Here is a 144,179-nt window from a genome sequence, read left to right as displayed (position 1 = left end):
GGCAAGAAATAAAAATGATAATACATCAAATATTATAAAGAGGAAGAGGTGGGAAAGAAGAGGATAGTTATAAAAGTTAATTAATCCTCATCTTTCATTCCTGGAAGACAATAGGCTAAATATAAATTTGATACATCTACAAACCTCATATTCATGTTACTTAGTATTTTGAAAGTAATAAATATAAGAATTAAAAAATAGTTAAGAGGTTTTGCTTGGGAGAGGGACTGGGGGGAGGTAGGAGACTGTTTCTGTTCATCATAAATTGTTCTTTACTATTTGATTTTTTTTCTTGCAGCATACTTGTGTTACTTTGATATAAACTAGAAAAGAATTAATTATGAGCCTGTGTGCCTTTGAGTTTTATGTTGCAGCGGTATATGCTAACAGAATACTTGTAGTAAAGATAAAAGTACTCCTAAGTGTTCTGAGAATATGGGCTACCATGTACTGCAGAGTGGCTTTGCAGACCTCTGCAGGAAGTCCTAGACTCTATGGGCAAGTATGGCAACCACCAGACCAATAGGATGGATATTATGGGGCAAAAAGACAGAAGAGAAGGACAAATAATACACAAAGCTTGGACAGGGAGACTTTTCAAAACAGACATTTTTAAGAGATTTTATGGTATCATAGCAGTTGGAGCTGTGGGATGACACATGTGGCAGTGGATTGTCTTTTGTGAAATGTACTGGGCCTGGTTTTTAAGGCTTACACACACACACACACACACACACACACACACACACACACACAGTGCATTTAGCTTGTGCTCTAGCCCACTAATCATCGTCTTCTTCTCACTTAGCCCTTGAGTCTTGAGAGCCCAATTAAAGGCCCCAGAAGCAACAGTCTGTGACACTTGATGATCCCCCAGCCTTGCCCTGTCCTCTCAGAGGCAGAGGGCTGACAAACAGAGGACAGGGGGTTATGCCTGAAATCAGCCATTGTTTGACCCATGCCAAAAGAGAAGGTCCCTGGAGCAAAGGACTGTGACTTTGCAGGGGTCTAGGAAACAGTACAGCAAATCCTTGTAGTGTTGTCAAACACATCACCCCTGTGCAACAGCATAAAAACCACTTTTTGTTTTTAAGTTTGGATGACTTTTGTATCAACAACTCTAGCCAACAGCCTTCATTATCTCTTGAGCTGATGGAACCCTAAGAGTAGAGATACATTCTCAAACAATTTTCTCAGAGAGAGAAATATACCAATTGAAAAATGGAAACTACATTAAATAGTTAACAATTGTAAAATACATAGATAGAATTTGCACCAACAAAAGATAATGTAATGGAGGCTTATTACACTTTTTTCTCCTGTAGTGGGGTTTTGCTTGTTTGTTTGTTTTGCCACATGGCATGTGGGATCTTAGTTTCCTGGTCAGGGATCGAACCTGTGCCCCCTGCAGTGGAAGCACAGAATCCTAACCTCTGGACCGCCAGGGAATTCCCACCTGCACTGTTTTCTTTCTTTCTTTTTTTTTTTAATATTTATTTATTTGGTTGCGCCGGGTCTTAGTTGCGGCAGGGGGGCTCCTATAGTTGCATCTTGAGGGCTCTTTAGTTGCAGCACGGGGCTTCTTAGTTGCTGCATGCATGTGGGATCTAGTTCCCCAGCCAGGGATTGAACCTGGGCCCCCTGCACTGGGAGTGCGGAGTCTTAACTGCTGCACAACCAGGGAAGTCACCTGCACTGTTTTCTTCACCATTTTTTCAGCTGTTTTTTCAACATGGTTATCTTGCACTCAAATAGCATTTAAAAATGAATTTAAGCACAAACAAATGTCTTTAGAGAAAAATAAAGGCTAAACATGACAGCACCTTGAAAGACATAGAAATAGTGTAGGTATTCTTCAGGCAATGCATGCAAAGTAGCATTTTCAACATGCTACCAAGTTCACTCTCATGGAGTCTGAAGAGGCAGGTGAGGGTTATATACATTCTAGATCCCAAATCAATTCGAGTTGATTTATGACTGGTAACAACTATTAGTGGGATTAGTGAAACTTTTCAGCCTGAAAAAATTTTCTGAAATTATTTAAACCAACTCTTGAAAATCAGAGAATGAACTAGATTCCTTTTAAAAAATTGATTTCAGCCCATGACACCAAGGGTATAATCATGCTATTCCACAACTATATTATGGTTCCATCAAATAACAATTCTATTTGTGTGGCCACAGAGAGGTGAATGGAAGCTTCTGACCTCTAACAGTGCAATTTTGCTTTCTCAATAACAGCATCCTGGAAGCACTGGGGGCAGATTGCTTTCCCTAGAGTGCAATACCTGAAAACTGGCCTTGGCTTTCTTGCCATTGGTCTCGCCACCTAGAAGAGGTCTTATTCACTGCTGACAACACAGAAAGAGGTTAAATCGAAAATCAGGCTCCGTACACATGTTTTATACCTACAACAGGGTGCCTTCACTGCAGTTCAACCCTAGGCTGCTTAGTCAACTACACGGAAAGACACCTAACCCTCTTCTATCACTGTGAATTCTTTCCTGGAATCCTGGCCATTAGGTGAAAAGCTGTTACATGAAAAATATTTCCATTAGTTGTAAGGAATTCTGTTCTCAGTCAAGGTTCTCAAGCAGTTTTCTCCCAGAGAAATGTATCAATTGGATAATGGAAACCAGATTAATTAGTTAATAAACAACAATTATAAAATACATAGATAGAATTTAGACATAAAATGTAATGTAATGGAGGCTTATTACACTTTTTTCCCTGCACCATTTTCTTCACCAGTTTTCAACTGTTTTAGGGCTCGTGATTATCTTGTACTCAAACTGCATTTAAAAATAAATTTAAGCACAGTTAAATATGTTTAGGGAAAAATAAAGGCTAAACATGAGAGCACTTTGAAAGACATGGAAATAGTATAGGTACAACAGACTGAAGATTAGTGAAAGGTACCACCTCTTCATTTCTCTTGCTCAGTATATGTCCACAAAGCAAAACATCCAAACATGTACACAATTCAAATTTTCTCTAACTAGATGATATTCTCTGACTAGAAGCAGTTGACCTGAAAATTGGTGTGTATTTGCCTGAAAGTATAATTGCAGAATATCACTTCTTGTAGCTCATTAATTTAGTCTGCTTTGGGATACAAAAGTCATTATACTGAAAAAAGGAGTGTGGTCAGCAGAATAATGGTCCTCCCCCACCAAAGATGTCCATGTCCTAATCCTCCAAACGTGTGAATATGTTACCTTACATGGCAAAAGAGATTTTGAAGATGTGATTGGATCTTGAGATGGGAGGATTATTCTGGATTATCTGGATGGGCCCAAGGTAATCACAAGCGTCTTTATAAGAAGGAGCCAGGAGGTCAAAGAGAAGCATATGATGATGCAAGCAGAGGTCAGAGTGATGCACGGAAGGGACCACTAGACAAGCGTGCAGACAAATGGCCTCTAGAAGCTGGAAAAGGCAGGAGAATGGGGAAATGGATGTTCTCCTAGAGTTTCTAGAAGGAGCACAGTTCTGTTGTTCAATTTTAGACTTTCAGAAATTGTAAAATAATGAATTTGTGTTGTTTTAAGCCACTAAGTGTGTGGTAATTTGTTACAGAAGCAGTAGGAAACTAACAGAAGTCATTAATTTTAAAAAGAGTAATTGAAAAGTAGTGCAATTTTCAGGAGCCATTGTGGAAAACCTGTTGATTTGACAGCCTTTGTGAGATGTAAGTCTCCGCCCACCCTTTGTTCTACAGGACTGGGCTGAAGCCAGTGCTGGGTATGGATGTTTGAGACCCAGGAGCTAAATGCCCATTTTAGGAGCATGCCTTTCTGCATTCAGCTTAGATAGAAATGTGTCTCCAGGAAATTTACTGTTGCTGTTTGTGGGCAATAGTGTGCAGTGGGGGAGTGAGGTAGAGATAGTGGTGGGAAGAAATTTTTTTTGTTCTGCCAAAATGCCGATCATCCCTGAATGATGGGTGGAATTTTTGCTGTTGTCATTTATTTTGATACTACTATGAACTGAACTGTGGTCCTCTCCAAATTCATATGTTGAAGCCCTAACCCCCAATGCAGTGGCATTTGGAGATGGGGCCTTTGGAGAGTAATTAGGTTTAGATGAGGTCATGATGGGGGGTGGGGTCCCCATGATGGGATTAGTGTCCTTATAAGAGTTTCACCAGAACTTGACCATGCTGGCACCCTGGTCTTGGACTTCCAGCCTCTAGAACTGTGAGAAAATTAATTTCTGTTGTTTAAGCCACCCAGTCTATGGTGTTTTGTTATGGCAACCTGAGCAGACTAAGATATTGAAAGAAAATAAGAGTAGGGGTGTAAGGCTTGATTTTCATATCACCCTGGTTTTACAAGAGATCAAGCCAGCCAAGAGTAAGCAGAAACACCCAAGATTCAGAGGAGTTATTAATGCCTGAGATCCCGATGGGTCCTGGTGGGAGGGTCTGGCATTTCATGATCTTTACAGATGTGGCAGGCAGAGTTCAAGGTGGCCCCAAGATTCCTGGTCCCTGGTGCACACACACCTTCTTCCAGTTATTCAGTGAAACACTAATCTAGATGCTACTATGGAGGGATTTTTGCAGATGTAATTAAGGTCTCAAAACAGTTGGCATTAGATAGGGTGATTATCTGGGTGGGCTTGATCTAATCACACTAGCCCTTCAAATCTGGGTCTAGAGGTCAGAGACAGAGGAAGTCAGTGATTCTAAGCACAAGAAGGATTTTTTTATTTTTTTTTGGTGGGATCTTCCCGGACCAGGTCACGAACCTGTGTCCCCTGCATCGGCAGGCGGACTCTCAACCACTGTGCCACCAGGGAGACCTCTCCTTTAGTTTTTTTTTTTTTTTTAACATCTTTATTGGAGTATAATTGCTTTACAATGGTGTGTTAGTTTCTGCATTACAACAAAATGAATCAGTTATATATACACATATGTTCCCATATCTCTTCCCTCTTGCGTCTCCCTCCCTCCCACCCTCCAGGCGGTTACAAAGCACCGAGCTGATCTCCCTGTGCTATGCGGTTGCTTCCCACTAGCTAGCGATCTTACGTTTGGTAGTGTCTATATGTCCATGCCTCTCTCTCGCTTTGTCACGCCTTACCCTTCCCCCTCCCCATATCCTCAAGTCCATTCTCTAGTAGGTCTGGGTCTTTATTCCTGTCTTACCCCTAGGTTCTTCATGACATTTTTTTTTCTTAAATTCCATATATATGCGTTAGCATACGGTATTTGTCTCTCTCTTTCTGACTTACTTCACTCTGTATGACAGACTCTAGGTCTATCCACCTCATTACAAATAGCTCAATGTCGTTTCTTTTTATGGCTGAGTAATGTTCCATTGTATATATGTGCCACATCTTCTTTGTCCATTCACGCAATGATGGACACTTAGGTTGTTTCCATCTCCGGGCTATTGTAGAGCTGCAATGAACATTTTGGTACATAACTCTTTTTGAATTATGGTTTTCTCAGGGTATATGCCCAGTAGTGGGATTGCTGGGTCATATGGTAGTTCTATTTGTAGTTTTTTAAGGAACCTCCATACTGTTCTCCACAGTGGCTGTATCAATTTACATTCCCACCAACAGTGCAAGAGGGTTCCCTTTTCTCCACACCCTCTCCAGCATTTATTGTTTCTAGATTTTTTGATGATGGCCATTCTGACTGGGGTGAGATGATATATCTCATTGTAGTTTTGATTTGCATTCCTCTAATGATTAGTGATGTTGAGCATTCTTCCATGTGTTTGTTGGCAGTCTGCATATCTTCTTTGGAGAGATGTCTGTTTAGGTCTTCTGCCCATTTTTGGATTGGGTTGTTTGTTTTTTTGTTACTAAGCTGCATGAGCTGCTTATAAATTTTGGAGATTAATCCTTTGTCAGTTGCTTCATTTGCAAATATTTTCTCCCATTCTGAGGGTTGTCTTTTGGTCTTGTTTAGGTTTTCCTTTGCTGTGCAAAAGCTTTGAAGTTTCATTAGGTCCCTTTTGTTTATTTTTGTTTTTATTTCCATTTCTCTAGGAGGTGGGTCAAAAAGGATCTTGCTGTGATTTATGTCATAGAGTGTCCTGCCTATGTTTTCCTCTAAGAGTTTGATAGTTTCTGGCCTTACATTTAGGTCTTTAATCCATTTTGAGCTTATTTTTGCTAAGCACAAGAAGGATTTGATGCACAATTGTTGGCTTGAGGGTGGAAGAGACCACATGCCAAGGAATATGGGTGGCCTTGAGCTGCTGAGAGTGGTCCCTGGCTCACAGCCAACAAGGAAACAGGGACCTAGTTGTACGACCACAAGGAATGGAATTCTGCCAACAACATGTATGATTTGGGAGCAGAGTTTTCCCTAGAGCCTCCAGATAAGAACTCAACCCAGAAACACTTACTTTGATGTCAGCCTTTGGTAACCAGAGCACAGAACATAACCATGCCATGCCAAACCTCATACAATAGAACTGTGGGCTAATAAAGGGGTGTTGTTTTAAGCCACTACATTTATGGTAATTTGTTATATAGCAATAGATAACTAATACAGCAGTCTGTGCTGCTGTTGCAGTTTCTCCAATTCTGGGCACATGGACTCCAGCTTTCATCAGATTGAGACTCAGTTAAACAGTGAAACTCTTACTTGGAGCCAAACATGCATGAGAGCTCTGCCCACCCTCTGAGATGTGCCATGAATAGGATAAATTTTGGAACCCTTAGAAATTACCCTTGGGGACTTTAATCTTTATGAAAGACTGACCTTTCTGAAGCTAAGCATATGGCCTCAGAGCCCTTATAATTTTGTTATTAACATACCAGTGCAGCTCTATTTGTATCCATGGGCTAGGCCATTTAAGTTAAATATACAAATGGCCTTAAAATGGTCAAATGTTAAGAATTGGTTACCCTCATATATTGGGTCTGAGAAATATATATATACATATATATATACATATGTGTATATATATATATACACACACATATATATACATATGTATACACACACACACACACACACACACACACACATTTTAAAATCTAGTTTGACAAAAAGAGCCTGCTGATTACTTTCCTAAACAACCAGAATTTTAAAAAATCGTTTTGAACATTATTTTCCATAATCAATCTGCTTGATAAAATGTGCCTTTAGTCAGTATCCGCGTATCCCATTCAATTCAGCAAACATTTAGCGACTATTTATTCTATTTTCTTTCTTTTTAAAAATTTTGTCTCAGTGAATTCATGGGAACTTTTTTTTCCCCATTGCAAAAATCAATCTCGTTAAAAGGTGTCTATTATAAGGCTGCAATGTAAGTTACTACAAGCTCTCCAATAACTTTAAAGGAGAAGATACCATATGTCTAGTATGAAGAAGAAAAGATTGTTGCTAGGATCAGAACACCAAACTTAGACTGGCTTAAACAAATTGAGGAATATTTGTATTCTCATACAGGTGGTATAGGCACATAATAGCATGTCAAGATTAATTTTTTTTATGTTTATATACATTTTCTTCATCATTGGCTGACATCAACATTCATCATTTGGTTTTGTTATTCACTGAATGTTTAATTAATTAATTTATTTATTTTTGAATGTTTTATTTTTAATTGAGATATAACTGACATGTAACATTGTATTAGTTTTAGGTGACATAATGATTTGGTATATGTATATATTGCAAAATGATCACCACAATAAGTTTAGTTAACATCCATCAAACATTTTTTTTTCCTTGTGATGAGAACTTTTAAGATCTACTCTCTTAGCAGCTTTCAAATATACAATACGCCATTATTACCTAAAGGAATTTTTTGTCTTAACTGAAAAGTCTAAAACTAGGCCTGGCTCCAAGTACTATCTCACACAGAAGTTCAAAATATCACGTTTTCTCCATGATTGTTTTAGTTTTCCCCTCCTCTTTGTGCCAGATTTATCTTCAGGCCGGCTTCCCTCATGTTAGCAAAATGGCTGCTGCAATTCTAGCCCTCATACCGTCACCACCACCTGAGAAAGAGAGAATGTCTTCTTGACTATACTGTCTTTGGAAGACAAGGGAGGCTTCTGTTGTCAAAACTCCGCTAAATATTTCTTAAGCCTCATGACCTTAATGGGATCATATCTTCTTCCCTAAACAAAATATCAAGACTCAGGGATGGCGGGGTGGGGGGGGGCGGGGAGATAGAACTAGTGGATTGGTTCATGTTCCTCCTATGAAAACAAAGGAGGAGTAAATTCCACCCAAATTACATGGCTGAGAATAGGAAAGGAGCGATTGTCCATCCAAAGAAAGATTTGTGTATTGCTGAAGGGAAGAGGTGAGTCAGTACAATAGTAGAATAAAATAAATGCAGTAAGATAAGCACAAAGTACTTATGCTAAGAAAAGATTTCATTAAATAGTTGTGTATTGGTTCCTACATATCATTAAAGGTCTATGTTAGAGATGCAAAAAGACATCCTTAGAAGTAGGAACGTGGCAGCAAAAACAAGAAAGCAGAAAACTGTCAAGTTGTATTACAGTGACACTAATGAATGTAGCATGACTACAATACAAAATGCTGGGAGACGCAGCTGAAAAGGAAAGTTGGAGCCTTACTGTGATGGGCTTTCCTTGAATTCCAGCAGGAGGAGTCTTATTTAATTTAGAAACCAGTGGGGAGCCATTGACAGGTTTTGAATAGGGGAAAGATATAACCAAATATGCCTGCTGGAAATATATTAATCTGCCAGCAATGAAGAGGATGAATCGCAGCAGAGAGAGACACAACTCAGGGAGATGGGTAAGGAAGCTATTGTCGTTTTCAGAAGAAGAGCAATGAAGTTGGCTGGCAGCTAAGAAGTGGAAAGAGATGATGGGCATGAGAGACTTAAGATGGGAGAATCTTCACGGCCTTCTAATAAATTAGTTCTAAAGGATTAAAGGCGGATTGGTACTGATGGAAGCTCTGGTGTCACTGTGATGAGCAAGAAAGTGGTATCCATCATTCACGAAAATGGAGCCCTCAAAGGCACAGGTATTTTGCAGAGCAACAAGCTCCACAAGAGGGGCAGTAAAGACTGCCTGCCCCCGTGGCAACTGATTCTTAGTTCTTGAAAAGCAAAGGGGCCCCTCTGTTATAATTCACCTCTTTTATGAGCAAAAGTTGTTAACTATGACCTTTTTTTTTGACTGTGTCATTTCACTGGCTCTTAGCATCACAGAGCCATAACCCAGGGGCAGGATCATAAGCCTACAATAGGGATCCTTAAGCAGGTTTGGAAATGAAACTCTAAAGTCAGGTAGATGGCGATCTACATAGTATCTTTAGTAAAATCGTGGGAGAACGAGGCTTAGTGTGAGGCTCAGATGGACTTCCTTAGATTGCTCCTGAGCGTTTAGATTCACTGGTTTACAGTCAGTGCTCGGGATGCAGGATTTCCTGCAGGGATGGAGCCTCTGAATGAAAACCTACACCGTGTCCCAAGAGAATGGCACTGTCTCTGTGGGCAGGCAGGCCCCTGAGAGAAGAGGGACATACTGGCCCATTTCTTTCATTCACCAGTAAGTCCTTCCTCTTCCCTGGGGAGGAAGGGGTGAGAGGGCCACAGATAGGCCTGGGGTCTCGTCCCTTACTGACAGTGGGGGCCTTCCCGTGACCTCCTGCAAAACTGTCTTCCCTTTCTTCGTTTTCAGTAGCCAAGGTCCCTGATCCATGGTGGCCTCTCACCTCTGGCTCCGCCTGGCTCTGATTGGACAGAGAGGGAGAGGCATCCAGATCAGACAGATTTCCTAACACTTACATAAGGAGTGTGAAAGATTTGAATCGACGATGTGCTGTGGTCGGATTGGGGTTTTAGAAGATTCGCTCTGATGACAGTGTGGAAAATGGCACGTGGCAGAGAGGCCATTTAGGAAGATTGGGGGAATCCAGGGAGAAGGGGGAGGGGGATGTACTAAAGCATTGACAATGGGGCTGGAGTGGGGCAGACAGATTTCTAAGCCATTGAAGAGGAAGAATCCATGAGACTACAGGTGGACAGAAAGAAAGAGAAAACTAGATAGCCCCCAGAGACTGCCTCAGGCTCTTGGCTGGACAGTGAAGTCATTCCTCAAGAAAAGAACTGTAGAAAGATGAGCATGTTGAAGGGGTCAACGTGAGATTTCATTTGGGGCATTTTCGTTGCATGTGGTGTTTCCAAGTGAAGATGAGCAGAGACGCCCTCAGCTCTCTGCAAAGCTTGAGATCAGCTGGGGGTGGGAGCTTGGAGGTGCTAATCTCTTGCTCTTCACATTTCCATTGAGGGACAAAATTACACGGCCCCACCCAGAGAAGAAAGGTCGGGGAAGAACACTCCCAACCTCTCTCCACCCCCTCAGTCACTCCTTCACAGGGCATCGTCTTTCTTCCTGACTGGCTCTGGTCCTCTTTCTTTCAGACCTGTCTGCCCACCCAGAGTGCCTCCTGGGCTCTTCCATACGGTATGTTTCCAGGGAAGGCCTGATGTTTTCATTTCAGTGCACACCTAACTGTGCATCCAAAGCCACATTCCCAAATCAGTGTTATCAAAAATACAGCTGACCCTTTGCTCCCATCTCTCTGTTCCTCACCTCTTATTTATCAGTTGGTTCAGAGCTCTGGAGGAGAGCGTATTAGCTGGCTAGTGCTGCTATAACAAAGTATCACAGATCAGGTGGCTTAAGCAATAAAAGCTTTTTTCTTACAGGTCTCGAGGCTAATAATCCAAGATCAGGTTGTCAGCAGGGTTAGTTTCCTCTGAGGCTTCTCTCCTTGGCTTATAGATGGTTGTTCCCCCCACCCCCAGTTCCCTCTGTAGCATCCTGTGTCCAAATTTCCTCTTCCTATAAGGATACAAGTCATATTAGATTAGGACTCACTCTAATGACCCAATTTTCACTTAATCCCCTCTTTAAAGGCCCTCTCTCCAAATACAGTCACATTCTGAGGTACTGGGGTTAAGGCTTCAACATATGATTGGGAGGAGGGGTCGCTATTCAGCCCACAACAGAGAGAGAATGGTATTTATTCATCCTCTAAAACTTCATCAACAGCCCCTATCCTGTTCCCTTTCTAAATACATTCTCACACACAATTTTGAGACCGATTTTTTTCCCCTTCACTCTATTTGCTTCAATGCCAAGACCTAGGAAAATTTTAATCAGGGGACTGTTTAATTTCATTAAAGAAAAAGCAGGTCAGTGACGCTCAGAGGCTGGATCCCAGTAGGGGGAGGGTTGCTGGGCTGTGTATCTCTGGGAACTGGAGAGAGTTCAGGACAGTGCCTGGTGAGAACCTGAGCCCCTGGTAATCAAGACGACTGTACGTCTTCCCTCAGAAACAGTGTGGGACAATGAGATCATCATTTCTACAACCCTACGGAATTTATGATTTGCCAAAATATCTGAGATTAATGTGTGTATATTTAAGTTCACAACTAATTATAAGGCCATAATCCGGGCCTATCTTTCTTCATTAAGTTTTGCTCTCTGATATGTATTTCTCTCACCAAGTTTGAGCTTGAATGGTTTTCCCAAGGGAAATAAGTTCTGTATCCAGAGTGACGGCTGATTTTATGGAATTCTGTTAATACCCTACACGACCGAAGACAGTCATTCAGAGCTTTGTTTCAGGGACATACAATCTTTAGGCATCAACACACAATGAAAGGAAGAAATGACAGATCTGTGGCAATGAAGCACTTTTCTTGATTAGTGTGATTATATCAGAATGCTCAACTTGGATATATTGATTTGTCTTTGAGAGTGCTTTGTGTCACATAAATCTCATAGAGATATCTTTAAGGAGTTGCCCCAGAAGGCCACTGCTTTCCTCCTCAGCAAAGAAAAGCAAAGCCAGGGAGTCATTTGTCAAAGTTTCAAACAGAATGGTCCATTTATGAACTGACACTGGATGGTTTCCTATTCTGACATTCATAGGATTTTAAAACAAAGATGCATTTTATGATTAACCTCGGCATATAGAAGCAAAGAGCTATATTTTTCTCTTTTGACTTACTTTGGCAGCCTGAATTTTAAAAAAATCACCTTCAAGGAAAATCATATTTATTATACCTCAAAAATTCAGTTTATATGCACCATTGTTCAGAGCAATTTCTTTTTCCCTATGTTTAATAGCCAAGAGGTCATTTGTTTTGGAGATACATTCATACTTTGGAAGATTTGGCCATCGATGGAAAAGAATGTTCTTGAGAGTGTTTTTTCCCCCTGCTGCCTTAGTACAGGAAAATAGGTCTCAGAAATTATAAATGAATTTTAAAATATTGATTAAAAGTTTCTTACTTGTTCTTTATTCTGGGACTCATAACCTCAATTTTCTAATTTTTAAGAGCTGTAGTGAAAAGAACATCTTTTAGCTCTTTCTCTTTTGAATTGGGTGACCTTGGACAATTATTGAATTGAAGTTTACTTTTTTCCCCTTGTAAAATGAGTATTGTGACACAAGTAGGCAGTACTGGAGAAAGAGGGGAGGTAGTTTAGCACATTATTTATTTAGGAGTGTGGGTTTTAAGCCAGCGTGACTTGATAAATCTGCTACTTGCTGGTTGGATGATTCTGAGCATGTGACTTACCCCCTAAGCCTTATTTTCCTTATCAGTGAAGTAGGCATAATAATTGCTTTTTCTCACGTGACTGTTTGAAAAAGAAATGAAATAATTTACAAACATACTGTGAGATCATCATCATCGTGAAAATAACAAATAACCATCAACTGCTTTAATTATTTTGCTTCTCTCAGTATAATAAGTAAGACATAGACTCAAAGGGAAAGTAAAATCCATAAAATTCAAACTCTGTCATGGGTAAAATGGATTGAAACCAGATTAACGTAATTCGAAATATATCTTTTGAATATCTATGTTCGTATATACATATACATATGCACATATATATGCACAGACACATACATAGATATTTACATAGAAATATAAAATAAATCTATTTATACTCAGTTGAAATTTCATAGAGGCTTTAAATAACAGCTTGAAATGTATTTACCAAGATTTTATAACTATACTTCCATTTCAAATGCAAAGCCATTTTCTAAATAAAAAATATTTAGTCACAAGTATAAAATTGGAATAAGATTTAATAATCTCCCTTAGGAAGTGATTTTAAGGTTTAAATTGTCCTCTTAAACTGCATTAACTCTTAAATCCTTCTTATAATGTCTTCATATTTAAGCTTCAGTGGAAAAAAAGGAGGAGCTCATCATTCTCTCACTTATTTAAAAATATTCCTGGATTTAAAGACATGAAGAGCTTCTGCTTAAAGATGGCAGCATAAAGATAATTGGATTAAGCACCACTCTCTAATAGCAACTGAAAGCAACACAAATTCTAAAAAAAGAATCTATCTTTAATGAAACCAGGAGACAGATACAATCCCAAACTATGAAGAACTGCTTCTAAATATAGGGACATTTGGCCTCAATTCCAAAAGGATGCCAAAAGTAGATTCACACTTGACAGTCTACACACACACTGCAGAGTTTTCCAATAGTAGGTGGCACTGCTTGGAACTGCTTCACCAGTTACCCCTTACTGGAAACCATTAATTCCACATCCCACACTGAGGAACTGCAGACCCAATGGGATTGGAAGGAGAAAAATCCATTAACTTTGCAGGAAACATCCTGGAGGCATACAATGGGAATATCAATACCACTAATAATAGTATCAACAATAACAATGGCCGATGGTTATCAAGTGTTTACTATGTGCTAGGCACGGCTTTAAATGGTTTACATGGACCAACTCAGGTAATCCTCACAGTAACCTTATGGTGAGGGTACTATCACGATCCCAATTTTACTGGTCGTTTATAGAGCCTGTCCTCTTCACCTCCGCGCCTTCTGCACATGGAATCAACTTTGATCAGTGGGTCAAGGTCAGTTGAAGGAGAATGAAAATAAATGTCAAGTCACCACAAGAGAACTTGAGCCTTATGGGGCTTCCCCATGAGTCTCAAAATCTTCTGCCCCCTCCCAGAAGGGATGCGGGTCATGGGGAGGCACAGCAGAGCTGATGAGAAAGTCTTCTAAGAAGACACTTCTTCAATGAGGCTCCTGTGATTCTGGCTCTCCCACATTCCTTCCTGATATGACTCCTGTGCAAAAAGCTGAACAAGATGGAGCCACTGTCATTTAAAAATGACTCATAATTAGAAAGAAACTAGCATAGACTAATGTATAGATATTTGAAAGGTAGGAAAAGCAAGAAAAACATAAAGAAAAAAAAAATAGCCAGTGGCGTGAGTGGAGGAAAGAGAACATTTAAAAAGGCAAGTGGAGGGCTTGCCTGGTGGCGCAGTAGTTGAGAGTCCGCCTGCTGATGCAGGGGACATGGGTTCGTGCCCCGGTCCGGGAAGATCCCACGTGCCGCGGAGCGGCTGGGCCCGTGAGCCATGGCCACTGAGCCTGCGCGTCCGGAGCCTGTGCTCCGCAACGGGAGAGGCCACAACAGTGAGAGGCCCGCGTACCGCAAAAAACCAAACAAACAAAAAAAACAAAAAAGGCAAGTGGGTAATACACGTCAGAAAATGAACTAAATCATGCAGTGAATACAATTTCAAACACTTTTCAACAAAAAGAGAACAGAATTCATGGGAACCCCATAACATTTTAAAGGTAAAAAGAAAAAAATCACTGCCATAGGACAACTGATAATGGTAAATTTGCTGGACGTCAAGAACGAAGAACCTGATGTGGACCTTGCAGTTAGAAAAGTACCTATTACAGTAGACTTTCAACTAATACTCACTGAATTAATGAGTGAAACTAAGCCAGAAAATGACGAAATTCACCTATTTCAAGGGAAAACCAAGCCAGTTTTAAACTTCCTAGCAACAATGCTAGAAAATGCTACGGCAATTACTACAAAGTCTTCAGGGAAATAAAATGTGTTCTGAGATTTTTATACTCAGTTAAATGTCATTCAAGTATATAGAACACAGACATTATTTTGATACACCAAAGAATGCAGGCAACATGGCGCTCTTTAGTTTTTTTGGGGGGAAAAAAACTATTTGATTATGAAATCCAGCCAATCAAGAGATAAGAGATAAATAAAGATTTCAGGAATAGAATGATGAGAATACTGATATCATTTAGTTATAGTACCAGGACTAAACACCTGGAAATTATGGCATTAGAAGAGAATGCAAAGGTTATATATTGTAACAACATAGAAATAATGATCTCAGTACAATAATCAGGAGGTCAGAAGAAAATAGAGATGAGAGGAAGTGTTTGTTTCCTCTTATTTCATTACGGAGCATAAGAAATTCTAACAAATGCTGATAATTCAAATTATGAAGGTATGCATATAGATAACACCGGAATAAATTAAAATACCAATATAACCAACGGAATCAGTATGTGGAGGGTGTGTAAATTTAGTAGGATAGATATGTATGATAATTTCCTCATCTTCCTTAGGGGAAATCGGTAGATGCTGTTTAAGGTTGATGAATAAATTTTAAAAGTTGTTTAAATGTATTATTCGAAAGTATAAAATCTAAAAACTAAAAATTTATTATAAACACAAAATCACACAAAAACAAAATAGAGAAACCCAGATCACATAGGAAAATAGAGAAAACAATGGAAGTATTAAATACATAAAATATAGAACTAAGAATAAGATAGGGTCAAATTAATAAATGTAAATGGAGTAAATCTGTTGAGAGAAAGAAAAAAAAAACTCCTCCTACCTCACATTGCTTAAAAAATGTAATACCACAAGATGAAGTGTAAAAGAGACACATCTCAAACAAAGTAACTTAGCAAAGTTGAAAATTAAAGGTGTGTGGAAACCCCCCATTCCCCCTCCCCTGCCAAAAAAACCCCCAAAACAAAAAACCCACAATTAATCAAGGCCAATGCAAACAAAAAGGAAGCAGGGGTTGCAATGTTATTAGAATATCATCCAAGATAAATCATAACAACAGCTCAGAGAAGTGAACTAGTTAAAAACAGAGAAGGCAGAGTGTTGGATGAGTCATCCACATGGTTGCGATTATTCCCAAAAACAATGGAAGGAGTACCACTAGAGGTGATGTATGTTCTGTGCTTAGCAAAGCACCTAGAACATCGTAAGTTCTCAACGAATCCTAGCTATTCTCTCATTTATTTGAGCCCTGCTTCTGTTCCATTTGTTCTGGTCTCTTTCAGAAATTCCATTTATCTGTACGTTGAATCTCTGCTGTCTTCCAGGGGCCAAATATCTATATTTTATGTTTGATGTGGTTCAACCTCTACTCCAAGCACAAGCCATGGAGTTGTGCCTTTCCTGTTTCTTCTACCCATTTTGTCATCCAGCCCAGCTGCTATCCAACTGTCTGTTAGGTAGATTGGCCCATGCTTATGGGCTCACAGAACGGTTGCTTCTAGATGATTGTGGTTCCCTTGTGACACACTTCCTGCTTTTCCCATGATCCATTCTTTTCTTCAGCCTTCAAACTTGGAAGATGTCGCTGGAATTTCCCCAAGACCTCCTCTACTTATTTTAACCTTGTTCCATCTCTGTTGTATCTCTCTGAAGTCATAGAATGTGGAGGAACTTTTCCTCATTCAAGTGTTGAGACAGCTTGTTCACTGTTTTCAAAATCATTGTGTCACTGTAACAAGGGCCTGGGAAGACAGTTAGACATCTTTGCTCAAGTCACCATTTTACATACAGTTCCTTTTTCCATTTTGTCTTGACTCATTGGACTCCTGTATTCCTGGCTTTTATTCCTCTATGTCCATATCCTTGTTTCAGTTTCTGCTTTTGGACATTCTCTTTGGAGATCTGTTGACTTCTCCTTTTGGCTCTCTGAGTCTGGGTTTTTATTCAACTCTCTACTCTGATCTTAATATCCCTCTTCACACTACCTGGTCTTGGAGGAGAATCACTTCTTTTAGCTCCACCCTTGTAGGGTATGGTAGGCAGGATTTTAAGATGGCACCCATGACCGTTGTCCCCTTGTATCACTCCCATGATGTTATGTTATATGGCACAAGGGAGAGTATCTGAGTGTGCCTGATCTAATCACACGAACCCTTTAAGAGCAGAGTTTTCTCTGGCTGGTGGCAGAAGAGGAAGTCACAGAGATTCAAAGAATGAGGATTCAACACAGCGTTGCTAGCTTTGAAGATGGAAGGGACCATACGCCAAGGAATGTGGCTGACCTTTAGAAGCTGACAATAGCCCCTGGCTGACAGTCGTAAATAATTGGGGACTTCAGTCCTACAGCTGAAAGGAACTGGATTCTGCCAACAACCTGAATGAACTTGGAAGCAGATTCTTCCCCAGAGCTTCCATATAAGAGCCCAGCCCAGCTGACACCTGATTACAAGCCTTGTGAGGCCCTGAGCAAAGAATGTAGGCATGCCATGCCAGATTTCTGACCTACAGAACTTTGAGGTAATAATTGGATGTTTTAAGTCACTAAGTCTGTAACAGTTTTTCCACAGCAATGGAAAACTAATATATAAACATCACTCACTTGCTTCATATGTTTCAGAGAAAAATTGGATGATAAATTCTGGATGGGAAGAAGTAAGGGAATATTGCAATGCTTTTGCAAAGAGAGGCTAAACCAAAATATAATGTTAACTCTTTTCTTCCACACCTACCCATTGACTAGACCAGAAAGAGCTGGTAGTCATCCTAGCCTCCACTTCACCCTCTCCCTCACTCAGTTAGTCAACAAGTTCTGTCACTTGTCCTTCCCAAATATCTCCTCTAATTTTTATCCTCACTGAGTGGTCTTATTTCAAAAACTTCATTACTTTTTTAATTTTTATTTTTCTACTGAGATATAATACACATATAACATTATATTAGTTTAAGTGTACAACATAGTGATTTGCTATTTATGTATTTTGCAAAATGATCATCACAATAAGTCTAGTTAACATCTATCACCACACATAGTCACACATTTTTTTTCCTACAATGAGAACTTTTAAGTTCTACTCTTAGCCTTCATTACTTCTTGATTATAATTGTATAATAACCTCATAGTTCAGAGCTTTACTCAATTCTCTACACTGCTCTTGTTTTGAAGTTTCTGAATCCCTAATTTGATTATGTCACTCTTGTACTTCAACTCCTTTGAGGACATCCTGTAGCCTTCAGGAGAAAGTCCAAACTCCTTGGCATAGGATTTCCAGCTTGAATTTCTCCCACACTGGCTTTAGTTGTACTAAATTACTTGCCTTTGCTACAGGGAAGCACATATTTGCACTACTCTGCGCTTGGAAGATTACTGCCAATTCTGTCTGGAAAATTGCTGTTCATCCTTAAAACTCATCGTCCCTTTCCAGAAAGTGTTTGATGAGTTAGATACAGACACTTCTCTCACAGGGTCCTCTTCATTAGATAGTTGGGTACCTTAATAGGGGGCTTTCTTCCCTTCATCACTGACAGATCCTGACAACCATTCTCCCAAAATGTAGAGAGACCTTGGATTTAGACCAGGGTCATGCAGACGTGCATCGCACCAGACAAGGTCTAGTTCAGGTCCAGAAGTGTAATTCGATCTTTATCCTTGTCTTAGGGTATGACCACCTTTGGAGCAGAGATGAGACATTTTGCATAGGAGACTCAGAGGTGTCTGGGAAAGATGGTCTAATCATTCCTCTGTCTCTTCGCACTGAAAGAGAAGAGACATTTGAGTTCGTGGAGACCTTAGGGCTTACAGGCTTGACCTGGTGAATGTCTAATGATAGGGAAGGACAGCAAGGCTTTTCACATAATGCTAATTTGAGTCCAGAGAGAGATGTGAAAGGCTGGACTTTAGGTGCTGCTGACATGGCCCTGAATGGGTTCACATGGGACCTGTTTTTGCCCTAGGAAGTGATTACATGAGAACAGAAGGGGCTGATAACTCAGGCTCAGAAAGGCATGGCCCGCTGTGATGGATGGAATGGACCATCTTCCCTTGAAGGACATTCTCACAAGCACCATGGAGCTGGGCACTTAGCATGAGACAGGACAGCTGCAGCAACCATTCCTTGCATTTTTACTTCAGGAATGGTTCTTCATCCTAAAGCAGTTATTTTCCACTGCTGCCCAAATATCTGCCATCTACAGGCTGTGAGGTGACAGACACCAGAATTTGTTCCACCTGCCCCTGAAGTGCTGAGGGAGGGAATGGAAGGAGACTTGATGTAAAGGCCTTGGCTGGTTTCCTTCACACTGAGGGAACAACCTCATGGAGTTATTATTGCTTTGGTAGCTAGTGGCATAGGGTCTTTTTTCCACTTATGGTGCTTTAGCCACACTCAGCCATAGACAGCTTCCATTCCTCAGTCAGAGCTTCTTCGCCATGTGGGAGCTGGGCTGATAGAAGGACTTCCTTCTGCTACCAGCATATGGTGTTTGAGCAGAGTCCTCTGGGATTTGACCTTTGCCTATTGTTTGCACCCCAAACTACCGCTTTTATAATTTTCTTAGTAACATTTTGTTTGGGTGAGTAACAGAAGCAAAAGTAACATTATTTCTTTCTTCACTCTCTGCAAAATAATGCAAGCAAACTATATAAGTGACCCTAGAAGCAATAGAGACAAAACTTGAGCTGCCTAAAGCATTTGCCTAGTCAGCTATGGCCAGGAGACCCCAATCACACTGGGGTGGGATTGTCCGTCCTCAGGTAGTCAAGGCCGGTCACGTGCCTCCACAGGTGTCTACCACAATATTCATTGGTTTACCCGTTTGTTTCTCAACCAGCTTATAAATATTTGAAAGTCCATATTTTTTTCTATTTCTGGTGAAAATAGAAATAGGCACTTCCAATAGGCAATTCAATAATGTTAAACCAATTTTAGTATTGGTTTAGCATTATTATTACATGCAGGGTTTTATATCCTGCATTTTGGTTCATATGAATTATTATCATACTTGGTTTTTACAGATATAACATGAATTCTCAAAGGATGATGAACTCTGATAATTAAGTATGCTCCTTAATTACAAGTTATTTTGGTACTTGGGAAAAATATTTGATGCAGATTCATTGGTAACATAATTTTGCCTCATCAGATGGAATACTGTGAAAGTTGTAATAAAAACACTGCTCTATCAACACATTTAAGGTATACTGTTTTCCTCCAAATTTGAAAATTATCTAAAAAAATACAAATCTTTCCTCCATAGAAAATAGACACAAGAAAATAATAAGAAATACATATCAAATGATTATACACATTTAGCTACATCAAATACTATTTTACACCAATAAAAATGCTTAAATATTTAATTTTTATAATTATCCACTAATTTCATGACAGGAATTAATAATTTATACAATGAAGGACACTAGTAATTTGGACTAATTTAAAATTTTACTACAAGTAAAAAAATACTTCTTGTAAAGCTTTTTTCTTTCCTCACTCTTTGCAAGATAATGAAAAGTAAAAGACTTTGAAACACTTAGAAGCATGATTCAATGTATCCAATTCTGCAAATGGAAATGTAGGCTATTAATTTCTCCTTTGGAATTTATTAACTCAAACCACAAAACAGACTAGTTAGAAGAGCATCCATTATGGGTAAAAGAGCTAGAGAATCAAGTAATTTCTTCTTCTAACTGCTGAGAGTATATACTCTCAGTATATACCATTCCCAGCATGAAAATATTTAACAGCTCTTCTAGGATAAATAAGAATCCTACTCTCTTTTTATCTCTGACATGACTTTGCAAAGAACTTTGCACAGAGCAGGTGCATGACAAATGCTTTTAGAAACAACTGAAAAAAATGGATGCAGAAACAAAGAGAAGTTAGTACAAGAGTGTGCTGAAAGCAAAACCCACACTGAATGTCTTCGATGTTTGGGATGTTGAGAGTAAACTTAGAACAAAAGAGTTTTTACATGTAAAAGGTTATCCATTTCATGAACTCTCATTTGGAAAATTATTATTTTTATCTAAAGCAGTGATTTAAAAAGTTTTTTCCTGGCTTGAACTGTCTGGTGCTGTGCCTCAACAATCTCTTTGTCACACCCTCACCCCTATTATAGACCAATAGACATAAGTAGCCAAATTCAGAAAACAATGTTTTCTTTTTACACAGAGCCAAAAATTCAGAAAGCAATCTTAATCCCAAATCTTTAGAAAAATCTAACTTTTGAAAAAAAAAATTTTCAAAACTGCTCGATGAGACTTTTCCCATCAGTTTTGACCGTGCAGCAGTTTTCCATGGTCCACACTGAAATCCTGAACATACTGCTTGCTCAGCACCATTCTCCTCTCCATTATCATGTATTCAGAAGAGATGAACGTTGCCTTTCAGTGTGTGCGTAACACTTGTCCCCCAGGTATTCAACCTCTTGTCTCCTTATTAAGAAGCCCAGCTGCAATATTCAACCCTACAACAAAACAAAACAACACACACACACACACACACGCACACGCACACACGTCTTTTCCTGAGTCACCATCCGATGTCGTACCGTCGAGATTTCAAGGTCAATGTGTGATAGCTCCACTGAGAATCTTGACTATGTGGGATCATTGCAAACATGAAAGAGATGCTTTTTGCACTTGCTATCTGAAACTGAATGTGAAAGCTTGTAAATTAATGTACAAAAGCTTAGGAAAATATTACAGTTGTCACACTTGATTACTTATAGACACAACCTGACATTCCCAAAGAACAGATATTAAAGAGTAACTCTGCTTCAAAGATATAAAAACTCACTCATTCAGGTAGTCAATAAATATTCATTGGGAGCCTGTTGTGTACATAACATGGCAGGTACACTGATGGAGAACAAAGATGTATAACATATGATATTGACCGTGTATATATCATTTCCTAGAGGGCTTTGCTGACAAAGCAGAAATGAGGAGGACTGATTACTGTAAATGGTGTTGAAAGTTATTCTTTATGTACAGTAGTAACATGACCAGGTATACCTTTAACAACCTTGTCCCCCCAAAGATCCATTATATATTACCAGTAACCAGGGAGAATTTAAAATGACTCCTCTATGGAGGAAGTGGTCCTAGACCAAATTTGGTTACAGACACTATGAACCAATGCTTTAAAAATTTTCCAAGTGAAATGAGATAAGCCTGACTTGATTAGACGTCATCTGTTCTCTGAGATAATCATACAGATTTAAAACAAAAAGTGTCAATGCAATGCAACATTGGAATCCCATGATTAGAAGGATTTTTTTTTTTTTTTAATGTATAGGAAGCTGCTCATTCTCTAAGGATCTAATGAACAGCCTTTGAAAGTAAGGGAGCAAGAATAATCAAATAGGTTGTTTAAGAGAGTCATTTAAAGGCTTCTTCTATGAAGAAACATGAGCTTCCAAATGGTGAACTAGATTGTTAAGAGACTGAAATTTTTTTTTTTTTTTTTTTGTGGTACGCGGGCCTCTCACTGCTGTGGCGTCTCCCGTTGCGGAGCACAGGCTCCGGACGCGCAGGCTCAGCGGCCATGGCTCACGGGCCCAGCCGCTCCGCGGCATGTGGCATCTTCCTGGACCGGGGCATGAACCCGTGTCCCCTGCATCAGCAGGCAGACTTTCAACCACTGCGCCACCAGGGAAGCCCGAGACTGAGATTTTAACACTGCTAAATATGTCATTGAATTGTTCTACAAAATACAGTATTACTATTTCCCTAAATTTTCTATGCATCTTACAAAGTTTGACGGAAAGGTGAATGGCTTTATATCACATTACATCTTTTTTGGCTTTGGGGAAGAAGGAGATGATTCAAACTTTAATCACATCAGGCTACAGATTAGAGCTACTGTAAATTCATGGTCTTGAATGCTAACTTGGATCTTAGTGCTACCTGGAAAGCCTTCTCTTTTCAGTCATCTCTCTCTCCTACTCTCTACACAGGTAGCTATGCCTGCTTCTCCACAGAAATGAAAGAACCTCCTGACCCCAAATCTATTATCTTATGAGCGCCTCCCTTCCTTGCCATTACACTCTCTCGCCACTTCTTAACTTCCACAGAGAGTTGGCAAAGTTCACTGACTTACCTCCTTACCCGTTACACCCTGGCTAATGTCCCATCTCTACTGAAATTGCTGTAGTCAAGGTCATCTACTACCTCCTCTTCTTTTACACCCTGGCTAATGTCCCATCTCTACTGAAATTGCTGTAGTCAAGGTCATCTACTACCTCCTCTTCTTTATGTCCAATGGAAACTTTTCAGTCCTTATCTTAGTTGACCCCTGGGTGACATTTGGTACTGTTGACCCTTCCATCCTTATTATAACTCTTACCCTAAATTGGAAAAAAAAAAAACCCCTGCTTTTCTCCTAGTTCTTGAGAAAATCTTTCTCAGTCTGCTTAGCAGGTTCTTTTATTTTTGTTTATTCCTTAAATACTGGTGTTCAAATAGGTTGTGCCTTGTCCCTCTCCTCTTCACACTCTATAGACATCTGCACAGTCTCTTCCATTCCTATGCCTGAAGTTGTTACCTATATGTTGCTGGCTCTCAAAGCTACATCTACATCCCGAATTGCTCACCTTAAACTTCAGATCCATATATTCACCTGCTGCCTGACTTCTCTTGAATGTCACACAAATACCTCACACGTAGCATCTTCGAATTGAACGTATCTTTCTTTCAAATTGTTTCCTTTTCCTGAGCCCTCTCTATGATAGCACCACAAGCCACATAAATGCTCAGTCCCGAAACATGTAGGGATGGTCCACAACCCAGTCAATGGGCAAAACCATTCTAAATCTCTCATGAATCCAAGCACATAAAAATAAAATCACTGTGACCACTGTGCTGGTACTGGCTATTTTCACCTCCTGTCTGAATGACCACGTTAGCCTCCTATTGTGTTCCCTTGGGTGTAAATCCATCTTGTTCCAAGCCTTTCTCCACACTAGAGCCAGAGGTATCTTTCAAAAGAAAATCTTATCATGTCACTCCTGTTCTTCAGATGTTACAATGGCTCCCATTTTAAGGTCCCAGCTCTTGAAAATGTCTTATATTACTCTTCACCTCGTCTCCACGCTCCTTCTCTTTTAGATCTCACCATCCTTTCCCGTCCCCAAGCCCACTACACTCTAATCACACCAGACTTCTAAAGTTATCTGAATATACCGTGGTTTTTTGCCAATTCTAGGTTTTCTCGTAGGCTGTTCATTTTGTTGGGATGTTCTTTCGCTCATCTCATGCCTGTTTCTCACTGTTTAGCATAATCATGCATTCCTCTCAGAAGCTCTGATTTGTATCTACATTCCCCCCCCCCATACTTCTATCATAGCACATTATTATGACTGCTGATTTAATTTTTTATGTTTTTTCTGCTAGACTATAAACCCCGAGTGTCTGTCATATTCAAAGCTGTAGTCTCAAACATCTATCACCTTAAATATTTATTCATATTCACTGACTGATGGATTTAGAAGGTGAAAGGAGGATAAATGAGTAGCAATGCACTCAGCAGAATGGAGAAACTGAAGCCTAATTTCTAGCGTGGGGTGGGAATGTAATAAGAAGCAAGCTAATTTATAATGCAACACTCAGGCAAGGTCAAGGCATAGTGGTGCCAGGTACCTCTGATTGCCAGGGGGTGGGGTGTGGCCGGAAGCGGATTGACTGTAAATCTGTATCAGGAGCAGTTAGTCTCCAGATCCTCTTTCCTACCCTGCATATCCAGCTGATTTTTTTCACTGCTCTCTCCCCATCTCAGCAGAAGGTAGGAGGTTTACTCTCTAGAAACACTGAATCAGTGAAATCCTGTGCTCAGGAACAACAGGTATGGCTGAGGGCAGGGGGGAAGAGCTGTACCTTAAAGGTGAATTACATGAAAAATCTCTATTCTGAACACTGGCATTCCTCCAGTTCCTTCCCTGTGTAAAGGTTTCTAAATACTGGCAACCAGGATTGGATCCCTGGGGAGGAGACTGGAAGAATCCTCTCACTGGAAATTGACCCAAGACCAGACATTCATAAATGCCAACATTTGAGTGCCTCAGTGAAACCATCGGTTCTTACTTCAGTCACACTATGGGGAGGCCCGCCAGCCGACAGCTAGACCTTCTAATTAGCTTTTTAGTACCTCGCTATTAGGAACAGACAGCTAAGGGTTGCTAGACATTTGAGGAAGACTTCTAATGTGGAAGACAAAGACCAAAGCAAACAGAAAAGAAATTTAGAAAAAATAGAGATAAGCAAACAGGAGTAGAAGAAAATGTTTTAAAAAATTCATTCCTGATATCAGAGAGATCGAGAGTTTCTAGACGGATATGCAAGCAGAAGAGAATTGACAGATTACCTTATGTGATTGAGAGAAATTTAAGAATCACGTCAGGATGTTTGTGGCTGAATCATGACAGGTATATAAAAAAACAAGCAAAGTTTAAAATGAGGCAATTACTAATTTCAGGGAAAAATAAAGTTGAGCAAGAAGAGACGTGAAATCACAGTATAGTGTAAGGCTCAACTGTGAGTCATCATATTTACACAGGCTAATAATGTAAATAAACTCTTAATCACCAGTTGTGCTATAACTATATGGGAAGGATGGGGGGAGAAGTGAACGCGTGTGCGTGCGTGTGTGTGCGTGTGTTTGGGGGGTTGTTGTAGGAAATCTAAACCCTTTCTCTCCATAGTGGGAAGTCAGTAGACAATGTTCAGAACTGTAAACCCCAGCGATAGTAGTATTAAGCTGAACCATCTGAAACCGTTGATGTTAACCACTTTTCACCTACAAAAATTGCAATTTCCTATGATTCAACCTAACATAAGCATTATTTAGAAATATGGAAGTAAACTATCTGGAAGAGTTGAAGGGGATTGCCTCTGGGTAAAGGGAGTGAGGGTAGAATGGGAAGTTTTGGCTTATAAGCTTTATAGAGCAATTTGGCATTTTAGATGATATACATATATTAATTTAATAAAAATTAAAATTAATAAAAGGATGAATAAGTGGATTACTTCCAAAGTACCTAAGTGAAAAGACCCATTTTCCTAGGAGGAATGATTAACGGTGGTAATTGATCAGATTGTGCTCACCTTTCCTCCTTTAAGAAGTTTTACCTTTTAAAAAGTGACTATTAGAAGAGCTTTCTCTGAAAAGACAAAAATAGTCTGTTCTAATAGCTCATTTAGAACTTTAATTGGAAATTTGGTTGTGTCTTCTTCCAATTAAGCTAACTGAAGTGGAACTGTGATTGGGCCCTGGGAGAGGAGGAGTTCCCCAGCTGAGGCTCATAGAATAACAGCTGACTTTAAAAAGAGAAACAAAAGCAAATGCTTAGGAAGACTGGAGAATTGACTCTATAGGGATTTCAATTATTTACTTATTGACTGACATATGCAGGGAACATAGCCAGAAAAGTTCTGAAAAAAAGATGGGAGAGTGAAGAGCTTCACCTGAGGATTTAAACAAACGTGTATGAACTACTCCTGGTATTTTCATTGGAAACTTGCAAACTTTTCTAGGGAGGGCACCTGTTTTAATTCCTTTATCATTTGCTAGACAAGTACATGCATTGTGTTCAATAAGTAAAGGAAAGTTGAAAGGCATGTGCAACTATTACAACTTCTATCCCTCCTCCTCCCTTCAAGAACCTTCTTTGCTAGTCAAATCCATCTACCCAGAGTTCCTTGAGCATGCGTTGCCTTTGTTACCGCAACAGAATTGTTTCTAAAACTCTGGTGCGCATAAAAATCACTGGGGAACTCGCTATAAATGCAGATTCCCAATCCTGTCTTCCCTTTCTTCATGACATCTTTTAATATATTAGGTACAGTACACACAGTACTTATTTATGCTCTCAGATGAGCTGCAGCCCAAAAAAAGCCTAATTTTTTTAAAAAAAGGCTTTAAAATACAGAAGGAAAATTGCAAATATAAAATCAATACAAGTCTAGTGGTATATATATATATATATATATATATATATATATGAATATATAACAACATTGTGTAAACTAGTGAACTGCAGCTTGATTCACATCTTCAAGGTAAAGTGTGGGTATAACTTAATATGTTGAATATAGTGAAGGTGGAGCCTCCAAACTTTGGAATGCCTACAGCCTCTGGAGTACATAAAATAGCCCTGGCTATTTGTGGAATGGGACCAGGGAGCTTGCATTTTAGAGAAGCATTCCAGTGACACTGCCGTAGGTTCTAGCACTCCTTCTGAGGCCCAGCTCAGGTCTTAATGCTGAAATCAATCTGCCCCTCAACCTTTTCTCACTTGAGAGCTATCATTTGAATCTTGGTGTCATTTTGCCAAATTCTTTTAAGGTAGATATAGTTCTTTGGATCCAAAGGGAACCAAACAGTCTGGATTGCACATTTATTATTTTCAGTACAAATTATTTGTTAAATATATATTCACTTGTGATTTAATTTTTGTAACTCTGCAAGATTCTTTTGTATAAATGTTTTCACAAATCAGAAAATACTTTGTCATGATCTTCTTGATTATGATAAGGGAAAAATATATTTTATACAAAAAGTAGGTAGTAAAGTTTTCATCACATAAGAGATGTTCAGAAATCTTTGAAGATTGGCTCAATTTTAATATATTATTTATTATATTTTAATACTATCATGAATACTTTTTATAATGCTTGAGATAGTAAAGAATAAGAAAACAGTTATAAATTAGCATTCAGTTTGAAGCAGTGCCATTCTAAGGCAACTTTGAGTTCTTTTCTGAATCTCTGCCAAAGCCATAAGTCAGGAAAGAAACAGGTGTCTTTCTTAAGCTTTTGGTCCTGACCTTCTGAGAATGAGAAATGACAATAACATAAAAAGCATTTCTGATCAATAAACTTCAGCTTCCCCATTTTGCAATAGGTGGGAGGACAGACAGGGAGGGTTAAGAGAATTATCATATTTTTTCTGGAATCCATCTACTCTTCCTAGCAGGTTGGCTTTAAGCTTTGACTATGCCTCGTCTTTCTCCTGACCCCCACTCTTGACGTTACTTTGGCCGCTTAGAATTTAGCTATAATATCGGTGAAAGAGTGTGGAAAGAAACCCTAAATGACTAAAGTTGAGCTTCTGTTGCTCACAGGCATGAAGGTTCAAAACAGAAATGAAGTTCAATTGTAGAGAAATATGGAAAGTACATTACTTTTAGTTTGTAAACAAAGATCTGTAGCTACTGCTCTGGCACATGGATACCACCTCACTGGGCAGTTGGGTTTTCCAAGGATATAACAGACACTGGGCTGTTGGTGTGGGTGCTTGGATTCAATGGATGCTCCTGGCTAGAGCAAGTCTCCTTTGTTCCTCCAAACTCATGAAATCTGAATTGCGACAGGAAGTCCTAATTCTTTTCCTTCTCTCCCATCTCTTGAAGGGCGTGGTTACCCTATAGAGGGCTTACCACGATTTGATGGTGTGAAATATCAATACTGTCAAGATGATTATTGTATAAACAACTAGAGTTTTTGCAGTCTGGGGTGGAATTTTATGTTTCTCGGGAATATTTTTCCTTGGGAAAGCTGTTTCAGTGGTATTTTATAATAGGAATCAGTTGGGTGATTGGTGTTAATAGGCAGAATTTTGCTTTTCAGTCTCTCTTTTCCTTCACGGAGCATTTGGACTGATGTTATGGAGAGGAATGTCTTTTTTTTTTTTTTTTTGCGGTAGGCGGGCCTCTCACTGCTGTGGCCTCTCCCGTTGCGGAGCACAGGCTCCGGACACGCAGGCTCAGCGGCCATGGCTCACGGGCCCAGCTGCTCCGCGGCCTGTGGTATCTTCCCTGACTGGGGCACGAACCCGTGTCTCCTGCATCAGCAGGCGGACTCTCAACCACTGCGCCACCAGGGAAGCCCGAGAGGAATGCCTTTAAGGTTGCAGCCATCAGTGGAGTCCAACCTCATCTGAAGTTATATAAAGGAAAAAAGAATCTTTTTTTCTGCCAATAAATATTTATCTCAGATGGATGGGATTGGACTATGTGTACAAAGGGGAAAATGGGGGATTCAGTGGCAGGATTGCAGAGCCTGAGTTAAAAGAGTTGAGTTTAATCCTAATTCCTGTGATGGGACATAGGGACAAATAGCCCCACTTTGTTTGTGAAATGGGAGTGATACAGCCTAGTGTACAGGGCATTTGTGAGAGTTATATTAAGTCATGTATAAGATAGTTATTTCTAAAGTGCTGCATAAAAGTAAGGCATTATTATCAGGCAGCTAAGCAAAGTTAAAAGCTTTAATAAAACCTATCCTTTACTGACTATAAGGACACATTTTCTTATCAATGTGCAAACAAGACATATTCACCATTAAAAGTTAAGTTTTTGAGACTAAATGGCTCAGGAAGCAATAAAGATGATCTAATATGTCAAGGGAGACATTTAAAAAAAGGAATAAGTATATTATAGACAAGTAGGAGACAATCTACTCCTTCTAAAGAACCATATCTATTCATAGCATATTTAGAAAAGTATTGAATTCAGGAATATAAGACCCAGAAAAGTGATCTGAAGAGTCAGGGTGTCATTCTGTACAAAATGTTTAGTCAGGTAAACTAAGATTAATAATAGGAGATTAAATCAGGGCAGTCTTGAGGGAAGGGAATGCACAGAGCAGGGTGTGTATCTGTCTTTTTACCCCTGTATCCCTATCACCTTGATCAGTGCCCGGCCCATAGTAAAGTCTCAAATGGTTTTTGCAGAATGAATATAAAGGTTCATGAGTATCGCTATGGAGAGATGCAACAACAAGGCTGAAATTCACATCTGAATTGTTGAAAGAGATACAGGCTTGTTGGTTCAGATTTATGAAATAAAGATGTGAGCTAATTGTAATGGCAGGCTGAGCCTTTTAGCTTCCTTAACTGTTCCAAATTTTTGATAACCTCAAGACCAGAATGCTCTTCCCAAATGTCAGTGGCGAGTAGTCAACAAAATTTAGAATGAAAAAAAAAGCATGTCTTTTACAAGAGGACTTAATCTCTAAGGTTTGGGATGGCAAATAGGTCAACATTGTTCTATTGTTGACAGCTGCTGGAGCATTCCTGCTAGAGATGCTAAGGCTAGAAATCCGTGAGTCAATTCATCAACAATGCCCACCATGGGTGTTAGAGTCCAGGGATGGTAGACAAACATCTCTTACAAGGGTTTTCAACTTGGAGGTTGAATTTATAAATGACTTTTTTTTGGCTGCCCCTCATGGCTTGCAGGATATTAGTTCCCCGACCAGGGATTGAACCCAGGCCACAGCAGTGAAAGCGCCGAGTCCTAACCACTGGACCGCCAAGGAATTCCCTATAAATGACTTTGTACCTGCTCTTCTGATAACACACTCAAGATTATTATGGGATATGGCTTATTATGGTGACTGAAATTGGGGCGGGGATTGGGAAAGATATTGCAAGATTGACAGAGACTAAACTTATATGTGGCAGATACATATACGTGTGCTGAACAGATTCACATGTTGCTCGTCTTTCTACATCTCCCAGCCTCTGTCCAGTGCCTTTGGGGCCATATGATTGAGTTCTGGCCAATGAGATATGAGCAGAAGTCGCATAAGCCACGTGTAGGCCCTGACTTTAGGAAGAGCTCATATGATCGTCCAGCTCACTCTGCTCCCCTGGCATGTTAGCCCTTGGAGGCAGCGAGCTGTGGATGGCATAGCTACAAGAGGGAGAAAGGCCCACAACAACCCTGACGTTCACAAGGGTGAGACATAAATTTTATAGAGATTTTGGATTTTGTGTACTGCAGCAGCTAGCGTGAATTACTAATAAATATCATTATGGGAAGTGGTTTGTTAAGGTGATGGGAAAGGGCTTAGCCCATCTGAATGTTTGCAGGAATCTGCTTCCTGAACTGGGTCCTTGAGAAAGCACATTGCACTTCCTGCTTATGTTACTATTAGGTCAGGGAAGTTTCCTAGATCCTGCAGACTATGCTTGCCTTGGGGTGGCCCAGAGCTGGGGATGGGGTAGCGGGGTAGGAAGGGCTTGGCCCTAGTGCACCGTGCCTACTAGTGTACAATGTACATATCCTTCAAAAAGTATATTTCTGGTAGCATCATTTATTTCCATCGTTTTCTGTTTCCCACCAAGTTAACTTTAAGCCAAATGGCAAAAAATGAAAACACAAAGCGACAAGAAAAAGCAGCTGCTATGGCATTGGTGATCCTCTGTGTTCTGATGACATGTGACTTTTCCAAACCTAGTCCCCTTCACGGAACCTCAGCTGGGATCAATGGCATTACTTAAACATCCCTCTCTTTTCTCTCCTTTTCCTGCTATTCTTTTCAATTCTTACCTCCCTTTGTCTCAATCTCACTAATTCCTAAACCTCCCACAGCCTCCTATACCTGGGCAGAAAGAGTTTCTCCATCCTATGAAGTCCTATGAACATTTTCATATATACCTCTCTGAAAACATCCCATGCCACCTTCTGGTAGGTACTCTAGTTATGAGTTTATGGCAGCCCTTCCTCATGGACAGGCATCTGGAGAGAAGGGAAAAATATATCTGGCTTACTGTTGAATATTCCACAGCACACAGTGGAGTGCCTGCTGTATACTGAACAAATGAATGAATAAATAAAAATCGCCGTAGCAAAGCAATGAATTCAATTCTCCCAGTTAAAAAATTGGGAAACTGCCTCTAGAAATAGGAGGCAGCTTAAAAAAGAGCAAGCGGGTAAAATATTATAGCTCTGAATATGCTGAAAACATTTTATTTACTCATAGTATAAGAATGCTGGAAGGATTTTATTCTTATCCCCCTTTGGACTAACCCTTTTTCTTTTTAAATATTAATTAATTAATTAATTAATTAATTTATTTATTTGCGGTACGCGGGCCTCTCACTGTTGTGGCCTCTCCCGTTGCGGAGCACAGGCTCCGGAGGCGCAGGCTCAGCGGCCATGGCTCACGGGCCCAGCCGCTCCGCGGCATGTGGGATCTTCCCGGACCGGAGCACGAACCCGTGTCCCCCTGCATCGGCAGGCAGACTCTCAACCACTGCGTCACCAGGGAAGCCCCCCTTTTTCTTTTTTAAATCAGAGATCCATAGATAATTGCTTGTATGGGAGGGAAATAAAGGATGGAGATTTGGGATGGGCAAAAATATAGAACTGTCCTTTTTTATCTAAAGCAATTACCATGAGGATAATCAGCTTTCTTAATACAGCGATTCCATAAATAACAGTAGAATTCTTGATGTCCCAGTGGTAAGAAGTCTGCAGGGCCGTGCCAATGATATATATTGCTGGCTGGGAGAAACTGTTGTTTACAAGCTAATTATTGTATAACAAGTTGGCTTTAGCTAGCTCTCTGAGAGGTTAAAACAGCAGATTTGGAAAGATAAAGTGTGTGTCAGTATGTACATTTTAAAGATCTCTGATTACAAACAACAGTTTGAGAGAACTGAAAAAAAAACAAGTTAGAAAAAAACCAGTTTATTAAGTAATATCATATAAATAACTTGTTACAAAAATTGATTTGCAAAAGGCATATTTACTCTTTGTGAGAAATCACTTTTTAAATTGCATTCTTTTCAAATTTTTACGTCTAAGAAAACAAAGGAAAATAAAAGAAGCCATTTCAAGGAGCGTGTATTTGCCATTTGACTACAACAAAAGGCCCGGCCACACTGAGCTATAAGGTAGTTGCCTCAACCCCATTCTTCTAATACAGAAAACTTTCTCATGTAAACTGTGAAGTTATGAAAATCTCCCTAGCTAGAAATATGGACGAAAGCTGAGCAGTGATTGTTCCCATCAGGTGTTGTTGCCAAAGACACGAGCGATACCGAGAAAAACCATATGAACTGAGCACTCCAGTCAGTAAATCTTCCAGGGTGGTATCAGCTTCAATTTATACTTGGGAGTATTTTTAATTAAAAACAATCAATACCAAAAAGCTTTTATTTGGGGGGTTTAAAATCACAAATCACCATAGGAGAATGCCATGTTGCCTTAGCTTGGTACTACTGAAGATGCCCATAGCAATTATTTTAAGTCCTATTCTTATGCAGTTTACTTTCAAAGCAATGAAAATAATCACAAACAAAATAGTACAGTGGTTTTGAATCGCTCCTGTGTTTCTCCCGAGCAGATCAGTTTTACGTTTGCTACACAGCATTCCTCCTGAATGCCTAGTAATTCTATACATATGATTCCTTAATAAACACTAAACTAATAGATCATAGAAAACTAAAAGCTTATAGCAGGTGCCTCTAGACATATTTACATAAATAGCACAGTCTTGCAAGAAAGACCAAGATCTCATTATAGTGGAATGCTTTTTCCACAACGCTGGGTCCATGCCTCATTTGTCGGATTAACCCCATTTGAGGAGAAATTTGAGTTTGTGGTCCATGCGTTTTTTAAAAAAGGGAATTAAGCAACTTGTAAAAGCTCTTTTGAAATTAATCTAATAACCCAGTGGCTCTTCGGCTAAGTGCCTGGTCCTGTCTGAAATACAGTGGGTAATAGGCTTTGTTTCCATTTCACCTCCTTTCAGCACTTTCATCTGCTGGCTCTGTCGGGCAAACGTTCCCCCCAAATTAAAAAATGAAACTGCATCATAAATAAGGCATTACCAAATGGGGAGTAGATTAAAGATTGTCTCAGCAATGCTTAAATTAAATTGACAATGCAGAGACCATAAACATCTGGCTTTAAAAATGAACTATTTCTTTATTAACTTTTAACAAGTGTGTGAGTCAATGTATTGCTCTGCACAGAAAATATGGTCAGGGTCCGATATTTTTTAGTAGAGAATTATCCCTTTAGAAAATTATTCCATAAAGATGCCAAAGGGAGATTAAAACTGCTGCAACCGTAAGAATTACTGAACTTTTAAGGAGATGATACTGTAATTTTGTATTCTCTGAAAAAGAAAGCTGCTGTCAGACCTCAGGAAATAGTTCATTTTCCTGAAGACGCACACACGAAGTCTTAATCTTTCCACTCTTATTATCTGATAAAGGAGGCTGGGTTGTAGTGGTAATAGTAGACTGCTTGGATTTTTAATCTCCTGTCACAATTCAAAAAAGATTTCCTCTAGACAAAAAAAAAAAGAATAAAATTACACTAAAATGATCCTTTTCAGAGGATACCTTTCAGAATAGTGGAGATCATGACTTTTTAGTGTTCTTCCAAAGTAATTACACCACTTCAACACTAGTGACTATGAAAAAATAATTTATTTGGTGGTTCGTTCGGTCCCTGGGGAAAATGAATTTAGCGGTACCTGCTTTAAATATTTAGTTTGTGCCCAGGAATCAAGTTTCTTCTTTCCTTTCAACTGCATACTTTTTTAATGGTCCTCAAGTATATAGAATTGAGGAATGCCCAATTCGTAGTTTATACATGATTATCTCCAATGAAATACCCATTTCAAGACAAAGCATTTGGTATAAGGTATTGCTCAGCAAATCAGAACACCTCAAATGTATGTATCACTTAAATGTTTAAATTTAAAAATTACCTAAAAATGAAATGAATGAAAACATTCTGAAGTTAGTTTGGATCCATAAAATTTGGATGCTTCTAAGATAGAGATTCAACTTATAAGAACTTTTTGTATAACTTTTTGGGAGCTGGAAATGAACACTAAACCAAAATTTTTATACTGAGTTAGAATATAACACCAGGTGTTATTCCATCTGAAAATGGAGTTGATTTGTATCCAAACCTCCCTATAGGCACCTAAACTGTAAAGCTAGGAAAGCTCTTACAAAAACATGTATTTTCTGGGCCCAGGTCCCCTCTCTTATGGCTCTATGAAACCAGTTTTGATTCTCCCTCAATTTGATTTAGTTTTTTATTTGGGAATGAATGTTTTCCAGGCCTTTCAGAAAAAAGTGCCATGAAGTGAAGGGGCTTTAAACTTATGCACAATAGCTTAATGTTTTTTAAATTTCAGCTTATTCTAGGGAACATCTCGGTGATGAAGAAACTTTCCCCTGTGAATAGAGGGCAAAAAAAAAAAAAAAAAAAAGTGAGAAGGGCCTCAAAGTCCTTGAAACAACCCACAAAGGCAATCTCCCTATATTTAATGAATTTTAGTTTCTCAGTGATTAAAGCAAATATTAAAACAACTTTACCTCTTCTCAATTTCCTTCTTTCTCATCACAAACATCTAATATCAGGACAGAGACAGTGTGAAAACTGAGCTGAAAGCTAATGTTTTCTCCAGTCATTCATGTCAACGCAGGTTCTTGACCGGATGTCTTGGTGGAAGGAAGTGAGACCAGCACAGAATGATGGAACTATGGCTCTTATTGTTTCCACGACATGAGGCAGCTTTAATTTTAGGAAAATGTTACTCAGTCTTGACATTTATAGGACCCTAGTGCAAAATATTCAGCTCCAACCTATCCAACTTCTTAGAGATTCACTTCATCATCAGCTTTTGTGGTGAGAGATTTAACAGTTATGTACTTAGTCATATTAACCTGCTCTAGGTAAAGCTGTCCCAAGTTCAGGGTGGAATAAGATAACTTACAATTACACCTCAGAAATTCCACTACAGAACTTCTCACTTTCACTTAGGAGGAGAGCGTAAACCTTACCCTTAAACATGGAAGTTGCTGGCGTCAACCCACACACATTCCAATTAATGCCAGAATTTTAGAAGGAAGACTTCTGATGATACTTTTCTTTTTACAGGACTATCTTTCTTGATATACTTTATTACATGACATGAAATATAAGGATAGAGAGCTCTTAAATTTTACAGTAATTTGTGTGATTAAGGTGCTGTTCTATTGCTATAAATAACTAGTTCTTATTAATTAACTTTCCTAAGCTATCTTTTTTCAACACTTACCTGTGACTATGATATATATCGACTCATTACAGTGAAGCCCTCCTGTAGTATTTTGTCTGCGTTCCTGTGTGTGTGTGTATGTCTGTGTGTGTGTGAAGAACTAGAAAAGAAAACCTTGTAAGCAGGAAACAGCCCAACCATGAAATACTTGTTAGTATACAGGGAAGTCTATCCATTCAGGAAACACAAGGAATAATATGGTTGTAAAAAATTTTCACTCTCATTGGGTAACCCAAAAGACTATATTTCTCTTATTTTAAAGGTGCTGTCTTTACTTCCTGGGTAATAAACCTATTTAGAACGTAACTACTAAACAACAGTGTGTTTCCAAATAGAAAGTATGTGCTGATAGGACATTATCCCCAAATGGAAATGGCACTAAGATTATCTGTAGAAAATTACCATTAATTGAAAATAAATCCCTAAGACTAATAATTGAAGTCAGCATATTCTTAAGTACATATTATATACATACAGAGCCTGTTTTTTTCAGAGTTTTCAAAACAAGGATGTTTCATTACAGTACTTTGGAAATTTCTGATGACTGCACAATGTAAGAGTCTAATGACAAAAATCATTAGAACAGCATATGAAATAAATGATCTGAACCTGCCAAAAGGATTAGTTCAGTTCAGTTGGGTCCTCTGGATGATAACTATGATGCTAATTGCATAATTAGAGAAATAATGGATTTGATGGATTGTACATTACTTTTCTGTTGCAGTTTGAGACCATTACTTTATCATTAGTTCAAAGACAAGGAGGGCAGGGATTGCCGTGGGAACAAAGTTAAAAACAATGAAAAAAATTTAATGCTTTTAAAAGTCAGCTATCATTTAAATTACAATCTTAAACACCCTTGTGGAAGGGAATCCAAGTTTTCCCTTTTTAAGTGTCTTCCAAACATGTAATATGTAGGTTTTCACCATGATTTCAATGTTCATCTATATGTATCATGTTATATAAATATACGGATATTTCCAAATGTGAAGGACAGGGTGTCAAGTTCAAGTGTGACTGGCTCTTACCTCCCCATTAGACTCTGAGAGCGGGATCTGAGTTTTATTTAATCTACCTTCACTAATGCAACTTAATTGTATAAGACGTATCTGAAGAATATGAATTATTGTACTTCACACTGCTACTTTCAAGTATATTAGAATAATACTGACAATTACAGACAAGGAGTTAAACTTTGTCTCAGAAAAGTTCCTTCAAGAACTTTTTAAACAATTTAGACTTATTTGTAATTAGCCTACTGATGGCTGAAATAATTTCAAGTGATCCATGATACATTTGGTGGCCCAAACTTTAAAATATGCTAAATATTTCCTTTGTTAACATTGATTATCTATTTTTCTTTTCCCTTTATATGGTGCAAGGGCAAATTTTGTATGTCTAATATATCACAAATTATGAGTCAGTGGCAAGGAATGAGGTCTTATTAAGATTTTTTTTTGTTTTTTGGTTATCTTTGAATGTTACCATTTAATTGGCATCATTTCCTAAAGAAGAAGGCGAATCTCAAAACGTTGGTGGATCTGATGTTTTGAATAGTCACTGGTGCCGGAAAAAGATCATGAAGGATAAACAGGACCGGCAAATATCATTTGAAATTCTTTGTAGGAGAAATACACACCCATATATAGTTCATCATCTCCTTGTGAGCTGATATACCAAGAGCAGTGGTTCCTCCTTCATTTCTTTAACTAAAACTATATTTTTATAAAGTATAATCCCTTATCCCATTAGCATGTGAAATGTACAGAGCAGTCAGCTGACCTTGGGTCAATGCAATGTACTACGAGACCAGGCCAGTGAAATCGAGCATGTTCCAAACCTGCACTAAGAGAACAGGGGAAAGGATTACTCCCCATCCTCTCCTCCAGCACGCTGCCTGTTGGGCTGACATGGTTAACTGGATGCGCTAAAAAATAAACATTTGCCTCTCAGAAGCTCATAAAAGTGTACTAGAAAAAAAGTCTCTAACATTGGATCCGCACGGACTGCAGCCATTGACTTTTGGAACGGGTAGAACAGAGAACCCTTCACGGAGCGGTGGATAAATAGAAAGAAAGAGCCACTTCACATGTTTCAGTGTCGTACTGGAAAATGAAAAAGGCAACATATTAGGAGTCCTTGTCACTGTCCACCCCTCCGTACATATCTGCGAGCTTTTTGAACCGAGGCCCCCAGTCACTAAGGTATTCATAGTCCTGGTCTCCATCCGTGGTCACCGACTCCAGCGAGCTCAGGGAATCGGCCACTGAACCGGTACCCTCGTAGGCGAAGGTGGCCAAGGAGTCGTAGGGCGGGGCAGTGGGGTCCGTGTCATTTTCCTTTAACCTTTGGTTAATGAAATCTCGGACGTCGGTGTTATCACAAGCTGCTGGAGTCCGTCGGGGTAGAAAAAGGGCTTCGGGCACAATGTCCCTGCGTAATTTGCTGTCCTCTATGGCTTCGGGATTTCTCAGGGTGCCGATATCAAAGGCCTGGGTGTCCTCCTCTCCCCCACCTTCGTCGTTGTAACTGACAATGTTGTCTCTGATGTCCTCTTTGGAAATGATCAAAGGTTCTTTTTTCCGCTGTCGCCTGAGGGCTGCAAACAACACCACTGTCACTGGAAGCAGAAACAAAACGAGGGAAGGGAAAGTTAATTTGCCGACCAATTAACGTCAGGAAGAAACACTGCTCCAAAGTGAAGTTTTCAAAGTTTTCGAGGAAACTACTGGAGACTCAACTTTTGCTTCCTTAAGGTTGCACGTGCCTCCACGCATGATCAAACCACGACCCTCTCCCACCCCCAAATCGAGTAACTATTTGAAAGAAAGTTAGGATTTAAGTAGAGGATAGAACACCTTCATGTTTTGTCAGTAGTTCCTTCTTGCTTTGAAATGGCAGACTAGTTTCAAGGTAAGGGAAAAAATAATAAAAAAGAGCTCAAACACAGTGAGAGTACTGCAATAAGAGTGAAAATTATGCTGAACACCTGAAATGCTCTGAAACTGTTTATAAGTACAAGGCTGGCACCTTCGGGGATGTGTTGAAGGGTTTGCATAACTCCACTTCTAAAATAACTTTTGCACTGATGCCTTCTTTGTTTTTCCGGAGAAAAGTATAAAGTTAGTTTAAAACCCAAAGTAGAGACGTGGATATTTGGATACCTTTCTTACATATAAGGACAGGTAATACCTGCAGAGGCCCAGATACAATTCAGAAAGCCGTTTTGGACTTCAAGATCAGCCAGTTTGAAGGGGGCAGGTAATAGTGCGCATGCCAGATTACCTGTGTTTAGGCTAAACAAAATAAACACATTTAAGTGGGAACTTAAAAAATCTCTCAGAGTTTCATGTTCTGTAAGTCTGTTGACCGGAATGTTTGTTCTTTTGATTTTTCCTAATTCGGATTAGAGGCAAAGCAAGAGCTGTGTTTAAATAGGTCCTGACGTGGGCTTCCCTGGTGGCGCAGTGGTTGAGAGTCCGCCTGCCGATGCAGGGGACATGGGTTCGTGCCCCGGTCCGGGAAGATCCCACATGCCGCGGAGCGGCTGGGCGTGTGAGCCATGGCTGCTGAGCCTGCGCGTCCGGAGCCTGTGCTCCGCAACGGGAGAGGCCACAACAGTGAGAGGCCCGCGTACCGCAAAAAACACAAAAACAAATAGCTCCTGACGTTTCTTCATAGCTGGTTGGGTAGAAAACAGCTGGCTACCTGTAAAGAGACACATCCATGAATGAACATATGGATGGGAAAGTGAAAACATACCGACATCTTGGAGAGAAAACAGCCATCCAGGGCAGAAAATGCATTGTTAACCTGGGGTTGTCCATGGGAGATTAGTACCAGTAACATCTCTTTACTCTCTCATCCATAACATGGTCCAGTTTTTATGAGCCATGCAAATTGAATTATCACAATAAAAATTACAGAATAATGGCTTTTGGTGGATGTGTATATCTATCTCTATATTAATGGATATAGGCACACCCAGGTGTCTATATATTTAACATTTCAGATGTTAATAGTATTAATAATTGGTGATCTATCGAGATAGTTCTATGTGCCAAGCACTGTGCTAAGTGCTTTACATACCGAATCGAGTTTAATTATCATAATAGTCTTACAAAGTAGGTACCATCATTATAACTCCATTTTACATAAGAGGAAATTGAGGTTTAGAGATGTCACGTGTACAAACAATTGAAATCTAGGTCAGTCAGACTGAAAAGCCTGTACTCTTAATTACCCTGCTTTGAAGCATGTTTGGATTGTAGACTATTTCTAAAGGATATGCAATTTTGCTGTTTTCAAGCATGCGGTTGTGTAACGGTACACATTCTCTTTTGCTGTCAGAGAGTATCCTGATGCCTCATTTATCCCTTTCATTCAGGGTATTTATTTATTTGTTTATTCAATAAATATTTATTTAGTGCCAACTCTGTGCCAGGTATAGTTCTAAGCATTATCAATAATAATAAAAAAAAAAGATCCAGAGCCTGTCTGAAAAAGGGAGGCAGGAGTGGTGGTGGTGGGGTGGCGGATAGAGACAGAAAAAAACAATGTATGTAATAAATAAGGAAATTATTATAAGGTGATAAGTGCAGTGGAAACAAGAAAAAGTAGGGCAGAGTAAGGAGGATGGGAAGGACTTCCGTGTACGTTTGAGGGGCTGTATATATTTTCTGGGGGGAGACTGCATCATTGAGGAAGTAACATCTGAGCAAAGAGATGAGGAGTTATCTAAGGAACTATCTGGAGAAGAGGACAGAGCTAGGAGGAAGGCCATGGGGTGGGGTGTGCCTGCAGCGTGTGAGGTGCCGGGGAGACGAGCAGAGTAGGAAGGGCCATGTCAAGTGGGGCTGTGGGTTCTTTGTACGCCTTCACTTTACCCGGGGGGTCCAGGTGGGTGGAAAATTGCACGGCTTTGGATGGAGGGATGCTCTTAATCTACCTTTTATACTGGTTTGCAGTGTGACGCGGATTTGCAAAACAGAGGGTTGTAAGTAAGGACAGCCTTTGGGTTAGAGAATAGAATCAAGCTAACTGTCGCTCAAAGAAATAAATTCTGATGGACACAGGTTCATTCCAACATTTAAGTCAAGACAGCAGGCATTTATCACTTTCTGATTTTTCCCCAGCTTAAGGTGCCTATATCTTGTCTTTTACTCCTGTGCACACCTGAAAGTGCAATTGTCTAGAAGACAGAGGGCACATTCAGTAATTTAAAGGCATTTGTGCACTGCCTAATTCTCCTACTGTTACAACTGCCTATATCTTTTCTTATTGGCCCAATGCACATCTGAACAGAATTTCTTGAGGGTGTAACTGTCTAAAAGGAAGATCTTTTTCAAAGCTAATTTTTATAAACCGAAAATGTGAGTTCTAAGCACATGGAACAAAAACACTCTGAGAAAGTAAAATGCTGCCTTCTCTGTAACTGAGCCCTTCCCTTTTCTCTACCCCCTTGAGGCCAGAGGACAGCAGTGAGATATTTGGGGCCAGCGTGCTTGGACAAATTTGTGTTCAAATCCCATCATGAAACTGGAAGGTAGCAAGGCAGATCTAGGTTCACTTAAACGATCCGACCTTTCTAAGTCAGTTTCCTCCTCTGTAAAAGAGAAGCAATAACACAGTGCCCAGTGTGAAAGTTATTATGCCAACTCTAAAGCACCAAAGAGGCACGAGATGTAGTAGTTGTTTTTACTGTTGCTTTATTGACAAAAACAACAGATGCCACATGATCCACTTTCTTGATGGCAGATTTCCTCCTATATCAATGTGGCTTTCCTTCTCTTACCAACTCTCAGGTTTGCTGCCACTTTCTTCAATGGTCTCATTTTTAGTTTGAGCTCTCTTTCATCCTGAAAGTTACACTGCATTCTATAAGTTCATGGAGAAAATAGAGTACAGTGTGGAAGCACCAGGGGTCGGCAGGGTAAAGACCTGCGTTTGGAACTTAGCTCTACCACCTGTTAGCTGTGTAACTTGGCTTCACACCCTGGGGCCTCAGTTTTCATATGTAAGATGCAGATAAATATAGACTAGATGGTTCTGAGGATTAAGTGAGAAAGACATTTGTAAAGCATCTTGCCCAGTGTCTAGCCCATGCTGTGAGCCTAGTAAAGATTAGATCCCATTTTTCTCCTTTTTAATTAGGTACAGAATTCCAAAGAGACTAGACAAGATGTGGGAAACACTGAGGCAAATTAGAAGTAATGAGGAGACAGTGAAGTCACTGGAGGGAAAAGATGAAAAAAGAGGACATAGGGAGCTGTTTAGAAGGAAACTAAGGGGGAGGACAAAGTGGGTAGATGATGAGGGAAGGGAAGCATGACCTCTATGAGATGAAGGCTGGCTCTTCCTCCATAGACCATGAGTCCATGGAATTCTACCTGAGTACGGCATGCCAGTCTAGCCCTTCTAAAAATAACCTCTTTTTTTTTTTTGCGGTACGCGGGCCTGTCACTGTTGTGGCCTCTCCCGCCGGGGAGCACAGGCTCAGCGACCATGGCTCACGGGCCTAGCCACTCCGCGGCATGTGGGATCTTCCCGGACCGGGGCACGAACCCGTGTCTCCTGCATCGGCAGGCGGACTCTCAACCACTGCGCCACCAGGGAAGCCCATATAACCTCTTTTTTTTATCAAAAAGAATATTCATATCTTTCTCTTGGAAAACAATTTTTACAGACTCACACCATTAGAACACTGATTTGTCTTTGCATACTGTCAGTTTTTATTTACCCTCATATCTTAAAATACTTCCCCCAAATCTTAGCTGACAAAGAGAATCACAGTTCTTTAGCCGAGTTTCAAAACTCTGTTATAATTAGCAGAGTTGATCTGGAACGTGAAACTCTTGAACAGGGATCCCTAGGCTTTCTCTTGGAGAAATGGAGGTTTTCCTTTCCTCTTTTCGAAGTCACTATATTGTCATTTTTTAAAAAGGAGTTTTTCTCCTTCTGTGAAATCCAGGTTAACTCTGGCTTATTTTCTCCCCCCATGGTGTAGGCAAGCTTCTCAAATCTTAACTTTTTTTTTTGAAGGGCTGCATTAGCTAACATTTGATTTCTTAGTTCACAACAGTCAAGGGACTTTGGAGCATTTTGAGCTCAACTTGTGCACTTAATTAGTTGGTTGGGGGTAAAAATTTCCTTTGATTCACCATTAGATCTTGATTTTCACTATTCATTCATTTCTTTTAGGTCAAAGATTTATTTCCTTAGTCACAAACGTTATTTATTATTGAGAGTCTGAGAAATAATAGACATTGTGTGTATGTGGCAATCAGAGAGCAATGCTAAGAAGGTAGTTATTTAAGTGGGTGGATCCAAATAAGTTTTCTGAGATAAAGAAAATTTCACCACGATTTATTCTCCTGTATGAGAAAAAAAAAGTCATCACATTTCTCTTTCCACTTTCCCATTGATCTTTAAACTTTACCTTTGTAGAAATGGCCTTCATTACATACCCCATGTCCAATGACTTTTGTTCTTTGAAAATTTAACGTTTACCAGGTTAAATATTAAACAACAAATGAAATGGAAAGGGCATATTTATATTGCCCTCAAATCCCCCTGTGGTTCATTCCCAGTCTGATAGAAAAGAGATTCTTTTGGTGGAATGACTCCCTGGGTAGGGAAAGACATGGGCAAGTTTCACAGCTGTTCATTCTCCAAAGCCATTTTCAAGCAAAAACTAGTTCATGGGTGAACCACATAAGATTCTCAGCACATAACTCTCCTCACCTAGATCGGGCTGTATGCCTTAATGGGGGAGGCGGATAAATCTAGAGAGCCACAGTAACAGTGTGTGCCCCTCAGCATGGGGAGATAGGATGCAGGGAGAAGCAGTTTACCTAGTAGGGTCACGATGCACAGCAGGATGGCAACCAGAGCCCCCGTGCTCAGTCCCGTGGGGTGGACGAGGGCCTCCGCGTGGCAGGACTGCATGTTCCCTTGGTGGTCACACGCACAGACCCGGACAGTCACTGTCCCAGTGCTGCTTTGGACTGGGTAGTCATTGTCTGATATGACCACAGGCAGGAGATAGGTGCTCATCTCGTGTCTATTGTAGCCATTTTTCCGAGTTAAGATTCCCGCTGTGTTGTCTGGAACCGGAAAGCAAAGTGGTGAATGGAAGTGGAAACCATGTTATATATTGGATCAATTGTGATGGGAGTAGACAGATAATAGATGCAGATATAGATATATAGACAGACAAGGCAACTTGGACTCATTTACCTTTGTTGTCTTGAATGGTAAAGTTTGAGCCACTGGCTGCTTCTGGGGCCAAAGAGAACGAGAATTGGTGCCCGCTGTAAGGGTCATCCTTGTCAACGGCTCGTAGGGTCTGAATCAACTAAAATTGAAACCATAAAGCTGCCATCAAGTCTTGCTAACTCAAAAGTGTTTCTTACAGTTTTGCAGTAAATGGCTTGATCAAATGATTTCTAATTTTACTTTTAAAATGATAGCCTGTAGAAAATTTACAATGAATCCACTGTAAGCAAAGAACTAATAGGCTGGAAATAGAGCCAGGGACAATACTTTGTTGTGGAGCTGTCCTGTGCACTGTAGCATTTTTAGCAGCAAGCCTGGTCTCCTCCCTTCAAACCAGCAGTACCCTCTTCCTTGTCACAATCAGAAATGTCCCCAGACATTGCCAAATGTCCCCTGGGGGGCAATATCACCTGGGTTGAGAAACATGGCCCTAGAGTGATACCAAGCTATAAAATATCACAATGATCTATGACAATATTGCAACTTAAGTAAATGGAGGCACTCTTTGGACAGCCTGCTTAGAAATGCAATCTTGGCATATACGTAAGCCATCAACCTGCAAAAAAAGCTAATTTGAATATAAAACACACAACTTCAGCTTCTCATTTTAACATGCATTTTAACAGTGCACTTCTATCTTGACAAACTGTAACATAGTTTTTATATCACTGGCAGAAAAGACCGATTTCAGGTGGGGACAAATGTGTAAAACAGTAAAACATTCATGAATTTGTACTGCTTGTACAGATGGGCAATGTAAGTAAGTGAAACTATGAATTATAGGCAATTGTAAAATATGTTCTAGCTTTTACTTTCCAGTATATATGGTAATTAAAAGTATCTGCTCACCAGTAAAGATTTTTCCAATAAAGCTGTGACTAATCTATTTTATGTCAAAACTTAAGACTGATTTGGGATCAGCATCAGTCTTTGAGACTGATGAACTTCCTGTTCTTAAAAACTGTTTGTTCTCTTATGCAAGTTAAACATTCATCGTGGTTCTTATTTATAGTAATAATTTTGTTGGCATTTATTTCATAGATAATTCAAAACTTGCCCTCAGCTCTGTGTATCATCTGAATTATTAGAAGATCTAAATTAATCTGAGTTAATTAATTTACTTTCTTATGAAACTCACCTGATCTGCTTTTGCTTTTTCACAGACAAAGGTTTCATAGAATTCAGCAAATTCTGGAGGGTTGTCATTGACATCTAGAACTTTAATATACAGCGGTACTCGGCTGCTTTGCTTTGGATTATCTGCAAAATGCCAAAAAGAAAGGAATAGGCATTTATATGTTGATGGCCAGTCCCCTTTAGATGATGGTTACTCACTCCTTTCTCATTCATACATAGATTCCCCAAGGCTCCTGTGAGTACCACAGTGAATTATGTATCATCATAGTCACAAAAAAGTAGAATTAGATTGTTTGGTACTTCTGGAGTTGGATACACCTGACGGAAATATCTAGGAGACAAAGCTACTTCTATTGGTACAGTGCAACTGTATAACAAACCCCAGAGTAACACAAAATAAAGAAAAGCTCTCCAGGAAAGGAATTTTAGAAGCATATTTTAAAGGAAGCCAAGGAAGTAGGCAGATGGGAAAAATGTGGGCAGAAGGAAAAAGGATGGGATAATAATGATTGTTAATGGTCTTAGTTTTTTAGTTTGAGAGCTAGACATTGTGCTGGGCACTTTGTTATATTTTATTTAATCCTTATAAACTTCTGAGATAAATATAATTATTGTCCCCATACTATAGATGAGGAAACATATCATATTGTAGATGAGACACAGAGAAGTCAGGTAACTTGTCCATATTCACAGAGATAGTAAGGACTGGAGCCTAGACTCAAACTTGGGTCTGTCTGACTCCAAAGCCTAGGCTGCTCATCTAGGATAATGATAGAGCAGAATCAGTGTTTGAAGACCTGAGATAAATGAAGTATTTTGGCTGTCATCTCTGATAATCTCCTGGGTAGTATGGAAGGCAGATTCCTGTTCTAAGAATCAGGAGCTGGAGTCTCTTACCTCAGGTCTCTTCACTCACTTCACTCATGTCTGTTTGTTTGTTCACTTCATAAATATTTAATGAGCATCTAATATCTAAGTAGTGCCAGCCACTATTTGGGGTGTATAACAAAGATCCTGCTTCCTGGAGCATTGTTCTTATGGGGGTAGGTGAACTGTAAACACATAAATATATAATGTGCCAGATGGCAAATGCTATGGAGAAATTAAACAGGCAAAAGGGACTGGAGAGAGATGGAGGTGCTGCTTTGTATGGGATGACCAGGATTGGCTTCTCTGATGCGATGCCATTTGCATAGAGATATGAATGAAGAGAAGGATTAAGCCATGTGAATATTTCTGGCTCTCGAGGTAGAGGAAATGGCAAGTGCAATGGCCCTGGAGTGGGAGAGAGTTGGTTTAATACAAGCTCTTGGCTCTTGGCATCAAAGGTAGTTAAGAAGTTTGGACAATAAGATTCTTAGGTTCCTTTGCATCTAAAATTTTGCTCACATTATTCTTCCCAAGTTAGAACTGCAGAAGATGAAGTTTTAAAAGATCTTTATCACTAGTACTTTCAAAGATATCATAGAAACATTAAATCTTAAAAACAGAAATATTTAGGTACAAAGTTTAAAATACACACGAGATGACTACTTCAGTAAAAAATAAAATTTCATGATGTTATAAAATATGATCTTTTCAGTGGGAAATAATTTTGTAATTTTAAAGCTTGAAGTATTCTCAGTCATTGGTATCCACATTAGTCCACATAAATTCTGAAAATCAAATTCCTACCTAACAAATTTATAATGAGGAGTTCTTATCACTATCAGAAAGCAATGCTTCATTTTGTCCACGTTGGTTGTTACTCTAGTCAATATCTTTCAGTCACTTCAAATCTCATGAGTTATGTTGACAAAGAATATTACTGTATTATACCATCTGATATGGAGTGTTTCACACTAGATACCCCACTGAGCTAAAAATGTTTGAACTTTTAAAATCAAAAACAAAAACTAAAAAATGAGCTATAATTTAGAAGCCTGTTTTCAAACATTTCAATGTTATTTTAAAGATCCTTTTCCTTTCATCTACTTAGGTCTATACATTGTGTTTACATTATACAGTTTTCACTGTATATAACCATTTTATTTGAAGTATTCCTTTGGCCCTGTTTTTCTCTGCCTTAAATTTCACGGGGACTGCCATAAGATTCATTCTAAACATTGTGTTGATTAGTATTGGTGATTAGTATTAGTCACTTTGGTGTACCATGAAAAAGTTACAATTTATATCTCTTAATTCTGTAACAATTTTGAAATAGACATTCTGCAGAAAGCTAAAGGATGACTATCCAGAAGATTTCTAAACAATGCCTACATTTTAGAATATACTTGATCTCCACCCCCTCCTCCCGGCCACACACACACAACGTCTGTGAGCCCATTTCTTTTAGCTGCTTCTGTAATGTTCTGATTTATAAGCTTTTTGGAATCAAATCCAACATGTACCAATTCAACCTAGGTTGACAGATGCATTCCTGTTTTATTGTTCCCAAACTGCAGAACTTCCACAGTTGCTTCTGCATTTAGGAACAAACCAACACGTGTCTAGAAGAAACATTAGTGCACATCATTGCAGAGCTCTTTCCCTCAATAAGTATCGAGTGGGATCATCAATACATGGTGACAAGTTTCAGCCGCATTTCACTAGCCCTTGTGGAGATGCTCTCTCTGTCAATCAGGGACAGCAGTGGTAAAAGGGTGGACTTACTGATCTCTGTTGCTATCACTGTAATGTTGTGCCACAGCAATGTTTCTCGGTCAAGAAGTTTCGATGTAAAAATTGAACCATTTCCAGAATCGATGTTGAATATTCTGTCCATATCTGTGTGTCGATCAACAGAATACCTGACGATGCAGAGCAGAATTTAGAAAAGTTTTCTTTGATTTGCTATTCTCGCATCCTAAAACTATTCCCAGAAAATCTGTTACGTGAATTTTTTTCTACCTGTAGCACGTATTTGAATATCGGTAACTTAATATTAAGCAAAATATTCTGATAAATTGTTTCTTTACAATTGCGGTCTTAATAGTACACGCACTAGACAAGTTGCACGATTCTGAGTATCATTACTAAAGTTTCATTTTAAAAAATGTAATTTAGATCAAGTTTATATAGTAATTGTTACATTTTAACTTAAGTTTTTAGACATTTGGTTAGGACTTTAATGTGTGTGTGTGTGTGTGTGCATAAGTAAGGTTATTGGCTACTTTTCTATTATCCATTTTATTTAAAAAATCGTTATGTTGAAAAAGCAAAAGGTGGTTAGTGTGGCTGAGGTTAGTGAATCTGGAGAGGGAAATAGCAGATGAGCTTGTGGAGAGATCCACAGTCGGGACTGCAGAAGGATGGGCTGGCTGTGGGGAGGAGTTGGAGTTTATTTGAACTTGATGTGGATCTTCCAATGGATTTTAAGCAGAGGAGTGCCACCATCTAACTCATGCTTAACAAAGATCACTGGCTGAATTGTGGAGAACGGTTGGACGGTGCTGTCACAAATGATAGGAGTGAAGAACAGGATTTGGGGAAGATCGTAAGTTCCAGTTTTGATATGTTGAGGCTGAGGTGCCTGAGGAACGTTCAGGAAGCTCAAGATAAACATCCAGACTGACAATCTAGATTTCCTATTCAACACTCTAGGAAGAGAACGGGAAAAATGCAAAGAATGGAGTTGCTTAAAGGATGAACGGGAGAATGGACACCCACAGGGACTAGAACAGTGCCCAGAGTAGAGTAGGAATTTGATAAATCTTTAAAAAGGAGAGTTTGGAGAATTCAAAGAAAACCAAGAGGTGCTTTAGAAACCAAAACAGGACAAAGTCTTCAACGCTGAAATTGATGAAAGAGTAGTAGATTTTGAGAAATGTTATCTTCTTTATAAATTTATTACTAGTGTCTGGAATAGTCATATGTAAGGGGAAAATATGTATACACCCTGTTTTATGGGGGGAGCATTAAAGAGAAAACTCAGAAGAAAGTTGATATGCGAAGGCCATTATGAACAAAAAATTGCCTATTTCAGCTGAATTCTCAAAATGTACATCATGATAGGAGATTTTAAAATGTCAACTCAGTAGAAATATATTTTAAGTAAATGTCCTACCTAGTCATACACATGTGGAAGTATTATGAATGCTTTTTAAAAAAACTCTTGTTGCTAACTTGCAAATAGTGTATCATGTTCCAAGATTCTATTTCAACTAATTATTTTGTTTTAAAGTACTACTAGTGAATTATAATAAACAATGTTATCTTAATAAAATCTATTTTTGTCATCTAGCAGGTGTCTAAAAAATATATATTCCATTATTGTAGGCTATTTAAACTTGATTTTAAAGAGAATTAATGAAGTTCACAATGGATACATATATGTCAGGATGGAATTTTAGTTTCAGTTTACATAAGTCTAGTGTTTTATTATCAAAAGGTTTGAAACAGATGAAATAGCTACTGTTTTGCCATTTATGTCATGAATCAACATTTATTAAGAATTTAGCCAATTGCATTGAACTTGCTTGATCACCTTTCTTCATTTTTGAGAATGATAAATATTTATAGGACGTAATTACCAAAAAGGAAATCTCAGTATTCATAGCCTTTGTAAGGAATTTAATAATTTTCTACAAATATATTTTTTTCTTTCATGAAAAATGTCACGTTTAAGACTTGATGCTTATTGCCTTTATAAGCTGTTAACAATTATACACAGCAATAATCTTTTCTTGCTCTTTGCCTCTTTTCTTCCTGCTATAGTTTTAAGTTTTACAAGTAATCGTATTTTCCAATCAAGCCTTGAAATAAAGGGTAAGGGGTGAGGAATTTTTACTTGAAGGTGGCTTTTGATTTTAAAGAGAGAGGACTGTTTAGGAAATACCATAATTGTGTATTATTTTCTTTCCTTAATTGGGGATTTAAAAATTAATAGAAAACCTAAAGTGTCTACATTGTTTAGGAAAGATATCTCATTTGAGGCACACAGGCCTCATTTGTTTGTTGTTTTTCTTTCCAAAGTAATTTCTATTTATATCCAGAAATTTACTGTCTAGTCACATTAATAACTGATAAGGAAAAAGGTAACCAATCTCATCATGATTATAGCAGATCATTCTGCTAGGTACCTCGTTTTATTCCATAGAACTTTACTGTATTCTGTGATTCAATAATTTGTCTTCTCATGTATCCTGAAGGGAGATTTGTGGGTCAGGAAAAGAAAATGTGTTTGCCTGTGAATTTTTCATAATAAGTATTCAGAGTGACATTTTATAAGACTTCCATGGAAATCAAAGGACATTTGTGATATGAAGTTGTTGGAAGAAAATTATTTTATGTGATTAAAGAATTAAAGATTTGTGCTTACATAATGATAAATCATTGTTTGGGGGAAGAATTCTCCAGTCTTAATTATGCACCTAACGTTGGGTCTAGCACTTACTTGTGCAATATTTATGTCTTGCATAACCAAAAACTATGTGTGGTTGTAATTTCCGAATATAAGAATCAGTTTATCCTATAAAAAAACCCACTGGAATATGCATCTATATACCAATATATCTATGTGTATTTTTATCCTCGAAGCTATATCTATATATGAAATCCATATGTACCAAGGGAAGGCTGGCAGAAAAAACTTTAAAATTAGCTGACAGCCAGCCTAATCTGACAAGCTAACTACTTCCTGTAATAAAACATAATATAATTGCAATGGGTAAAAGTGGTATTTGGTATAAAAAGTAAAACAGACATAAAAATGAAGCCTACATTTCCAGAAGACATTATCTCTCTCAATTAAAAGCATGTTGACTGATCAAAGAGGTAACCGAAGCTCATATTTATAAACTTCCAGCATTAGCACTTTTAAATTGGTCTTGATGTTGACCTGCTAAGATTTTTGTCTTATGCAGTAGAATGAACTCTGCACGTTGGGAAAGTACTTAAGATTATTTGTGTTGTAGGAGCAGAGGCCGTCATTCATTTTTCCTTATTAATAATGTTAAATGTATAGAGAGGAACACTTGACCCATGGGGCTCTCATGTGGCTGCTTTGGGTTGCCCATCATCCAATTTAAGGAGCCTACAGGTATTCCAGTAGAATGATAAGACAACAGAGTCTGTTTTCCCAAAGATTTAAAGTTATTCCCTGAAAATAAGCCAGGCATTTTTGACTCTTAGATGTGGGACTTGCCATGAGGTTTCATTTGAACTCAGTGGCTAAAAAGTTGAACTCAAGGGCTCAATGGCTAAAAAGTTGGAAAACGACTGCCTTGGAGCCTCAGACTCTTTCATCTGCAATAGTATTCTTCATGCAGCAGCCAATGTGGTCCTCTTAGAGAGTAGTTTTGGATTAGTTAACTTTTCTACCCAAAGCCCTCCAGCGGCTTCTTACCTCAATCAGAATAAAATCCAGTGGTTACCAGCGCCTACAAACCCCAGTAGGCCCTGCTTCACTCACCACCTACCAAACCTCCCTGTCGCCTCATACCGTGCCACTCCCAGCCTGCGTCCCTCTCTCAGCTGCAGAGGCCTCTACTCCTACCTGCCAAGCAAGCTCTGATATCAGACCTTACCCTTGCTTTCCCCTCTTGTTGGCATGTTCCTCCCCCAGAGAGCAGTGTGGTTCATCCCTTCATTTCATTCAAATCTTTACTCAGATGATTTCCAACAAGGCCAAGCCTGACCACACTATCTAAAATAGTACCCCAGATACCCTTTGTTTTCTATACTCTGTCTTATTTTACTGCTTACAATTTAGTTTCACCTGACATAGCATATATTTATCATTTGCTTATTTCTTTCTTCCCCAATTAGAATGTAAGCTCCATGAGATCAGGACTTGGTACTGTTCTCTGTCATATCTCTAGTGCCTAGAACATGCCTGGCACAGGGCAAGTGCCCTGATCAGAATAGATCTGTAGACTCACAGGTACAGCTTCTCAGTCTGCTTATTTTCTTCATGAGGAATAATTTACACAATAATATTCTGGTTTAGCACTTTTCTCATCTAGTCAACTAAGCTACTGGTAAAGGCTCAAAGTTGTTGACTCCAGTGCTTTCATGATAAGATTCTAGAACGCTTAAGCAGTGGTGGTCTCAAAGGGCAATGAGGCTTTCTTACAACATGATTTACAACGAAGGTGTAAGGAAAGTACAGGGAAAATAGAGCTTGCTTACATAGTATATATTTGGATTCAGCTCTATTAATTTAATTTCCCCAGGATTTCACAGACGTATATCATGAAACAGTGCTTGTTTTTATCCATGTCTGCAACAGAAAAAAATTATGCATCCAAATGGAGCATAATTCTGCCTGTAAGTGTTACATGGTGGGTTCTTCCACGCTTGAAAAACTGACTTTCAAGCACAGCGCCTTGTTTGTTAAAAATGCTTTCTCCGTTCCATACCAATCTCTGACAAATCTAAGACCTAAAAAAAAAAAAAAAAAAAAATCCCAGACCATTCAGCTGCATTACCTTGTACCACTTCCATGTAAGCAGTAACCTCCTTATAGCTCATTTTATGTTTTTTCACCCCAAATTTTGAGTTTTTTAGGTTTACATCGTTGCTAAAATCATATTTTATGATGAGCAAGGAGAGCAGAGTTAGTAAAGGTACTTTAAAGTAGTTTTTCAGGAAGACAAAACTAATTGGAAAAACGGGATTCCTCTTTTCCAACTTACAAGTGAATATTTGAATATAAATCAACAAACTTATGGAAGAGACATGTCACAGAAGTGTGCTTACTTGACAGGATTTCGGGCAGCATCTGGATCTTGGGCTGTGACTGAGCCTATTGTCGTATTTATCTGAGCATCTTCTCTTATTTGTAGGATGTAGGCCAGTTTGCTGAAGACAGGGGGCTCGTCTACATCTTCCACCATAATTTTAACTGTGGCTGAATCTTTGAATGGACCCAGGTAGAGAAAGCGGGGTTCAATGTGAGGGTTGGACGCTTCCACTTTGAGGCTGTACACTTTCTTCTTTTCAAAGTCCAAGAGCTTGCGGGGGGTGCGGGGAGGAAGAAGTGACATATTTAAAGCAACCAAGACACAGAAAGCCAAGGCATGAGCCATTTTTAGTGCAAATCACTGATAAATGAAAGTGATCATATTGCTTTGAGACATCACTACACAGCGTGATATTGGGTAAAGACATTGGAATTCAGATACCACACAATCCTGATGGAAGTGTGGGCTGAAATCACGCACCAGGGGTGCAAGTTATGATGGGCAGGAGAGGGAACCTAGAAGCAGGAGGGAACCTAGAACAGGCCCCCTTTAAAAAAAATCCTTATATTTGACTACAGGGAGCCTCGCCAGGGGCAGGTTGGCAAATATGTAGTAGATCCTTCTGTGTCAGATGTTGTCACATTTGGCTGTAATTGAACAGCTAATGAGTGCTTAAAATTTGCCAAGGGACTTCCCTGGCGGTCCAGTGGTTAAGACTCTGCGCTTCCACTGCAGGGGGTGTGGGTTGGATCCCTGGTCGGGGAACTAAGGTCCCACATGCTGCGTGGTACGGCCGAAAATTTGTTTTTTTAATTTTAAAAAATTGCCAATATCTGAGCCCCACCCTGGACCATTAAACCAGAATATCTGGGGTGGGGATGGCAATCTATACTTTTAAACACCTCCCCTAGTGATTCTACTGTGCAGCCAGGATGGAGAACCACTGGTCTGCAGCATGATTCCCTGTTCTTTATTCAGATAAAATAGATTATAAATGGGTTTTTTTTTTGGCGTGAGTTGATAAAATATTCCAAGTGATATCCTGATAAGGGCATTCGGCTAATTACTTGCCAAAGAAAGTAATGATCATTGTTGTCAGAGGTCTTTAGGAGAAGTATTTCTGCTTCTGGAGACATAGTGAACCCAAATGCTTGTTGCTGACTTTTAGTTTTAGATGATAATATGACAAGGCTCACGAGAAACACAATTAATCAAGACGTTAGTGAATGTGATTTAGTCGGCTAGGCAAAATTTCAGTTTGAATCTGATAAGGCACCAAGAATATTAAAAAGGTTAATGCACACTAAGGGGCTTCCTAATTATATTATAGTATAAAACATTGATCTGAATGTCACTTAAACATGTTTTATTGTGTTTCCAGATATTAAGGCATGTAATCCAAAGCTTAAGAGGAAAAATTTTTCTTCTTATTTACGTCTACTTACGCTTATATTTACCAGCAAATACAACAATATGCGACAGGAGAGAGAAAATATTACACCATACATGATAAAAGTGAAATCTTTAAAAAAAGTAACCAAAACTAATATTATTTTCAGCTTTGAAGCACACAGTTTATTGGTTTTTAATTTTTGCCATATTTTAGTATACTGCTCCGTGGTACCAAACAATTCTGGGGGTTAAATAGTGAATAAGTACATAGGGGAAAATAGGAATTTAGAATATAAAATCTTTATTATTGTGTTCCAAAAAGTAGCTAAAGAGCTTGCAGGAAATTTTGCTACTTTATTTTTGTGGTCTTTATATATCTTCTCTAATTCAAACCATCTTTATCACTGCTTGTATTATTCTCTTCCTTCAAAGCACGTAACGGAGTTTGTAGTTATACATGTTTCTTTGTTTATTTGCTTCCTTGTCCATGGGAGCAGTTCCCTGAGAGGAGAGACCATCCTGTTGAATGTACTATTGCACCTCCAGTGTCTAGAACAGTGTCTGGAACTATTTTTAAATTTATTCTTCACTTACATTATTTATTTCATGTATTTTTTGTATATCATTTGTTTATATTGTTTATTTACTTAGGAAGTTTTTAATAAAAATTTATTGAAAGTATGGAATTAATGAATGTATAAGATTATTGAGGACCCCTGAAAGCCAACCAAAGAACTCTCAATGTAATTAGACTAGGTCTTAAAAAGAAAATTAATAAAACAAGACTTGAGAGGAACGTTCATGTGAGATGTAATTGCCCCCAGTTACTTAGGGACCAGAGAAAAGTAAATGCCTTCGTTTGTGTGGTATTTTAAAAAATGCATTACCTTTTTGACAGTTATAATCCCTTCCTGGGTTTCCTGATCGGTGATGACATCAAACATGTCCAGCCCCTCTCCCTCTGTAATGCTGTACTCAATTGCCGCATTTTCTCCCAGGTCAGCGTCACTGGCTTTGATCCTGCCAACTGGTGTACCCGGCGGAGATGATTCAGGGGTTTTAAACTGGTATGTACCTGTTAATCACCAGACAGAAATAAGTCAAACATAGACTAATTACACTCCATCATACTAAAAACAAAACCCATTTTCCAGCAGTTCGTTCACACATTACCATGGATGCAGGCAGATTTGTGCTTTCCTTAAAATAATTAATGGTGCCCTAGTCTCCTTAACGTTTTTCCTTTCATGATTGTTAAGAATATTTCTTCTATTTCATGACCTGTCTCGTGGCAAAGGGAAAACACTTTTCTTGTCCTGTAAGTAGGCTTCCAAGTTTATGGTGTGATTGTGAGAAAGTCTGAACTGTGAAAGGAGGGCGCAGAAGGTTGCAAAGACCCCTGTTAATGTAATCTAGCAGAAAGAATAAAAAAGAATTTAACCTGAACTGTGACTTTAAGCCAATTACTAGGTGTTCTTTAAAAGAGCTCTTTCTGTCATTGCTAATAATAACTGAAGGTGAAAACAAATTACAGCACTTCCAGAATGTATCCAAGTAGAGATTCCTTCACTCCTACATGAAGCTGGTCTAGTTGCAGTTAGGGATATAGATAAATACATTGAGAAAAAATCTCTTAGTTTTTTCTAATTTTGACTAATTTCTTCCTTTAAATTTTACTAGTGTTTTTTCTATGCATAGATTTCTCCCATTCTTATATTACTAATTTAAAAGCTAGACATATACTTTTCTCATGTTGGAAAAGACGTTGAAGGAGAGTACATGTGAGTTTCAATTAGATCTGTCAGGCCAGCATGCACTTAGGAACAGACAAATAGTAAAAACAAAACTTATTCTATTCTCACCCATTACATTTTGCCAACTATTTACACAAATTGCTTTGGAAAAAAAATTTGTAGACTATGACACTACTAAAATATAGTCCTTCAACAATATTTAATCCACTAAGTATTGATTGAGCTCATCCTTGGTAAAATGATAAAACATGCCAAGTTTTTCTCTAGTGTATTCCACTTCCCTTTTGGGTGCCTCCAGCCCCTTTCTATATTCTCCGGTCCATTGCCTCGGGACATTACGCAGTAATGATCACAGTCTATTTATTCAAGGAGAGAGCACAGAGGGGGAAGGTCCCATGGTATGGGTAATCCTTCTGTTATCCTTCCCCAGGACATCCCCATATGGAAAAGGAGGTTTCTGGGAAATGTGCTGGTGATTCTGATATTTTCATTTCAGGCCTCTGTGGGGGATGTTTTAGCGTTCATAAAACCTTTCTTCTCCCCGTTAAATCAGAAATTAGTTAGCTATTCTGTTTTTGCATTTAACTGTGATTAAAATACTTGAAAAAAGTAAACAAGATAAAACTATTTCCTGTTGATCTGTGTGTATCTCCATTATAAAAGAAGCCCTTATTAGCTGACCAGCTTTACAAAAGGGCCACGCTTGAGTAAGTGGGTTTTCTACTTAATGATGGCAGCTGTTTTCTCCTGGAAGACAGGATTCAGGTAGTTTTCTTAGGAAATCATAGTCAGAAAGGAATTTTGATCCTGGAAGAAAAATGACATTAAAACCAGTACCTACTTGAGGTCTCTAAGTGAAAGGGTCAAGTGTACTGCTTGAGACAGAGTGGGCATTTATGAATGCTGGTTTCTCCTTTATCTTCCTTCTTACCTAATCATGAGCGTTAAAGATTTTAGAGATGACTTTTGGTATCTCAATTAACCATAATGTAGAAAACTATTTATGATTACAAATGGATTAAGTAAATAGTTATTTCCACAGTTGTATTTTTAGAAACAGTAAAATGATAAATCCTCCTCTTGCAAAGCCTCGTGAGGACTTAAGGGAGATTACATGCCTGATTAAATTCACAAAATATAAAGTCAAATTTTTCCTAACAAATAGCAGCATGCTTGTATACATATGTTCTGCACAAGCATATTTATGCCTGTGGTGGTCTTATTAATAAGGAAAAATAAAACAATGATGTTGCTTTTATAATAACAGCCATATCAGACCATCGCTCAGCTAATTACCAATAAATGTTCACATCTACTGAGCATCAGTGTTGTCAACTCATTTTAATAAATGTGCCAGTTCTTACTAAGTTCACTAACTTTGGCAATTAATAAGAATAATGGGAAATAAATATCATTCTTAAAGTTACAGTTTTACAAAAGTGCACTGAATACACTCATTCAATCAAATGTTCCTACTCTGGGGAAACCGGGGAGGGTTGTCATTGACATCCGTCAGCGTGATGTTCACTGTGGTGGTCCCAGACAATCCCCCCATCTGTCCACCCATATCCTTGGCTTGAATCACCACTTGGTACTGCTCCCTGTTTTCACGATCCATGTTGAGCAAGGCTGTCTTGATGATACCTATGGATATGAAGTTCAGAAATGGAAAGGGGTATATTAAAAATACTTTACAAAATCATTTATTTATGCAGACAAACATAGATCGTCACCCACGATATGCATAACACTGTGCAGATGTCATGGGTGACCGTAAAGATGATTGATTATAGGTAGGCTTCGTACTGAAGGAAATTAAACCCACATAGGGGAGGTAGGTACATAGATACGTTAAAAAAAATACACCTATAATGCAAGGAGAATGAAAACAAGTACAAGTCACATCCTGCAATAGTGCAGACTGTAGGTGGCTTAAATATTAAGTGTTATAAGATGACACAGCAAAATATAACTTGGCGTGTGGCACAGTGCTAAACTACTGTAGCTGCTTGATAAAGGACACTAGGTGCATTATGAGGAAATTAATAAAGTCATATATACTTGAACTGACTCCTGAGTTTCACATTACCGAATTAACTAATTCCTCATCAAATATACCCACCATAATGAATGCTCTGAGGATCTTCTAAACCACAAAACTGTGGTCTTATAAAAACACAGCATCAGTTGTCTCATAATGATCATCTTGTATGATCCTAGAGAATTTTTTCCCTAAAGCTGACGTGAACTTTAGTTCAACAGGTCCCAGCAGTGACCAACATTCTTCAGTTAGGCAAAATTTATCTCTGTTGTTAGATGTTTATAAAATAATTAGTTTAAAGAACTTCTAAAAGTTTGTCTAATTTCTATGTAAGGCTTATGCTTCAATTAGCAGCATTCTTTCAAAAATCACTGGAGAAGGCTTTATAACCTTCTCAGGTGGCACATTCCGTGCTTTAATGACTAGTGAAGCTGAAAATACCTTTTTTTATTTTTAACAAGAATACCTCAGACAACAGGTAGGAATGAATACCTCAATTTCATTCCTGCAGTGCTGGCTTCAGTGAAAGTGAAGCTGCTTTCTGTTCTCCAGATAATAGTACTTCTCTATTTAAACACAGGAGGTCACGTTAGCCTTCTGTCCTTTAGGTTGAATAATTCTAATTTTTCATCCTCATTGTTTTTAAACTCAACATTTTCTTTTTCCTTGGGATTCTTTCTAAGTTCATGGCACCTCTTACATCGATTTCCAACTGGATGTAGTAACCTAGAAAGGTTTTGATTTCTACTAACAATAATGGATGCTTAAAAATCGTATAAAAGGAACTCTACTCCTATTATGACAGCAAAAATATGTGTAGAATTTACTATACAAGTGATATTTATTAAAAAATAGTTCATCATAAGATAGTATGCTACTCTGTGGAGATAGTGCAGAAAAATGTGATGTTGAAAAAGGATTCCATTAAGGCAATCCATTTTGTTTTTTAGGGCAGTAGCAGTTAGGATAAGCTAGACAACGTGACAACAAAAGAAAAATTTCAGTGGTTTAACAGAACTGTAGTGCTCTGTGCAGGCCAGTAAGAAGCTCTGCTCATGAAAACCCTTAGACATTCAGGCTGGAGACCCACTCGATACTGGTTTCCATCCATAATCACTGTGGCAAGAGGAAGGGAACATGGTGGATTGTGCACCAGGTCTAAAAGTTTCGCTTGGAAATGACTCGTATCACTGCTACATTTTATTGGCCCAAATAAATCACATGGCTACATCTAGCTTCCCAGCAGGGTAGAGAGAGATGCAATCCTACTAAATAACTAGAAAAAGAAGAATCAGAATATGTATAAACAGCCCTGCTGGCTATCAGAAGGGGTTGGCCTTTTAGCTTCATCTCAAACTGGAAAAGAGAATAAAACAATGTGTAATTTTTCTGAATCTCCTCTGAATAAACATGGTGGATGAAAGATCCATTGTCAGATTTCTTGCTTAAGATGACCTGGATGTCATATTTACAAGTGTATCACTGGTGTTTGGGAGATGAATCTAAGAAAATTCAATCACACTGATTATTTTTATTAAAAATTATGCTAGCTCAGTTGAGCATGTCAATTAAAATTACAGATTGTAAAAAGAAGATAAAAAAGGAATTCTAACCTGTTTCTGATTCAACTGAAAAATAGGGCTGCCCCTGTAGGATGCTATAGACAATTTTAGCACTGTTTCCGTACGTTGGATCATCAGCGTCAGTCGCAGTGACTTGGACAACAAATGTGCCTGTAATGACAGAAACATGAATTGAAAATAAATTAAGGGTAATGACGGGTCCTTGATACCCACACATAAGGAAAAAGCACAATCTTACTTCTACAGAAAACTATCATGGCAAGGGAGTGAAGAACTACAGTGGGATGCTAGGCTGAAAAGCCTTGGATTTCTCTCTGAAGGAATGTGATCAACATTAATAAATATTATAGGGATTAAATTAAAGGGAAGCACGGGAATGATCATGACTTTGGGTGTAACTGATTCCAACCCATCTCCAAGGGTGAGATTTGATTGGATTCTTGCTACGGCAATTCTTTCAAGTTATCTAGGCCTAAATCTATTGGCATCTTGCACTATTTTTTCGACAAGGATTAGTGTAGGTATTGTTTAATCAGGGGACCATTCGTGATTTTGCTGGAAATTTGCTGTGTCATAGGTGCTTTTACTCCTGGACTAGAACGTGCTGATGTGGAGCCTGCAAATGCAGTAGCTATTTTGTGATCTTAGCAATGCCAGCCTGAGGACAAAGCTGAATAGGACAGAAAATTACAGAGAAATATCTAGAACACAAATCAAACTATGTTCAAAGTCCACTTTACTTTTGGACTTAAGTAATGTGACCAATAAATGCTTGCATTGTTTAAAGTAATTTGAATTGTGTTTTCTGTTACTTACAAATAAAAGCATCCTAAGTGATAAATCTGATAATTCTAAGAGGTTGAAAGACCTTGAGCCTTATGAGAAGTAGTTTTGGATTAAGTAAAGAATTAATTGGAATAGCAGAGGATACACATCCAGAATTTATAATCCCAAAAGATGATTATAATTAAATGCACAAAGAAGGCTATGTTGTTTTAGATTGGCATTTTTATCTTAGAGACCACAGTTAATAATAACCTTCAAAGTATCCCTAACCCCCAGGAAATTCCATGCAAATTTTTATGTGTATGCCTACATGTATATTACAATGAGGATAAGTTCCATGGACTTTATCTGATTCTCAAAGGGGTCTGTGACTTCCAAAAAGGGTAAGACCCTCTGATTAAGATCACTTTATGGCTGACTTTTGGTATTCATATTAGACAAAGAGTAAGCATACTGCTAGAATTCTCCTGTCCATGAACAGGGCAGGGAAGTCACATTTAGGGAATATTAGAATTTTTACATTGCTTTTGTAATATCTAACCAGTTCCATTTATTGAACAAATATACTGTACTGTGTTAGGGTTGGATGCTCTGGAGGTAGCATGTTGATGCATGAGATAGAGCACCCGTCCTTGTAATTTGACAAGGTATGTAGGGAAAATGAGAGCATATGATTTTAAAGAGAGGAGTAGTAGAAGTCAACAGACACCTACGTTCTTATTTGACATCAATACAAAATTTGATTGCTTTTAGAATATGGTTATCTGGATATTTTGAGGGCCTATTAGTTGCCAGATGTGGTACTGGGGGCTCTGCACTTGTTTTCTCCTTTCATTCTTATGATAAGGGTTAGGAGTTGATGTTTATTATTTATTTTTTATAGATATGGAACTGGAGGATCAGAGACATCAAGTCATATATTTACCTAAGGCCACATTGCTGCTTATTAGTAGGGATAGTTTCAAACTTAGGTCTGTTTGTTGTCGAAGTCTTTTTTTTTTTTTTGTCGGTACGCGGGCCTCCCACCGCTGTGGCCCCTCCCGTTGCGGAGCACAGGCTCCGGACGCGCAGGCTCAGCGGCCATGGCTCACGGGCCCAGCCGCTCCGCGGCATGTGGGATCTTCCCGGACCGGGGCATGAACCCGTGTCCCCTGCATCAGCAGGCAGACTCTCAATCACTGCGCCACCAGGGAAGCCCCGAAGTCCATTTTTACTACCTTGTTATTGTCCCACTACCTTCATGTAATTCCTTTGGGATGCCTTTACTATCACAATAATGACATGTTAATTTATGATAATGATGAATGTCAACATAACTGTGCCTGTCTGCAGATTGGAAAAAGGCTTCTCTTCCTCAAGACGTGTTACTGCCAGCTACCCTCAAGTATTTATAAAACATATTTAATTCCATAATGACTTCAAGAGTACGCTGCCCCTTATATTGTGCAGTTACACTTTGCACATCTGGTTAGAGTTGCCCAGTGTGGTGCTGATGACCAGGTTGTCCTTCATTAATTCTTCCTGCCCTTTACCACGTAGAGGAAAAATATTTTTCCTAACAAATCTTCCTCTTAAAAGAATTCTAATCCTCCTCTTAACTTTGGTGATGGTTTGTGATTTTTCTAACAAAAAGTGACTTCAAGTAATGAGATGAGTAACTTCTTCATGGGAAAAATTGAGATGTTTTATAATCATTTCTGTAGATTATGTATTTTCCAAGTCTTAGAATTGTGAACTGAAATGTCTCTGATATCTGACTCGCAGAATTATGGAAATGTTTTTTATTATGTAATTTAGCCCTTTTGAACTTGGCACTGAATACAACTTAAAATAACCCTTTACACAATAGTTGAACATTTGTCATTGTCTCCCCTGAGGTGTTTTAATGTGGCTGACAGTGATGTCGGTAGGATTTTTTTCTTTATTTAAATTCTATTTACCTTTTCCCAATCTAAGCAAATTAAATGCACACGTATTAACTTTAAAATTGGTAGTAGAATTGTGCACAAAATATTAATTTACCATATTAATGTCATGAAAGTCTCTTAATTTCTACCACTTAGTAAAGAACATATCCTTTAGACACCATCTGCATATTCTTTATGGATTTTAAAAAGTTTTCTTTGAGTCTCTTTCTCAAATATAATTACTCTTTATTCTGGACTGTAAATTCAGGGCTTTTGTTTTCCATTGGGGAGATCCTTACCTGAAGCCTAATACCACTATGGGCTAAGAGAAATAGAGAGGGCTGCTGCCTTTCAGTCCAAGAAATAAAGTGGGCATTTTGAGTGGGAGAGGAATTAGGTGAAATGGTCTCTCCTCCCTCCCCCTCTCACCCTGCCACTTTTCATACCCTAATCACTAGAGGAAATGCTGTTTTCTTAAAAATAATAAGACTAGAGTAATATTAGGAGACACCGGTACACTTACAAAAAGGACATAAATGGACTGTTTGAAACACAATGCTTCTAGAATTTAGCAGCTAAGTTCATTCAGTTCAGCAAATTTCACTCATAGGACTTGTTATTCAGTTGATGTACTAGAGGAAATGGTTGAATCACATCTCACTCACCGACATCAGACATTTCAGGAACAGTGGCCGTGTAAACCTCCTTGGTGAATATTGGTTCATTGTCATTGATGTCATGGATCTTGATGATGAATTCAGACTCGGGCTCCACGGGTCTCCCTGTTTTTCTGTTTATGGCCTGAGCTCGAAGGATGTAAACAGGTTTTTCTTCCCTGTCCAGCCTCTTGGTGGCCTGTATATCCCCTGTGTTTTCATTGATAATGAAGAGATCTCCTGCTCCATCTCCTGAAAGGATATATTTAAGTGATCCATCTCCTCTATCCTGGTCTGAATGTAACTAGTGTAGGAAAAAAAATTAAAGAAAGTAAAAGTCAAGCATGTGATCCTAAACTGTTTGTCTTTATGATGCAATGCTATGTTAACTTTCATTCAAGTCTTTCTAAGGGTTGCAGATTGTTTTCTTTTACTATTTACTTAAATCCTCAGCAGTAAATGCCATTCGTTAGTGAACATGTTTCCTTATAATCACAGAGATTTCCAGAAGTGGAACAGAGCTTGGATAAAATTTAGTAATCCTGATTTTGAAGAATGGAAAACTAAAGGCCAGAGCAATAGTAAGATGCCCAAGGACATATAAGCCTGGCGGGAACAAAACTATTTTCACTACAGCTTTCAGATCTATTAATACACTCTCCCCCTCACTTTTATGTACACAGATACCCTAGACAAGCAATATACTACTGAGAAAAGGATTTTGGTTTTTGAATCAGAGTATACATTTTGCCTCTACACATTGCTATCTTGGTGAATTTAGGAAAGCTAGTCAATCTTCTTGATTCTAATATAATGGAGATTATAGTCAATTTTCTAGGAAGACGTGAAATTTATTTATGAAATTCAACTCAAAGTGTTTGAGAAACATCTTAAGTGCTGCCAGGGACAATGCCTTGAAACCACCCTGACTAGGTAATTTACAAGATAAATTGGAATAAGAATTTACAAGATAAATTGGAATAAGATAAATTTACAAGATAAATTGGAAAAGAATATTTAACACATATTTTAGTTTAATATGGGAAAGGACCTTCTAAAAGATTAGATTGAATAGTCTGCCTTATGAAGCAGTGGGTTCTCTGTTCCTGAAGGTCATCAAGCAGAGGCTCTGATAAGATTAACAGCCAGTGAAATGGGTCTGGGTAAAGGGTTGCGGTAATGAATATGAAGATACCACTGAAGTGAAGAGGGCGATCCTAACTTGGAAAAGTAGCCCATGGGTTACTTATCCTGAACTTTATATCCACTCTATTGACTTCCCTGTTGTTTCTTTAGTTCCCTTTTCCCCACCTCAGCAAAAGTTTAGGCAGTATCTCATAGGTCTTCCGATAACCTAACCCTATTCACAATTTTTTTCAAAAAGTGCTTTTTACCAAGGAGAACTGTTTTCAGATCTCAGTTGTAAGTGTCAGCTACATACAGACAAGTCAGCTTTAATGACTAGTAGGACCCTGTGGGGCCCTCCTGGGTAGAAAAGCCCCTCTGTGCTTCCTGTTTCTTGTTTGTAGAGAAAGGCTTTAGTCTCCTAGGTCTTTCCTGAGTTCCAAAGAGCAGACTCAAGCAGTTACTAATTAGGTAAGTGAGGGAATGCAGAAACAAAGGAAAAGCAAATAGTTCAGTGATAAAACAGAGTCCTAGTTCCTCCTGAAGAGATATACATAACAATCTGACATATATTTTTGAGTTCTGCAGAAACTAAGCTCCCCCACACAAGGTAGAGGATGGTGATTACATGTTACCACAAGCATGCAGACGCCAGATTCAGAAGGTTGATGATTATGATTCCTGAAACATCACCCTGTTACCTCACCACCAACCAGTCAGAAGAAGGTCCATGAGCTGCAATCCTCATGCCAAATGTTGCCTTTAAAAACCCTTTCCTGAAAGCCATTGGGGAGTTTGGGTCTTTTGAGCATGAGCTGCCCATTCGCCTTGCTTGGTGCCTCCAATAAACACTGTACTTTCCTTCATTACAACCTGGTGTCAGTAGATTGGCTTTGCTGCGCAGCAGGTGAGCAGACCCAAGTTCTGTTTGGCAACAATCTCTACCTTATTTCAACTCTGTCTAAGTGGAGTATAGGCTATGTTACAACAGTAATGGCAACAACAGCAGCAGGTAAACCACCTCTGTGTTCTCTTGATTGATACTGCATGGAATGTTCAGAGTAATGTCTACAAACACATTTGAAAATAGAATCTCAGGGGAAAAAGGGACTTAAAAATATGTAACCCAGACTTTCTAAAAGTATGTCCCATGGAATATCATTTACACAAAATGCTGAGGAAAAAGGTTCTGTGGCCCAATAATTTTGGGAAATACTTCATATTCTGCCTCTTTCTTAGAGTCACCCAGTGCCCGTTAACTTAGGAAAGGCTGTGAGTACCTATAGTCCACAACTTTACTAACCATCATTTAATCTAGCTTTCCTGAACTTTCTTATGTAATGAATCCTTTTTGGGTGTGATCCGTATTGATATTCTCCAAAACAGTTTTCCAAGAGACTCATTTTGGGAAACATGAGATAATTGAATCCATCACTGCGAGAGTCAAGAAAACTGAGGCTCCTATATGTAGTGTTTCCCAAATCACGCAGCTCATGTGAGAGTCAGATTAGAACTTGAGTGCAAGAAGAGGCTTATAGATTATTCCGTGCAACCTTCGCATTTTGAGAGAGAAACTGTGTCTAACGCCACACAGCTACTACTAGTTAATAGCAGAGTTTGAGAATATTATTTATACAGTTAGTGGCCTTGAAAGCAATTTGACAGAAATCATGCAAGATAAATGCGAATGGGGAGGAAATTGCTTAGAAGTGAGACAAATGCAATAAGAAACGTAAAACAAGAGCACTCCATGATTTGTGTAATGTGATGTGCTAAGAAAACGCTGAAACCCTGACTATACAGAAAGAGTCACTGGGGAAAGTTTTAACTCTCCATCGTCAAATTCTAATGACTGAAGAGAGCTCTTAAAAAGCTATTTCATTAACTCATGAGTAATGAAACCAATGTCACTGCCCATTGGATCTGGCTCTAGGACAGCCATGGTCAGCAGCCTGGCACAGTGCAGGGGGCACCACACCAGGAGTCCCAAGTGTGGGCCTTGCTCATTCTCTCTCTCTCAATAGGACAGTCAATTAACTTCCAAGCCCTGGGATCCTTATCAGAAAATGAAGATAATTGAGCTACAGGACAAGGCTGTAGTGATGCACTAAGAGAGTATATACAAATACTATGTTAGTTCCTACATAAACATGCGATAAAAGCCTGTGTTTTATAAATTATAAAGTGTCTTCCAAATTTAAGATATTGTTACTATTATTAGCTCTTAGTTCACAATAAACAGGTTTTTGCTTTTGACTTTGAGAACTTTGTTCTGAGGACTTTGAAAACCCAATTTTACAAACACATGGTATCTCTAAGGTAAAATCTGTTATCAAAAACCAGTATTCTTCTATCAGGTGGCCATTGCTATCTTTCCACATGATTTATTATATTCTGCATTCCACTAGATTATAGACTCCCCTCAGCCGGTTCTTTCATCACTTTCAATATGTAGTTGTTGCACAATTAGTAGGTGAATACCACATTGGATCACAGGATTTATTCAGGTAAAAGTAATCAGAAACTTATTTTTAGCTGTCAGGAGAGACCATTTCGATGACTTATAGAACAAACACCAAGACAATATAAAAGGGCAGTGGAGATGCCAACTAAGAGCGTGAACAGGGATTGCTCTGCAGATCCCAATTCTGATTTATCAATATTTGAAAACTAGTGGGAAAGTGCATCTCTTCACTCAGGCATTGTATAATAATAAAACAATTTAACCTCATCCCCCTCCCAGTGCAGTGTCTGCATCTGATGGAGCGCACAGAATAGAAACCTCCAGAAGCCTTTGTGTGCTCTTTCCCCCTCTACTCCCCTTCCACTGAACCCCCCTGAGGCCAGTTCTTTTTTCTCTTGGGGAAAAGAGGAGACGTTAACAAGACATCAGTGCAAGTGAAAGCGGTGGTGACAAGCAGACATTAGGGGTTTATTGAGCTCTTAGAGTTTAATTGGATTTTTTTCTTTTGTGATGTCATTCATCATGGCCACTGTAAAAGGCAGAAGTTAAACAACAACAAATAAAAGGTTGTATGCTGCCCGAGGCATGTTTTTACTAATTTCAGTTTAATGTGGCTGTTCCGTTAAGTTTAATCATCTGGCTCACTTTTAACGATTCACCATCAAGTAAAAATTATCCACTTCCCTCGGAAAGTCACATTTCATCTGGGGCTCGCAGGACTTTTTACTACTGTACCTGGAGCATTTTGTTGCAGAAGAAGCTCTTGGTCTTTGCTTGTTTTTCTGTTGACTTATCATTATTTTTTTTAGTGTAGCATCTTGACAAATAAATACAAGGATCTGGGGTTGTAGATATGGCCCCATTGCAGGCATCAATAAAGCAGTGCCAGTATCTTTTTATCTGCTACGTATGCCACCTCCCAACTTGATTTTGTCTCTAATTCAAAGGTATAACACTAACTGTACAGATTTTTAGTGGTTTATGGAGCTAGTTAATGCTCCCCCATTCCCCCCATTCCCTATGTGTCACTGAGTCACTTGTCTTAAGTCAGTAACCAAACTGAATCTTCTAAGCATATGCATCGTTGAGACAAGAAAGCAGAGTTTAAACAGAAGTTTACCTACATGGCACATCTGGAAGTACCTACAACAGCCTGAAAGGGGCTTAGGGAAGGAATTATGTGATTTTTTTGCTGAAATAAAAAAATGGATTATGACTAATATGCTCAGAGTGTAATGTGGCCCTTTAAGAAATGTAATGATTGCTAATCTGAAATGTTATAAGAATCAGAGAACAGCTGTGGTGAAAAGATGTTGTCTGATTGGGATTGAAGTGTAGAAGCTGGAGTTACAGCAGAGAGAACACCTTTGTGCTAAATAGATTGAATATTATTTTAAATTGGGAAAATAAATTTACAATCAACTTAGGACAAATTGAAGCTTAACTGAATTCAATATGTATATGTGAGTGTGTATATACATACATCTCTCTACATAATGCATGTAAACATAATGCTAATAAATATGCTTAATGTAAAAATCGTGAAGAGCTTGTTAGGTAGAGTTTATGTCAGGAAGAAATTTCTTGAAGTACACGGCAGGGATTAGGAGTAGATTCTGTTTCAGAGATCATAGGCGTAGGTAAATAAAAATATCTTTTTTTTTTTTTTCTTTTGCGGTATGTGGGCCTCTCACTGTTGTGGCCTCTCCCGTTGCAGAGCACGGAGTCCGGACGCACAGGCTCAGCGGCCATGGCCCACGGGCCCAGCCGCTCCGCGGCATGCAGGATCTTCCCGGACCCGGGCACGAACCCGCGTCCTCTGCATCGGCAGGTGGACTCTCAACCACTGCGCCACCAGGGAAGCCCTAAAAATATCTTTTAATAAAATTTTATATTACATATTTTAATATGCTGTATTTGGATGTTAATGATGATTATGAATTAACTAATTTATATCTAATTTATATTTAATTTATGTTTTTTACAAGTTAAAATGCTGAGGGCAGCATATTTTTGTGGCAGGTTGTTGGAACTAGACATGCAAATTCTCAGGCCCCATCTACCTCCAGAATCAGAAACTCAAAGGGTGTTGCCCAACAATCTGTGTTTTAAGAAGCCCTCCAGGTGATTCTGATGAGAGCTCAAGTTTGAGAATCACTGCCTTAACTAGTACAATCATAATGCATGCATGGTCTTGGGCAAGGGAAAGAAATGGGTATGTAGTAGTCGGGTAACCTTGGGGAACTTAGTTAATTTCTCCAAGTCTTATCTCCCTCATCTACATAAGAATAAAACCATACTTAGTTTACAGGTAGGTTGCTCTGAAAATTAATAAAACAATGTATGTAAAATGCTTAACAGAAGGCCTAGCTCAGAGATATATAAATGATTCTTACATCACAAACAGGAAGTATTCAGAAGGTGGACTTTGAAGGTGGAAACATTTGGGTCTGAATTCTGACTTTCCTGTTAATCAACTAAATTAATTAAGTTATCATAGTTTTCATAGGTCACCTTTAAGACAAAACTCAAAATAACTAATTTTGCCAGATATTCCTCTTCTACTTGTCCATTAAATGTAGATATTCCTTAGGCCTATGTCTTAGGTCCTTGTCTTTCCTCATTTCACATACTCTCTCCAAATGAGATTATCTGTTTTCATGGATTAAAGTATTATCTCTGTGCCGTTAATGTCCAAATCTCTATATAACCTCAGGACAGACATTTTCGTGAGATACAGAGTCAGGGATACAGTGATTCCCAGGCAAGTCTCTTGGACAACTCACACTCAGTACTTCCCAGTTGACGTCATTACCTTCTCTCCCAAACCATTCTTCCTCTTGTATGTCCCATCTCTGTAAGGACCACCAGAGAGTCACCCTAGAACCTTCCTTCTGCCTCCATCTCCAAATTCATTAGGCCCCTAACTCTTGCCAATTCTACCTCTTACCTATATCTTGACTCACCGCCTACTTGTCTCCATTCCCACTGGTGCCACCCTGGTCCAATTCACCACCATTTCTCTTTGACCTATTGCAATGAGGCTCTCTGAACACACACTCAGTCTTGCTTCCTTTCCATCTATTTTCCTTTCTGTGACTAGATGAACTTAAACAACACCATCAACAACTTTCAAGATACCACTCTTTTCTAACTGAATCCTTCAGTGTTTTCTCTTTACTCTTGGGATAAGGCCCCTAGCCCCACTCAGCATGGCCTCCAAAGTCTCCACAGTCTCTGCCCCTCTCCTTAGCTTCATCAGCCATCATTCTCTCCTTGACACTCTTTGTTCTAGTGTACTGTACGTATTGCAGTTGGTTGAAGATACATCAGACTCTTTCATATCTAGGCATCCTTGCATGTGGTCCCCTTGGTATAAAGTCCTTTTGAACACCTTCACCTGGTTAATCCAATTCATACATCAGGTCTTTGTAATCTTGATTTCCTCAGGGAAGTTCTCCCTGAGCTGCTAGTCTAAGTTATAGCCTCCTGTTCTACACTCCCAATTTCTTCCCCAGTTAGCCATCACTATGTTCTCAATTTTTTTTTTTTTTTGAGAATTTCACAGCTGTTTTCATGTTTCAGTCAGCAAACAGCTAGATGGCAAATTTCATGATAAAAAAAGCATCAAGCCTGTCTGGTTCACTTCCGTATTCTCAGCACCCAACATATCAGCACATTATAGATCTTCAATAATTAATGATTGCAAAGAAAGAATGAATGTTATAAAGATAAAATTGGATAAAATATCAATAATCAATGAAGGTTTCTGGAACATAGAAGGTAGTCAATAAATCTTAGTGTCCTCCACCCCCTTTCTCACTTGATTTTAGGATAATTCTATGTATCAAGAATATATGTTCCTGAAGTTGCCAGATAATTTAGCAATTACTACCAAACACTAAGCACATTGTCTAGTCTGAGCAGTCAGAGAGCAATTCAAGTTATCACCTCAGATATAAAAAATTTTCTTTAATAACCAATTAAACCTCAATAATAAAGCCAACCTGTATTGGATTTGTTCAAAAGAGCAGAGGTTATAAGTACCTTGACCCATTATAAGTGCTGGGACAGAAGTCATCTGTTAAGGGTGAAGAAGTTTCAAGAATGAAGCTGATGGAAAATGAATGGAAAATTCTCCATTTCACAGAAACATTGTTCTATTAAAATATAGTTTAACTGTCAACCAAGACCATTTAAAAACACTTATTGGCCTGAAGAGCTGCATAAGGCAATGAATAAAAAACATCTAATACCTGCCTTCTATACCTTTACAAATTAGCCTTGGAAATACTTACCCATACGTAAAAGAAAGCAAATAAAAGCAGAAATTAGACACTTCGGTATTCTTATTATTGGTTAGGAATAACATGGTAAGGGAAACGCTAGAGAACAATACAGAGGGAACCTGTGAGTTGGACAAGGTGGAGTCAGGGGACATGTTAGCTCTTTGATGGTTTAGGAAGACTTCTTGGAGAAGGTTGGATCACCGAGGGGAGAAAAATGGCTTGGCAACCAGTATGAGCACGTGGCATAGTTTAAAGGCTCTGTGTGGGAGAAAATCAGAGAAGGCCTTGAGTATGTGCCTGGAATAATAAAAGCAATAAAGTCAGCTAAAATAGAAGCGTCCTTCCCTTGAGGTGCAGGGTCACATATTTTCTCACACTGCATTCAGATGTGCACGGGAAGATGCAGCTTCCTTATTATTTCTTTCTTTTTTTTAATAGCTTATCCCTCAAGCTCTAATCCCATTGAGTATTAGGAACTCGATATTAGGTTGAATATTCAGTAATTTAGTGCAGTCCAATAAAATCTGCCTGATTCAATAATACAGTCTCTTTAGATAACTATTTTAAATAAATCCCAGTCTTTCTGGGTTTTGCTTTCTCTCTTTGCCCCTGATTCATTCCAAGATGACATCTGGGTGTATGAAGAGGAGAGACCCACATGGCACAAATGAGAGGAAAATTCGGGGCTTTTGGAGCTAAGGGCAGTCCTGTACTGCCTCTGGTCCACTGGTCTCTAGACAATAGCTCTCATCCATTACTTTCCTCAGGGGCATCTATGGTTTTGGCAAGTGGAATCACGATCTCAGCTCTCCAGGGTCCAAGGTGACTAGTCCCACCCTGCCTGCCTCCTTGGTATCACATACCCCCTGATGTCTGAGTATCACTCCTCCATTGCCCTTGGCAAATGTGGACTTAGCCACGGGTTGCTTTGTCCTTGGTAGGTACCATCAAAGAGATTATCCACCCTTTTCTTGCCCTGGAGAAGCCCAGGAGCTTAAAGGAGCTTCTCCTCCACCACATGATTGCCTCAAAGGGAAATGGGCAAACACCCACTTTGTTTTCACCTTTATCCACAAACTTGCCACTGCTTCCCACTGCCCCCTTTTCCAGACTTCAGATACAATGTCTCAGAGAAGTAGAAATGACTTTAGATACACACAGGGCTGTGTGTTTTTGTGTTTAATAGCCAGGAATGTGAAATCCCTCCCTCAGTTTCAGGAATACCCCACCACTTAAGTTTTGGTGGGAGGAAGAGACAATTCCCACCATAAAAACTGAGAAGATAACTGGGGGGTAAGAATGACCAATAGCCCCAGAGCCTGGCACCAATAACTTTTGGTAACTACATTTATAAATGGGATTCGTAAGTTTTATTCGAATTGGCCAGGCTCATCTCTTGATATGTTAAATGGGCTCTAGAAGAATCAGGACAATCTCTTCCTCTGACAAAACCTAGGATCAGGCTGCCTCCATCTCCCATGTTCTTTTTTGATTATACTGTGTTGCCTCTTATCATGACTAGGAAACATTATATCCTTCTATATAATATAAATAATTTGATTGATTTTTAGAACAGTGTAAATATTTTATCTTTAAAGCTTTCTCTTATATGATCAATCATTTGGCAATGGGTCTGTCTGGAATTTGGGAAAGTAATAATAGCAGACATTTATGAAGCCCATCCTTTGGGCCAGGAAATGTGCTGCTGTTACACAGATTATATAATTTGTTACTCATTATGACCCTCTTCCTATCACCTCAACTGATGAGGAAACTGAGGCAAGGTAAGAGTTTAGTAACTTCTCAGAATCATACAACCAACGGGAGAAGGATTGGAGTCCAGGCAGTCTGACACCACAGTCTAGTCTGTTAACTGCAACATACATATTTTCTCTGCATATTTACATTCAGTTCTATGACATTCATTAAAGGTTTATGCTGTACCAAACAATATCTTAAGTGCTGAGTTACACAGATCTATCTAATTCAGGATTTTTTGACCTCTGCACTATTAACATTTTGGGCTGGTAACTCTATTCTGTGTATTATAAGATGTTTAGCAGCATCCCCGGCCCCTACGCACTAGATACCTGTAGCACCTTTCAAGTTGTGACCACCAAAAATGTCTCCAGACGTTGCCAAATGTCCCCTGGGGGGCAAAATAGCCTCCTTTGAGAACCACTGATTGAATCCTATATCTATCTATCTATCTATTAATATCATCTATCTATCTATCAATATCATCTATCATCTATCTATCTATTATCTATCTAATCTATCCTTCCATCTTTTTTTCCTCATTGCGTACCTTGTAACTTTAAAAATACGTTCATATAATACCGTAAAGTGCTCTGCATTTGCAGAGATTCCACATGACCCCACTCAATTCAATCTTTTACCTTTGTTAGATTTAATAAGCACTGAAACAGACCTTGTGTTATATGAAGGAGAATTTTTGACAAAACTGCTAAAAGCAAAAGAATTTTAAATCTAAACTCAGAAGAAATGTATTAATTCCCTTGACATCCTTTACACTCAATACCTTGAATTTAATGTCAAAAGTACCAGAGTAACTATTAAACGAACAAAACTTTAGTGCTATAATAGTTGTGGTAAGCAGAATAATGGCTCTCCCAAAGATGTTCATGTCCTAATTCCCAGAACCAATGACTATGTTACCTTACATGGCAAAAAAGACTTTACAAGTGTGATTAAGATAAAGATTTTGAAGTAGTGAGACTGGCCTGGATTAACCACATGAGCCCAATGTAATCACCAGGGTCCTTATAAGGGAAAGAAGTAGGGGAGAGCTGGAGTCAAAGAAGGAAATGTGATGATGGAGCAGAGGTCAGAGAGAGAAACTGAGATAGAGATTTGAAGATGCTATGCTGTTGTCTTTGGTGGAAGGGACCATGAACCAGGGAATGTAGTCAGCCTCTAGAAGCTCGAAAAGACAAGGAAACGGCTCCTCCCCTACAGCCTCCAGAAAGACACCTTGCGGCACCTTGATTTTAACCTAGCGAAACCCATTTCAGACTTTTGACCTCCAAAGCTATAAGATAATAAACTTGTACTATTTTAAGCCACTAAATTTGTGGTAATTCATTACAGCAGCAATAGGAAGCTAAGGTAGTTTTTTTGTTGTTCTTTTTTTGAGGGGGGGAGGATCTTAGTTCCCTGACCAGTGATCAAACCCGGGGCCATGGCAGTGAAAGTGCCGAGTCCTAACCACTGGACCGCCAGGGAAGTCCCACTAAGGTAGTTCTTTACCTTTGGAATTCAAGGTGAGCTGGAACTGCATGTGGTCCTTCAAGAATTTCAGTGAAGAAAGAAGAAAACTAACACTTGGTGAACATTTACTATGTGTTAGGTACTGCAGGAATGCTTTGTTTGTTGATCAATAATACTCATAATGACTCCAGGAAGTAAGCTTTATTTTCTCCACTTTTTTCAGAGAAACTGAGGTTAGGGAGGTTAAGTAACTTATCCAAAGTTAAGAGCAGAGCCAGGGAGGTTACCAAGATCTGCCTGACTCCATCAGAGTCACTCTCTGACTCACATCAGAGAATACTACCAAAAAGCACTCCCTACCATGATTATAAACGTTTCTGGATTCATTATATTATTATATTAGACCCCAGGCTAAATTATTTGTAAATTCTATTGGCACAAATGGTACAAATTATAATAGATGTTATTGTTCATTTGGGATTTATCAATTAAACAAATGCATTTTGGTTTATTCACTGCATGAAGTTATTTCCCCAAAAAGGCGTTGTTTACTGCCTTTTGCTTGGCTCTGGAAGACCAAGGTCTTTGGCAGACTGAGACATTAGTCCGACCTCCTGCTTAGTCTAGCATTTTCATTTTAAAAAAGCCAGTGGTAAATCAAGCTGAGAGCCAGATATCCAGTCAGAAATTGATTTAGTAAGGCATTGTAACTCACCAATTACAATCCTACTTTTTGCCTTATAATGTAATCTCTTCAGCACTTACCAAATCTAAGGACACACACACACACACACACACACACGCAGTCCCCTTGCCTCCTCTCTCTTTCTCTCTGTAAAAATACACTTTGGAAGAAAATATTAATAGATAAATGCAGACATCTGAGACATGATGATTCAAGCAGCAGAAATTTAAAAAAAATTATGCTCTTCACTAGTTAATGGACTTTTCCCCAAATGTGTTTTTCTTCAAAGGTAAAAAACATATTGGAAAAAAAAAAGAAAAATATTGGATATAATATTCTTATGTAGATTCTTACTTAGAATCTAAAAAGTTAAAGCCATATCTTTATAAAACAAGTAGTTTGCTTTAGGGAGAGACTATTTCTCATTCAAATTCATAACTCTCAAGCATCCTGTACATGTCCAATAAGTGATGATTAAACTGAATTGTGTAACCCACTCATATACTCAAGGAAATAATGGTGAGCAATTCTAGGAGAAATGATTATGAGTTCATTAGCTAGTTTTTAGTTTTATTGCATGGGAGTAGCTTATAAATTTTTAAATAATTTGAACAGCTTTGTTTTTTGTTTTTTCTTTAAGAGAATAACTGGGAAACAATCAGTGAAGAAAAATGTGTGCTGTCTGGATGGCCATGCTAGGGAAAGTGTGCTCATGGTGATGTTAGTGCCCTAAATTCAAGTGCTCCAACTCCTAAGCCCTGTGCTACTCTTCCATTGCCCACCATGCCTGAAATACTCTCTACTACTTGAACATGGTAATAATGTGGTATAAGGGAAGAGTAGTAGACTAAACCATGTCAAAAAGCATGGACTCCAGCTTCACCTTTGGCACTCTGCTGGCAATGGCACTGTGGTCTCTTAACCCCTCTGGGACTCTGTTTCCTTACACCCAGAAGGATTGAATTCTGCTCAACTGAAAGAGTGCTTAGGCAGATCATGAGGAATGCTTGTACACATGAAAACACTTTATAAACTGTAGTACTTGATAAAATGTGGAAAAATATTATCACTGCTCCTATCTCATTACAAATTTTCTGCAATAAAACTCTGCTAAAAAACAATCTAAGAAGCCTCTTCACCTACCAGGGGATGATTTCCCTTGTGTTGTGTTTTCTGTTCTGTCCCTCCCACCCAGCACCCTCCCCTTCTTTGAAGTTACTTGATGGTTTGAATTGCAGTAAAGATTCTGACTGTCTCATTATTGTTTTAAAACTCAAGTAAGTGATGTCTAGACTGTTGAAAAGGAGATAAAACTGAATAAAGTACTGCCACTGAAGTCTGCCCAAGTCACTTCATTTTCTTGGTTTGATTTTAAAACAATATTTCCCTTTAAGAGGCAGGTAGATTGGTAATCACCAAGATCATAGCTTTCATACACGGTAAATGATTCCCCCCTTTTGTTCTTTTTACAGAATACACACAGTTGGGAGAGTAGATAGAACACTCAAGATACAAATGGATAATAAAGTAATTTCTTATACTCCACTCTACCTTATTGATTTCTTTTTAAAAAATTTTAAACACTTTTATTTGGCAGTAATCTCAAACTTAGAGAAGATGCAAATATAAAAGTTGCTTTACTTGATTTCTAAAGGGAAAGTTTGCTTCCTGGAGGGTATTTATCTTCATTGGAAAAACAAAAAAGAAACCCTAGGATGTAGATTAAGTAAATGAGCCAGATTCTTATGCTTCACGATTTATGAAAAGAAAACAATAAAGCATGCTAAAGTTTTGCATAACTGTTTTAAAGCAGAACTTTCTTTGCATCTCCTCTTTCATGTTCGCTTCTGAATTGTACTCATAATATAAACAGTAGAAAGAGTTAAGATGTGATTATTTTCCAGAAATAATTATATTTCTTGTGAGAACTCAAAATATGTTGATTAGAAGAATATATAGTTGGTACAAAAAGAATTAGTCGTTATATAGAATTTTTCTCTCTCTGTGTTATCCCATTTTTCTATATAGTTGATTTTTTTGTGAATCATTGCAATCAACATTCTCAGGTCTTAAATGATTTCTCTTTTACTGAGCACTTGAATTATCTGCACAGTGTAGCTTAGGAATTTTAAGAAAAAAATTTTTTTTCTATTAATGAACTCCGGCTTTTTCTCATTTTGTTTCAAACTTTCTTCTACTGAGATCCTAAATAATGTCTGATTTTTCATTTGTAAAAGTCTTAAAGGAACCAACTTTTATGATGTGATATTATTTGCTATATATTTTCATTTTTATCTTTCCTGTTAGTTTATGCACATACAACTAACTGTGTTATCTTTAATTTCTCTGGTTTGCGCTAAGGAAGCTTGAGTTTTCTGCTATTATATCATAAAATACCTATGTCATTTTGATGTGAAATTTCCAGAGGTAGTTTCTGTGGAAGGACTTTCATGATGATTTGGTTTATATGTTTACTATCTAATATATCCTTGAACTTTAAAGACTAGATTTTCAGTTGTCAACAACACAAAACGCTATCGATGATATCCATATCAAATCATACACATCAATAAATTGGGAGGCAGCTTTTAGATAACACAGCAGTTTTTTTTTTTTTTTTTTTATGGTACACGGGCCTCTCACTTTTGTGGCCTCTCCCATTGCGGAGCACAGGCTCCGGACGCGCAGGCTCAACGGCCATGGCTCACGGGCCCAGCCGCTCCGCGGCATGTGGGATCTTCCCAGACGGGGGCGTGAACCCGCGTCCCCTGCATCGGCAGGCGGACTCTCAACCACTGCGCCACCAGGGAAGCCCAACACAGCAGTTTTTTATCTTTTGTGGTCCCTGCAGCTTAATTGAAGTAATATTTGACTGTTTCCAATGTGCAAAATCTGTGCTAGATATCTTTAAGGATAAAAATATGAGTGAGGTGTAGTCTAGGGTCCTGCGGAGTTTATAAAGATATAAGTATTCAAAGGTTTAAATTCAATATCTAAAGTACTAATTTGAAAGACCAGACCTAGGACCCAATATAAAAGAGTACTCAATATATTAAAGGTCAAAGTTTAACCTTAAACAAGGAATTATTTAGCTCTTAAAAAATGTAATTAAGCAATTAAATCAAAAGTAATTTTCCCACAATAATAAACTTTGGTGCAATAATATAAGGATCTCATGATATTAAATCCCACTTAACAACTTAACTATGAAAATTCCAGTTTAAAATATTATACCCTAAGTGCGATAGTCATTTTTGATTGTTAGATGCATTGAAGTTTTATTGAAAAAATAACAAGACCTAACCAGACTCTTAACATTTCACAGTAGTTTAAATATTCGAAAACATAAACTCCAAATTGTGGTGTTAAGTAATGATGTTTTAAAATGAAACGATATATATAGCCTTAATAGGAGGATCTACAAAAGTTACCAGGATCATCAAATTACATAAAGTGTAGTGCTCATTTTATTTTTAGTTTGGTTGGGATAATAAAGAAAACTTTGTACTGTTATATATACTTGGCCCTCTGAATTGCTGGTGATGAGTTGTGTTTGCAGCTGCCTTAGCTGCTTTGGCACCATCTTCTGGCCCATAATGCTTGACTTCAGAGAATGAGACTGAACATTAGTGGAATCATCAACTGGACACTTTTGGTTCATCCTTCTCTTCACCTTTCCTGTTTTCTGAAGATGCACTTGATAGTAGGATGCCTTCCCTCCTTATTCTGGTGTTCCCTTAGTACCTTACTAGTGAGTACCATATGCTGACCCCATTCTAAGCTCTTTCTCGTATTAACTTAATTAATCCTCACCTCAACAACTTTATTACTCCCCTCATTTAACAGCTGAAGAAATGGAGAGCAGAGAGAGGTTAAATAACTTGCCCAGTATTACCCAGGTAGTCACAGTGTAGCTGAGGCTCAAACATAGGCAGGCTGCCCATGCTATTAACCTTATAGTCTCTGGTGAATAATTGTTGAATGAATGAAAGCCATTTTCTCTCCAAATCTATTTGAAAATGCAAGAGCTGAGATAAATTCTTCAGCTGCCTTCTTAACTCCAATCTCTGTTCCCTCTAGTCAGCATTAAATCCCACATCCAGACGGATATGTCAGGCTTTTTGTTATGCTTTCATTACTGCCCTCAGGTCTTCTGAAACACACCAATTCACCTAAAGTATTTATCCATATATCTTACACATGTATACATTTTAATCTTTTAAAGTGCCTCCCTTTTCTTGTGCATATGTGTTCTCTGTGAATAGAAAACTGGAAGAAACTATAAATATTTTTCCTGTGAAACATTTTGGCATGCTGCTTTTCTTCTTATTCCAGGCTGCATAATTTCAAATTTGATTCCTCACATTGACCTTTGAGAATAGCTGTTGTTATTTTTACTTATTTATCAATAATGGCAATAAGAAAAAAACCTCTAATTCTCTTATGGAGAATTCTGTACTTTATTTCAATATCTTCTTCAATTCTAGATGGAAAGGTAGGTATTCAAAGAATATTGATATATTTAGCACACTCATGAGGATATGATATATATGATGTATGTATCAATATATGATGACAATGTATATTACATTATCTTAATAACTGGCAATGTAAAAACTTGTAGGAAGGTGGAGCTTGCTAACAGCAGCCTACATCTATACAAAAAGAGTTGAATCCTTGAGCTTCCAATGATACATTAACATCTAAATATAATCTCTAAATTTGATGAAGGTTGTTAAAGGCAGGACCCCTTCCAAAGACCCATTTATTTTTGGTAGGAAAGGGTAGACTATTAGAAAGACAGCTTTTAATTTTGACTAGAGGTAGGGCACTCTAAAAGTTAAATTTATAATTCTTGTTACAATATATTCTTAGTTTCTCATATTTAAAATAATGTACTAATTCACATCAATAGAAATGAAGAAAATCAGTGGTTTAAGAATATTTTGACCGTTGACTGCCAATATATCAGGGATTTTTAACTGATTTTTGAAATGAGTCAATCAAAATGATAATTAGGGATTTTGATTTTAAAAGACATGTAAACTGGGATGTTGGCATTCTGTATATTTATATTCCCATTCTGCTAGGGTGGACTCATACATGACAAAAAATGAAGAACTCTGGTGCAAATCAAATATTTACATGGTTTCATAAACAAATTAAGGTGATGAGTAAAGAAATACTTAACAACGTCCATAGGCTAGATTCTGGCGGGTTTGTTATAACGAGCATGCAGAGTCTCTATAACCTTCTGACAGCCTCTAGCTCTGTTTGGCTTGTGGAGCACGGAGGCAAAATAACTCAGTGGGAACGGAAAGGATTTGAACCTTTAACTCTCTTTTGTTCAACTTGATCCCTCCATTTTTTTCAGCAAATTGAGTTATAAGCAGAGGATATAGGAGTCCACAGGCATAATAACATGGAAGTTGGAGGATTTGGGATTGGGTCCTTGTTTGGCTTTCTATACTTTACTCTGCTTGTGTGACTCAGGTAGCCAAACAGTGCATTTGGGTTTATGACCAAGGTCAGACATTCTAACTCTTCTGCTCTCCATGTGAGTGACTGCAGAGAGGGAGGTTTAAGACTCAGAGAACGGCTGTTACACAGGACATTTTCTTACGCATAAAATAGCAAATTGAAGCTTTTGTCGTAAAGAAAGTGGAATCAGTTGGCCGACAGTGGAAACAAAATCAGCATTACTGCCAGTTATTGACAGTTGGGAAGTTACTTCTTGAAACATTTTTAAAAAGTACGTTCAAGGAGCAAGTGAAGGCACATTCTCTTAAATACACTAACCGGTTGAAATATGAAAATGTTAAATGTCTGAGCATTAAATTTAAATGATGAAGAAGAGAGATGTGCCCAAGGCATTTGTACTGACACAGGAAGAAAAGATTACTGCAGGTGACTGAATCAGAACAGAAGTTTAGAGAAGGTTATCAAGGGAAATAAAAAGAAAAGTGACTTTTTCATCATGATGACCAGAAACACCACTAATTGCCTATCTAATTTTAAAATGCCGACCTATAACTATTTTGAATAACACTGATGTGTTCTGGAAATTAAAACAAGAAAAATTAAAAAGAATGCGTGGAATAATAATGCAACACATCTGTGTAGCTCTTTAAAAGTAATCTCTAAAATATTTTTCTGTTTCTCTCTACCCTTGGGTTTCACACAGCAGGTCCTCAGTAGGTATTTGTGGTATTGAGTTGAATGCAATCATTGAATGCCAAAGCATATTCTAGGACTGTTTCTTCATTTGTGCCTCAAAATGTCTCTGTGAAGTAGTGGATGCACAGGGTAGGGGATATAACTGAGTACTTGTGAGGTCAGACAGAGGTCGACTGTCAGGTTCTAGCAGTCAGAGGTCTTGGGCTAAAGTACTGGCCCAATCTGAGCCTTAGTTTACTCCTCTGTAAAACAGGAATTACAGTGGAAACTCACTGGTGAGGATACATTGCAATAGTACACCTGAAGCACTTAACAGAGTGTTTGGAACAAAACAATACTCAGTAAGTGTTAGCTATGAAGATGCTTTAATCTGATGTTCCTGTTTAAGCAGCAGTGGTTAATTAGTCTCTGAATCACCTTAGGAGGTCTCTACTCCTAAGTCTATGCTCTTTAAAAAAAAAAAAAAAAGAATATAAGAAAGCAATCTTTTAATGACAGCATCTTTTAAATGGTCTTTCAGATGAATAAAATATGGCTTCATGTTGACTGAATTTGGATTATGTAATTAGGAACAAATAATTGTTCATTCCTAATTTTAAAGGTGTATATGGCTGACAACTTTTATTTTTATGGGCTGTCAAAACATTACTGTCTAATTATCCTATGACCAGTGGCTCATTGAATCGGGTAGACGTTAACGACTCAAGAGAAAGGCATATTAGGAGGACCTGTACATTAGAGCATCAAAGAGAACCCAAATTTTCATGATATTTAAAAAAGCACAGCATATCAATTTTTGGAAAAACTCCCCCAAGAAAACCATCACCAAGATGGTGGAGTAGAAGGACGTGCTCTCGTTCCCTCTTGTAAGAATACCAGAATCACAACTAACTGCTGAACAGTCATCAACAGGAAGACACTGGAACTCACCCGAAAAGATACCCCACATCCGAAGACAAAGGAGAAGCCACAATGAGATGGTAGGAGGGGCGCAATCACAATAAAATCAAATCCCATAATTGTTGGGTGGGTGACTCACAAACTGGAGAACACTTATACCACAGAAGTCCACTCACTGGAGTGAAGGCTCCAAGCCCCACATCAGGCTTCCCAAACTGGCAGTCTGGCAATGGGAGGAGGAATTCCTAGAGAATCAGACTTTGAAGGCTAGCGGGATTTGATTGCAGGACTTCAACAGGACTGGCAGAAACAGAAACTCCACTCTTGGAGGGCACACAAAAAGTAGAGTGCACATTGGGACCCAGGGGAAGGAGCAGTGACCCCATAGGAGACTGAAACAGACCTACCTGCTAGTGTTGGAGGGTCTCCTGCAGAGGCAGGGGGTGGCTGTGTCTCACTGTGAAGACAAGGACACTGGCAGCAGAAGTTCTGGGAAGTACTCCTGGGGGTGAGCCCTCCCAGAGTCTACCATTAGCCCCACCAAAGAGCCGGGTAGGCTCCAGTGTTGGGGTGCCTCAGGCCAAACAACCAACAGGGAGGGAACTCAGCCCCAACCATCAGCAGACAAGCGGATTAAAATTTTATTGAGCTCTTCCCAACAGAGCAACAGCCAGCTCTACCCACCACCAGTCCCTCCCATCAGGAAACTTGCACAAGCCTCTTAGATAGCCTCATCCACCAGAGGGAAGAGAGCAGCAGTAAGAAGAACAGAAGCAAGAAGAACTACAAAAGCAAGAAGACAGGAGAAGCAAGAAGAACTATAATCCTGCAGCCTGTGGAACAAAAACCACATTCACAGAAAGACAGACAAGATGAAAAGGCAGAGGGCTATGTACCAGATGAAGGAACAAGATAAAACCCCAGAAAAACAACTAAATGAAGTGGAGACAGGCAATCTTCCAGAAAAAGAATTCAGAATAATGATAGTGAAGATGATCCAGGACCTTGGAAAAAGAATGGAGGCAAAGATCGAGAAGAGGCAAGAAATGTTTAAGAAAGACCTAGAAGAATTAAAGAACAAACAGAGATGAACCATACAATAACTGAAATGAAAACTACACTAGAAGGAATCAATAGCAGAATAACTGAGGCAGAAGAACGGATGAGTGACCTTGAAGACAGAATGGTGGAATTCACTGCTGTGGAACAGAATAAAGAAAAAAGAATGAAAAGAAATGAAGACAGCCTAAGAGACCTCTGGGACAACAGTAAACACAACAACATTCACATTATAGGGGTCCCAGAAGGAGAAGGGAGAGAGAAAGGACCAGAGAAAATATTTGAAGAGATTACAGTCAAAAACTTCCCTAACATGGGAAAGGAAATAGCCACCCAAGTCCAGGAAGCGCAGAGAGTCCCATACAGGATAAACCCAAGGAGAAACATGCCAAGACACATAGTAATCAAATTAGCAAAAATTAAAGACAAAGAAAAATTATTGAAAGCAGCAAGGGAAAAATGACAAATAACATACAAGGGAACTCCCATAAGGTTAACAGCTGATTTCTCAGCAGAAACTCTAAAAGCCAGAAGGGAGTAGCATGATATATTTAAAGTGATGAAAGGGAAGAACCTACAACCAAGATTACTCTACCTGACAAGGATCTCGTTCAGATTCGATGGAGAAATCAGAAGCTTTACAGACAAGAAAAGCTAAGAGAATTCGGCACCACCAAACCAGCTCTACAACAAATGCTAAAGGAACTTCTCTAAGTGGGAAACACAAGAGAAGAAAAGGACCTACAAAAACAAACCCAAAAAATTAAGAAAACGGTCATAGGAACATACATATCGATAATTACCTTAAACGTGAATGGATTAAATGCTCCAACCAAAAGACACAGGCTTGCTGAATGGATACAAAAACAAGACCCACATATATGCTGTCTACAAGAGACCCACTTCAGACCTAGAGACACATACGGACTGAAAATGAGGGGATGGAAAAAGATATTCCATGCAAATGGAAATCCAAAGAAAGCTGGAGTAGCAAAACTCATATCAGATAAAACAGACTTTACAATAAAGAATATTACAAGAGACAAGGAAGGACACTACATAATGATCAAGGGATCAATCCAAGAAGAAGATATAAAAATTATAAATATATATGCACCCAACATAGGAGCACCTCAATACATAAGACAACTGCTAACAGCTCTAAATGAGGAAATCGACAGTAACACAATAATAGTGGGGGACTTTAACACCTCACTTACACCAATAGACAGATCATCCAAACAGAAAATTAATAAGGAAACACAAGCTTTAAATGACACAATAGACCTGATAGATTTAATTGATATTTATAGGACATTCCATCCAAAAACAGCAGATTACACTTTCTTCTCAAGTGTGCACGGATCATTTTCTGGGATAGATCACATCTTGGGTCACAAATCAAGCCTCAGTAAATTTAAGAAAATTGAAATCATATCAAGCATCTTTTCTGACCACAACGCTATGAGATTAGAAATCAATTATAGGGAAAAAAACGTAAAAAACAAAGACACATGGTGGCTAAACAATACGTTACTAAATAACCAAGAGCTCACTGAAGAAATCAAAGAGGAAATCCAAAAATACCTAGAGACAAATGACAATGAAAACACGACAATCCAAAACCTATGGGATGCAGCAAAAGCAGTTCTAAGAGGGAAGTTTATAGCTATACAAGGCTACCTCAAGAAACAAGAAAAATCTCAAACAAACAATCTAACCTAACACCTATAGGAACTACAGAAAGAAGAACAAACAAAACTCAAAGTTAGCAGAAGGAAAGAAATCATAAAGATCAGAGCAGAAATAAATGAAATAGAAACAAAGAAAACAATAGCAAAGGTCAATGAACCTAAAAGCTGGTTCTTTGAGAAGATAAACAATTAGGCAGACTCATCAAGAAAAAGAGGGAGTGGACTCAAATCAATAAAATTAGAAATGAAAAAGAAGTTACAACAGACACCGCAGAAATACAAAGCATACTAGTAGACTACTACAAGCAACTGTATGCCAATAAAATGGTCAACCTGCAAGAAATGGACAAATTCTTATAAAGCTATAACCTTCCAAGACTGAACCAGGATGAAATAGAAAATATGAACAGAACAATCACAAGCACTGAAATTGAAACTGTGATTAAAAATCTTCCAACAAACAAAAACCCAGGACCAGTTGTCTTCACAGGTGAATTCAATCAAATATTTAGAGAAGAGCTAACACCCATCCTTCTCAAACTCTTCCAAAAAATTGCAGAGGATGGAACACTCCCAAACTCATTCTGTGAGGCCACCATCACCCTGATACCAAAACCAGGCAAAGATACTACAAAAAAATAAAATTATAGCCCAATATCACTGATGAATATAGATGCAAAAATCCTCAATAAAATACTAGCAAACAAAATCCAACAACACAGTAAAATGATCATACACTATGATCAAGTGGGATATATCCCAGGAATGCAAGGATTCTTCAACATACGCAAATCAATCAATGTGTTACACCATATTAACAAACTGAAGAATAAAAACCATATGATCATCTCAATAGATGCAGAAAAAGCTTTTGACAAAATTCAACACCCGTTTATGATAAAAACTCTCCAGAAAGTGGGCATAGAGGGAACCTACCTCAACATAATAAAGGCCATATATGACAAACCCACAGCAAACATCATTCTCAATGGTGAAAAACTGAAACCATTTCCTCTAAGATCAGGAACAAGACAAGGATGTACACTCTCACCACTATTATTCAACATAGTTTTGGAAGTCCTAGCCACGGCAGTCAGAGAAGAAAAAGAAATAGAAGGAATACAAGTTGGAAAAGAAGAAGTAAAACTGTCAGTGTTTGCAGATGACATGATACTATGCATAGAGAATCCTAAAGATGCCACCAGAAAACTACTAGAGCTAATCAATGAATTTGGTAAAGTTGCAGGATATAAAATCAATGCACAGAAATCTCTTGCATTCCTATACACTAATGATGAAAAATCTGAAAGAGAAATTAAGGAAACTCTCCTATTTACCATTGCAACAAAAAGAATAAAATACCTAGGAATAAACCTATCTAGGGAGACAAAAGACCTGTATGCAGAAAACTACAAGACACTGATGAAAGAAATTAAAGATGATACCAACAGATGGAGAGATATACCATGTTCTTGGAATGGAAGAATCAATATTGTGAAAATGACTATACTACTCAACGCAATCTACAAATTCAATGCAATCCCTATCAAACTACCAATGGCACTTTTTACAAGCTAGAACAAAAAATCTTAAAACTTGTATAGAGACACAAAAGACCCCGAATAGCCAAAGCAGTCTTGAGGGAAAAAAAAGGAGCTGGAGGAATCAGACTCCGTGACTTCAGACTATACTACAAAGCTACAGTAATCAAGACAATATGGTACTGGCACAGAAACAGAAGTATATATCAATGGAACAAGATAGAAAGCCCAGAGATAAACCCACGCACATATGGTCAACTAATCTGTGACAAAGGAGGCAAGGATATACAGTGGAGAAAAGACAGTCTCTTCAATAAGTGGTGCTGGGAAAACCAGACAGCTACATGTAAAAGAATGAAATTAGAACACTCCCTGACACCATACACAAAAATAAACTCAAAATGGATTAGAGACCTAAATGTAAAACCGGACACTGGAAAACTCTTAGAGGAAAACATAGGAAGAACACTCTTTGACATAAATGACAGCAAGATCTTTTTTGTTCCACTTCCTAGAGTAATGGAAATAAAAACAAAAATAAACAAATGGGACCTAATGAAACTTAAAAGCTTTTGCAAAGCAAAGAAAACCATAAACGAGATGAAAAGACAACTCTCAGAATGGGAGAAAATATTTGCAAATGAATCAACAGACAAAGGATTAATCTCCAAAATATATAAACAGCTCATGCAGCTCAATATTAAAAAAACAAACAACCCAATCCAAAAATGGGCAGAAGACCTAAATAGACATTTCTCCAAAGAAGACATACAGGTGGCTAAGAAGCACATGAAAAGCTGCTCAATATCACTAATTATTAGAGAAATGCAAATCAAAACTTCAATGAGGTATCACCTCACACCAGTTAGAATGGGCATCATCAGAAAATCTACAAACAACAAATGCTGGAGAGGGTGTGGAGAAAAGGGAACCATCTTGCACTGTTGGTGGGAACGTAACTTGATACAGCCACTATGCAGAACAGTATGGAGTTTCCTTAAAAAACTAAAAATAGAATTACCATATGACCCAGCAATCCCACTACTGGGCATATACCCAGAGAAAACCATAATTCAAAAAGACACATGCACTCCAATGTGCATTGCAGCACTATTTACAATAGCCAGGTCATGGAAGCAACCTAAATGTCCAGCGACAGATGAATGGATAAAGACAATGTGGGACATATATACAGTGGAATATTACTCAGCTATAAAAAGGAATGAAATTGGATCATTTGTAGAGACGTGGATGGATCTAGAGACTGTCATATGGAGTGAAGTAAGTCAGAAAGAGAAAAACAAATATCGTATATTAACACATATATGTGGAACCTAGAAAAATGGTAGAGATGAAGCGGTTTGCAGGGCAGAAGTTGAGACACAGATGTAGAGAACAAACATATGGACACCAAGGGGGGAAGGCGGTGGGGGGTGGGGGTGGGGGTGGGATGAATTGGGAGATTGGGATTGACATGTATACACTAACATGTATAAAATGGATGACTAATAAGAACCTCCTGTATAAAAAAATAAATTAAATAAAATTCAAAATTTCAAAAAAAAAAAAAAGAAAAGACAACATAGTAAGATTTTGAGCAAGACTAATAAATAAACCAAGAGGGCAGGCATAGATAAATCATATTAGGAATAAAAAAAAATTGCAGATTGAAAAAAAAAAGAAACCATCACCAACTTCCAAAAAGCTAACATCAGAAAACATCTATGAAATATATGGTTTATCAAATTCCACAAAAACAGATCTCTTGATATGCTGCTAAAAGTAGAAGCACTTCAATGGCCTCTAATGGAGACTAGCTTTACCTATACATTGTGTGGAAGGAGAGGATTAAGAACATTGTGAGGGATAAAATGGAGGAGACAAGGAAATTAAGTGTTGCTGTGGGCTGTTTAATGATAATATGTGAATCTTTTGCCTAAAATTGTGCATAGTTTTGAGATTTTAAATATATTCATTCTTAATGAATAACCATGTCTTCAAAATCTAATCTATATCTACCTATGTTTTTTTCTTATTGAATTTAATCTTAGACTATGTACCAGCGATTGTCAAGGAATTGCTATATTATGTAAAGCTGGAAGAAGGGGCATGGGGTTTTCTGAAAATGTGGAATTACAATGCTTCCCTCTTATTTTTCTATTCAGCTAACATAAAGCCAAAGATAATCTAAGTGATTCTGCGTAAAATCAAATACTCTTTCCTTTAGCCCTTGACAAGAAAATATGTACCTCTTTCTGTTTTCTATGCCAGCATCAGTGACACTTTCACTATCCTGATTGTTCTATCTTGAAATCTCAGACTTTTTGAACCTCCTGCATTCTCTCCTTTGGCTTCTGCAACCAGTTAATTGGGAAGTCCTGGTAATTCTCCCTCTGCCAGATGGGCTAACACCTGTTCTTCCCTTAAGATGTGGTCCCAACACCATCACTGTCTCTAGGAAGCTCTGTTGAACCCCTGAGCCCAGGTGGCCCCTCTCCTTTATATTTCAACAATACTTTGGGGATGCCCATTTTATCACTGAGCTTGCCACATCTAATTATAATTATTGCCAATAATATTCTCCTAGGGCAATGGTTCTCAAGTTTCGCCACATATTCGGGTCATAAATACTTAATTAAAAACCAACTAAATCAGAATCTCTGGGGAAGTGAGACCCAGGCCAACGTACATATTGTTAAAAGCAGCACTTCTCAAATTTTAATATGCATAAAATTCACCTAAAATTCTGCTTTTGTTGAAAAGCAGATTCTGATTCAGTAGATCTCAGGTGGGGCCTAAGAGTCTAAAGTTCTAACAAGCTCCCAGACACAGATGCCGCTTATGGTAAATCAGCATAAAAGTTCCCCCAAATGGTTATGTATTTTAGAACATGGGTCCCCAACCTTTTTGGCACCAGGGACCGCTCTCGCGGAAGACAATTTTTCCACGGCGGTGGGCCGGGGGAGGGGGCGGTAGATGGTTCAGGCGGAAAGGCGAGCTATGGGGAGCGGCAGGTGAAGCTTCGCTCCCCGCGTGCCCGCACCCCCCCTCCCGCCCCGCCCGCCTCTCACCTCCTGCTGTGTGGCCCAGGTCCTAATAGGCCGCGCGGCCCAGGGGTTGGGACCCCTGTTTCAGAAAATAGCATCTTCCTTATCTGTATCCGTATCCACGTCTATATCTTACGCTCACAAACTTTTACCCAACATAAGACCACTTCTTTCTACTCTGATACCTCTACCTACCACCACCTTTTCAGGTATGTAGAGGTGTTGAGAATTGTCTCATAAATCAGAGTTTGGGTGTCAATATTTCAGCTGTAACTGGCCTTCCTCATTTGTATTTACAAGTGCATCCCTCCCCAGCTGTGCCATGTCCATGTTTCTGTGTTAATCTGACTGGACACAGAAGAATGCTGAGGAGCATTAAGACAGCATGAGAAGGAAGGTCTTGCTACCTTTGCTTGTGCTTCAATTTTTAAATTATTATTAATTAATTAATTTATTTTTGGCTATTAACCTATTTTTGGGTCTTCGTTGCTGCACGCAGGCTTTCTCTAGCTGCAGCGAGCGGGGCCTACTCTTCGTTGCAGTGCTTGGGCTTCTCATTGCGGTGGCTTCTCTTGTTGCGGAGCACGGGCTCTAGGCACACAGGCTTCAGTAGTTGTGGCACTTGGGCTCAGTAGTTGTGGCTTGCGGGCTCTACAGCGCAGGCTCAGTAGTTGTGGCGCACGGGCTTAGCTTCTCCACGGCATGTGGGATCTTCCTGGACCAGGGCTCGAGCCCATGTCCCCTGCATAGGCAGGCGGATTCTTAACGACTGTGCCACCAGGGAAGTCCCTGTGCTTCAATTTTAAAGCATGATCTTGTATATTCTCTTCATTGTCACTCCAGCCTCCAGACTCCATCTTCTGCTGCTTCTTGGATGCTTATGTGACTTTCTTTTTCTCCTTCTACACCAGGTAGCCTCTTGCTCCCACACCCATTCTCACATTTTCCCCCATTGTGAAGTCACTGTCATCCCTATTGACTTACCTCCAAATAACTGGAACCAAGGAACACACATATAAACAGCTGCTTATAATGTAAAAACTTCTTTCTTCTACTTTAAGTGTATTTGCTCAACCACATTACTTTTCCTTAGTTAATGCTTCTATCTGTTACATGTACAGATCAACCTTTTCAGTTTTAGGTCTCAAGAATAGGCTCTAAATAGGTATTATTTAGTAGGGCTGATGGCGCAATTTAAGGTTCTATTAACCTTTGTACACCTTTATATACCAATCTAACAACATTCCTATGGTTCCCAGAATTTGCACCAAGGCACCCTGGGGTGCAGTAGGGAACTCACTGCAGCACCAGGAAATATTTTAAAAATTTGAGGGAAATACAGCAACATGAGCTATCAGACATCTTGCGAATTACTAGCTCAGAGTAGATCACAGTTTCAACAGTAGGTGGTGCTACATTCCTTTCGATGATGTCATATATTTATTAAGATGGGTTTCCCACAGTGCCCGTGTTAAAAAGCAAGTACCGTGTGAAAATCAATGTGGAAAAGGAAACCAGGGGTCGGTGTCCAATCTGAGAAGTTGTGCAGTGTCCAATACGTGCCCACATTCCATTAGGAAGTAACTGGTTATTTAAGAGTGAAATAAAAATATTATTTTTTCTATTAATTGTTATTTTGGTTACTTATTTGTTAGAACATAAATACGTATTAAGTTGTTTGGGCCTAATTATTTCTTTTGGCCTAAGGGCATTGTGAAAAAATTATCGAGATGTTACAGGCATTGCGAACCAAGAAAGTTTTGGAACCTCTGCTATAGTCAAATTTTTTTTTTTCCCCCAAATTTCTTGACCTTGTGGATTCGGATAATCTCATCAGGTACCTGTTTACTCCAAACCTTTTAAAAGTGGACCAACCTGTTGCCACATGAGAAACGAACCTTTTTTTTTCTTTTTAAATATTTATTTTTTGTCTACGTTTAACTGTGGTAAAAAACAAATTGTAGTCTAATCCCTTTGTCTGTTGATAAAACATATAGTCCAAAGACAGATTCAGGAAAATGCCTTATCAGTAGTTCAGGAACACCTCTTACATACATCTGATGTAGCAATGCTGGCACCTACGATAACTTCAATTATTGCCCTTGACTTATTTTTTCCAGTGTATATTTTTTATGGGTTATAACTTCAAGGAGGTGGGGCAGGGGCAGATAATGATGAGGAAGGGAAACTTATCTTGCTGCCGATAAAATATCCAAATCCAACGAATCAAACTGAAGCTGTGATTGTGAAGGGGTTTTCCCACAATCCTCTACATTTGCCAGCCACTGAGAGATCCGTTAATTATATCATTTTACTTTTTCAATGATATAAAAGTCAGTAATCCACTTCCACGCATTACAGACAGATTTAATAGAGTGTATACAATGGAGTTTTCATCAATAACTTCTTTCTGCACCTACTACGTGCCAGCCACTAGTTCTTGTCTCACTTTACACTGCAGCTCCATGCCGTAGGTAGGCATTGCTCCATGCATTTTCTAGATGAAGAAACTAAAGTCTGGAAAGGTTAATAACCTGCCGTGGGCCAGACAACTGGCAATTGGCAGCACAGCGATGCAGCCTCAGATCTGCTTGACTCCACAGCTTGCAATTTTTCCCCATGGCAATATTACCTCTCACAATTATAATCATAAAACTGATTCTTCTGAGGTTTTATCCATTGTTGCTTCTAGTATTTTGAAATATCTGGCCTTTTTTTTTTTTTTTTTTTTGCGCTACGCGGGCCTCTCACTGTTGTGGCCTCTCCTGTTGTGAAGCACAGGCTCCGGATGCACAGGATCAGTGGCCATGGCTCACGGGCCCAGCCGCTCCGCGGCACGTGGGATCTTCCCAGACCGGGGCACGAACCCGTGTCCCCTGCATCGGCAGGTGGACTCTCAACCACTGCGCCACCAGGGAAGCCCTACCTGGCCTTTCTTTAAAAATACATATATTTTTATGTAAAATGGCATCACAATTTGAGAAGAAAAGAAAAGAAAGGGGGGATCAATTATTTAAATACAGCACTGTAAAAAACGTAATCTTCTATGACAATAATGTTATTTGTATTGTAGAAAGTGCTTTAAAGATTATAAGATTATTTTTACAATAACTTTTTAGCCTTGTTAGTGTAGTGCTATTCAAATTTCACAGAGGAAATGGAGTGAAGTACAAGTAAGTGGACTATCTTCAGCAGTCACACAGTATGTGAATTTCATAGCAAATACAAGGTTAGACCCTTGGGGATCCGTGTTGATGTTCACCCCTTCACTGAATACTTCCTCTCCTACTTTATTCCACATTAATAATTCACTTCACTGGAACGATGCCTGGTTACCTCAGCCCAAGCTATGGATGGCTTTCCTTCATTTATTGTGGTAAATGCTTAAAGAGAATATTGGCACAGGGTTATTCAGGGATATTTGATAACAGATTGAAGCGTGAACATGCAGCCCCTGGAATCTGTAAAATTTATGCTTTTTGAGTGATATCCAAATATAGATGTTCTAAAATTGTAGCTGTAATCATAAAGACATTTTATCATCTCTATTATGTTTGTTCCCAGTGTGTTTACGTAAAGGATGTATGACAATTATTTTTCTGATCAATACCATGTTCTGAAACAGAGAACCTACGAAGTACAAACCTGTGTCCCTGTCTTTTTTCACTTATTTGCGGGATGCAGATATTCTGCAACGGGAATGTAGCTGATGATAAAATTTCAGTGAAAACTCATGATGACAGTATAACTAAGCTGTTTCCCTGACTCAGCTCCAGTAATCTGGAAGGGCTGTAATGAGCGATACGTCCTCATTTTACTTTCTGGAGTCAATAAAATGGTCAGATGATATTTGGAAATAGCACCTTTACATAACCATTTTTTCTCTTTTGTGAACCTTGCCAGAATTAAGTCATAAGTTTTGAAATGCCTGGCTCTTGCCAATTATGGGAGATAAGACAGAACAGCAACAGCAGTAACAACTAAATCTAAGGCAGTGGTGGGTTTTGAGGACAAAGGGCTCCATTTGGTGAGAGAATGGATGGCACTGTAGGTAGCAGAGTTAAAAAATAGTTAATTTGAACGTGGCCAAAGGACTAAAGCTCAGAATGTTTCCTTTCACACTGAGAAAAAGGAAACTTCTTTTCCTTACAGCTTAATCACTGTATTCCTATTTTTAATACATACTACTTTATAGAATAGCTGGACCACATTTTTCAAGCTAAAGTAAAAATTCAAGGATTTATGATAATCCTATGTGGCTGGTTGTAGGTGTTTCGTTTTCAACGGAAGCATTTCTCTTTCTTTGTTGCAGTGCTAACATTTCTCAGCTTCTCGCTACAGTCTTCCCGAAACTACTCAAGTGAAAAAAAAAAAGTCTTACCAGATAAGCAACAATTCTTACTGTACTGGGGGAATATTTCACATCTTCCCCATCTATTTATGAGAAGTAACTTCTTCAAGCTTTTAAAACCAGAATGTCAAAGAGCCCAGTGGAATCCTACCTTGCCCACATACTGATAATCGGATCCTGTGTATTCCTCCAGCAGAAAGAACTGATTCCACATCCAGCTCCTTTTCGAACGGTTCAGCTCATTTTTGCTGTTTCCAGAGAGCTCCAGGGTCCTTTTCTTTGCCGGGAAACCACTAGTCCTCTTAGATAATGGAGTTGAGAAAGTTGGGTAGGGCTGGCCAACCCAAAAGAGAAGCAAGAAGTATCGGTAAGTTCTCATTTTGATGACACAGTCCAGTCTCTGAGTAGTGGGTACCCTTCTCCTTGAAGTGTCTTTTTTCACTGCACTGTATCCAGCCTCATTCCTCCTCTCTTCCTTAATGTTCTTGGCTTGGCTCTCAGAGGATATCTGGAAAGAATAATAACATATTAAGCATTTTTAGAGATGCTTAAAATTCAGCGTTAGAGCAAATAAGCTCTGGGAAAAAAAGAGGACATAAATTTGAATAGCAAAACAACAAAAAATAAATTGTCTATCAATTTTGAAATGAGGAAAACAGTCTTTCAGATATGCTAAATGGAAGGTGTGTTCCGAGTAGGAAGCTGCTGTTTTCCTCTCGCCTTTTCTATCACTTAAAAACCCTATTTTAAGTAATAGCATTGCTGAAGGTCAACATGCCAGAGTGGATTATTTCACTACTCTTTTACCTCTGAGTATGTGGGTTGAGATCTGGTTAGAAGAAATGAGTTTGTGTTTCTGATTCTATTTGCATATTTATCCTCATGAAAGAATATCACAGACAGTTTTGATTCAATTGAAAGTGGATAATGTTGAAATTTCGCTACAGTGTATCGAGCACCTGTGATGTGGAGGCAGAAGCCTGTTCTGCAGACTCTTGGCTTCGGAGATGTGTTGTGATGGAACAGCCTGGGTCAAATAAGATTGGAAAAGACCTAATGCCTTCCCTTCAGGATGCTCATTAGCATATTGAGGTTTCTTTTTTTTTGGTTTTTTTTGAAGATTTTTGTCTTAAAAAATTTTTTTTATACATATTGATGTTTCTGAAGTGAAATTTTGTAGCAATGATGATAAGCCTGCATTTAGTCCAGTATTTCCCAAACTTGACCAGGAAACTTCTTTCCTCATACAACCCGATTAACACTACAGGATGGGTTAATGAACAACCTATGGAATTTGTATTTAACAGAATAAAGAATAAAATGAACAATTCTATTCAAATTTCTTTAGGAAATCCTGGTGGGCTTTTCTCTCTAAATTTTACTTGTATCATAGGCAACTAAGTATATATATTAAAATTGGTCCAACAGTTTCTATGTAATTTTCACAGGTACATCAGATACACCTCAATACCCCAGTGAGGGCAATCGATGGCAAGATCTTCAGAAAAGTCAGCTATTATAATCGCGGTAATAATTTTCCATGACAAATACTAATTTTCAAAAACACAACCTTGCATTTGAAACAAATCCTTGGGCCAGAGTGCTTGGCAAAGATATCACAATTTGGTTTAATATCTTATGTAAATTAAGTAATACATGCCTATATCTCCTTCCTAAACTTTCCCATGTTTCTTGAAAAAAATCCAATAGATTACTCCTTCATCTTACTATTTGATATAGAAAACATATTTTCTTAAATAATACTAATAAAAAAGTGAAGGGCTTTGTAATGTAGAACAGAGTAGTAATTAAGCTGGTACAGTTAATAAATAAGTGCAGATAAAGAAACAGGTTGTAGGTAATCTGATCAGTATTTTTTTTTCCCTCTATGTCAGAAAAGATTTGTTCCCTTTTGTCCTATTTTTCTACCGGGTAAATGTATATATGACCAGTTTTTTTTTTTTTTTAACCTCAGCAATTAATAATTATAGCCACCCAGCACATGTTTAAGTGGAAGTTTTCTGTTGGAATATAAGTGAAATATTTCACTTATTGTGTTCAGTGTTCAGCATTTTTAAACCTTTATTCCATTATTATGCATCTTCTTGACAGCAGGCTGGGGAAGTTGAAACTTCCACAGGTGAGTGAATTAGTACTGTGACAATTAGTCATGCTGGAAAAATGCCAGGTAGCTATATTTGTCATTATGTGGCCTTGGTACAGGTGTGGAATGACTGATGATCAATTAGGTAACGACGGTTCTTCTCTCTTCTTGTGGATGGTACATAAAGGGGACTGAGAGACCATATGGAGAAAAGCCCTCTAAAGACATCTATTCATTTCTAGTAGTAGATATTACACTGAAGTTGATTCAGTGGAAATTACATTTTTCTTAATTTCCCACACTCTCCATTATTTGTGTAGACAAATCCTGCAGTGAAGAATTACACATCTGCTGCTGCACTCAGTGTGTGGCCCACAGTGCTGGCAGGAAAGAGGGATGCAGAGAATGGAGGTGTCAGCTGTTTAAAAGGCAGACTCCTAAAGGCCATTTTAAAGAAAAATCGATCCCTGTGGATGTTGTATGCAAACTCTACAAGCTGTTGCCACTTGACTATTAAATACTAGTTCTTTTTAATATCGCAGATACCAAAATGTCAAGTATTTCATATTTTTTTCTGCTTGGCTGGTAATAAGCTTTTAAAGTGGTACAAATTTAAGCAGAGTTTCCAAGTATGGTAGAACATGTAGTTTTGCTGTAACCCAGCTCTTTTTGTACCAACTTGGTAGGGTGTATCCTTGTTAAAACTCAATATGCAAAATTACTAAAATTACCATGATCCACTCATATTTGGTGTTTAAAGGGATAGATTTCTCTGTGAAATTCTATAGTTAAAAAAAACTCCAACAAACTCTACACTGTTGAATATATAACTTAGCAATTCTCATATAATACTTCTCAGTAGTCAGGATTGCATAGTGGTTAAGATTATCAGTGTTGGAGACAGATTGCCTGAGTTTAAATTGCTGTGAATTGGGGAAAATGCTTGATTTCACTGTACCTTAGTTTCTTCTTCTGTAAATGGGGGTAATTACAGTAACTACCTCATAGGGTGTTATATATGGATTAAATGAGTCATTGCATGCACTTAAAACAGTGCCTAGCACTCAGTAAGGTATTAATAAGTATTAGCTGTTATTATTATTATTACTACTATTGTTACTATTATTTGCATTGCAAGTGTAGAATCCATCTACAGCAGCTTGCAAAAGTCTGCAAAAGATAGATTGGTTACCTCTTAGGCTTTAAATACTTTTTTGTGTTTCAAGAGGCATCTCCAAGCAAGTCAAATTCTCTTAAAATTAAAGAATAGAAGCACTTTAAAAATCAGAATTAGTCCGTTTGCCAATTGTTTGCCTTTGTGTAGACTTCGATTCTGTATTTCACAGTAACAGTATAGAAACAGAGAAGGCGGAAGCTTTATGCCCACTGCCTGCCTCAAGAAGAATATGGGCAGAAAGGAAAGTTCACTGGAGGACAGACTCATTCATACAATCTATGTGTTTTTTCCCCTTTCCATTTTGTTAAAGTTTTGAAAAAATCATCTTTACTTTATTCAGGTGAAAAAAAAATCAGACCTAGCTTCAGTGTAGCAATAGTGCCCTTGCAAAAACGGGACTGGACATACATGTCTTCTTGGAATTTAACATGCTGATATTATATCGGATAAGAATTTGATATAGTTGAAATTAATGGTATACAGACTTTAGATTTTAATCTAAAAATATGAAATGAAAAAAAAACCCCATATTCCAAACATGACCTTAGATGCAAAAAACTGGATTCTTAAGGTGATAAATGGCTGTAAGTTCAAGGAAAGGAAGGAAAGGGCCTGGTATAGAACAACTTCGAGAAATATGGGAAAGTCGCTGACTTCTGAGCAGTCAAAATACAGGAAAGCCACATGGCAAGTAGTAATCGGATGTGCTGGCTCGTTCTGTAGGTCTCAGAAAGTAAACTAAAATGACAAGAAAGTAATGGCCTACATAGACAATGAATTTTAAAATAGCAGGTATGGTTATTCAAGAGGAAGGAACCAGAAGATTAGACAGTGGGAATGGAAAGAATACAAAACAGTGTGGGTATTGTATCTTTTTGCCCCCATCCCCTCATGGCATTAACAGCAAATGAGTTAGAGATATCAAAAACTCTATACGAATAAAACCTGACCTGCCTAATTACAGCCCAATGACAGTTTAGCAATGAAGTTAAAAGATTACTTAATAGACCAAGTCTCTACTTTTTATTTTCTTTTTGCTAGAATCTGGTTTTTTTTTTGGGGGGGGTGGATTTCTATTTCTTATAGGCAATAGTTTGAATCTTTGCAGAAGCCTTTTCTTAGTCATGTGTAGAAGGTAATTAAGATGTTTACGGTTAGTGGGGCAAAGCCCACATAACATTGATAATTACATACTTTGAAAATTTATTTGTCTGGCAGCCAATATGCATATATACTTCAATCTTCACAAGAGTACATAATCAAGTCCAGCTTTTATTTTAATGCATGCCCGTTAGAAGAAGCCTGGGCCTCATTAATTCAGGGTCTACCAATTTAGAATATGTGATAATTAATGGCAGAAGCTGGGCTGAAGTTTTCCTTTGATTAGCAAAATCTTTTCCACTAGATCACTGGAAATTAATAATGTAAAAATATTTCATAGGAGATATAGAATGAGAAGACAAACTACAATGTCTTCAAGTTCCTTGGAGTACTTTGGAATCACCTTTTATTTGCAAATAATTAATATGCTAATTAGAAAACTTCTCTATTGATTGAATTGCTTCTTCAGTGACTTATGTTTGATAACAGTCTGAATGACTCAACTATATTATCTGGTTTTGAGATACTGATTTTATTATACTATTTACAGACAAACAAATATTAGACAGATTTAAAAGCAATATAATTACTTTAAAGTTTTAGAATTCAGACTTAGCGTACATTTGTTCTGGTGTTCTTGATTAATTCTAATCAGTGCAACATTACTATAATGCCATCTAGGCTTACAAATTAAACCAAGTACATTCATTCTTTGGCATGCAGAGCCTTAACTTTGGCATTGAAAGCAAGTAAGCATTCAATAAAGCAACATTATTAATATACTTGAACCATTTACCCTAGTAAGAGAATGTTTTAAAATCTGTTATGAAATTATTTCTTCAAATAAATGGTGTTGCACAGAAATACTGGAGCATAGCACTTTGCATAATGCTGCTCACAGAATATTATCTACCCATAAGTCATCCTAACCCATTGGCATAACCCATTAGTAATGCTTTTAGCATATGTACCATAAGTCCCTTCTGAATTTTTGGTACATCTTCTCACATTCTATGGTCAGTGAAGTAGAAGACAGCTGGTTACTTACAACTATTTACCATTTCTCCTGACCCTATTGTATTCCAACTCTTGAGAGCCTGAAACCTCTCCATTCTCACACTGTCTTTGGGTGCAGTGGGGACAAGGATGGTATTTACTCCATTAAAACTGGCAAATCAAAGAAGCAGGACTGTGATATCAGGATGAATTAAACAGAGTGAAGCCAAACAGACAGGTCTTCCTACAAGTAAATCTTTAAAAATATATATACGTTCTTTATTCTAAGAGAAGAGTTTTACAGCCAATTAAGTTTGTTCACGATTGATTTTCTGATCACCCAAGGAACTTTGTTTTGAATAGGTTGCCACCTGCTGTGAATAAAAATAAGTCTATAGTACATGGCCGATCTTCTAGAAGTGGTGACATAAGGATAGAACCAATTTAAAATTTTTGGTAGAGATTTCACATGAAGTCTTCATTTCGAAGCCTCCATTTCATTTTTCTGTAAACGTCAAAGTCACTGTTGAGTAAAATTGGTTCCGTTTCGTGTGTGTAATGAACTCCACTGAAATGTGTCAAACAGCCTTGGCATCTTTCATCACGTAGCATTCCTCTTGTGCCAATGAATCATTATGGCAACAGTCATCGAATGATGCCCGAATTTTTTGTAAATGTTTATATTTGTGGATAATATGCCAATCTGTTTGCAAACTGATGTGTTTCCAGATGAACCTATTTCAACAGTATTACCCTTGTTCTAAAATCATATTCCAGACATTGCATTAATGAAGATAAAATCAAATGTGTTACAGCACATAAAAGGGCGTTTTATACATAGTTGAGGCTCAAGGAATATTTGTTGGCTTGAAATACTCACTTGGGAACAAAAAACCCCAAAACTTGAATCAAAAAGACACAGTTCTTTTTCCACATTTTTTTTGGGGGGGAGTCCAAACTATTTTATTGTGAGAGGAAGTATCAGAATATGGTTAAGAACAGACTCTGGCAGGTCACATGTCTAGGTTAGAAGCTCAGCCCCACCCAACACTGGCTGGGCAAATAGGGGACCAATGTGTGTCTCAATTTTTTTTATCTATAAAGTGGGATGATATTAATAGTGCCTACCTTGTAGGATGGCTGTGAGGATAAAATGAATGAGAATCTATGTGAGGTCTTAGCTAGTAAGATGGTCACAACTACCTAAGTTGTCAAAGAATATCTTAGCAGAGGATACACTTTGCCTCCTGCACATTTCTTATTTTGCCTTTCACAATTAAGAAACTTCAGTCAGTCACTTATCTCTAAAGATCAATGCATGCCTATTTCTGGATTAACTTGAAACCACAGAAGCTCTGGTGACATCTTCATTTCTGGAGTGGAGGGAGCTGCCTCCTGAATCAGTGCTGGCGCTTCCCCATGATCCTTATGGATGACTGCCCACTGTGTGTTCAATTGCCATTCAGTTGTCTTTTGCCATCTCACATTCTCTGCAGTTTTCTTAAACCTGCTTGCTTCATTCCTTTATCAGTTATGAAACCTGCTTGCTTCATTCCCTTACTGCCTGGCTCCACAGGGCCGTTGGGCTTGTGGATGCTCTCTTTGACTTGTGTGAACAAAGGAAAAGAGAAAGCATTTTATGCCTTTAACTAGCTATTCATGGCATGAATTTTAAACATTTCTGTAGCAAACTATATGTTTAGGTTGCAGAAATCTATGAAAGACTTGGTTTCATATTACTCCCTGCTTGTACATTAGGCTCTCTGGCAGCTTTACTTCTTTCGGATGCATAGCCATTTAAGACAATGACGCCTGAACAAGACTGCAAGATGTCAAAACCCACTTGCGCCTTAGTGTGAATGATTTCAGTGAGTCTGGTCTTCTTCCAATAGCTCAGTGAAAAGGCAGCCCGAGTGTATTGGCTGGGAGTTACAAGGGTACCGTAGCGGGGGTGAGGAGTTTGAAACAGATTTAACTTTATTAAACTGCGAAAGGAGTCACATGGTTGCGTTTACCATTAAGTCATTGTGAAGTGACTGGCACGTCACAGATGCTTTTTAAAGGCTCATACTCGTGAAAGTGCTATGAGGAGTGGAGATGTTGTATTTATTCTTGCTGATATAATATCTAAGCCTTTGTCCATTATATGAAGTCTAGCTCATAATAATAGTTAAATTTGCTGTGCTCTATTCCTGAACTTACTATGTGCTAGGTACTGTGCTGAGCACATCACAAATACGTCTTCATTTAATTCTGATGACAATCTGTGTGGTGGATAATATTCTTATAATTTCTGCAGATGAGAAACTGAAATTTACAGAGACCGAGTAACTTGTCTATGGTCAGGTAATGGGTACATGATGAAGCCAGACTCTAGCCCTGGCATCAGACTCTGGAGTCCTTGCTCTGAACTCACTCTGAGGAGTCACAGGCCAGGCTGCTGTCCATGATAAGTGCTCATTATAGCTGCGACCTTACAACTGAATCTTCACAACTCCCCTAAACGTATAACCACAACACAGGTCTCTGAGAGGTAAAAATAGTTGTCACAAAATGTATAAGCTAAATAAGAACAGCAAACAAAGTTTGCTTTGTGCCATACAATGGGATAAATGCTCTGTAAACATGTAGTCTTAAACAACAATTCTTTGAAATGGAGACCACCACTCTTATCCTTTACTCCAGACACAAGAAACACAGGCTTGGAGGGACCGGACGCTTTGTGCAAGGGTGCACAGCTAGTGGTTGGCAGAACTTGGACCAAACCCAGCTAATCTAGAGGCTCCTTCTTAACCATAACATTCACTATCTCATTTGTATTTTGCTCATGGAAACAGCATCTAGGCTTTATTTACTCTCATTTCAGACAAAATTTGAACAAATTTATCATCAGGTTTCTAAGTCCCCAGCAAATTAAAGAGACAGTGTAAGGAGTGCTGGAGGCTGGAGTCCCATTAGTAGGAGAGGGTGGCTGAAAGGCCCAGAGAAAGGCTTCAAAAGACAGGCAGAAAACTAAAGACAGAGTGGACAGGTAAGGAGCTGGCCCGGGTGGATAGGCGACACTCTGTGCTGCTATGCTGAGGACAGTCTGCACGTAGTGACACCAGATAAACATTTGTAAAGTAAGTGGATGCGTGGATGAATGCATGAGCGACTGAATGTAAGAATGACTGAACGCCTGAACTGATGATAGGACCAATGACTGTAAGCATGGACATACAAAAACCTCACAGCACTTGAGGAAATCCAGCACATGAATAGTCACGATAATGATTCTGAATCATTAAGAAGAGTTCCAAGTTATCGTGAATGTTTGGTTTGAGAAGGCATGGATATGTAGGATAAACACAAGCAATATGACTGTCAAAAGTTACCACGGTGATATCTGTTTGGCTGTGCTGTGCAGCATGCAGGATCTTAGTTCCCCGACCAGGGATTGAACCCAGGCCCTTGGCAGTGAGAATGCAGAGTTCTAACCACTGGACCGCCAGGGAATTCCCACAACAGTGGTATTTAGAAGCGCTGCTGGGTGTTAGGCCTCACTGTCCTTCTGTCTCTTACTCCCTGTGTTATCTCAGGCAAGCTCTTCCACCTCTCTGAGCTTTTGTTTCTCACGTGTGACAGTGGGGCTGGTGTGTTGATATCCACGGATAGAACAGCCCTGTGGTTAGAAGCACACTCTGAGCCAGTTCACCCACATGTATCCCAGCATCAATACTTATTAGTCTTGAGAAGTGGGCAAGCGGCTTGATATTCTGTGCTTCAATTTCCTCATCTTCAAATTGGGAACAGTACGGTTTTGGGGTCTTAAGGGGTAGCACCTGATAAATAGCATTTCTCTTTCTCTTTCAAACTTCAAAGAAATTAAGAAAACAACAACAATAACGAAGGAGTGTTAGACACCACAATCTCACTTTTATCACCAAAAAAAAAAAAAAAAAAAGCCAGGCTGAAAAGGTAGCTTAGTTTGAGAGCTTAGTGGGCTTGCTAAGTAAACCCAGCATTGGGTAGACTCCCCACTGGAGTTGGGGTTACATTCTATTTTGCTTTTCTTTTACAAAAGCAGAAGTGGTTGTTACCTCTGGAGAGCAAGCTCCAATTCTACAGTTCAGAGCCAGAGGGAATAACTTTCTGCTCTCACCCCTAGCTGGCTCAGGTACAGTACCCGGAGGTCTGAAGGAAGTGATCGGGCAGAATCTGTTTTAACCCCCATGAATTAAAAACAGATCATTAGAGACATTAGTGATCCTGAGAGCCAGTAAATCACTTATTAATTACCAACAATTCTTGCACTTAAAGCTTTGCTTTCTGGAGTTGTTTACAGCATCACTAAAAGGAAAAAAAGTATGAATTATTTAAAGACTGGGAGTTTAAAGCTTCTCTTAAAATATCTCTCACTTCAGGTCAATTATTGCATTACAGGCAAAATGAATTCTTTTCCATCTCTCTTCACCGTCCTCACCAACCCCACTACCCCAACACACACAGAGAAATATGGCAAAAAAGGGAGGATATGCTTTGGACATTTACCTGTTAACACTGAAAAGCTACAGTGGCTGTTCTCACCCAGAAGGACAGCACTGTTTACAGAGGTGTAACCTTTTACACCAAGTTGTTAATGGCAAAAAATAATTGAAGCCCTACTTGCTATTTGGATAGCTTCATTCATTCGGTGTGTTTTATGCAACACTTTATTTTCAGAGTATCCATAACCTAAATTAGATCCTTCTCATAATATCCTGGTGTAGTATCTTTGAAGAAATTTAATTGAATAAATATTGTATAACAACTTCAAGAGGTACTGCAACATTTAAAGGTTTATTCCCTGAGACTAACTAAAGTAGAAGGGGGCCTGTGAAGTTGGGAACATCTTAACTCATTCAGGCTAATGTTAACTGACCATCACACTAGACTTGAACTAGACAGGAAAACAATGTGCTTGAATGGGTTGCTGGATGTTTTATCAATTCTGATGGCCTTCACTTACAAACTTTAATTAGAACCTCTGTTTACTGGAGTCAAATTGTGCATAAAATATCATGCAAAACATTTTAAAAGGGAATTTTAATTATACCACTAAAGAAATGCCCTTGCTCAGTGTTTACTAAACACTTGCCAGAACAAGTTAATTAATACATGTTTAAATAAGTGAAAGAAGAAGGGAAACAAACAAAAAAAATCACATTCATCTTTTGTCAAGTTTCACTGCAGTTGTCAAAGAAGTTCAATTTCTAATTTAACGACTGCAGTATCACAGTGTACATGTGTAATTATAAACAATGGGGCACCAGAACACAATGAAGGCCAGCAGAAAGCTAATTCTCACTGGAAGTTGTTGTTCAAATTAGCTGTGCATTGTTATTTGATGTTCTGCAGTCATCAAATCAAGCGCTTTTCAATTTCATTCACCTATTAATTATTCCATGGTAGAAAATCAGAATGTTCACGTTACTTTTTTAATAGGCCAGTAATATGGCCTTTTACTTATTTAAAGCTACAGAAAAATACTTTTTAATAAAAAGAGCGTAATATGTAGAAAAAGAAAACTTTGATGATAGAGTTTTTAGTTCTAATTTTAATATGCCACCAACTTTTCAGCTTTATCTTTTCAAAATCCCTATTTTCCTCATCTATTAATGTAAACCATACTGCTTGTGCTAGTAAAGACAGATATTGGAAAACAGTTGATAATCTGCTAGAAAAACAAAATGAAATCAATCTTTCTGGGATATGCCCTGTTATCTCAGTAGCTTTATGAAAAAGTATTCAAAAGTAGCTTCAGAAGAAAAAGTATTCAAAATAATTTTGAAATCTTTTGGAGAAAGAAAATGTACATATCTCATTAACGGTAACTACCATTATAAAGGAAATTATTCTCTTAATCAGCATGTCCCACATCAGTCCTATTATAGTTTGTTCCTGTATTGCTGAAGCTGATTACCAAATTTCTCAAATCCTCTAAAAAGCCACAACCTGTGCAAATCTGGGAAATGACATTGACTTAGGAGCAGGCCTCCCTTAAATGTCCTTTTTGAACTTCCACTGATGGGCCTGGCCAGACCAGTTCAGACAGCTGAGTTAAGCCTCACTGATTTGTTATAAAAATTAAATATGATACAGTATGTAAAACACTCACTGCATTGCCACCTAAGCAGAGAATAAATAGTAGCCAGTATTGCTTTTGATACCATTGCTTACCAAGAGCTGATCTTATGCAGTGCAACAATAGTACATAAAACATTCTGCAGTCGTTGGGCCACTTAGTAAAAAACATGAAGTTGAAATATCATAAAATGCAACCTGCTTAAAAGACAAAACAAAAAACCTTTCCTTCTCTATATTATTTTTCTTTATCCCTAGAAAAAGGTGTGTTTGGTACCTAAGCATGCTGACTTGCACTGTAATTTCAGTTGGCAGGGGAAAGAGAAGTTCCTAATATATTTTTCCTAACAAAATAAAGAACCTGAAGTTCCAGCATATTTACACACCTACCAATTATTAAATGAGTTTCCTTGGATATTAAAACTAAGCCAAAGTATAACTTAGTCCTATAAAATACTGTCAAACTCAGCTATAGGTCCACTTGGAGCATCAGGAATTATTTAGCAATTGATGAGTGGACTTTAATGTAACTTTATTTCTTTCCACGACACAGGAGGAAGTTTCCACAGTAGAAAGTTTTTGTAAAATGAGCATTTTTCTCCAGAGGAAGATAAAAGGTACATATTATATATATGTTTTTAACAACATTTTAAAAGCATCTGAGAGTCAAGTGTTTCTGACATCCTGAACTTTAGATGTTGCAGCTCAGTCACTGATGTAAAATTTCTTTCAGATGACTGTAAATAAAAATCAGGTATCCATGATTATAAATACTCCATTTCACGCTTTCTTCAGCAACAGCAAAAAATTTCAATTAATTGAATCTTAGCCAACTACAAATAATGCCAGAAGTGCAATACTTGGTGCTCCAGGTCATGGGCAACCATTAATTAAGATGCAAAGGATCAGCATTAGAGGCCCCCAATACAGATTTTTGTCCCAGAATTTCTTTATCTTTTTGATAGGTATGGGCTGAAATATCTATAAAAATGCAGCTTCATTTATATGGGAAAAGAGGGTATTGGGTACAATCTTTATTTTGCTTGCTCTGGAATTTTTGATAAAGTTCTGAAGTGTCATTTTTGAAAATGAAAATAAGATTATTTTCACTTCAGGGTTTTTATTTATAGAATAAAAAAACGCTTTGAATTCCACGTTACCTCTATTTTAAGGGAAACGCCAATTCAATGATTTCCCATTGGAGAGATGGAGGGGGAATACTAAGATCTTTTAAAATGGTTAAAGCTACCAAAAGTAAAATTTGTAAACTAGGACATACCTTTTTTAGAAGTTTTCCCCAAATCACTTGCCAAGAGGCTAATAGAAATGAATTATTGTCAAGGTACTATCCATAATCTTTCATAATATCTAGATTTTCTGGCAGTAAAATTTTGTGTGTGTGTTTGTGTGTGTACGTTTTGCTTTCTGAAATGTAGATATTTCTTCATATTGCTTTATGGTGGTTGAGTTCAAACAAGAAGAATTCTGAGAAAAAGATCGCGCAACTTGTTAGCTTCCCAGTTTATCATCCACCTATACAAGATTTAATGGTTGTGTTAACGCAGGTCTCAAGAATAATTATAGTCTAAAACAAGTCCTTAAAGTAAAGAGATGAAAAGAACTATATAAAGGGAGGGCTGTCATGAAACAGAAATTGCACAAGCAAGGGAACTTTCATCGTGTTGACTAAGTACTTTACTATGGGATTCTTTTTTAAATTAAGGTGCCTAGAAAGTTGGATGAAAATAAAATATGTATGATTAGCAGGGAATGCCTTGGCTCAGAGTAGATGGATATGAGTGGAGAAAGGACAGAGAGGTGTTTTTTTTCCCCCCAAGTCATTACCAGCTTCAGTTCACAGAAAAGTTATTTCAAATACTCTCTTTGAAAGGCTGCTTTGAGGTCTGCTTTTAATTTGAACAGTTAAATATCGTATTCATGCCAATGAATCTTTTTTCTTGTGTTAATGTCATTAGGAAGAAAGCCTCCCAGGACAGAGTGAATATTGTAATTGCTTAAAAGAAGAAATATATGGCATACATATTTAATAAAAACCTTTAAAACAATTTCCTTATGTTGGCTAGGCATTTTTGTTTATATAAGATAGACTTTTAGTTTTTAAAAAACTAAACTACGTTGAACCATATGGAAAAATCTCTAGAATAAGATTTTAGCAAATAACCTCTCACAGATCTTTCTCTGATTATATCTGTTTAGGTTGCAGGTCTGTTTTACAGGATCCTTAATCTTGTTCATACAATTAGAGTAAGCCACACTCTATCAATCCGGAAAACTCCTAAGAACAAGATAGGAATCATCATGAAACTTTGGTCATAAATTCCATAAGGTAATTGCTTTGGTATTTTCCACGTCTTGAAATGCTCCAAACAACTGAAAAATATTTGTTTTCATGAAAAGTTAAAAAAAATTGAACGCATCACTACTTTTCAGAGCTCAACAGATTGCTGTCTACATGCACGGCATTTCTCACTGCTTATAACTAAAGAGAAATGACTTTGGCACTTTATCTATTTGAAGAGAAATTGTTACTGCAATTGCCTATGAGACATCAAGCCACCTGCCACAGCATCCCTGGCTGTTTTGTTTTGTTTTGTTTTTTCCTGTTGTCCAAGGCAATCCTTTCCAGTCAGAGTGGGGATAGGAAACCACTATGCCACCAGACAGAAGTAGCTGGAGCATTCTGGCTAAGAGAATGGGCTTTGGAATCAGTCAGATTATAGGGTGAAAGTTTTATTTACTTGTGTGACTTTGGACATGTTATATAACCTTCCAAAGTTTTAGCCTTTTCACCTTAAACTGAGGGTGATTATATTCAGGTCCCAGGTTGTTAACGTGGAGATTGAATGACAGGGTGTACAGAAAGAGCAGATACATAGTAGCTGTTATTAGGTCATTTTGGGGGTGAAGGTCTGATGAACTGATGGCTTTTGAGATGTTCTTCTTTGTCATAATGGCTTTTCAGATATGGTAGCTAGCCGACCCTGAATCTTTTCTGCAGAGATGTCCTGAGTAAAGATCCCTGGGAGGTCTAAAGGCAGGACCCAATGTGTGAAATTTATTGAAATCTTCAGTTTTATCCTAAACACTTATGCATATTTTGTGTTCTACTCAATAACAGATCTAAATTGTTTTATTAGCAAAATCATTTTTGCCTCTTACATCTTCTTATAAATCTGATGCTTTGGTGTTACTTTCATACTGTGGCATTGCCTGACCTCTGGCACCGCGCTGGGAACGAGAACGGCCAGTCTGGTGCACATTGGAGAAGGACCGGGAAACAGACTTCCCTAAACTTTGCTTTTTAGTGCCTTCGTACTCCCTCTCTGTGACCACCCCTCTCATTCCAAAATGAAACATAGGCAGTGTAGGTTCTCCTGTATGGATCATCCCCTCATCATTTTTAACTTAAATTTTTAGCTGATTTGGCTGAGAAATAGGGTGCAATGGGGTGGAGATAGAGGGTGAAGAGAACAAATTTTATCCTTTAGTGAAAAAAATTAAGTAAGATAATAAATGGTAAAACAAATGCCATTCTACGTTGCCCCTCACACGTCCCTATTTTGGAGTCCATTAAGAAAATGCTAAGATAGACTTATAGTCGGTTGTTTTAGAAATAATGGCATATGCTCAGTAGAGATTGAATCTCATCCTATGAATCATGGGAAACTTGTAGGTAACTTTGCAGGTTAAGTGGGAAGGAAGATTACAAACGTGCTTTGGGTGGCCTGCTATGCAGACAACTGGGTTCTTTGCTTTAGGCTCAATAACATTTCTTGTAAGTAAAAATCCATGAGATAGTAAATCATTGCTAAATAAATAAATAAATAAAACATGGTATAAATAATAAAATCACTGTTTCTATCTGTCCTCAACCTTCTCTCACTCCGATAGGTTACCCAACTATTTAACTTAAAAATAAAACCTCATAATATCTCCTGTTCACCAGCAGCCCTCTAACCCCATGTGCTGGGACACACAGGTGAACATTGTAGGGGTAGGATGGCACTTGTTACCACTTCATCCTAGACAAAGGCCAATAAGGTAGATGGCAGAGAGGGAGGAAAAGAGAGAGGGGGAAAGACAGGAATAATAAGGGCAAAAATGTACATTTATCTCCCCCTGTCTGTTTACATTTCATTCACTGGAAGTAATATTTACTTGTTCCTGGGGCCCTTTCTTACTACATAGATGGGCTGTTATCTCATTTTGGTGATTAGACTGTGTCATACACATACAATGATCAAACCAAACTTGACTGAGTGTGCGTCTTCCCTCCCTAGCTCGGGCTTGCTTCCTGCTGGAAAGGGATACGCTTCTTCTGCTCCCCCTCTCTCAGCCCCTAGCCCCCAGGTCATTCATTACCTTCAGTCCCTGCCCACTGTCAATGCTGAAGCTGTCAGTAGGGCCCGAAGGGACAAGTGACGGGACAGTTCTTTCTGCTTTCTGTGCCTGTCAGATTGTTCAAGCTGATGTTTCTGGATAGCTCAGTTATATGATTAAAATGAACTTTCCCCTCTGGGGGCACTTTGATGGACTCTTCAAAGCTTCCCTACTTCTGGCACCTCTTCTACAATTCCCTTGCTCCAGGCATATATGATTCTACTCAAGATGGCCTAAGAGGACACATTCTGCAGCACCTGGACACTTTTAGACTCTCTGCTGAAGTTACCGTGCTCCTCCAGGCCCTCCCTATTGGACAGAGCCCAAGATGATCCCCTGCCAGTTCTTTCCCATTTGGCCCGCTTGTGTTCTCAAGAAACACTCATACATCCATGTTGTGACAAACTCCAGCCCATCCTAGTGAGGCAGACTGCCCCTGGTTCTATTGCCTAAAGAGTGATCAGCCCCTCTCTCACACCCCAGTTCACAGCCTGCTTTCCCTCCCTCCAGTGTGAGTCAGGAAATAGTCCCCCTCTGTGTCTCCCAACCACAGGGAAAAACATCCCTCAGCTGTTTGGGTGGCCCCATTGATGTCTCCCTTAATACTGAAATCTCCCTTGATTAGTTTTAGGATTGGAAGGTAGCGGCCCTTCTTATAAAAGAGGGTGTGTGTGGGGGCTTCCCTGGTGGCGCAGTGGTTGAGAGTCCGCCTACCGATGCGGGGGACACGGGTTCGTGCCCCGGTCCGGGAAGATCCCGCATGCCACGGAGCGGCTGGGCCCGAGAGCCATGGCCGCTGAGCCTGCGCATCCACTGCCTGTGCTCCGCAACGGAAGAGGCCACAACAGTGAGAGGCCCGCGTACCATAAAAAAAAAAAAAGAGGGTGGGGACTGGACAATGACAGAGCCCTTCAGTAATGTCATCTGCAAATCCCTTGCATCTTCTCCATCTGGTGAGGTTGTCCTTCATACCATTTACAAATTCTGCACATGGTAGGAGTTGAATCCACATCCTTGTTGCCCATATTATTTTGGCAACACAGTTTCCACAGAGTTAGGAAGAGTCTTCATCCTTGTTACATACAAATCTGGCTCAGTTCACTTGGGAAAAACAAGCAAACTCTCATGATAACTAAAATTAAAATAATATATGAACATGGTGCCAAAATTAAGTCACTGAAACGTATTTAACTTCTCTGGCAGGTAATCCAGCACTTAGAGTCTGATTTGACTATAAGAACAAGTCTGCACAAAATCAGTCTGAAATGGTCATAAAAAGGAGCAAACTTGGGGCTTCCCTGGTGGCGCAGTGGTTGAGAGTCTGCCTGCCGATGCAGGGGACACGGGTTCGTGCCCCGGTCCGGGAAGATCCCACATGCCGCAGACCGGCTGGGCCTGTGAGCCATGGCCGCTGAGCCTGCGTGTCCGGAGCCTGTGCTCCGCAACGGGAGAGGCCACAACGGTGAGAGGCCCGTGTACCGCAAAAAAAAAAAAAAAAAAAAGAAGCAAACTTTAAAACTGTATCAAATTCACATCATGAACTTTTCCTTTAAAAGTGATATTTATAGGCTTGGTGCCAACCTTGTAAGTAAAATCTGAAGCAAACATTTCCTTTGCACATTTTCATCCAATGCCTTTGAATATGTTGACCAGAGAGTGGATAAGATACTGGTTTGTTTTAAAGCTATGAAGCAAGGTTCCAGGTTTGGGCATGAGCTGTGTCTACCTCTAGGATTCTAGTGGGTCTCGATGTGCCTGGCAGACTCTTGAGGTCAGCCTGCCCAGAGTCTGTGAGCATGAGATACCATGATGCCTCCCAGGAGAGAAATTGTCCTCAGGGAGGGAAGTGTCAAGCAGACAAGCTTAAACCTGTAATGAAGCCTCAGCCATCACATGGGAAGGACAATTCTGAGCATAGTATGATGCTGCCATTTGGATATGTCCTTTTAGGGACTCTGGTCTGAGTCTTAGGGAGGAGAGGGCTGCAAGTAGAAACTGAAAGAGCTATTTTCACTAAAGTCTTCTGGGATGCTGAAGAGTCAGATGACCTAAATATCCCCCAACCCCAACTGCTCCCTTAGCCTTCCTGGCTGAAAGAAGCAGCTCCTCCTCTGTCTGTTGAGACTGATATGGTCTTGCTTGAAGACAGCCTAATAATGCCAAATTGGGATAGTTACCTTGCAAGGGGATGCCAATTCTAATCATGTCTCCACATTATCAACCCCTTCACTTCCGCTAGACTTGTATCCAGCAGCATACCTCAGCAGGCTCCACGGGGCCAATTACAAAATCAGACCCAGGAGAAGAAGGCTCTAACATGAAAAGAACTGCAAGATTTTGAGGAATACATATTCAAATGGATTCTAAGGGTGTTATACCAGGTAGGGAGGAATACAATTTTAGACTGAGCATGTATGTATTTATCAGATATTCTTGGTTCTGTTTATTTGGTTGGTTGACTCAAAACTTGCCTCAGCAGTGGCCCATGTTGAATGAAGTTGAGAGGCCAGAGATTCATTGGTATAGCACAGTAGAAGGAATCTAAAGGCTGAGGGAGACAGGAAGTTGAAGTGCACTTATCTTTTGTTGCTGTTCATGCACCTTAACTAGATAGTCTCCTGACCACATCCAGGTGCCTCCAGAGAACACTCCCTTCATTAACATATTGAGAAAATATACCAGCATCCTTGCAAAGCGCCAAAGAGTTGTTTTCTGTAGGCTGGTGATGAATATGGTGATGCTACCATTGAAATGGGCTCCTTAGTTGCCATAGTGACTACATGCTGCCAGGATGGCAGAGGCAATGTGCAGCCTGGGACCTTAAGAGGCAAGATGGGCACTGTGTTATAACAGACACCCCAGCCAGAATGGTGATCAAAGAGGGATGATCTGCAGAAATCTTTGGTGGTGGCTAATGGATCATGGAGATCTTAGGACTGAAATAGATAGTCTACTAAGGTCCTCTCTGATCTGTAGAGCTGCAGAACTCCAGATTTGGCAAGCAGAGCCGCCCCGTATAGAGACCAAGCCACTAATCAAATTCTAAGACTTGAGGCAATTCCTAGACCTAGCAACTGTAAATGAAGAAGAAGTATGGAATCTTTGAGAGCAGACCCTTTAGAGACCCCAGCCTTCCCCAAGGGACTTGTAGCTATTTATCAGAGTTACTATGTACAAGGAAAGAGAGACCCCAAATTCTTCACAGTTTTGATGATGGAATATCTCTGAAACTCTACCAGTATGGTCTTGCTTCTGGTTTACTTTATTAGAGAGAAGCATCTTCATTAACTTCCCCTTGACTCTTTCTATTACAATGCTCACATTTCAGGAATCAGGGAGCTAATGTAGAAATTCAGTTCCTGGGTTTATCTATTCCAACTACTTACTCAGTAACTGAGTTGGAGTGGGCACATGGACAGTGGCTCTGAGCTGAGAATAATCCTGGGGTCCAGACACCACTGTGGTACACTGGTCACAATGGGAATTTTTGGAAATGAAGGGGAAAATGGAATTTGGTGTCAAGCCCACCTCTCGGTGGGCCCAGTGGGAACACAGTGTGGTTATTTTCTCAGTGGGGGTGGTAAAATTGAGTTGCCCTGCAAACTGCCTAGGATTAGGGGGACTTTGCTTGCCTGGGACTTCTTCAGAGCTTTACAGCTTAAGCAGATAACTGTAGCATCATGTTCAAATATGGTATATGTTGTCTAAAAAATCCAAAGATATTCTTACTATTCTTTAGGGAGGACCAGGCAGCAACTTGGTTGCAGGTCAGTTCTATCAGGTTTCTTCTCTCTTGGAATAGACACTTATCCTTGATATAGATTTGATTTCCCTGAATGCCATGAGTCTGCCACTACTCCCTTCCATAGACTTACTTTGCCATATTCACCGTCGTAACAAGCCAACCAACATTGCTCTGAACAAGAAACTTTTCCAGAAAAAAAAAAAAAAAGCAAAGCAGTGGGTGAATGCCTATGGGATTATCCGATTTTTTTTTTTTTTTTTTTTACCATGTACCTTATTACCCTGAAGCAGCTGGCCTTAAAGAAGAGTGGATTGGCCTGTTGAAAACTCAGTTACAGCAACAGTTGGAAGACAACATTGTGAGACTGGGTTACCGTCCTCCACGATGCTCTGATCTAGTTAATAACATATGGTGCAGTTTCTTCATAAACAGAATTCCTGGGGTAGAATGGCAGCTCTCATTATTACATCTAAATTTCACTTGTAAATATTTTATTTCTCAATTCCACAGATTAGGGCTTTGCTGGTTTAAAGTTCTCATGATGCAACGGAAAACTACCTCCACTAGGGGACGTAACAATGGGTCCATTTAGTTGAATGTTGAGATTGCCACCTGGTTACTGGGCTCCGCATGCCACTGGGCCAACAGGGAAAAAGGATGTCACTGTATTTTAGGATTTATCCTGTTTATCAAGGGGGAAATAAAGTTGGTGCTTTATAATAGGAATTAAGAGGAGCCCAGGGACCCTCTTGAATGACACCTAGTACTGTCATGTAAGGTGGTAAAAGGGAAGAGTGGAACAACTCTATGGCAGAGACTGTGATATAGTCACCAAAACACATTTCCCTTTTCCGTGTAGGCACAATGGCTAGACTGTAATTCCCAGCCTGCCTTGCAGCTAGATGTGAGCATGTGACTGTGGTCTGTCAATGGACTGTGAGGGGAGCATTATATGCTACTTGCAGGCATAGCATATAAGATAAAAGGAGCTAGGGTATTAGAAGGCCACCATCATCTGACCAAAGATACCCTCTTGGGGCTTTACTTGAAAGAGGAATAAACATCTCCTGGGTTAGACCACTGAAAATTTCAGATTTATCTGTTCTAGCAACTGGCATTACTCCAACTAATTAATTACAAACCCCTTAAAAGCACAATTTTCTCTTGAGTCAATGGCACACTTCAGAAGAGAGCCTGCCCACAGGCCTTTATGTCTGTATTCTATCCAGGAGGGATGCTTTCTGGATGAGGGGAACCAAACAGCAAGAGACCACAAGGAGATTCAAGCACACAAGTTGGAAGAGGTTGGTCTGAAGTGGTTCTCTCATCTTAGGAAACCATGCAGTTGAGGTGCCCTTGTTAGAAGCCTGAAAAACTCATACTTGATTCATACATGAGAACTTTATTTTGAATGCCTGCCATACACTGTTGATGTCCAAGGGACACCATGACCAGTAAGACAAGAGACACTTGCTTTGTCTATCTTTCTCTTATCTGCACCCAGTGGTGAGGATCAATAACTTGAAGGCTGGTGGGAAAGAGCAGGAGGGAAACAACCTGTCTCCAAAACAAGTTGCTGCTGCTGTAGCCTCACTGAGGTTGAGGAAGTGAAACAGGATTAGGTCAGATCTGACATTGGAACTTGTAATTGGACAGGACCAGAGTGGACTCTAAAAATAACAAGGTAACCAGAAAGTTATAGAATTTGCCCAAGATAACTAGGGAGGGAAAGAGAGATTCAAGAGAGCATGAAAGAATGTGGCAATTGAAGAAAAGGAAAACCATTTCATGCCATTTGACTGTTAAACACAACTTAGAGTGATGCTATAGTCATCATACACCCTCTACCTTTCACTCTGTGTTGCTAGATGAGCACGGAGAACAGTCAGAATGAATCCTACCATTATGCTTCCTAATTGTGGGAGAAACCAATTCATATTAATAAATAAAAATCGCTGTATTTCTTCTTGGCAGTTGGTGGGCTATCTGAGAAGATGGAGGTTTTCATAAGGGAGGAATGGAGGAGTTCTTGATGGAACTGCTGCCCATGGGATTAAGGTGATGAAGTGATTTATTCAGCATCATATTTTCTGCTCCAAGGATGACCTAAGTGATCTGGCTGTGTCCGACCACGCTTTGTCTCTAAGTGAAGGTCAGAATACCTCAGGTGTTGAGGGTAGTGGAAATATTCCCTCACTGCTCTCTGTGAACCACTGCTTCCGGTCTGGCACACTGCAGTTACTTCTACCTCTTTCCCCCAAATTGAAGAAAGAAATGCGCAACATTAGCATTTCCTAAAGTGTGTTCCACAGGAATGTAGTTCCATGGGATATTTATAGATGCTAAAGAGGAAAAAAAAATCTCTTTGATCAAATAACTTGGGTAAAGCTGGATTAAACAAAGGGGAAGAGTTTTTTTCTTTACCATAGAAGTTCTCACAGCCTTGATTATGCTAACGTTTGTGGTGGAGCTCGTGGCAGAGACACAGAGAGTAGAATTTCACAGACTTCTAAGTCCATGGACCCTCTTTTAACTCCAGATTGTTTTAGAGGACTGAGTGTTCATCAGCCCATACTTTGAGACCTGCTGGTCCAATTCATTTCCCCTTGTGCACAAAAATTCACAAGTAATGAATGGATGTGAATAAAAAGAGAAAGTTAGTGAAATCCTATTCATTTATCTAAAAGACCATTTGAAGAATTGTCTGTGTTAAGATTACGTGCTTTTTTCCTGGACTAGAGGGAGGGCAGGCTATCCCTTGATGAAGTGAAGGCCAGTGGAACAGGAATGCATGTTTAATCCCAGTGCCAGAGAGGGATGAATTCCTCTGTGACTCTTCTAATACATGATTTTCGTGCGAGTTTTAAAATGAATACTATGCTTTTGCCTTGTCAGATTTTCCACTTTTCATCACATGCATCACTTTTAAACGGCCCATGTGGATAAGAGAAGCAGTACTTGCAAGCCACACATTTTGGTCTAATCAAGGCAGACCCTAAACTCACCTTGCTTCTGAAGTTGGGTTTATTAACCATTCATTTATAAACATTTGTTTCTATATACTTCCAGGAATTCTCCTTTTTACCATTTCACATCTTTATATCATTGATTTCTAATGAGCTAAATTTTATTTTTAAAAAATTCATTACACAAATGGAGAAATAATCTTCCACTGAAATAGTATGGATTAGAAATATGGATTTGGTAGTCATCTAAAGTATGCGAGCAATAACTAAATCAATTCTCATTACTCATAAAATAAAAAAGTATGAACTTGGAGGCAGGAAACCTAGTTTCTGTTTCTTCTGTGTTTCTAATAAGTTCCGTGGCCGTTGGCAAGTTTCTTTACTTCTTTTAGGCCTCAGTTTCTTCAACTGTAAAATGAAAGGGCTGGAGATGATATCCTCTAGGGACCTTTGAAGCTATAAAATTCAATGATTCTCATACTGTTATTTTTCCTAAATTTCCACATTTAGCACATTTCAATATGTATCTGTCATTGTGATGCCCTGCAGAGGAACAGTTATGATTTCTAGAGCCACACATCCATGATACACTGAAATAGATGACCTAACTGGAATATCATACCCGTTATTTTATAGAAGATGAATGAACCATCATCATTCTTCTAGCCGTCAGTCAAAATTGTGTATGGGCGTTTGGCTACTTAAGTGTGTCTTTTTTCCCTAAATGTGTATAGAGAAATAAATGTATGACCCCAAATTCAGATTAACTTTTAACTTCTGAATATCCTACAACACGATCAAGTACAAAATTCGGAAAAAGTTGATACGCTCATAGCACAGAGAAGAGGCAAAAATTTCTGCAGCTGTGCTGTCCAATACAGAGCCACCAGCTCTGCGTGTCTATTGAGCACTTGAGATGGTGCTAGTCTGAACTGAGATGTGGGTAAAATACATAACAGATTTTGAAGACGGTGCAAAAAAAAAGAGTAAAATATATCATTGGTTATTTTTAATATATTGATTACTTTTTGAAATGATAATATTTTGGGTATATTAGGTTACATAAAATGTATTATTAAAATTAATCTTGTTCCTTCTTACTTTTTAAAGTATGGCTATTAGAAAATCTAAAATTACATATGTGACTCATTATCTTTCTAGTGGACAGCACTGTTCTAAGGGATTCTGTCATGATAATGAACACTTTAGATGGCAACACTGAATTCTATTTTATTCCCATAGGAAGATTAATCAATATAAGTAGCTCTAAACTTTTAAGAAGGCTCTGTTCCAAATTTTTGTGTCACTTCTCTCTCAATTTTTTTTAACATCAAAACAATATAATGGAAGGCTGGTTACTTTCCCAGGTCAGCTCTAAAGCTTATTTAACCTTTAAAGCTTAAATATTGTGTATAAGCAATGAAAATAGTAGAATACAGTACTATTGAAGGAATAGTAATTTCACAACATAAAATAAAAGAATAAATCTTCTTGTTTGTTTGTTCTAATTATTTATACTTGAGTTAATTCTGCTCAACCAAAGAAGAAATATAAGGAGTTGGAAACCTTCAACATGGCCCTTCAGAGAGGACTTCAACACATTTTCAAAGATTTAAATTTTTTATGTTTAATAACACTTCAAACTTAGGGTTTTCATTCTTTTTAAGGCATATGTGATTCTTTCACTACCTTCTTACTTATTGCCAGGATTACAGTAATTGTTTTGAGCTACAACAGTGAAAACAAAAGGGAAAGAGAGGAAGAATTGAGAAAGACTTCTTCCTTCTACTTTCAAGGAGGCAAGTGAACCAAGAGAGCTTGCTTTGGGGTTAGGGGACAACTTTTGGGTGGGAGGGTGTGGGGACAGAGAGGGAGTGAAGGCCATTTCTATGCATGGTCTTCCTTTCTTTGAAACAGTACTTCTCAATGGGTACATTTCTGTCCGCAGCCTGAGAGCACAGCGTTCTACGGTAGAAATAAAATTTCCCCATTTGATTGTCTTTTAGGATACGTAAAGTGTACAATAGAACCTGACTACCTTAAAGCCAGCTGCCACCACCTGACAGCTGTATCCCAGACTGAAAAAAATCCTTAAATGTTAAATTGAAGGTAATTTAAAACATCTCCAATGACCAACATTTGAATCAATCATGCCTATGTTCTAAAGCCTCCATTAAAAAAATCAATTTGTTACCTATTTTAAAAAAAATCAAATACAGGAATATCTGAATAAAGATTTACGTGGTCCTAATTTCAGAATATACTTTGGTTTCAGGTTTTCATGAGGGGAAGAGCCAAAAAAAAAAAAAAAAAAGAAAGAAAGGAATTAATATCTATGGAATTTTAACTCTTGCAACAACCCTTTCGGGGTGGACATGATCGTCTCCACTGACTGATGTGGAAACATATTCAGAGGTTTCCAAGAAGTTGCATCAGCTGTTCACATTTGCATGGTGAGCAATACGAGGTCAGAAATGGATTCAGTATCTTGTGACTTAAAAGCCCATTTAAACTTGCTGCTTCTCTTGCTTTGTTTCCCAGAGAAAATATGAGAGGAAGAACATCGCATGTAAGAGAATTGCGGGTGTGAAACTTATTTCACACCCAAAGAAATACTGGGGAAAAAAAAGGTCAAATCCATTCTTTTACCTCTGTCTCAGGACTGAAAAGTCGATTTTTAATTATACGTGTAAGGTTGACCGGGGGCTAACCTATCAAAAATGCTGAGTTCAGGGTTGGAGATTAAATATGGAGAGAGGCTCAGTTTATTACTATTTGGGAGGAATAAACGTCCATACAGAAACAAGAGACTGGAATCTCTGCCTCCAGCCTGCCCTTGACCTTGAGGCGAACAGTGTGAAGTCTGATCCTTTGGGACAATAAATGAAGAGCTAGTGGATAGCATGGCCCATAGTGTATGCCATAAATTCTGGGATGCTGGTCGTGTGTGGGAGATCATGTGGCTACCACCATCTGCTGACACCTCTATCCTTTTGGGGGCACAGATTTGCTCAGGTCATGTAACATTCTTAGAAGCCTACAAAGGGCTCCTTTTTGCCTTGCGATAACAGAGACTCTAAATCCTGTGTCTGATTCATTCTTTTCCAAATGACATGTCTGCGATTGCTAACCATTTATTAAACCTTATTCCTTCTGCTTACCTACCTTGTTCAGCTGCCTTAAATCTGCTCTGTAACAGACAAGATTTAAATAAACAAACTGGGTTCATTCATTCTTAAACATGCTATTTTGTCAAACAGCTATTTTTCTGCATGTTTAAAAATATAGGATGGCTAAATGGCCATGTAGTCTTAAATATACAAATCTATGTGGATTTCCTCCCAAAATGAGATAAATTTTGCTCTTTACCATCTTATCAGCATGATTCCACAGTACTCCCCAAGCATCAGAAATCACATTGAATAAGGCACTAACTGTGATGAAAGACAGGGGAGAAAACGGTGCATCGGGACCCTCTTCTGCATTCAGAGGTTGGGCACAAATATTGACATGGAATCTCAGCATGAGGGGCCAGACTGGCAAGTTCTGCTGATTGAGACAGGTTCACAGCCAGTGCACTCAAGTTCAGACAGAGGACAAAATGAAGCTAGGAGACAGGGGGAGAGGGGAGGGGACTCCCTTCCAAGCAGGGCCTTCCTCTTTATCCCCCAAAGTGCTCCAGTAGACTAAAAGCAACAAAGCTAGCCAGAGAAGTCGGAGGGGATTTAATGGTGTCTGTGGTGGGATAGAGCACATGGCAATGTGAACCCTGCCAGAGTTCACCACATGGCTGCGCCCAGGAAGGGTTGTGTATCCCTGAGAACCAAGTAGATCAGATGGAGATTTGCCTTTTTTTCCCTCTGCTTCCCATCACCTTCATTCATATTGTGTTTACATAACTTCTTAATTAGGGGAGTATATTAGGATACCTCAGTGGGTCATTACAAACTATAACTGAAATAAAGTTGAGTGATTTGTTTCGGCGAAAGACACCTTGATCGAGGTGGTTATTAGTAAACTATAAAGTACGATGAGGATAATTGGTAAGAGTGCTATCATTATTTAGTGGTGTCTTCAAATTTTCCCACTAATTTTCCTGTGATTAAAGAAAATTACTTACATTTAGCCAGTTGAATATAGAAAAGAGGTTTGTCAAAGTATAAAATTGCTATTTATACTTAAAGCATTAATAAACTTTATACTTCATAATAAATTGTTACATATTTTTAGACATCTGCTTCTTACTAAAACACCTGAAAAATGTTTTCTATAGTTCAAAACATGAACGGCAAAAAGAATAAGTTTTTAGCAATTAAAAGCAAGAAACATGCAAATATCAATTCTGCTAGTGCAAACAACAGGCACAAAGTAACACAAATAAGGTGAATTAATGTCCACAATTCCCTTCTTCTGATCAAATAATACCAAAAACTGTAAAACAGGTATTTTATAATAAATTTAAATTAAATAATTTTCTTAATTAATATCCTCAATTGTGACTAACGTATAGCTTCTTACATGTGTTACAGTATATTTAGTTCTTGGCCTTTCATTTTGGGTAAAAAAAGAAAATACGTTTGGAAATGAGATTGTCTTTCATTTGCTCCTTGAATACAAGAAATTATTTATTTGGTTTTCATTGCTATAAATAATTACTCATTTGAGGCTTGTTTCTCTAAAATGAAGGGTTACTCAATCAGTCGTGCATAAAATTTGTTATTTTCCTCCACTTTGTCCAGTAGCTGCTCGCAGAGAAATTGTATGAGTCGTTAGTTTTCACTGTCATTACTGCAAACTGAAGTCAGAAGAATAAGGGAGAATCGTAGAAATCAAATAGAGGAAAACTCTGTATGTACCAGGATGGTGGACAGCAATAAAACTGTCCACTTTGAAATGAAATCACAGGACAATATTTCCTTACAAATATATGGGCACAGAGGAGCCACTCAAATCACAGACCTATCCTTTTGCTGTTGTTGTTGGCTCTGATATAATGTATTGATTGAAAAAGTGGAAAATTTTTAACTTCGGGCTTGAAAACAATGGCACACACAAAGTAAAAAAAAATGAGGGCATAGAGTATTATAAAAATATCTTTAAACCTTATGAAAGAGATTACCAAGGAGTAACACCTTGGATTGACTAGGTGGTTGGAACATTTTCTTCCACTGTTTGGTTCCCTCAACTGGTTTTGATACGTCAGCTCACTCAGTGTCTGAAGTCTAAATAGATTGAAGCGAGCAAGCAGTCAACCAATGGGTCATTGACTTCAGTGTGGCAAGCCCCCTCACCCCCCAGTGATACTGAGCGCCTTGGTATTGCACACCTGTGGATAATGGAGTGCTTGGGTACAGGATGCTTTGGGTTACTTAGACTAATAGAACAAGAAAATGATCCTTATGTAGCTGCAAAACCATAAGGAATATATATAACTATATGTATGGTTATAAATTTACATAAAGAGTATATACTTCTATGTGTGCAAATCGATATACACATGTATGTATATACATGTATGTATATTTGTGTGTATGTATGTATATATAACATTGTTTACAAATGTAATTTGGGTTAAATGTATATGTAACTTGGGTTAATCATCATTATAATAATAGGAGCCTAAGTAAAAAGGCCTGGAGCTTAGAAAAGAGGACATGTTTTATAAACTCTGACTAAACAGATGGATGGGGGCAAGGGAAGGTGTCACAGAATAAGTGAAACAAACAGTGGGAAGGAACGAATGCTGATATTCAGTGATTTACAGGGAGATCCCCGAGCTGCCAGGGAACCCAGTGTGGACTGGAGATGTGAGTCCCCATCCAACTTCCCTTCCCTTCTAGCTGTATCGGATTCTGAATGGCAGACATTAGGAAAATAGCATCTTAGCTATTAGTAACTTTCTCTTGGTGTCATTACTCTATGGATACTTTCCCATTCTCATTCCGTGATAGTTTTGCTAAATTTAAAGATATAACTTAATTAGCAGACACACATACACTCAATACATGTGACAAGACTCTGAAGTCACAACACAATCCACAATCCATTATAAAATACAGAAACAGTTTTTAAAAAATTTTATACCAGTGTATGAAATTTAAAAATTTACATATTTTCTTTACTGGTATTATTTTAGCATAAACTTTTCATGTATTTAAAAACCTAATGTTTCATCAGTTTTTGTTACAACATTGGACAAGAGTAACATATTAATAAAGAATAAAAATATACCCTAAATACCATTATTATTAGGCTGGATGTTTATAAATTTCCAGACCTTAAAATATGATATTTTATCAAAATATTTATTAAGAACACACATTAAACAGAATGGCATTATGATAAAAGAAATTTTGAGATATTGACTATCATAACTTTCTATTCACTTAAAAGCCATCAGAATTGAAAATTAATAATTCAGTAATTCATTGAGAATTATTTTTGAGATTCTAATATGCCCCAGACACAAAGTCCTGCCTTGTGGAGTTTGCATTCTAGTGCAAGAGATGGACTACAGGAATAAGTGCATGGATAGGTAAGTAATATAAATATATATATATTTTTTCCCTTTGTTTTTTTGCGGTACGCGGGCCTCTTACTGCTGTGGCCTCTCCCGTTGCGGAGCACAGGCTCCGGACGTGCAGGCTCAGTGGCCATGGCTCATGGGCCCAGCCGCTCCGCGGCACATGGGATCCTCCCGGACCGGGGCACGAACCCGCGTCCCCCGCATCGGCAGGCAGACTCTCAACCACTGCGCCACCAGGGAAGCCCGGGGCAGCTATTTTATATGAGGTCAAGGAAGACCCCTCTGTGAAAAAACTGGCATCACGACGAGCCATTCACGGGAAGAACTGGTAGAATTTCTAGTAAAGGAAACAGCAAGTGCCATGGCCACGGAGGAAGCAAACTTTCAACTGTCTTAATAGAGCAAGGCCAGAGTAACTGAAGTAGGAGGTGAGATGACTGGAGACTGAGATCAGTAAGAGTTAGGAAATAGAATAAGCAAAGTTTGGTAATTTAAATGTTTGTAACATAGTTCTCCTCTCTTAGCTTTTATACTTTAAAATATTACTTTTTTGGTATAAAATATCCTCCTTATATCCTTCTCTCTGCATGTCTGTGTTTGTATGTGTGGATATGTATGGATGTGTAACATGCATATACGTATTTGTGTATATATGTGCATGCATGTGTCTATTCAACTGTTCATTGCATGTTAAAAGTATGACATGGTGGACTTTGGATTGCTTAGGTATGAATACTGGCTCTTCCATGTTCCAGCTCTGACCTTTGAAAGGTTATTTAACCCCTGTGTGCCTCAGTTTCCCCATCTGTACAATGGGGATTAGTACAGTACCTACTTTGGAGGGATGTTGTGAGGATTAAATGAATTAATATATATAAAGCTCTTAGAACAGTGGCTGGCATATAGTATATGTGGCAAATAGTATAAGTGCTATGTAACTGTTACTTTTATAATTTTCTCAACAAGTAGCACTTTATCCAAATGATTAGACTATGTTACAATTTTTACTTTCAATTTACACTCCTACAAGCAAAACAAATAATCAAAAAGTTGACTTGATATTTTTTCATTGGCTACTCATATTCATTTACTTGGAAAACTAGTTTGAACTCTCATTTGTTTTTGGAATATTTCAAGCTTAATGAGGACACTTCTGTTTCTAAATTGGGAAGAGTAAGTGCTTCTGTCCTGGAGAGAATGTGCCTCCAAAAATGATTTCTAGAGGTTAAGGGTGCATTAAATATGTGTCCACTTGAGGGAGCTCCAAGATTTCTCCAAAACCCTGGTCTTCTCAGCCTTTTCAGCCCTGGGACTGGGTGCTACGACACTGGGCTTGGGTTACAAACATTGTGGAAGGAAAAATTTTAATGTCCAGAATTAACGTTTAGGAAAAAAGTACTGGGTAGTAAAACTGATAATTATTTTACTGTTTTCCAGTTATGTATTTAATTGAGGGGAACAGAAACACTTTTTTGGAGAACTTCAAACAGCTCAGCTGGAAGCATGGGAATTAGCATAAAGTGAAATATTTATGGGAGCTTAATACTGTTTAAGACTCATTTTCTCCTTGCCTTAAGACAAGAAGTCAAATTAACCATTTCTAATTAAAGAGTTGGAAAAAAGTAGTATGAGACCAGAAGTAGGAGCTAAATGGGAATGTCTATGTTGTGAAGTGTGAAAAAGTCATTTGACATAAGGGTCAAGAATGGGAAGATACAAAAGAATTCCCATGGAACAAGAGGAACAAATCAGAGTGATTTAAAAAGAAATATAATTATGATAGGCTTACTACCATTCCTTCCTAAATGAATATTTTTCCTCTTAGGTCAGAGTTCTAAAACTGGACATGATAATGCCCCTTTGTCTCTCTCTGTTAGTCGTTCAGCTACAAAGGAAGTATACACACAACATCCAAAATGAACTGGGATCACTTTAAATACTATTCATGGGAATTCTGGCCCAGAGAACAGCCATGCATTAAGGATATCAAAAAAGAAAGAAATTTCCAAAGCCCAGTGAAGACACAATCCTGGGGCCTCCAGGCCACTCTCATTCTCCTTATTTCTAAACCACTATTCAGAGACACGATGATTTGCTTAATATATCAATTTTATGCACATATTTTAATTTTAATTGCATCATGAGCGAACTGTTAAAAAGAATTTGAACGTTTGGCCCCTAAATCACTACAGGCTGAGATGAAAGTAAGGCAATAGGGATTGCCGCCCAGTAGAAAAGGAAAATATTGTTATTAGAATATACTTCCAACAAATGAAAACTATAATTAAAATATAATCATGTGATTAGAAGTAAAGTAAAAAGAGCACATAAGGCTTCCAGCATATTCTTCATATGCTTAGATCTTAAATTTTAAAGAGTTTATGTTAACACAGCTTTAAGCATTTTGCGCAAAGATTCATGTCAATCTTTTCATTCACACTTTGTGAAATCTCCTACAATTGTTTCTTTATTAATTAACACACAATATTTTTACCTGGGTGGTATACCGTATTGCTAAGCTACTTTTGTTTGCATCTCAAATTTCCCCTCAGCGTTATCTTGATTTTGACTAAATTGAACTGATTTGTTGTGCTACTTGAGAACAGAATCAGGATTATCCTGCAGATGGTTTTTTTAAAATCATTTTTGCTGTGTTTTGTTTTGTTTTGGTCATTTCCATTTTTCATAGAGCATTTGTTTCTTTTTGCTTTGGCTGTAAGTTTCTTCTTTCATTTTTCATTACTACATTACCTCATGGTCTTAAACACCTTCTGCTGCTTTCTTAAACAAGATGATATGCCTGATGAGGAAGCCTAATGCTTCTGTATTCTCTCTTAAAAAATAAATTGGAAGCATATTTTAATGGTGTTTAACATAAACAGTTTAATACATATTCAGAGAGGCTGTTTCTCTAGCAGGTGGAAATGAGCCAGGCTCTTTGGAGATTTTCTCTGCTTGTGACGGCTACACAGACAAGCCTGTGCACAGTCTGTTTATACAATATCCATCATCCCTTAGTGCATTCTCTGTATCTTTTAGGAGAAGTTATCAATTGGACAGAGAGGACTTTCCTCTTCTGTATATTGAGTTCATCTTTTGATTTGCCATGGTAGACCCTAAAGATTACCATGAATAAGTACTTGGAGGAACACACAGGCCCTCGGTTTCTTAACTACTGCTTCTAAACTGGGACTTCAGGGCTTTCTGTGCAAAAGAGAAAGCGAATTCTCTTTAGCTGGGGTATACTGCGATGAGTGGGACCATTGTTATCTTGACTTTGTTGTGGAGACAAGCCACAGTGGCAGCAGAGATAGCATCAGACAATTAAACTGCAATACAGCGTTCAAAAGGTAGGGAAGACAGATTTAATTATGAAACAGATGACACTACTCAGTCCTAATTGTCATACCAGGATCCAAGTTGAGGGGCCGTTAATCACCAGCCAGGAGAATGGATAGCAAAGCACCTTATGTCACCAAAGGCAAAAAGGATCAGACCACAATTACATTGAAACGTAATAATCTCAATTAGGAACAACAAGAACAGAAACAAATAGAAACTTCCTTTTATGTTCTGTAACATTAAGTACTGGGAAATATTTATTCAGTTACTATGATTGTAGGCAATTAGATTTCTCTTTCCTGTAGTTAATACTTTCACTAAGAAACCCTTAGGTGTAACTCTGGAGTTTCTTTAATTCTCACAAGCATTTTCAGAGTTACAATTCCTTTTACACAAAAAATTAACCATATCTATTGGTTTAGCCAATAATATCAGGGGAACTAGAGACCTATAAACGTTTTCAAATTGGCACCATCCATAGTCATAAGAGCCAAGCTGCCTCAACAACTTGTTACAAATGCCTAACAGCTCCAGAGAGAAAATATTTTCCTGAGCCTACAGTTCCTCATCTGTTTTGCTGTTCTGCAAACTTCACAAAGATAACGGACAATATGGCTCATTTCCTATGCACCCATCTATTTTGGCCAAACATTTAATTTCTAACCAGTATGGTGACCAGAAATAGAGAACAAGAGGTCTGTAACATAGAATAGAAAAACAGAGGACTTGGAGTCAAAATACTTTGTTTGCAGTCCTTGCTTTGCCCCTTCTTTCTTTATCACTAAGTCCCTTAACCTTCTTCATTAGACTCAATTTTTGGAGATTGGATGGCGCTCACAGGTGGCCATGTAGATTAAGAAAGATAACATGGTTGGGAGAGTTGGTAACCTTGGAAATGCCATACAAAATTGTTATTTAGTATTACATGAGATTGGAGCTATAGCATCAAAGAATTAACCTTAATTGAACACCTACTAAGGGTCTGTCATTATGCTAGGTACTTTTGCATTTTTATGCCCTATATGAGGCATGATTTTCTCCATGTTTCGGGTAAGGAAACACTCATGAAGAGGTTAACATGCCTAAGATCTTACAGCTTTGTTACTGGCAAAGTTGGGATGGGAATCTAGATATGTCTAGCCCTGGAAACACACTTTTTTCCATTTCTCCAAGTTTGGAATCAAGGTGAATGCAGTTTCCTCCTTCAGCTGATTCAGCTCCTAAGTTCTGGCACAGGAGATGTGTGGTTGGCAGAATAATGGCCCCCTAAAGATGTCCATGTTCCAATCCCCAGAAGCAGGGAATATGTTACCTTACATGGCAAAGGCACTTTGCAGATGTGATTAAGTTAAAAATCTTGAGATAGGGAGATTATCCTGGATTATCTGGGTGGGTCCAATGTAATCACAGGGGATTATAAGAGGGAGGCAGGAGGATTAAAAAAAGGGATGTGATTGTGGGGCACAAGTCAGAGAGAAAGAGGTTTGAGGATGCTACACTGCTGCCTTTGAAGATGGAGGAAGGGGCCTCAGATGGAGGAAGGCCTCCATCTGAGCTAAGGAATGCTGGTGATCAAAAGTTGAAAAAGGCAAGGAAACGGATCCTCCCCTAGGGTCCCCAAAGCAAACACGCCTTACTGACAAGATGACTTTAGCCCAGAGCGACTTTTGACCTATGAAACTGTAAGATAATAAATTTGTATTGTGTTAAGCTACTAAATTGTTGTAATTTGTTATAGCAGCAATAGGCAACTAATACAGGAGCCTTGCCTTTTCCAGGGCTCTCAAGCTTTGCTTGTCTGGATGGAGGTGGTTCAGGTAGAGGAAGGAGGTGGATGGATCTTGGAAGCTGGGCAGTTGATAGGCAGGAAGTGTCTGAGAAGCACAACCACATCTTGTGGCTGGGATGGGATCTATACTTGCTTTCTAAGAGAAATATTTATTGTTGGGGTTGGAGGCCATAGAGGTGTAAATTCTGGAGGAAGCCTTGGCCTGTGAGGCTTAGAAGGAGGTGAAGGAATTAGGGTGTTAACCTCTGATACACTGCCAGGGAGGAGAGGAGGAATATACTCTAGAATTCTAGGAAAGAGTCAGAAATGTGTCTGTTCCAGAACATAAGGAACAGTGACCTCCCCAAATTCCAAAGGTTGTAACCCCCAAGTATGTATATTTATTTATTAGTTATATCCATGTACTTCTGTACTAACATACAGTATATGGTATTGAGCAAACAAAAAAAAATTGGAAGTATATGTGACAAAAAATTAATTTAGAAGTTCAAACATTTCTTCCCAAACTCTAATAGATTATCTTCCACAGTCACCATGGAGTGGTGTAGAGCATGGAAGAGGTGTGGGAAGACATGATTTGATGGGCAGAGAGTGCCTCCCTTCATATTTCCTTTCCTTGTCTCTTACCCAATTTAGTTTAAGAAAGGGGGTAAAGTGGGAAAGGGTGAGATGAAACCTGCACTCCTCTGAATTAGCACATGACCTAGGTAGAGAGATTGTGACCTTGGATGGTTGAGAAACCCTGCTTAAGGGAAGCGTGTCTGCACATAACATACTGTGCTGGGGGAAGGGGCACAGTTTCCAGGGAGGAGCGATTTTCAGGTTTCGAGATTATGAACAGACTTACCATTTTCTTATGAAAGTCATGAGATCATATTTATTCACATTTGATACTGAGGAGCATAAAATACTGCAAAATCATTAATTAGTTTTACAGAGTGATTTGACTGCATAATAATGAGAATTGTGGGATTTTACCATTCTCATCTTTCTTCTTCAAAGGACTAATTTCCCACAACATATTTGCGGTCCTAAACAATTTCTGAAAGTGACAAGGATAATGAGTTTATGTCCCTAGTTTGTAAAAGCATTTCACTAGTTCAGGAGGAGGATGAACCTACAGCTTTCCTACCATCAGCCCCCTGAAGGGAGAAGCAGGTCAAGGAGGTGGGTGCATTGTGGGGAGAAGCAAAAGGGGACTCGAAGAGAACGGGGCCCTGGTCACAGACACCCCCCGCTCCCAACTTGCTATGTAAACACAGTTAAGTCACACAAGCTCTCTGTGCCTTGCTTCTTTTTTTAAGAAGGGAAACACCTCATTAGAAGAGATGATCACTCACATCCCATTCTTAAGTAAGGCAGAGAGAGAAAAACAAGTACCGTATGCTAAGGCATACATATGGAATCTAAAAAAAAATGGTACTAATGAGCCTAGTGTCAGGGCAGGAATAAAGACGCAGACATAGAGAATGGACTGGAGGACACAGGGAGGGGGAAGGGGAAGCTGGGGCGAAGTGAGAGTAGCATTGACATATATACACTACCAAATGTAAAATAGATAACTAGTGGGAAGCAGCTGCACAGCACAGGGAGATCAGCTCAGTGCTTTGCCACGACTTAGAGGGGTGGGATAGGGAGGGTGGCAGGGAGGCTCAAGAGGGAGGGGGTATGGGGATACATGTATGCATATGGCTGATTCACTTAGTTGTACAACATAAACTAGCACAGCATGGTGAAGCAATTATACTGTAATAAAGATGTATTTAAAAATAAAATAAAGCAAATAGAATAAAAAAAGAAATAATCTATTTTTATACCGTTTATGAGATACCAGAGTATATTTTTCTGTGAAATGAGAATATTTCTTTTCAAACTCTCATATCCAATGGGCTACTCAGTTATATCTAAGCTGAAAAGTTTTAGATTTTATTTGAGGAAAAACCCTACTTTTGTACAGTAAAGGGTTAGCACAGAACTCAGGACTGTAAATTTCTCTTACTAATTAATTATATCTGGGGTATACGAACACAGTCCATATTTGGGATATGAATGTTGGTCCTTCTACTTATGAGCTACTCCACTTTAGGAAAGTTATTTAATCTCTGTACTCTTCAGATTCTTATGCACAACATGGAGAAAATCACGCCTACTATGCATTATCATTGTGAGCATCTGAATATGTAACATAGTCGGTGTATTGTATGTCTAGAATGGGCTCTCATGTTGTGTCTATAGCAGTAATAATATCATCAAGCCCAAAGTGTACATCACTTAATACCCTCAGAGAGGCTAAGAGATGATGTAAGCCATTTGCATTTGTTTTATGCGGTCTCTCCTATAAACACAAGGCCCAGAGTCATTTATTCATCAAGACAGAGCAGTTAGGACAGAAATCAAGCCATATAAAGACATGATTACCAGAAAGTCATTCACTGGACAGCTCCTTAAAACAGGGTTTCACAGCCTCAGCACTACTGAGTTTGGGCCAGATAATCTCTGTTGTGGGGCTGTCCTGTGAATTGTAGGATGTTTAGCAGCATCCCTGGCTTCTCCCCAACTAGACCAGTACTACTCGCATCCCAGTTGTGACAGCTAAAAATGCCTCCAGACACTGCCAAGTGTTCCCTTGGGTGGGGAGAGGGAATCACTGCAGGTTGATAACCTTTACTGCCTTAAAATGATGAGCTAAACAATATAGAGAACTAGACTAAAATATACATGCTGTGAGATTACTTGTTACTTTCGTAAAGACTAAACATGCTAGTGAGAATAGTTAAAAGCTTATCTCTGGAAACTTGGAATTTCACTCTACCGCTAGCTCTCCATGTGACTTTAGATAATTTATTTAACCTCTCAAAGTTCAAGTTCTTTCCCTTGTGAAATGGGGATAATAATCATACATGTATAACAGGTTATTGTGAGGATTAAATGAGATAATGTCAAGATGTTAGGCCCACTAAAGCACTTAGTAAATGTTGGTAATTGTTCTTTCATTATTATTTATCACCGCTACTGCCACCACAATCATTACCATCATCGTTGATCTTTTTCTATGCAGCACTGCAGTATTTCTCAACAATTGAGTTTAGCTTTAAAAAAATAATTATTTGAGAAAATACATTTTAATTTCTTTATAGGATTTCAAACTTCAGTCTTCTAAGTGAAAGCCTCATCAAAATATCCAACCTTTTTTTCCTTTGGACTCATTCATTCATTAGTAATCATTATATTGGACACAGTTAAACATGCATTTCATCCAGAGATGCCCACAGGGAACCCAATGTAACATACACCACTAAAGCCAAAATGTAATGTTAGTGGAAACTAACGAAAGACAAATCATTCCATAGCACCGAGAGCTGCATATTCTACAAATAATTACAAAAAAGAATAAAATAAGAATCTCATTAAATTATTTAAACAAAGTACAGGATTTATAAAACTCCTAAGTTCCACATTAGAGAGCACAAGTATGTTTCCCAGAAGGAGTGATAATGTTACAAAGCTTCTGTTTTTCCGAAATCCTAATTTTATTAGCAGCAAAGTAATTAATTTTTGTGACAACAAATTCTTCAAGAAGAAATAAATACTAAGCCAGATTCATGTGAGCAAAGCAGTTAAAGAAAAGGAGATGAAAATACATCAAGGAAGCCTTAAGAGCCATTTTTATCCCCCACTATGAACTATGTCCTTAAAATCTGGTTCATTTTCAAAAGGGCTTCTAAACAAATCTCTACAACTCAAAAGATAAAGATGGTCTCAATGAGCTTGCAGAAAGTCAACTGGAAAGGAAATGGGAGGGATTTTTTTTTCAGGTGCTGAAAGATACTGTACGGTTAATGGAATGAAGAGATTCTAGAAAGAAAGCTGTGTGTGTGTGTGTGTGTGTGTGTGTGTGTGTGTGCGCGTGCGCGCGCATGAAAGAGAGAGAGAGGGAGAGGAAGGTGTTGCAGAACAAAGGACTTCACCATCTCAAAAAATCAGGACTTTGCAAGACAATATAATCTCTTGAATATCTAATGATCATGGCATTAATCAGGATAATGCACAAAATAAGAAAAACAGAAAATGACCTAAAATTTATATTAGATTGACTTAATTTTAACTTTTGTTACGTGCAGTGAATGAATAGAGGCCATGTGGAATTAGACAGACTTTGAGTTAGGTTATAAAACCATCATCAACTAATTGTCCTACCTTAAGTAAGTTTCTTAACTTCTTTGTATATCAATTTTATATAATTGTATAAATGAATCTAAATATTTATATATTTATATCTTATAAATATTGAGAGGATTAAGTGAGATAAAGTGTACCAAAGTCTTAGCATTGAACCTTGCACCCAGGAGGTGATTCTTATTATACCATTATCTGAGTCATCAAAAGAAAACACTTTCATGTTAAGCCCAATTTAAAGCACTCTTGGAATTTTTTTTAATTAGAAACTTTCTGTAGCATTATCCCAGGCAAAGTAAGAATGCATAAGGTTTGACGTGAATAACAATGGAAAAATAAGGGACTTATATCTAATTTGCACTCTCTGATTTATGTGCAGGGCTAACTTTTATGTTTATATCAATCACTTTTACAAGATGGCAGGATTACATTCTTAGAGTAAGGAAAAATTGGTTTTAAAGAATGTTTGCTTGATGTCAGAGTTTGGTCACTGTATATATTAAAAGCTATATATTTCAAATATTAAAACATCCCTAGAAGTAGTGAACATTCCTATCAAAAAAAAAAGTTATTTGGGTCATTTTAAGATTTATTTCTCTTGTAAGGAGTTTTATTTTAAAAATCTGGTTTGGAAAGTCTTTTCTTAAAAATACAACAGGAAAATGTTTTTCATAGTTTTTTTGAAAATGCTAATCTGTAAAAGAAAGGCAGTTACATATACTGAAAGCTTACTGAGAGAAAGCATCCTTGATGGTTTTGTATATGGTTTTACATGTAATCCGCACAAAAAAATCTAGCAGTTGTGATCTCTATTTTTATGGATGAAAAAACTAAGTTTAAAGAATTTGAGGAACCACCTGTCTCAAAGACTCATAACTAGTACTGGCCAAGTTGGAAGCTTAACAGTTGTATAATACTCTACAACTCAAGCTTTTCCTACCACATCATGCTGCCTTTCCTTAACAGCCCTTCACCCAACACCTCAGACAACAAACATTCATATTGATCGACTAACGTTCCTGAATCTGTTAACTCATACTTTTCATCAGAGAGATGGCATTTATTCTATTTTATAGATGAACAAATGATGAATAAAACCAAGTGCAAGACGCCACATAGTTATCAAATCCTATCGTGACCCATTCTAGCCTTCTGATTCCTCCCAATTCCTTCCACAAGTCATCAGTCTTTCATGACTGCCTTCTCTCAAGTGTGTTTAATAAAATCATTAATAAAGGTCAATAAAAGTATATTCAAAAAGGTAAAGTCTTCATCAATAAGTTGAATTTTCTAAAGATCTAGAGGACTATTCCCACTTAAATACAAGATTCTATGCCCTGGAGATATTCTGGGTTCATTCTTTTGGAATAGAATTGTTAGGGGAACCTCTGCCTGAGACCTCCCGCACTGTCCAGGAACCATAGTAACCACTTGCATGAGTTAACTTCCAACAGGAGGTCCTGGTAAGGAGCGCAGAACTAACAAGCCACCACCAACTGGAAGAATTTGGGAAAGGTCAAAGGGAAAGAGGAGATTCCAGTCCATATGTCCTACCAACCTCCCAGAATCCTTCTCGCTGGAATCCATCTTGGCTGAGTGATGCGCACACCACCAGGAAGGACCCTGAGTTAAACTGATTGGCCAGAGACAACCCAGACACTAACCCCATTACCATAAAACCCGAGACTGCGAGCCATGTGGCAGAGCAGTTCTCCTGGGTTCCCTTGCCCTGCTGCTCTCCACCTGGCACCCCTTCCCAATAAAGTCTCTTGCTTTGTCAGCACGTGTGTCTCCTCGGACAATTCATTTCTGAGTGTTACACAAGAGCCCACTCTTGGGCCCTGGAAGGGGTCCCCCTTCCTGCAACAGAATTAAAGTTGATTTCAGATGACCTAAATGTGTGTGGGCTGAGTGCAAGACCAACAATAGGTTTCTGACTTTGGCCTACATATTCAATACTGTTGGTATGTAAGGAAAAGAATATTGATTCAATTCATCCAATCAGAAGTGTTTACTTTCTAAAGGGTTCTGGCAGTGAGCTGGAGAGCTTGACTAGTGAGGGAGGAGTGACTGGGGAAAAACTGAGTTGCAAAGGACAAAGGACTTCATCAAAGTGCAGCCAAGCTGTGCTTGCATAATGAACAACCAGGACAACTATTAAATCAAAATTCTGCTCAAGAGATGCAATTTGCATGACAAACTACGTGGCTTCAATTTAAATGTTTTCCCTCTGCCCACTGCCTATCCAGGATAGGGTGAAAATTCAGGCAAGGCAGTATATCTTAGCCAGAGGCTAAAGCAAAGAAAAGAATCCAGATTTTAAGGATGATGTTTCCTGGAAAAAGATCCCTTCAGTTCTTAAACTGGATCAAGCACGTTCCTCCCTTCAGTCCTTACACATACTGCCATCTTCCTGGTACCCTCTGTCCATCTCCATCTCCCCACCCTGTTTTCTCTGGGCTTCCTCCTTTTCACCCTTCAGGTTGGGGAATAAAATATCACTAGTTCAAGAGGTCTTTCATGACTTCCCTATCAGAGTGTATGTTCCCTTGGTTATTCTCTGGCATTCCACTCAGGTCTGTTTCCTTCATACCACACATTATAGTTTTTAAATAACATGTCTATATATTGAATTATATATTTGCTTACCCCTTTTTGCTTCCTCTACACTGTAAGGTTCTCAAGGACAGGGACTATGTCTTTTATTCACCAGTTTATACTTACCTAGCTCAGTACCTGGTGCTTAGCAATGCTTCACAATGAAATGAACGAACAGATGAGAAAATAAATAGAGAATTTGGCCACCCTCACTTTAATCAACTACATTAACTCTTTGTGATAATATGAGACCCAAGGATTGTGCTGGAATGTGTTTATGAAGTTAAAATATTCTAAACACTTTTAAATGGATTTAGCATACCTGTTGGAGTTGGTCCTGCTTCCTGAGTTCTCACATTAAAAAAACAGTATTTACTTTAATTTTGGCAATATGGACAATTTTGTCTCATTAATTCAAAAAAGAATAAAGAAACTAGTTAGTAGGTAGAACCTTTGATACTAGGTCTACACCCTGACAAGACCCTCTGGTGCTTTCCAATAGGGATGATTGTCGTAGGAAATATAAAGAACTCCTTTTAATCATGGAAGTTTACAAAGGAATAATAATGTTCGCACTCTGACTTAATTAGATTTATTAGACTACACTATAAAAAAAAGAAAGATAGATCTAGGCAATTTTAGCATATATCTGAGGTTTCCTATTTAAGGCTTAAGTACCATGATTACGTGTGGAAACTAACAGGGGAACTGCTACTTTTTCATGAGATATTTAACCAGCTTTCTATTTCATTACATGGATTCTAGGTGGAGAATGACCTCCTAGACTAAACAGATTGAGGCTTGACAGACAGTGTTTAGGAAGTAATTTGAACTTTAACAAAAATGCTTTCTTTATTAATTTGTTCATTCATTTACTCAGTAAATACTTAACTGAATGCTTACTGTGTCCCAGGCATTGTTCTAACTGCTAGAGACTCAACAGGGAACAAGATAGGTATTTTCCCTCTTAGAAACAGGTATTTTCACTCATAGAATCAGTCAGAGGGAAACAGAAAATAAACAAGCAAACAAATGAGTAAAGATCATTTTAGGACGAGAAGTTCCATAAAGGGAATGAAATGAGGTGATGTGATGGAGTATCTGAGTGAGCTATTCCGAGCTGAGACATGAATGACATGAAGGAGGCAGTTATACGGTGAGCCTGGGGAGGGAGTTCCAGAGACAGAGAACAGAAAGAGCAAAGGTGTTCTAGTGCTATAGGTGTTGAAGGTGTTATAGTGAGAAAAGGTTTGGTATGTTTGGTGTATTAGTCAGGGTTCTCAAAAGGAACAGACCAAATGGGATACTTGCCTACCTCTCTATCTGGATTTATTTTAAGGAATTGGCTCATGCAGTTGTGAAGCCTTGGTAAGCCTAAAGTCTGATGAGCAGGCTAGCAGGCTGGAGACTCAGGGAAGAATTGCAGTTCAAGTCCAAAGGCCATGTGCTGGCAGAATTCCTTTTTGCTGGGGCGTTGAGCCGGGGAAGGTAGGAGGTATTAATCTTTGTTCTCTTAAGGCCTTCAATTATTAGATGAGGCCCACCCACATTACAAAGAGTAATCAGCTTTACTCAAAGTCCACCAATTTAAAAGTTAGTCTCATCCTGGGGCTTCCCTGGTGGCACAGTAGTTAAGAATCTACCTCTCAATGCAGGGGACATGGGTTCGATCCCAGGTCCAGGAAGATCCCACATGCCACAGAGCAACTAAGCCCGTGCGCCACAACTACAGAGCCTGCGCTCTAGAGCCCACAAGCCACAACTTCTGAGCCCGTGTGCCACAACTACTGAGCCTGCACACGTAGAGCCTGTGCTCTGCAACAAGGGAAGCCACCACAATGAGAAGCCCACGCACCGCAACGAATAGTAGCCCCCGCTCGCTGCAACTAGAGAAAGCCCGCACGCAGCAATGAAGACCCAATGCAGCCAAAAATAAATAAAGTAAATAAATTAAAAAAAAAGTTAGTCTCATCCAAAAATCACCTTCACAGAAACATCCAGAGTAATGTTTGACTAACTATCTGGGCATGGTGGCCCAGCCAAGTTGACACATAAAATTAACCATTACAGCTGGGAAAGAAAATGAAGTTAAATGTAACTGAAGCACAGTGTACAAGGAAAGGGGTGTTGGACATGAGGGCAGCCAAGTGCAGTGGGAAGCACTGAAGCTTATTTTTTTTTAAATTTTGTTTTACTTTTTTTAACAGCAGGTTCTTATTAGTTATTTTATACATATTAGTGTGTATATGTCAATGAGCACTGAAGCTTTTGAAGCTGCATGAGTAACACGTTCTGGTTTAAATTTTACAGATGACTCTTTCTTTGTGTAGAGCCTGGATTTCACAGGAGCAAGAGAGAGAAATTAGGGAGACAAGTTTGGTGGCTTCTGTGGTAGTTTAGGCAAAAGGAAATGGTGGTTTGGACTTAGGTTCTGCAAGTGGAGAGAGAGGAAAGGAGAAAGATTCTGGGCATATCTGGGAAGCAGAGGTGACTGGATACTGATGGACTGAATGTGTGGCTAACTCAAAGGGGGCCCAGTAAGATGGGAAAGAGGGGGAGGCACACATTTCGGAATTTTCTCTCAAAATAAATGGGAGTGGGTATAATATCTTGAAAACCCAGAACACCGTGTGTTTTCTCATATCTGTAATTTATACCAGTAAAATAGGTTCTTTGTTAAATGGATGAAATTGCAGTACATTTGGAATTACCTACCCATGTTTTACTTTAATTAACTATAAATCTTTAAGACATGTGAGATAAACCTCTTTCAGGTACAGTTTTCTTTTAGCTATAATTTTAAATACAACAATTGGGTATTGTGTACGTTTTTTTGTTTTTGTGAATTTCTCTGCTTATAAAATGTCTAATTGCATCACTGGATAATATAATTAAGCTTAAAATATTAATGGTTACAAAAAGATATTGCAAATATATTTTAAGTTAGTATTTCCACAATTATAAATGCTCTGCAATTTCAAATGTATTATAATAATAATATTCAGTAATTTGGTTATAAAAATGAATTAAAATGAACTTAAAGGACTTTAATGACAATGGAAAAAACAAATGCCTTCTCTACTTAAGCAAAGAAACTTCTAAATGCCTAATTCCATATCATTTATACTTATACTCAATTTGTGTCTGTATTTAAGCTAAATATATCTTAGAGTTTTTTCTACTTTAAAAAACTGGTTTAAATTTTTGGGGAGTGATTAGATCTATCTAAATAGCAGAACAGGAAGCCATGTCCTAAATCCAAAGTTAATTAAAATATTAACTTAATGGAGGCAAAGCTGTGCCTCCACTGGGAATTCTTTAATTGCTGCTGGGAACTTGATACTGTAACCTGTGTGTACCCCTGGCTGAGCTGAGCTTTGTTCAGCTTCCACATCTTTCACTCTTGCTACCTTCCCACCTAAACATCCAGTCCTTTGAGGTGAGGGAGAATGTCTTACTGATCACAACATCTCCGTGTCTGGCATGGTGTCTGGACCAAGGATTTATCAAGGTGTTCAATTAATAGTCCTGAAAGAACTCAATTCGTTTGTGAGTATTCAGCTTTTTATTCTGAATATCATGGACCCAGGTTTTCAAACCGTGGATTGTGACCCATTATTTGGTCATGAAACCAATTTAGTAAGTCTGATGAGAATTTACAAATAATTAAAGGAATAGAATATAATAGAAAAGAGAGCTTTGCATGTAAAAAGTTTCTCTTTTTTTGATGAAACTTTAAGGTTATAAATATATGTGAATGTGTGCATTTGGTTGTGATGTGAAATATATTTCTCACTGTATATGGTTTTGCAGTAGAAAAAGTTGAAAAGTTGGTCTAGGTTTTGAAGTCAAAAAGGCTATTTTTTTTCAAAAGGATCCAAATTTATGAAAATTATGCCTAATAATAAGAGACAGACAGAGAAAATGGGGGAAGTTGAGGCCATGTCGACTATTCAGCACACATAACGTAGAAATAAATAGATCCCATTTCATTTAACAAGTATATATCGTCCACTTACAAATGCTGTTGTTTAAGTACTGTGAGGAATACAAAAATACAAAAATAATATAAAGTTCCTCTGCTCAAAGAGCATGGGAGCACCCAGCAAGAACTCTATGTACCCAGCTATAGCCTTGCAATCAGGAAAAGGTTATGGAAATTTTTTCCTCCTTTTTCCTGCAATTTATGGCCACCTATTTCCAAACTTCATAACTCAGGCTCTTAGTACAACAGTTCAAACAAATGATACGTTAATCAGCATTTGTGGGTTAGCCTAGGAATCAAACTGTCATTTATTATTTGGTTCTCATGGACAACTGACTTCCAAATGAATTTTTAGTATAAAACCTGTTCCTAGGTTGGAGGATGCTTATGCAAAAAAAATTTTTTTTTGGTAGCAGGGCTTGCTATATTAGAGCAGCAGTTGGCAGACTTTTTCTCTAAGGAGCCAGACAGTAAAGATTTTAGGCTTTGTGGCCTACATACAGTCTCTGTTGCAGCTACTCAACTCTGTTATTGTAGTGTGAAAGCAGCCATAGATAATATGCAAATGATTTTTTGCAATGAAATTTTATTTATGGGTACTGAAATTTGAATTTTATATAATTATCATGAAATACTATTCTTTTGATTTTTTTAAACCATTTAAAAATGTGAAAACCATTTTTAGCTTGCAGGCTATACAAAACCAGGCAGTGGATTTTGCCTGAGAGCCTTAGATTGCTGACTCCTATATTAAAAGCAACAAAATATTTTTTCCCCAAGAGATTTACCGTAATGGTTTTGTGCAGCCAAATCAACAAAATAAACATTAGATTGCAAACAAACTTCTTAAGCCCAGAAACTGTCTCATTTTTTTTTAAGCCTCAAGTTTTCAAAAAAAAAGTCAGATATAAGTTTTAAAATGTACTGAGAGTTTGCATAAATGAATTATTTAAATAATATGGTAGGCTATCTGGTAGAATTTGCAAACATGTAAAACCTCTTTATACTTCTGGTGTAGGAGGGAACAGATTTTGAAAAAATCAAAAAGCCTATCTCTCACTTTACAATAGTAACTGTGTTTTACATTACAGTCATTATCAGGAAAAACAGGTTTTAGGTCATCTGTCTCCTGGTTCCCATGTGGAGCTTCTTCCTTGACGGTCAAATTTGAAGATACAGGTTTGATTTTACGAAGAGAGCTGGCTGGTTTCTGTGTGTGTGTGTGTGTGTGTGTGTGTGTGTGTGTGTGTGTGTGTGTGTGTGTGTGAGACTGGGAGGATTCAGGGGTCATGTTTTTACTTGTATAAAATAATAATCAAATATCATCATCATTATCATTATCAAATAATATTACAAATCAAAATGGTCAAGATTTACTGAGTAACTATTGTGAGCCAAGAACTGTGTGACTGCCTTATAATACATCTCATTTAATCCTCACAATAATTTAAAGTAGGACATTGAGGGAAAAGGATAGTGGTTGAATGATTTACTCAAGGTCACATGGATAGTGGGAATCCACATGGCTGACTCCTAACCTTAATCATTCCCTGAATCTGCTTATATGTGGCAACACTCTTTATTTTAGACCTGTAAACATTAAAATCCTTGTTTTGGAATGAGTAATCAGTCTTCTGCACACCATACATGGAATTCTCAATTTACCTAACTTTATTAGCATTATATTTGATTAGGCTACATCTTCAAAACATTGATTTGCTCTAATCAGCTTTATTTTACATGGCGGAACTGAATTGGCCCCAAGCTATTTGGTTTTACATTTTCTATTGCCTAACTATTGATGGTTCCCCCAAACCTATCACTTTCACTGCATTCTTAATGGCATGTTTTTACTAATAAAGTTAAATGTTTCAAATTATTTTAGGGATCCAGTGTAGAAACTATATTGAAGAATGGGTTGAATAATATTCATACCTGCAGCAGTTTATTATGGCTCAATAAATCTAATATCTAATTCTATGTGATACTGTATTTAAAGGATTTAAAAATTCATTAAATATTTTCAATAAAAAAGTAAAGTATCATGTAAACCATCACTAACTAGTTGATTGGTGCTTAACAAAGAACTATTCTAGTAATTATAGTTAAAATATATTAAAGACAGACATTATTCTAGAGAATATTCAGAAAGAATTATAGTAGAAAGGAATTTATAGCTCTAATTTTTGCTAATTTATCCCAAATTGGGTAAAATATCTCCTCAGCAGCAGGACTATAATTTCAATTGTCACAACAGATAAAAAACAATTAAATCTAATCATTCATATGTGTGACTTGATCCATTTCCACTGGATTTCACGAATGAGCTAATATGAACTGTAACGCTTTTTACATCAAAGTTTTAAGCTTTTTTAAATTTTTGCGGTACGCGGGCCTCTCACTGTTGTGGCCTCTCCCGTTGCGGAGCACAGGCTCCGGATGCGCAGGCTCAGCGGCCATGGCTCACGGGCCCAGCCGCTCCACGGCATGTGGGATATTCCCGGACCGGGGCACGAACCCGTGTCCCCTGCATCGGCAGGTGGACTCTCGACCACTGCACCACCAGGGAAGCCCCAGTTTTAAGCTTTTTGATGCTATACATTTTGAAAGTAGCAAGAGGAAAATCATAGTACAAAATCATTCAAAGTTGTCAGTGCATATGAGTTTCAAAAACTTTACTAGGACATGCTCACATTTTTCATTAATTTCAGGTCAAGATTTATCTGCAATCAGTAAATAAACGTTTACAGAAATGTAGTTCCATTGCCAAATGCCTTAGCTTCAAATGTGATTTTCTCCCAAAGCGATTTCTTTTAGCTAGAACACAATTTCTTTCTGATCCTGAGCATATGGGCCTATGCTAATATGAAATGGTGTCTTAAGAAAGGTTATTTTATTTTATTTTTTTGCAGGGAGCAGTCACCCTTTGACCTCTTTTCAATATGTGACACAGAGCTGATTGTGCAACAACCATTAGCCTCACCCGAAATCCCTAGTTGGAGGTCAGGGCTCAGGCCAGGGACCATTACTCTTGGGTGTCAGAGCTAAACTTAATTAATAACTTTAAAAAATACATGGATGATGTTTTATTCCCTTAAGATGTATGAAAATGGCCTGCAGGATTTAATCCTGAGAAACGTTCAAAACAAGAATGGTTTAGTTGTTTGATATGCCCCGTGACCTCTTCCTGAAATCACCAGCACTGCCCAGTGTGTTTGGCTTTTTCCCAGCCTGCTGTGCTGTCCAGTTATTGTTGTTGTTCTGCTTTTTTTGTTGAGGCACAGATTCCTTCTGTGCACCTTTCTGGCCCTCATGGCACCCTCTGGTAAGCCATCGTCTTTTGAAGACAGGCCCTCCCCTGTCATGCTGTTGCAGAACGGAGGAAGGCCACATGGGTAGACAGTTACAAAGAGAAGGGCTGGGACTCACAATTATGAAGAATAATGGTGGTTTCTATGGTGCCAGTGGGCAGAGGGGGGAACTCTTCTTGTGAGCTGGTGCTGAAATGTTTAGCAATCATTTTCCGATGAGAATTGGCAGTTGCCTGCCAGGACGGGATGTTCTGTCAGCACAGGTGTCAAGGGAACGAGAGAGGATTCTGAAGAAAGTAATTGGCAAATCAGATAGGGCTGGGGAAAAAAGAAAGGCACTGGGGAGGGTGAGAGGAAGAGGGCAAGGTGCTATCCAGCTTTAAAAGTAATTTTTAACCAACATTATTTAAGAGGCTTTTAGAAAGCAGATCCCCCTTTCCCAGAGGCATCTGCCAACTGACAGTACAACAGGAAAAGAGACTACTTCCGGAAAGGCTTTAAAAAAATACTTTTAGAGGCTGTTAAAAAGACATACAATCACATTCTCCATAAACCTGTTTCAGCAGCAGTTTACTGCTCAGGCTGGGCTTCTTCCACTTAACAGTCTGCTGTTTTCCAATACGACCACCGCACCACCCACTCTCCAGAGCCCTTCAACCAACAGAGGTGCTCAGCAGCACCTCTGTTTTCTGGCTGAGCTCCATACAGGATGGAGACGCCAACATCTAGTGTGTGGTCTGGAGATGTAGTTTTCATTTTAGCCCTTTCATCCTTGCTGTAAACTATACACTGCTTCACCTCTGAACGTCTGAGACTTGTATTGCTTGAGAGGCTTTCCAGCGGGTATATTGTAGCCTTCCTTCTGTGCTTTCATTGTTTGGGTTCTAATGTTCTTTCCCATCAACATCCAGCCAGTGAAGTAGCTTGCATCTGTGCTTTCAGATTTGAGAAAAATGCATTCCAAGAGTCCCCTACCAGTCCTTTTTGAGAGTTTGCCTGCAGATGTAAAGTCCTCAGTGAAGGAAACAGGGGTTATATTTATCATTGTATCTGCTGTCATTAGCATACAGTAGGCAAGCCTTCAATACTTGCTGAAAATAAGGATGAATAAATGAATGAGTGAATATGAATGAATGATGGCTATCAGAAGAACAGGAGATGGGAATAGCAAAGGGGGTGTTCAGGGGCACGTAGTTGGGCTAGAAAGATAAGCTGGTAGCCTTGATTTTTAGAATTGTAACTCATTCCCCCCATTTTTTATATGCAAATTTTTTCTGGGGGGCGCTGTTTTTCCTGAGAACAGAATTTTGGGGCAGCAAAGAGAGAAAGAAGGAGAACTGATTACAAGAAAGTGTTATCAAGTCGGCCACCACTTCATGGGATCATCCTAGAAATCCTATGAAATGCATCTCAGGACCATCTCTCCTGGGGAAGAAAGGGAGAAACACTTATCCATAGGCTCCAAGCCTTGATTTGTTAAAGATTCACCTCCTGAAACAAATCACCTGCACTTCTGGGTTGTATAGGGGTTAGCATGGAACAGGTTCCTGTAGTGTGTCACTTTGTGGTATCAACAGAGAAGCCCCAGGGCAGAAAGCAAGGTGTGCATTTGCAAAAAGTGGGTCAGAATATGCGTACAACTGGTTGTCATGGCAGTGGCTGGAATAAGACACAGGGGAAGTTAGGAGATCTGAAATGGTGCATGTGCGGTATCCGATGCAGACCCCAAATACTAATATAACACACGCAGCCACTCACTGTTTTTAGAAAAAACAGGTAAAACACCTTAAATCTAAATTAATAATTTGAAAACTATTGGAATAAGTATTATGTTTAATAATGTAAGTCAAGTGTATCGTTAGTAAAACCATATTATAGAGTTAGAGAAATAGAGAATTAGACGCAGCTGGGTCTGCGTCTGTGTGTCTTATTTTTGATGAATATATTGTTTTTAGGAGACTTTAAAACTGGAAACCTGCCAGGAGAGACCTGCTGGTCTGACGTTTTCTCCGCTCATGTTAGGGGAAGGACTGTGCAAAGGAATCAGCCTGGGCTTGGTGCAGAGCTACCTGGACTAGATTTCTGGGAAATCTAATGCCAGCTACAAAAGTGCCCCAACTGAGGAATTTAGGGATGAACCGGAGTCTCAGAGCAAAAGCATGTCAGTTAAAGTTCTACCAATATGAGTGGTATACGTACACATTAGTTTTCCACGGCCTACCACAGGGGACCTCAAACTTTTTGCTTTCATGTTAATCAAAATAATACTGAAAAAAATCTACGTATTTCTTCCACTTTGTTAACAGTTAAAAATATTTCACTATAAGTTTAAGTTGTTGAAAATAATGTAATTTCTGGCCAATTGTAAAT

General features: G+C 38.6%; 1 protein-coding gene across 1 annotated transcript; it reads right to left on the bottom strand.

The window, feature by feature from the left end:
- Nucleotides 1–32,262: 32,262 nt before the first annotated feature.
- CDH6 (cadherin 6) lies at nt 32,263–93,986 on the bottom strand. The gene is made up of 11 exons (XM_022564756.2): nt 93,642–93,986; nt 62,937–63,231; nt 59,609–59,728; nt 57,431–57,598; nt 55,088–55,275; nt 52,825–53,078; nt 47,797–47,933; nt 45,146–45,267; nt 43,969–44,086; nt 43,584–43,835; nt 32,263–38,350 (listed from the first exon to the last, which is right to left on the bottom strand). Exons 1-11 carry the CDS (start codon nt 93,867–93,869, stop codon nt 37,860–37,862), a joined length of 2,373 nt encoding a protein of 790 aa, XP_022420464.1. The 5' UTR covers nt 93,870–93,986; the 3' UTR covers nt 32,263–37,859.
- Between the last annotated feature and the right edge of the window lie 50,193 nt (nt 93,987–144,179).

This window comes from Delphinapterus leucas, chromosome 3 (assembly GCF_059928025.1).
Source record: "Delphinapterus leucas isolate spDelLeu-1000000601 "Yukka" chromosome 3, BTC_Dleu_Yukka2, whole genome shotgun sequence".
NCBI lineage: Eukaryota > Metazoa > Chordata > Mammalia > Artiodactyla > Monodontidae > Delphinapterus > Delphinapterus leucas.
The sequence above is the reverse complement of the archived record's forward strand: the minus strand, read 5'-3'. Positions and strand labels throughout refer to the sequence as shown.

Bases quoted from the DNA above. Each gene is read 5' to 3' on its own strand.
- CDH6 (XM_022564756.2), bottom strand. From the start codon at position 93,869: ATGAGAACTTACCGATACTTCTTGCTTCTCTTTTGGGTTGGCCAGCCC. The intron at 63,232-93,641 runs GTAGGATTCCAC...TTCCTACACTAG, and splicing joins ATTATCAGTATGTGGGCAAG to TTACATTCAGACCAGGATAG. The intron at 45,268-47,796 runs GTAAGTCCACCC...GGCATTTTGCAG, and splicing joins AGTGATAGCAACAGAGATCA to ATAATCCAAAGCAAAGCAGC.